At 41.4% G+C, this 144,179-nt stretch overlaps 7 protein-coding genes and 1 long non-coding RNA gene across 19 annotated transcripts in view; 3 read left to right on the top strand and 5 right to left on the bottom strand.

The window, feature by feature from the left end:
• The window catches only part of LOC124260930 (F-actin-monooxygenase MICAL3-like), a 73,860-nt gene extending 53,909 nt beyond the window's left edge, over nucleotides 1-19,951 (bottom strand). For all 4 annotated transcript variants that reach the window (XM_046695251.1, XM_046695253.1, XM_046695254.1 and 1 more), the window contains exons 1-2: nucleotides 19,806-19,951; nucleotides 13,003-13,248 (exon numbers count right to left, since the gene is read on the bottom strand). The gene's annotated coding sequence lies outside the window, so the exon portion shown is untranslated. The remainder of the gene's footprint in view (nucleotides 1-13,002; nucleotides 13,249-19,805) is intronic.
• Nucleotides 19,952-31,591: 11,640 nt separating this feature from the next.
• On the bottom strand, nucleotides 31,592-37,995 carry LOC124260931 (E3 ubiquitin-protein ligase XIAP-like). 2 transcript variants are annotated; one of them, XM_046695257.1, is made up of 7 exons: nucleotides 37,819-37,995; nucleotides 36,518-37,389; nucleotides 35,801-35,949; nucleotides 34,370-34,394; nucleotides 33,379-33,477; nucleotides 32,537-32,641; nucleotides 31,592-32,295 (listed from the first exon to the last, which is right to left on the bottom strand). In XM_046695257.1, the coding sequence occupies exons 2-7, from the start codon at nucleotides 37,203-37,205 to the stop codon at nucleotides 32,093-32,095; spliced, it is 1,269 nt and encodes a 422-aa protein (XP_046551213.1). In that variant the 5' UTR covers nucleotides 37,206-37,389; nucleotides 37,819-37,995; the 3' UTR covers nucleotides 31,592-32,092. The 2 variants fall into 2 exon arrangements, with proteins under 2 accessions (XP_046551213.1, XP_046551212.1); XM_046695256.1 differs by having other exon boundaries at nucleotides 37,847-37,995.
• A 9,439-nt stretch (nucleotides 37,996-47,434) lies between these two features.
• Nucleotides 47,435-63,433, bottom strand: LOC124260938 (rab-like protein 3). Of its 6 annotated transcripts, none has more exons than XM_046695266.1 (9): nucleotides 63,212-63,433; nucleotides 62,838-62,929; nucleotides 61,820-61,937; nucleotides 61,078-61,180; nucleotides 54,511-54,667; nucleotides 54,287-54,358; nucleotides 53,846-53,937; nucleotides 50,243-50,285; nucleotides 47,435-47,919 (listed from the first exon to the last, which is right to left on the bottom strand). In XM_046695266.1, the coding sequence occupies exons 1-7, from the start codon at nucleotides 63,255-63,257 to the stop codon at nucleotides 53,848-53,850; spliced, it is 678 nt and encodes a 225-aa protein (XP_046551222.1). In that variant the 5' UTR covers nucleotides 63,258-63,433; the 3' UTR covers nucleotides 47,435-47,919; nucleotides 50,243-50,285; nucleotides 53,846-53,847. The 6 variants fall into 6 exon arrangements, with proteins under 6 accessions (XP_046551222.1, XP_046551221.1, XP_046551225.1 ...); XM_046695265.1 differs by having other exon boundaries at nucleotides 50,262-50,285; XM_046695269.1 differs by having other exon boundaries at nucleotides 53,912-53,937; nucleotides 63,212-63,431.
• A 585-nt stretch (nucleotides 63,434-64,018) lies between these two features.
• LOC124260936 (general transcription factor IIE subunit 1-like) lies at nucleotides 64,019-74,156 on the top strand. The gene is given in 6 exon segments (XM_046695263.1): nucleotides 64,019-64,065; nucleotides 67,894-68,526; nucleotides 68,528-68,559; nucleotides 69,111-69,321; nucleotides 70,790-70,985; nucleotides 73,958-74,156. Coding segments are annotated over 5 exon segments (1,230 nt in total). The 5' UTR covers nucleotides 64,019-64,065; nucleotides 67,894-67,911; the 3' UTR covers nucleotides 74,134-74,156.
• LOC124260939 lies at nucleotides 72,159-73,345 on the top strand. Its single transcript, XR_006894222.1, has 3 exons — nucleotides 72,159-72,226; nucleotides 72,270-72,383; nucleotides 73,265-73,345. It is a non-coding gene; the product is annotated as an uncharacterized LOC124260939 (long non-coding RNA).
• Nucleotides 74,157-80,300: 6,144 nt separating the features above from the next.
• On the bottom strand, nucleotides 80,301-89,010 carry LOC124260926 (hybrid PKS-NRPS synthetase pytA-like). Its single transcript, XM_046695249.1, has 8 exons — nucleotides 88,984-89,010; nucleotides 85,654-85,838; nucleotides 85,275-85,435; nucleotides 84,422-84,625; nucleotides 84,019-84,200; nucleotides 83,481-83,655; nucleotides 80,897-83,274; nucleotides 80,301-80,378 (listed from the first exon to the last, which is right to left on the bottom strand). The coding sequence occupies exons 1-8, from the start codon at nucleotides 89,008-89,010 to the stop codon at nucleotides 80,301-80,303; spliced, it is 3,390 nt and encodes a 1,129-aa protein (XP_046551205.1).
• A 3,249-nt stretch (nucleotides 89,011-92,259) lies between these two features.
• On the bottom strand, nucleotides 92,260-99,179 carry LOC124260918. Of its 3 annotated transcripts, XM_046695241.1 has the most exons (5): nucleotides 99,041-99,179; nucleotides 96,515-96,725; nucleotides 94,620-94,703; nucleotides 93,952-94,530; nucleotides 92,260-93,131 (listed from the first exon to the last, which is right to left on the bottom strand). In XM_046695241.1, the coding sequence occupies exons 1-5, from the start codon at nucleotides 99,170-99,172 to the stop codon at nucleotides 93,040-93,042; spliced, it is 1,098 nt and encodes a 365-aa protein (XP_046551197.1). In that variant the 5' UTR covers nucleotides 99,173-99,179; the 3' UTR covers nucleotides 92,260-93,039. The 3 variants fall into 3 exon arrangements, with proteins under 3 accessions (XP_046551197.1, XP_046551198.1, XP_046551196.1); XM_046695242.1 differs by lacking the exon at nucleotides 99,041-99,179 and having other exon boundaries at nucleotides 95,066-96,655; XM_046695240.1 differs by lacking the exons at nucleotides 92,260-93,131; nucleotides 93,952-94,530; nucleotides 94,620-94,703 and having other exon boundaries at nucleotides 95,195-96,725.
• A 6,005-nt stretch (nucleotides 99,180-105,184) lies between these two features.
• Nucleotides 105,185-123,780, top strand: LOC124260920. The gene is made up of 6 exons (XM_046695243.1): nucleotides 105,185-105,566; nucleotides 114,069-114,353; nucleotides 115,863-116,252; nucleotides 116,542-116,634; nucleotides 121,828-121,911; nucleotides 122,270-123,780. The coding sequence occupies exons 1-5, from the start codon at nucleotides 105,506-105,508 to the stop codon at nucleotides 121,896-121,898; spliced, it is 900 nt and encodes a 299-aa protein (XP_046551199.1). The 5' UTR covers nucleotides 105,185-105,505; the 3' UTR covers nucleotides 121,899-121,911; nucleotides 122,270-123,780.
• Nucleotides 123,781-144,179: the final 20,399 nt, after the last annotated feature.

Below are 144,179 nucleotides of genomic sequence, written 5' to 3'. Positions count from 1 at the left end.
CCTACCCATACTCAGCTGGTGCCTACCCATAATCAACTGGTGCCTACCCATACTCAGCTGGTGCCTACACTGGCCCCTCTGGTGCTTACACAGGCCCTCCTGGTGCCTACCCATACTCAGCTGGTGCCTACACAGGCCCCTCTGGTGCCTACCCATACTCAGCTGGTGCCTACCCATAATCAACTGGTGCCTACCCATACTCAGCTGGTGCCTACACAGGCCCCTCTGGTGCCTACCCATACTCAGCTGGTACCTACCCATACTCACTGGTGCTACCCATAATCAACTGGTGCCTACCCATACTCAGCTGGTGATTCCACTTGCCACCACTGATGCCTACACATGCTCAACTATAGCCTACACATGTCAACTATAGCCTACACATGTCAACTATAGCCTACACATGTCAACTATAGCCTACACTTGCTCCACTGGCATATAAGATTTCTTTAAAACTTGTAATTGTCTTCATGTGCTTGCATCACTTTATCATATAAGCTGAACCAATAAATATGGAAGCAATAATCAATGGGTATTGTGGTAATGGAGTGGCGTGAGCAGCTCGGTGACTCACTCCATCAATCCCCTTTCATCTACGGTTACTGAATTAAGCCGATATGTCGGTCAAGACCAGCAGTTCCCATGCCTGACCAGCAGTGATGGAGGAGGATCCCGTGTCCGGTCTGGCGGTGTCCGGCTGGAGGAATTCCCATGTTAACACTGCCCCACAGCAAAGTCAAGCTTGGCCCAACCTTCATGCTGACACTAAGTATAATCCTTTAGGCTATTTGTCATGTTCAGCAAACAGTGCCCATGATCTCGGCTTGACAAGAACATTCCCTTTTTTCATACCATGATGAATTGAAGCTATTATTGACATGAAATATATTTTTGTTCTCATTCACATATATATTTTCCCCAGTTCAGCTTAAGTATTTACTTTTTCTATTTTTATTCCCATGAATGACATAAATGAGTTTTCAAAACAATTCAAATATTCAAGCATAATAAAACTGACACTACAAAATTTATACTTTCTTTTAAAACTTCCAGAAATCTATCAGGACTAGACTTCTCTCAACATGATCATGATAATTACTGTGTTGTAATTACAACATGACCTTGTGTCGCCTTGTGATAATAGTAGGAAAGCAGGTTTGTTTCCTTGTTGACAGAGTTCCACAACCTGCCCCGCTACAACATGGTGTCAGTGTTCACTCAGGAGAGGTGGGCTAACTTCACAAACTGTGGGAATTTACTGAAACATACTTTGGAGGTGTGGATTTGATTACCAGTACTGAAATTATACCATTGATCAAAAAGACAACCTTATCATAGATAAAATGACATTGTTGGCATAAAAAATTTAATAACACAAATCAGAGATAAAACCAGCATGTCCTTTTTGACTACATGAATTTCTTACATTGTAATACTGATTATGATCATCAAATGATAATGACAGTCAGCAAAGTATGTCAATTTAGCAAGACATTCAAGGGTGATAACTCTGTTATGAAAAGCTTCAGACGTAGGTGATCAATTCCTGTGGAGGACCCCTAAGGACACTCTGAAATTTGAACAGCCACATAAAATAATAGCAGTGACAGAATTACAACAGTGAGAAAAAGATGTGTGATTGAATAGTATGATCGATCGGTTGATACCAACAATGAATAAATAAGGAAGGCTTAATTCCTGCAAGCTTCTGTTCTGTCTGTGGCTGCAACCAGTGCCTTGCATGGCTGACACAGCATATGTGACACCACAGCAGAGATTCAGTCTGGACATTTTCAGGTGAGCTTCTGGGAATTTGGCCAGAAATTTTTAAAAAACATCCTAGCGATGACCTTGGTCGCCGGGAGGCTGACCATACATCACACCTGACATTGAGTGACAAGGCAGAAAATACCTGGTAACCATCCAATAAAATCAACTTGACAAAGTAAGGAATATATCCATATCAGTTATCAGCACAATACCTCAACTGCTGGACATGATATCATCGAGTTCTTTATACACTTGTTTACCAGACACTAGCAGTTTTTACTACATTTCTTAACAGTCTGTGGATAAAAACTTTTGAGTCTGCCAAACAAACTTGCAACATCATATTTATTTTCAGAAGAACTATTATGAGCTGGGGGTTCTAGACAGAAATTTACACAGCTTCAGGCCTGTGGCTAAGATCACATTTTGTATCAATAATATTTGGATCAATTTACATCTGCTTTATATGTAAGCACTGCAGACGACAAGTAAAGGATGATCTCTGCCCACAGGATTAGTACTACTTTGTGTTAGAAAACATTGTCACCTCCAAGACTACATTAAATGTCATTTATGTCTAAAATACTGAACTGCATCACCAGTGCATGTTAAAAAACATGCAGAGGGAACCACACTGAGCTTTACAACAGTTCCAAGTTTTGTACACAAAACTGTCAGTAACACAACGGTCCTGTCATACTCACCAATATTTCCCATCCTGTCATACTCTCCTGAACAGTAACACAACGGTCCTGTCATACTAACCAATATTTCCCATCCTGTGATACTCACCAATATTTCCTGTCATGTCATACTCTCCTGAACAGTAACATAACGGTCATGTCATACTCACCAATATTTCCTGTCATGTCATACTCTCCCGAACAGTAACACAACGGTCCTGTCATACTCCCCAATATTTCCCGTCCTGTCATACTCCCCAATATTTCCCGTCCTGTCATACTCCCCAATATTTCCCATCCTGTCATACTCCCCAATATTTCCACACTGTCATGTCGTACTCACCCGCACAGTATCGTGTCTGTATGTAAGATAACCAGCAGTTTACTCTGTGTTCTACAACAGCAGCCTCCAATTCTCCCACTACCATGTGTCTACACATCATATATATACCCCCATGAGTAATACCTGGCTACAATATGCCATATAAGGTACACTGATTGAGACTTCATTGATCAGACTGATACAGCAGATAATCTACCCCTGTTCACCTTAGTACACCCAACACCCTATCTGGAGACTGATCAGTAGCACTTGGCCTACTCTGGCTGCCTTTTATAGACATATGTCTCCTACCGATGTTTACATGTGTACAATAAGTAGGTCAGGTGAACAATAATATACTGACAGGTACTTGTGATGACATATATATATATATAGAGAGAGAGAGAGAGAGAGAGAGAGAGAGTGAGTGAGTGAGAGAAGTGTGCGTGTCTTGCGCGTGCGCGTGCATGCATGCGTGTTGGAGGATGGGGGTTTTCGTGGACAACACAGATATGTAACAAGGATATTTCAGGAAACATTTAATACAAATGAAATGAAATATATTAAACATGTTCATTCCAAATATTTTGAAATTCCATTGATACGCTAGAGTAAACATACTACCAGTACTACAGCCCACACTAATCCACTCAACTATTGGGTCACACGATAATGTACAGTAACACCCTGTAACCCCTGGTAACAGCTGCCAACTCTATGGACATGGAAAGGTCTGGGTGACTCAGTGAAAGGCAGCCATGTCATGGCAACTGGAAATAACCAGACAAGCATGACAGCAATGTCCAATGTCATTATGCTACACTGAGACTTACATAAGTTGACCAGTGTTGGTCTCTCTATCATGACAAGGGTGGGATAATGACTGCCATATCAGTACCCATAATAAATACTTGTTCAAATACATTTAAATCTGGCCTTAAGACCCATCTGCTTAATAATCACTAACAATTGTCTGTCCATTTTTTGTATGCGCTTAGAGCATGCCCTGTGTGATGTGGAGTTCAGCAGCATATAAGTGTCCTTATTGTTATATAAATTATAGATAACCCAGACATTCACACGGACAACCCAGACATTCATGGCATGAAGAATTTCCCACTATCCAAAAAATGAGGCAGTCTCATATTCCACGATAATTTTGGTTGGCTGTTACAACAAGGATCCAGGATGGGGATTAATCTGTCATTGAGACCCTCACACAGTGACATCCAATGAAGGTTTTCCCTGCTAAATATTTGCATGAGCTACACAGTCTGGTGAACTCAGGACCAATGAGGTGGAATCAGATTGGGTATGGATACCTGAACCACTTCCAGTTTGGATCACATCGCAGGCTCGTCTCTGACACTAACATTATACTCAGATACGTTCCAGTAATATGACCATGCTGACCTGTAATAATGGAGGACCACACTAACCTGTGATTTATTTTAACAAGGCCTGATCTACAAAGCATTCTTAATGTTACCACCTGTCGTAACTCTATACTATATCATTGGCTGTCGTAGTGCTATGAACACTATGCGGATAGGGCCACCAAGGAACCAAGATCTATCAATCCCAGAATGTTCATAACAGTCAACTGCCTACTCATGGAATAATGTGACATGTGATCAGTTCCTACAGGAGATGCCATCACTGTAGCCAACAGTCACATACTACAGTCAGTGGCCAAAAGTCTGTTCGCACCGGTGACGTCACGGCTATTTCTAGCGGAGTCGGTTCCCCTTTTAAAATTCGCGTATCTATGTAAATAATAAAGGTACTCACCTCAAATTTTCAGAATTTAGAGATATGACCCTGTGCTCTTAGGACATCTCGGAGTCGTCTTGGTAAACTGTCATATAGACGACGAATGTAAACAGGACTAAGCCCAGTCCAAATGTCATTCACCACACGGATGAGATCTTGTCTGGAGTTAATGTCACCTAATCTGGCTTTGAGTTGATATTTAACAGTTTTCCATACATTTTCAATGATATTGAGATCTGACTTTGTGGGGCCACGGCAAAGTCGGAATATGATTTTCCTGTTTCCAACGGTTAGCCCGAATGGACACATGACAAGGGGCATTGTCTTCTTGGAAAATCCAATTGCGGTTGACAAAATGCCTGGCAACTACAGGCCACGAAAGTGGTTATCAAGAATGGCAATGTACTTATCAGTGTTCATGTTGCCATCAACGACAGTTAAAGTTCCCACTCCATACGCAGACACACACCCCCCAAAACATCACTGAAAACTTCAATTTCGCTCATGATCGGTGTGAACCCCCAAACAATCGGTCGTAATCAGCCATGCGACTTTCTCCACACATAAAATTTTCTGTCTATCCCGATCTGGACTTGTGTCTCATCACTGAAAATGACATTATCCCACTCATTTCTTCCCCAATGCAATTTTGTCCGACAAAATCGGAGTCTCTTCTCTCTGTTAACACGAGAAATGGTGATTTTCTTGCTTACCACATGTCTACGGTACCCCTCAATGAACAATCTTCTTCTGACAGTGCTAGAAGACAGAGTAGTCAGTCCCTGATTGTTATATTTTGCAGTCAAATGCCCAAGTGTTTGCCGGCGCATTTTTTTCACAAGACGAAAAGCCGTCGCTCGCTTCTTGGTGACGATTTTCGGGCCGCACACTTCTCGGCAACGATTTAACTGAACCTCACTCCCGAAAACGTTTTAAAATTTTCTGAATTGTTCTTGGGTTTATACCTGTCAAATCAGCAATTTTGTAGCTTGATTGGCCTTGCTGTTTCAAGTCAACAATTAAATTTCTTTGGTCAGGTGTCAATTCTCGGTTGACAGGCGGCATGATAGCAGACGACAAAAATATAAACAAAGCAAGGGAGATAATCGCATATTATCGGTGCTAAACATATTTTGTGACCTGTGAAATTTGTACCCCAAATCACATTACGATTGGTGGCTTATCAGCACGGCGAAACGCTCTCAAAGTCAACCTACCCCTCAAAACATGGGCAACGTAACATGTTTTGCGAACAGACTTTTGGCCACTGACAGTACATGTGTCACACTATACACAGATGCTGGGACATGTGATCAGTTCCTACAGGAGATGCCATCACTGTAGCCAGCAGTCACATACTACATGTGTCACACTATACACAGATGCTGGGACATGTGATCAGTTCCTACAGGAGATGCCTTCACTGTAGCCAGCAGTCACATGCTACATGTGTCACACTATACACAGGTGCTGGGACATGTGATCAGTTCCTACAGGAGATGCCATCACTGTAGCCAGCAGTCACATGCTACATGTGTCACACTATACACAGATGCTGGGACATGTGATCAGTTCCTACAGGAGATGCCATCACTGTAGCCAGCAGTCACATGCTACAATGTGTCACACTATACACAGATGCTGGGACATGTGATCAGTTCCTACAGGAGATGCCATCACTGTAGCCAGCAGTCACATACTACATGTGTCACACTATACACAGATGCTGGGACATGTGATCAGTTCCTACAGGAGATGCCATCACTGTAGCCAGCAGTCACATACTACATGTGTCACACTATACACAGATGCTGGGACATGTGATCAGTTCCTACAGGAGATGCCATCACTGTAGCCAGCAGTCACATACTACATGTGTCACACTATACACAGATGCTGGGACATGTGATCAGTTCCTACAGGAGATGCCATCACTGTAGCCAGCAGTCACATACTACATGTGTCACACTATACACAGATGCTGGGACATGTGATCAGTTCCTACAGGAGATGCCATCACTGTAGCCAACAGTCACATACTACATGTGTCACACTATACACAGATGCTGGGACATGTGATCAGTTCCTACAGGAGATGCCATCACTGTAGCCAGCAGTCACATACTACATGTGTCACACTATACACAGATGCTGGGACATGTGATCAGTTCCTACAGGAGATGCCATCACTGTAGCCAACAGTCACACACTACATGTGTCACACTATACACAGATGCTGGGACACCTGGCTTGTTGAATAAATCAGTAATGAACTGTCCTAAATGAAGAACAGATTACATCTTAAACTAATGAGAAGACCGTGTCTCCACACAATCAGAATGTGGACATATACTCATCTACTCATCATCTACTCATCCACTCATCTACTTATCATTGCTCATCACCTCAGTACTGCTCACCTAATCATCATTGCTTGCACAATCTTTATTCATCCTCCAAAAATCATTGACAAAAAGTCAAATGAAGGAGGTTTGATTTGTTACCCTTTCGCTGACACTAAAAGCCTCTGTCCAAGATCCCACAGGTAGCTGGTCATGTGACCTGCTGGCAGGCTATAAATAGCTCCTGTCGTAATCAGGTAAACATTGCCGGGCATCCAGCTGTGAGCTGGGCGAGTGTGTCCATACATGGAATTATAGGACAGCTGGAGTGTGGACCACTATAAAAGATGGTGTTGCCCCAGTACGGCAGTACCTCATGTCGTAAGATTGATTGAAAGCTTACACTCGGTGTTGTGCTACACTCACACTACATCATCCCTGAGATCAATAGCTCAACCATATCTTTCACTTCACTTCTAACCACAGCCCCGGTGCCAGTTGTCTATACAAAAGTTCTATTAGTAGAAAACCTTCGACCAGTGTGTGAAGCCAGGACACTATAGTGACAGTTGGCTCTGTTTTACACAGGTTGATGTCGTCATGGACAACAGTCTGGTACCTTGAGATTATCTGCAATAAGTTCTACTTGAGCAGTCTGAAAGTTTCACCACTACCTGGTATTGTAAAGTTCTGAACGGTCTAGTAAGCTCTGTACTATAAATAATAGTAACACAAAAATCGACTGAAAAGGGCTGCATTAAAAGGTTTTGACACAGACTGCTTGAGGGACGTCCTAGATGGCTTAACACAGGAATGGGTCACTGCAACCCTTCACAATACGTCGCAGAAGTAAAAACATTTATACTGTTCACAGAGCATGGGCTGTTGAGTCATCTTATGTAGCACAGGTTGTGAAAGAGATACAACGAACTTCAGTACTGTTCAAACACTGACTATGGTCGGCAGAATGTGACCATCAGCAGTTTCATTCCTGGTATCGCCAGGTCGAATGTGGCTTGGAGTTGTCAGTAGTCTGTCTCACAGTCCCTCAACCACATTTCCCATCTCACTTGGGCTCCTTTACAGTTTAAATGGGTTTATTTGTTACTATCACAATTATATATATTCAGAGACTAAGTGTTATTCTAAGCGTCCAGTCACACCTTTAATATATATTCTGTCACTTTGCTGCATTGTCGTCAAGGATACAAAAAAAATTAACAATGAAAGAGTAATGAAAATACCAGGCAGGACTTGTGTTCTAAAAATAACACGAGACAGATATGCACACCATGTACAATGGCGGTATTTTCGTCACTGGCGAGGTTGATATTTGCTAGTTATCAGTATTTCTTTTCAAGTGTTACTGGAGATGATCAAGTCGCCATCACCTGACAGGGTCATGCTTCCGAAGAATGTGCTCTTTGATGAGGACATGAAACATTGATGAATCTCTGAGCGATGGTGTCACAATAACTGGTATAATGAACATTTTCAACATTTTCTTCTGATGTCATTATCCTTTCTCTTAAAATAAATATCTTCCATTAAGATCCTGTGAATCATGTAACACCATTATAATTCCAAAACAATACACACCAAGTGCTGTATCTCCCTTCACTGACTTAACTAACTGCAACCTTCACTATGATTGGTTCGCTTCACATGAGTAATCAATCAGATGCACATTAACAAGTTTATACATCTGGCAGCTAACGACATGCACTGCTAATACAACTACAAGAAATTCCCAGATATAATGTGCAGCATGTCCAATATAATTATGAACAGTAAATCTACAAAATTATGAAAAAATATACGAAAATAACTGCTGAAGCTTTCTACTAACTAGTCAGGCATCACTAAATACAATTCAACCTTTCAGCAGTGACATGTTGCCAGTCAACTGACAGCACACTGTATATAAGCATGTATTGCTACCCCCTTGTGGTCCAAACTCCATCCTCTTCACGAACACACACCTGGGTTGTTATACATCATGTACAAATCACGTCTACCTGGCATTGAGCCAGAAGTGTGAGATACATGTGTGTGACACAGGACTCAGTTTCTGTCATACAAGTGATCAATAAGAATACTAATTGATGTGTCAATATCAATACTTCAGGTGTCAGCAACTCTATAGATTATTTGTGGCTTGGCCTGATTCCTTTTCTATATTGAGTAATGTATTATAACTGCCTCATTAATCTTCACCATGTTAATTTTTTGCCCAAATGTGGAACACTGCTGAACAGATGTGCAAGGCATTACCGGTGTAATGGTATACAACAAATCGATATGCTAATACATTGAATATAGGTTTTCTCAATATCCTGCATATTTGTATCTTGTTAGAAAAGTTTAATAAGATTTTTATAGTCAAAATGAAATTATGAAATTAGCAATTTAGACCTCTGATCGAAAACCTCAAACTATTCACCACAAGCTTCCTGTATCAAAGCGAGTGAGTGAATAAGTATGGTTTTACGCCGCTTTTAGCAATATTCCTGCAATATCAAGGCGGGGGGACACCAGACATCGGCTTCACACATTGTGACCAAAGCAACAACAAACAATAACACAAAGTAATCAAAGGTATGATTATGATTATGATTATGTATGGGTCCATTTACATCCAGACTTATAACAAACTAAACACCCTAAATAACAATTTCACCACATTTCTTTACTTCATTCCTTTTTGTAAGTTGACATAAATTTTTCAAAATACTGTTGGGGTTAAGATACATTGTCATGTACATGACTGATCTTGGGGAGGAAAGCCTTTGATGTATATACTACTCCAAACAAGCTTACTACATCCAATTTTTAGATATTAACACATTATCAACAGATTCACCACAGTTTTCTTTGACTTGGATTGAGCAGTATACATTTCCCGATTCACATTCATGATGACTATCATAAGTCCTTAAACCGATGATGTCTGTGAATATTGAGACAACACTAGTTCCACGTGGGGTCACTGAGTGGTGCTCCCCGTCATTACACCTCCACAACAAACAGTTGTGTATGACCACGTCTACGTGTGTACTGACTGAAGCCTGCCTGTGTGCCCATCTGTTTCCTCCGACAGGACATCACCCATCACTGGGTACCCCCACACTCACGATTCCTGGGGTCAGTGGACTTACAAATTTGTTTCTCTCAGAAAAGTCCCGAGGACTTGTGAAAACCTTATTAGTCCTGGGAGTTGCAAGCTCATCCTGGTCTCAACAAATGTTTTAAATGTTTACAATTTGTCAGTTTATTTAGTTCTAACTGAAGCAACATTTAAGCTTTCAGACCAGGTTCAGAATTATTGTCCATGAAGACTACTAGCTATGGATTTCCCCTTGTCTTCAGCACAATTTAGTAGTCTCAGGCTAGCAGTCTAGCTCACATTTTAAAGACATGTGTCCATTTTCATAAGACAATGAAAATAATGACAAACCTATGTCAGTGGAAAACACAAGTTGCACTTGCTCTTTAAGCCATATAGACTGTCATCAAGTTTACATAAATACTGGTTATGTTCACCATGGTAATGTCATACGTAGTTTCAGACTGAGGCACACCACTGAAGTGCTCTCACTTGCCCCAAGGCCATTTGTCTGCCATGATGTGTGCATGATACAGTCTATCCACACACTAACGTCTGAACCTGACAGGTGGTAATCCCCCCATTAATTATCCAGATTTCTGATATTGATTTGTTAAATATTTGAATTATAAGTTCCTGCTGCGACTCCGTTGAAAATATGCATTTCATTTTCTTTGAGCGATCTTCAATATGCATAACATTCACATTCAAGGCAGTAACATCAGTTGGGAATTGGCGTGAGCTAACAACATCAATAACTGCTGTCAACATCAGCTTCTTTCATAACCAAATTATCATTTAAGATGAACTGAGGAGATTGTGACTGAGTCTGTGTCACTGAATGTTAGCTGACTGGGAGAAATATGCAGTGTTGGCACGTTCACATCAGTATTCAGCTACACCTACACTCTTGGTGCTCTCAAACATGGAAGCAAGAATGTCTAGAGAAAGTTATCTTTGCTGGAAAGATTCTCAGATTATTCTCCAGTGAATGTGACAAAAATTGTACTAAACTGCTACCCAGTGAGGTGAGATGGTAACATTCTCGAACTTCACAGGTTTGGGTTGTATACTCCACATGAAGTTCATAAAGAAACTAAGTGCACGCTGATTCATTGATCACAAATAACAATGGTCACTTAGGCATGATACCTAGCAAGGTAAACCCAAGACAAATGGAAGATTGTTACTAGTTTCGTTAATTTCGTCGAGAGGATCCCTTTTTCAAATATCATGCAACACAATCAATCCCATGCAAGTTTATGCACAACTCACAAACTAACATAAATCTACTGTAGAGGTATACAGACTAGCACATGGCTACATGACCAACACACAGTGAGTGATGTAGGTGCTGACCAAATACCATATATATACTCATGCCAATAATGGTTGTCAATCCCTCTGATTTAAGGAATAGGCTGGTGGATGACAACCATTATTGGCATGAGTATATATCAAACAGCCTCGGGGGATTATTTTGCTTTTCAACTGGTTTACAGAATTTGCTTTTGTTCTTACAACATGTTGGTGGTCCAAAAATGTCTTTGAATGAACCTGTCTGGTCAAAATATTTTTGACAAAAATCCCAGTAGAATTTCCAAATTTCTGGAAATAATGCTGTTCAGAAAAGATACTTTATTTCCAGTTTCCATTATGTGAATCAATAAACCAGGCCCAAAAACTTAATTGCCTTTTGACCAAAAATATTATGTCATGGGTGTGAAAGGTAACTTTTCACTACACACTACTTAAGGCATTAACTATTTAATTAACACAAATGGTTTATGACCAGAGTTGACTTGATGATAAACAACTTCCTAGTCATGTTCCATTCAGTGAAGGGGTTCCTAGGACCTCTGATGTGTCCCAACATCATGGCCATCAGTCATGTCCCATTCAGTGAAGGGGTTCCTAGGACCTCTGATGTATCCCAACATCATGGCCATCAGTCATGTCCCATTCAGTGAAGGGGTTCCTAGGACCTCTGATGTGTCCCAACATCATGGCCATCAGTCATGTCCCATTCAGTGAAGGGGTTCCTAGGACCTCTGATGTATCCCAACATCATGGCCATCAGTCATGTCCCATTCAGTGAAGGGGTTCCTAGGACCTCTGATGTCCCCCAACATCATGGTCATCAGTCATGTCCCATTCAGTGAAGGGGTTCCTAGGACCTCTGATGTGTCCCAACATCATGGCCATCAGTCATTCAGTGAAGGGGTTCCCATCTGATGTGTCAGTGAAGGGGGGGTTCCTAGGACCTCTGATGTGTCCCAACATCATGGCCATCAGTCATGTCCCATTCAGTGAAGGGGTTCCTAGGACCTCTGATGTGTCCCAACATCATGGCCATCAGTCATGTCCCATTCAGTGAAGGGGTTCCTAGGACCTCTGATGTGTCCCAACATCATGGCCATCAGTCATGTCCCATTCAGTGAAGGGGTTCCTAGGACCTCTGATGTATCCGAACATCATGGTCATCAGTCATGGAGCTAGGAATTGGATGACAGGGGCAAATGGGCCCTTGTGTTGGAAACTCAGGGGACATTCATCAAAAACAGGGTACATAAACCTGAAGCAAGTTTTAATTTTTAAAATGGATCTTTCTTGAGAATAATAAAGAACAAACAAATACTGGTTGGTTTTTAGCAACACTGAAATTTCCCATGATTCATCAGTTAAAAGTACTGAAATTGTGAATAATCTGCACTGTGAGGCTTACATGTCAATGAGATCACAAAAACACTTCAACACTCAAAATGTCTCAGCAATTATTTATATATATGGGGATTTACGGAAGAGAACATGGTCCCATGGGGGTGGAATTTGGGGACATTTGAGATTTCTGTGTGCCAAGCAACGGCATGCTCCAGATCCATCACTGATCTAGAACAAAGACCGAGTACTTGCATCGTTAGATTCAGCCACTGTCATCTCATCAGACACCCCCTAATCTGAACCTCCTTCAGTACAACAATATAATTAGTCTAATTAGTGTTTTACCTTGTTGCTGGAAGCCTTGAGCCAGCTGGTATGTGGGTAAAGCCGAAGACAGTATCCATGGTAATCAGAAGGTATCCCACACACATGGCAACAGGCTTGTTCAGCCCATTCTTGCACAGCCACAAATATCCAAATACTGAAGATTAGGAGCACTGTTTGTCAGAGTAATCCACTTGTTTGTCTGTTCTAGGGAGGTGAGCGGGTAGCCATAACTGTGTGGTGCAGGTTAACGAGGGTTCACAATCACTGAAACAAGGAATGGTGGAATGTTAGACTTGTCTAACTCATGTCAACCGTGAGACCAAGTTCTCTTACTACAGATCATGGGGAGAACAACCTCTGCACAGTGACTGTGAGTTTAATACTGGGTAATACAGGTATCCATCAGTCATACAAAGAAAAATAATTCCTTCTTACCACATGTTTGCCTTAACATCACCAAACAAACACTAATAAGAAGGATAAGAAGTAAAACAAAAATATCTTATCCATTGTTTGATATTAACACTGGTACATTGTCAGTTGACTTAACAAACCTTATCAATGCAGTTCATATAGAGTTACGTCCTTCTGGTGATTCAGCAGAGCCAAATAGTTTGATTGGCTAAGTGGGTAATCATGTCCAATCATCAGACATTTCAGATTGTCAGTTTGGAGTAAAGAGGCAAGATGATCAAGCATGAAAGTCCTACAAACTGTAAAATTGTCAGTGTGGCAACAATTTTGCCATCCTGTCTTTGAAAAATACGGTGTACACACCCCAGATAAAAGCATCAACAAGCATCAAGACGCAAATACGTTTGTTAGCAAGGTGTCATGATACGTATCTGATGCACAGTGGGACTGTATTGTCCCAACCTTACTGCTTACTGTAACTTGACACAAGTTGTCCAAGGGTCTGCAGTCTATTGAACATGACTAGACAGAGGGCCTACAATCTACTGATGGTCTTCATTCTGGTGAAGATGACTAGTCAGAGAGTCTTCAGTCTACTGGACATGACTAGTCACATACGGTGTCCAGTGTACTGAACAAGACTAGTCACAGTGGGTGTCCAGTCTACTAGACATGGCTATTCACATAGGGCCTACAGTCTACTATACATGACTAGTCACAGAGGGCCTACAGTCGAAATGCTAGACATGACTTATATTTAAAATTCGAGGTATTACAGTTACTTAAACAAAAATGCTTTTCACATCTATATTTAGGGAATAAATTTTGAGACATGCTCTACAAATGTGTTTTACTGATGAAAATACAAAAACTTAAAAAATAAAGGGGTAGTTGGACGTTATTTGAAACAAACATTAACTGCCTGTGTTCGTCATCAGCACTATCGACAGGGAATACAATTTTGAGACATGCATCTCAATAGAATGTTTTCTGCAAAATGTTGAATATGTAATGGGAGTATCATTTATCAGTTATGTAAGGGATCATTTGTGTATGTGTTTTGTTTTGAAATAAACATACAAATTACTGTACATTGGAAAGAATCCTATCACTTGTGTTATCTGATCGACTGCTTGTAGAAATGTGCAACGTTTTAATAAATGTTTTGCATGTCAACAGTATATTTCATTGGAAAAATATGGATGTAATTAGGTCAGTTTAATCTAGTTGTGAACATTGGCCAAAGATTTAATGAAGTCACTGGTGTAGCTTCTTTAGAATATATATATTTTTCTTCTTCTCACAAAGTTTGTAGACCTCCCGTCTAAGCACTCCTTGTCAAAGTTGTCAAGGATGGTTTTACGTCCCGGTTTTGCATTTGAGACGGTCCCTGTCTTGTCTGATTTGTTTACAATATTGTAAACTTGTTGGTAAGACATGCCAACAGCTCTACAAGTTCTGTAATAAACCCTTTCTAAACTAATGAAAGGTTTACCTCTGTCTTTTAAGCAGAAAAACCTATAAATCTTTGCAACAATGGAATTGCAAATCGTTGGCCATAGTGGGCGCTGTGATAAAGATGTGCATGCATGACGGGAAACTTATTTATCAAGACTTAACATTTATATTAATATTTCTTCAATAAAGAAAACGATACTTTAGTAAAGTAACACAAACATTCAACATTTATCTTTTTAGGATAAACGTTAATTCATATTTTACACCACCTGTATTATTAGCATAAATGTAAAGACTATTTCAGATTTCTGTTGTTGAACTCTGAAAAAATCTTAAGTTTCTGTTTTGGTACCAAATTCTCTCCTGTAAACTGCTCTATAAATGCATGGGAATGTTAAATCGATTGAAATAAAAATTAGGGTAGACAATAGGCGAGTTGATATATTGACAACATAGTACATTTATCACCTTTATAAAGATATTAAGGCTAAAAAGCATTTTTCTAACATTTCCGACAGTACTTTAGTCACAGAGGGCCCTTCAGTCTACTATACATGACTAGTCACAGAGGGCCTATAGTCGACTGAACAAGACTAGTCACAGTGGGTGTCCAGTCTACTAGACATGGCTATTCACATAGGGCCTACAGTCTACTATACATGACTAGTCACAGAGGGCCTACAGTCGACTAGACATGACTAGTCACAGAGGGCCTACAGTCGACTAGACATGACTAGTCACAGAGGGCCTACAGTCGACTAGACATGACTAGTCACAGAGGGCCTTCAGTCTACTCAGGGTCTTCAGTCTATTGGACATGACTCATTACAGATTGCCTGCAGTCTATAGACAGGTTATCTGTATAAGGTGAGGGGTACTTCAACAATGTGTTTTGAATGCATTTATTGAAACAAAAAATTATAACCAGGCAATTACAACATTTCAGGGGAGAGCAATAAAATCAGAAAAATTCCATTAATAACTCATGTCCTCATTACAGATAACATTGTCGATTATTATTATATCTTAACACTAATGCAGAGTTGATACAACTGTATGAATATCAACAATAGGTTCACACATTTCCTGCCACACAAATGTAGACATTTATTCATATTACCATGGGTGGTGTGAACAAGAAGAAAGCAGAAAATGTCATTTCAAATACATAATGGACAAGGTCAGTTTATATTTAGCATTAAATTGATGAATTTTGTGTCTTCTGTACACCGACAGAACAATAAATATGATTATTAATCAATATGTCAACATATATTGACACTTTTGGATCACTTATCAATACTTGAATCACTATAATCCATGACACCCTAAGTCCTGACTGATTCCAGTTACCATGGTTACCACATAGTAATAAACACAACTAACAGATACTAAATCAAGAAATTTCATTTACAGAGGAAAACTGTGTCATAAATCTAATAGCCTGACTATTTATAGCCTTCATAAGGCAAGTTTAGAAATTAATAATCATTTTCACAGCAAACAATATCTTCTACAGAGTTGCCCTTCGTTATTGCTAAACAGGCAGTCCTGCCTAAACTAGCAAACTTATGTAAATTTAATTATTTGTAAATTTTACCACTGTGTGATGCGGTACGAAAAGAGGCCGAGTGCTTGATGTCAACCGAGGCTTCACAGACCAAGGGCTCAGTTCATGGACTGCATGGCCGTGACTTGAAGAAATTGTTCCACCAACTGCTAGCCTCTCAAGGTCTTAACAACCTAATATGGTGATTTATTACCGAGTTATTAGCACAGCCAGACTGAACAAGATTATTATCTGAATGACAATGAAAGTGTTGCAAGGATATCGGGTGTCAATCAGGCAACTTAACCTGGATCTAATTAGTTCACCTACAAAGCTGCAATCAATGGACAAAGGTCCATAGCAAGACAAACAAACCTGAGGTACTTCAGGCATTCGGAAACCAACAACATGCTAGAATGTGACCAATTTTGTTCATTACTTTAAGTTCCTTAATAGCATATACAGCGTTAGAAATTAAAGCAGGTTCTTTGGTGTTTGATGAGGTCTTCTTTTGTGTCCTAATGTGGGACATACTCTGCTGTGACAATGTGCTTCACGTTCATTTTAATTTAATTTGTAAACATCAAAGGGACATGAAAGTTCACTCTCAGTATTTCAGTAGTCAGACTACTGAGCAAGTTGGTCGTCTACTTGAATAGAGTTCCAGTCACATGAAGGCATGTCACATGGGAGGAGAGCCCCGAGCCCCGAGGTTGGTGATCACAAAGCTGGAAACATGATCATGGCGAATCAGATTACTGAATACCTCTCAGGTCTGTAACAAGAGACCTGTATTGACTGAATACCTCTCAGGTCTGTAACAAGAGACCTGTATTGAAGTTGAAGGAGACACGAAACCAACAACCCTGTGCTGCTGACACACTGACCACTGTCCCCAGGATCAAGGAAAGCAGAATGATTATTATGTTAGCCTTTATCTACAAGATCAACACATCTAATATGCTTGTACATGTCTCCAGGTCTAAACGTAAGCAGTGGTTTAGTTTAGCTACTTTAACCATGTGCGTCATGAATAGGCTTATGTTGGGTGACTCACCCGATAGACAATTGTTACAGTTACATGCTCTGTTCTCAGCATTTATATTTTCAAAGCATTGTGATGCTTGAACATCTTGACGTTGTAAAAAAGCACTGTAAATATTACCTTACCTACACAATAGGAACCTGGTCTAAAATACTGCAAGTTTTGACATGACAAAGCCATACATTGGGCTACTTAATATTGGCTACATACATCTGAAGATCCTAGATATTCTGCTGAATATGAATTTAAGTTGTGTGAGGATGGTAGTGTCCTTCTGTTGTTAGATCTTCACTCCAAGATTATCAAGACTGGTATTATGTCGGAGGCTGCAGGCTTATTAAATATAACAGACAATAATAATTCCATATCCACACTTCTCTTTAGGACACTAAAAAGCCTATCCTTTAACAAAAACAAAGATCAAAACCTGGCTAGCTATTCTCGAAAAGTTCGTAGCCCTACAAACTTCTTAAGCCCATTCTTAACAAATTGGCTACGATCAAAGTTAAGAATTCTTAGGGCTACAAACTTTTTAAGAATAAGGGCCCAGTACATGTCACAACTTCACCTTTTCCTAAGCACAAAAAATAAAAACAAATTAAACATCAAGTTCATATTCACCATGGCAAGTATTTTTCCATTTCTTGAATTATTGTGTGTGCTGAACTAAATTGCCTCTGATGTCATAAGCAATACTGAACTTTTACAAACATTTAGAATATTATCACTAAAAAGGCTGCATAAACCACCTGAAACATCCACACACACAACACACTCACATATATATATATATATATAAAACACAAATCAATTGCCATAACCACTGTCAATGTGGGATGTCTCCCAACATGTCCCCATGCTGTAGTCTATTTGTTTGAAACATCCACACACACAACACACTCACACATATATATAAAACACAAATCAATTGCCATAACCACTGTCAATGTGCGATGTCTCCCAACATGTCCCCATGCTGTAGTCTATTTGTTTGAAACATCGCACACTCACATCAAAGTTTGGGCTGATTGATTGACACAGATCATAATAAACAAAGACCTGACAATTAGCTCAAGATTCTCTCCTAACACAAACACTCTTCTTGTTGGTTATCTTGTCCTGCAGCCATAAGTTTGACTGTGCCTTTACCTAGCAGATTACTGTTTTACTAGTAAAAATGCAGCAGAGAAAAATGAAAAACATTCATTAAAAGACTTCCTGTATCCAAAGCTTGGATAATATTTAACTATAAGTGATAGTGTCAACAGGTTTAATGAAGTTAGAAAATATACTACTTAAATATATATAACCCAACAGCATACTTTCATTTAAAATAAATTCCTGATGATAGAGGAACACAAAATTTTATCCATGAACATTAAAATATTTCTGAGTTAACATAGCAACTGACAAAACTCACAACTTTTGCTTATACCCTCTTATAATAATGGCATGTTAGGTTTTTTGTAATTAATTATGTCAGTTATTAAATATGCAAGCAGGGCAGGTTTCCTTTATCATGTTTATGGCTACCTGAAACACAACTTGTTTGGAAAGAAAGCTGAATACAGTCTCTGGATAAAGTACTTTGTATGGCAGTATCTGCACTCTGAAATAAGGATTCAGAATATTCAAAAATGAAACTTCCAACCATCTGAATCGAACATTCCTTACCATCTGAACATTAAATTAGAACACCAGAATAACCAAAACCACCAATTGATACATTCCTATACAGTTTCTTAAATTGTTTGATGCCAGGTGTTAAGAAAAATTACTGACTGATCAATTGCAAATGATATAGATATAGAAATCAAATATCACAAGGCGACCTTGTTGGGAGTATAAGTATCATGAGATATATTGAATTCCCTAAACATGGCATGTCATATGTCGATTATGACAGACTTGTTGAATACAAACATTTGTCAAATCTATTGAAAATATACGCCACGGGCTGATACTATCATCAGTAAGGAATGACATATTTTTCATAAAAATTCAATGAAAATTCACTGAAACTCAGACGTCTTGGCCCAGCTCAAAAAGACTTTTAAAAATGCAAAATCAACACAGTTATGTATTTGAAGACGACAATTTACAGTGAAAAAGATGATATTTTTTCTACTCTCAGGTCATTTTGGTCCATTTTGGTATGTTTGTATCAGAAAGATAGAAGGCTCAACACGTGTCCGCACCGGCCACAATGCCGTCCAGACACAAGGGCCCAACCCATACCATTACTAAGTTACACTGATGACGAACATTAGCAACATGTAGGCTACCGGTCAGTTTTCGTAAGAGCGATTGTCAAACGCTTTGTTCAGTGTGATCTGCCTTCATGTCTATACTTACACTTGGCGCACTCTTATGACGTATTTCCATTCAAGATCTCACGCGATCCACACATTATCACATTTTCCTTTCACTAATCGCCAGTGGAGACAGTGTCAGTTATTCATGCATTTCAATATTTGATTCATCTTACCGACCTTCACCTCTCCGCCATCATTAACTAATTCCGGTTTAGCGCCACCTGGCAGGTGCGCATTCAGAGTTACCTCCCTTATAACGGTTACCATGATGTATGTAGTTCTCTGTTGTGTATAATGTTTGGCTGACCTTACAACTGTCTGGTATAGGACAGGTACTCCAAGGTACAAACACGACTGTATAGAAAATTCAAATGTGAAAACATCGTGCACCCTTTTTAACGATTCGTCATTTATTGTGGGTGACGGTTGTCAGACAGGTTTTAATATCATATTGTGCTGTTCCCTACCCACAATTCTGGTGCCACTTCCATCTCATGAAACCTTTGTCCTCCAAATACATGCATAATTGCATAATGTTTTTATGCATCCTCTGTCTTATAAAAAACTATTATTTCCTAAGTATACTTCATAAGGAAAAACAATGTGTCAATCTTCCATGCCCGACCTCTAGATAGGATTGGAGAAAAAACACCACTAAAGTTTTGCCAATGTGATGACTTTGCGAATATCAAAGCTTTTAATCTAATCTGCAGCTGCCATTGAGCTAACCAGTTACAAAGCGTCAAATTAGTTATGTACAATGTATCACATTCAGTTAAGAACAAACACAGTGGTTGGATGAATAAGATTCTTAAACGATTTTGGAACGAGCGATTTCTGCATCTGCCCGTTGCTCTATAAACTGATTAATTGCCCGGGTGTTGGCAGATAGGTCAATAACCAACTTGCAAATTGCAATCACAGACAGGTGTTATGTGATCGTAGTGAGATTAGTTGTCACAGCAAGTGATTGAAGCGATGGTAAAATGTCGGTTATCGTCGTTTAGTCTTTGAGCGGCATTTTGAAGCGATTCACATAAAAAGGGAACATGTATGGATGTAATAGTAATAGTAATAGTCCGCTTATATGGCGCTCATATCCAGGCACATTGCCTGCTCACGGCGCTACGTACATTACATGACTATCCCCGGTTATAGGACACTATATATCGTACTCTCCCATACTTTTGCAACTCCCTGGCGATCATACAGACATGCTGCCTGTTAGGCGCAATGAACTAAACACTCACATTGCCAGCAGATCCTCACGGGTACCCATTTTACAGCTGGGTGAACTGAAACAAAGTGGATTGTCCAAGGATACTTCGCAAATTTGCCCACCTTGGGACCCGAACCTAGGTGCTTCCACCGGGATCGAACCCGGGCCGTCAGCGTGATAGGCAGATGCCTTACCACTGCACTATTGCGCTGCACAATGCCAGCTTCTTTCTTACGGGGAACACGACGTTTCGGAGTATATCATTCCTCTTTCATCATCAAGTGATCAAGAAGATACCTACATGTGAACAACGCCAGTAATAAGATAACAATGGTGGGCACTACACAATGGAAGCCAGTAGTTAGTTGGCGCTGATTAGCAATCAGCAGGCTTAAATCCGCTGGCTGCTGTACGAGTATTTCGACGCGTAATATTACCCTCTGCACTATATGGTTGTAATGCCTGGGGTCAATTATCACCAAAAGAATATGAAATGCTGGAAATACCCCAAAGATATTTCAGCAAAAAAGTTCAAGGTCTACCCAAGCAAACCCCAAATGAAGTTGTACTGGACAGCTTAAAGCTTATCAGTATACAATCCCATATTGACTCTCAATCCCTGCTTTTTATGGGTAAACTTTGTAGAGTAAGTTGCTGCTACTATTTTAAACATGTGTTTATTGGCAGACTCGCGCAATTCAAATGTGAGTCTATGAGCGCAAAAAGATGTTTTTATTCACCATGCTTTAATATGTTCAGACTGGTTGAAAAGTACAATCTTTTCAATGACTTTGCTGAATATGTTGTTAATGGCAATGTACTCAATAAATCCAAGTGGACTGGTACTGTGTTGGAGCAAGTGCACTGCATGGATATGTCCCTCCTTACCAGCCGTATGATGAGACGAATCGACCTATCAAGATATGTCTCTATCAGATCTGTTGAACATAATAAACTGTGGCTGTTATGTCAACTTTATCCATGTAAATTTAAACAGCTGTCGCGTATTGTCTCACTTGCATCAAGAAGACTTCAATCAAAAGAATGCTGTTGAGGTACAGTTGCTCATGATATCATTAAGCATGTGTTCATATCTTGCCGTATGAATATGAAAGAAAGAAATGAACTGTTTGAAAGTGTCATTGACATACTCGATGTAGATTGCTTTGTCAACTTGTGGGCAAACGATGATGACGTTATGATTACATTTCTACTTGGTGGTCTTCCAGAATGTGCTGCTGACATTGATTTTGATATCTGGTGCAACATAATGTTCCTGGCTGCTGATATTATTTATAAATGCAAACATCTATTTGTGTAATCTCTTGTCTATCACCTGTACATTAAACCTGTCATAACCATTTAAACTGTACCCTTGTAATCTCCAATTGTGGAGGAAATAAAGACTATCTATCCAGGAGTAAATAGTCTAATCAATCACTGATAGTTAAATTACATTTGTGACGTCATTCCATTGTCTGTTCGCTCCATTACTTTTCAGGAATGGAGCGATGTGTACCAGTTTCAAAATAAAACCTTCATTTTGTCATTTTGACATTTAATTTTGATAACAGAAATATTCCCAATACTTCGAATGTAATTTAAGTAGGGTAATATCCTCGTAACTCTCCATTCCTTAAAAATAATGTGCCTCGGCTCCATTATTTTTAAGGAATGGAGAGTTACTCGGACATTACCCTCTACGTAATGTGGGGGTGGGGTGGTGGATAATAGCACTGATTGGTGATAATGAGGTGAGGTGACGTGAAATTGGGTTTAACGTCGTGCTTGAGAATATTTCGCTCATATGACGACGTGCATGCGTGTGTATGTGTATGTGCGGCTGCTTGTACTAGCCCAGACTTCAGCTGTTTTATATAGTGCTAGCCCACTGAGATACCATGCCGCTGTGAAGCATGAATACCCCACTCAGACACATTATACTGACTCCGAGCCCACCAGTCCTTCTTGTACCCATTAATGCCATATTTTAACGTCTTTTGGTATGACGCGGTCGGGGATCGAACCCGCGACCTTCCGGGCGAAGGCTCTAACCACTACACCACGGAGGCGGTCGATTGGTGATAATGAAGACATGGAAGCCAGCATAGATTATTATTATTACATTTAGTCCCAAGTGCTGGACAGGTATGTTCCCTGGTCATGGTTGGTTGCTGGCCGGGATCTCCTCACGGTTACTGTGGTTGTTCGAAGGTATGACAGGTCTGATCGTTCGAGGATTTCTCCCAGTGACACACTAAACACGGTTTAGAGAAATGCGAAATCGGACTATCACGTTATCACTGGATTCCAAGATGCAAGTTACATACCAGCATCGGTAATATGTTTTAGATGTTTGTCGGATTCGAATGGAAGCATTAACATGAAATAACATAAATTCAATGCAAATTTAATACCTGTATATCACATTTATTTTATGAGAAAGCTCGGGGGAGTGGTAGGGTGGAAGGTCGTGCTGACTTAACCCCTAATGTGATGTCCTCAGATTTTATTTAGTGGTAGGAGATGCAAGATCTGTTTTTGAAGAGATTGTTCATGTTATGTTCATAGATATGTATCATCTGTGTTGATCGAGGGTGTCATGGTTGTCGATGACGCAGAGCAAATGAAATAGTGTCAGTCTATCTCTCCAGCTGGATCAATTAAGGGCCGGAAATCCTTCCAAGTATCTAATCCAATCTGGACACTGACGCACTGCATCCAGATTGTTTGTTGTTTAGGGACCGTTCATAATTTATGGCTGGGGTGATGATGATTTATTTAAAGGGGGGTCACCTATGTTGTTCTGGGAAGGTAGTGGGGTCATCAATTTTGTACAGATGTTCTAGGGGGTCATCAACTTTGTACATAAAAATATTTAAAAATTAGGCGTACAAAATATGGGAAGGGGAGGGGTCATTGATTTTGTACATGACATGCAGGGGTCACTTACTTTGTACATAAAATTTACGGGGAGGAGAGTCACATTGTACATGCTTCTCCATAGAAAAATGTGGCAGTCATCCTCAATTCTCGGGGAATATTATAATATCTACCCTTCTCGACGATCATGCGATGATGTGAAGAGCATTTGAAAATATTTTGAATATATTTTCAGTTTTCACTATGCCATAAGTGGTACCTTTAGAATTAGAAATCTCTGCATGGCATGTTTTGGGTTGCTATATCATGTAATCTTAAGGAAGCAATAGATTTAGTTCATTTATATATATATGGCGATTTTGTACATGACATGCAGGGGGGTCACTTACTTTGTACATAAATTTTAGGGGGGGGTCACATTGTACATGCTTCTCCATAAAAATCATCATCACACCCAACCCCCACCCCCCCAAAGTCATAAATTATTAACGGTCCCTTAACACCGCATTTAGCAATATTCCAGCTATATATGGCGACGGTCTGAAAGTAATCGAGTCTGGACCAGACAATCGTACGATCAACAACATGAACATCGATTGGGGGATACGATGACGCGTTAACCAAGTCATCGTACTGTAACATTGTCTCTTTGCAGCTGATTATTAAATGTTAAACTGGTTAAATTCAAGTTTAAGGTCAAATAAAGTTATATTTATATGACTTTGATCAAATATGCTGGGATTGCAACTTGGCCCTCGACACTTTGTGCCACTTTTAGCGTTCGTTTCCGATGCATGGGTTTTCTATATTGTGTTCATATATTGATGCTATGAAGGCTTTTGATAAGGTAAACAGACACTGTCTTTGGTATAAACTACTGCAGCTTGGCATTAACGGGAAATTCTTACACGCAGTTCAGTCGATGTATGACAGTACCTCGGCCCGGGTCCGTATTAACGATGAATACACAGACATTTTCTCTGTAACCTCCGGCGTTCGTCAGGGGTGTGGGTTGTCGCCGACGTTGTTTTCAATATATGTGAACGACCTTGCTCACGAGATAAACAGTTTAGGATGTGGCATTGAAATTGATGATGTTAGGCTCAGTTTGTTATTATATGCAGACGACATAGCACTTATCGCTCCTGACGAGGTGTCATTGCAGAGAATGTTGGATGTTGTAGCTGGCGGGTTCTGGTTAATATTCAGAAAACCAAAGTTATTCATTATCGTCCTAAACGGTTTATGAGATCTAAATTTGTTTTTATGATTGGCGATGATTATGTTGATTATACTAACGCCTATAAATACTTGGGACTTTGGCTTGAGGAAAATCTTGATTTAAATTACACTGCTAAAGAAATAGCGAAGTCTGCTAGCCGCGCGCTGGGATTGGTGATGTGTAAGTTTAAGTCCGTGGGAGGCATGGCTTATAACGTCTTTAATACGCTGTACAACAACTTAGTGCAACCTATTCTGTCTTACGGTGCAGCACTCTGGGGAACTAAGGATTTTAATTGTATAAGTGCAGTACAGAACCGTGCTTGTAGATTTTTCATTGGCGTAAATAGCAAAACCCCTAATTTGGCAGTAAGGGGTGATATGGGATGGACTAGTACTTTGTCAAAACAAAGAACAGAAGTATTACGTTTTTGGGTTAAGTTGCACCGTATGGGACCTGATAGATTGCCTTCTGTTATTAGCAGCTGGTCACGGCGTTTAGCCAAATCATGGGATAACACAGTGTCATCTTTATTACAATCGCTGCAACTCCCAGTGCATGACATGCTACACATGTCTAGTAGTGAATTGACTTTGTCATTTCAACATATACAGTTGTTAGATCATCAGGAGTGGCTACGGGAATTGTGGAATGACCAGGGTAATCCCAACGGTAATAAGCTACGCACATATACAAATGTAGACAGTTTAAGTACACTGTTACTCCAGAACCATATATAACTGCTACACTGCCTAGATGGCACCGTAGCGTTCTAGGTAAACTTCGCTGTGGTACACTTCCATTAGAAATAGAACGTGGTAGATTTTCTCGTCCTGCGACGCCACTTGCAGACAGGCTTTGTCGTCACTGTAGTAGTCAGGCTGTCGAAGACGAAGTCCATTTCTTAGTTAGCTGTCCTTATTATTCTGATCTTCGGTATGATCTGTTTAGAAAAACTAGTATCTTGTACCCAAATTTTGCTCAGTTATCAAACACTGAACAAGCTACATTCCTCTTACAAACAGAAATTATTGTTAATCCACTGGCCGCTTTAGTTAGCCGTATGTATCTGCGTAAGTTATCATCCCTATACATTTCTTTCTTTTTCCTTAGGTCTTTCATATGAGTGATACTCCTTAATGTTTTAATCTTATATTTTATACATTTTATGCACATATTGTCTAGTGTGTCTCATTGGCCATCTGGCCTGGTGTCTGTATTTTACTATGTCTTTTTACCGTTGCCATTTTTTGACATGTACATTCACGTGACACAAAAATAAACTATTTTGTCTGTCATATGACGACTGTTGTGTACAGCGCCGGCTGTCTTGGCCATGGAAGCAGTCTAATTAGATGGAGGCGCTATGTCTGTAACGTCTGCGGGCTGGAAATCCTACAGCCCGAAAAAGAAATAGTTATGAAACCAACAAACAACAAATAAAGGTGCTGTAATTAACAATTGTAATTCAAAATAAACCTAGTTCACATGGCAATACAAATTCAGTACAAATATTTCACTACGACAGAGGTTAAACCCGTAAAGGGTTTTGTTTCAAGGGTCGCAGCTCTCAACATACTATAATTACTTTCAGGTGATTAGTGCAATTCTGTCCTTAGCATTTTGCGTTTACCTCAAACAGTTAAAGTGCATTACTATCGGGGCAGGTGAAACTAATTCACATCACATTTGTCACTGACATAGACGAGGTCTCATCAGAGGAGTGATCTTAAGGGACTAAAAAGTACATTGAAATCCATGGAGGGACTGTTTCGACATTGATCATATATTTCAAATATTGAGATTCCTTTTCACATTGCTACAGAAGCATGGAGGATATACAAACGAAGTTAAAGAATATGACTTGTATAAGAAGTATTCATAAACAAACTAACTTTACAGCGTTAAGATATGAATGGTTATATTGAAGCAGATGTATAGACCTCAAGTCTGCGTAGCAAGGGAAAAATGTGGCAGTCATCCTCAATTCTCGGGGAATATTATAATATCTACCCTTCTCGACGATCATGCGATGATGTGAAGAGCATTTGAAAATATTTTGAATATATTTTCAGTTTTAACTATGCCATAAGTGTTACCTTTAGAATTAGAAATATCTGCATGGCATGTTTTGGGTTGCTATATCATGTAATCTTAAAGGTCACATGCAACCAAAAAATCAAACATTATTAAAACACAATTATCACTTATTCATGACATATAATATACATTGCTGGTTATGGTTATGTCGTTTAAATGAAATTGAAGATGAATATCACTTTCTCCTCATCTGTCCATCATATAATTCAATACGATGTAAATACATTAAAAGAAATTACTATATCCACCCAAGCATCATAAAATTCTCTACCCTTATAAGCAGTAAAAATCAAAATATATTACAAAATCTTGCCATGTTCATCCACATTGCAATGTTGTATAGAACAAAAGTTTTATCACTGTAATGTAAATATATTTATTTATGTAATTCCCCATTATATATGTATATGTACTAAAGGCCTGTGGCCTCTTCAGTACGAAATAAAGATTGAATCATCCTAAAAAAACACCAAAAAAACCCATATAAACAAAATTATAAGCGTACAATCGCAAATCAAAAGTGCAATATTGTGTACTTGGGTTTACTTCCCAAGAAACGAAGCAGCCGGGATACCGAACCCAGTTAGAGCGGGTGGGTGTGCACTCAAGTGTAACGGCTGGTTCATTTGCAGATGCCCTCACGGCTCATTGTGTGTGTATATATAGAGATGTTGGGTTTTGTAAATACATGCTGATTTTTTTGTGTATAACATTTTGCAATCAACAGACATCATAACATGTCATGTGTTCAAGTATCACACCTGCCTGTCTGTGTAGTTGCATAATGTGACAGAGACCGAACTCGGGCCATAAATCAATGCATTTTGTTTATGGTGTATAGCCTGATTGGTGTTAAGTTCAAATTGCATGTGGTCAGTGATCGCAGTTGTGTATTGGATATTGTCATTAGCAGACAGGCAGGCAGACACACAGGTGTCAATAAAACAAGACATTGAGTTTTGTATGTGACAACGACATATCTATATAACAGTTAGAAATTCTGTCAACGCTAAATAATGACATTGCTTTAAGTATCGAACTGAGAAAGTGACTCGGTAAGAAGAACGTGTGGTGAAACAGACAAATGAAATTATATAAACAGTTAAATCGGTAATCTACTGTCATAACATATAAAAAGCTCGCGCCTGTGAAATATCAACAAAACATTAGAAAAATAGCTCACACCAAAGCCTTCACAGCGTATTCACCGGACAACCCACTTCCAAGTTGCGCGAACCTATTTCACTGCGCACGTGCTATGAGCGCAGCCCAGCTGTTGGAACCACTTGAATTCCCCCCGAACGCTGGGGGAAAATTAGTGAATCGTTTGAACTACGATTTCGCGCGTTTTTTGTCATCGCGTTATTTTTCAACTTTATAAGTTGAATTTGCATTTTTGATGATTTGTTTCGGTAAGTCCATACCGAAAGGTATCAGAATCTGCAAAGTTGTGTTTTACGTTGCATGTGACCTTTAAGGAAACAATAGATTTAGATCATTTATATATATATGGCGACCCCAGCATTTATGACTGTGCATCCTTATGAACTGGAAGATATAAAGGCAGACATAAGAACTACTTGTCAGAAATATCTGACTATATCCATGTTTCATAATACAACATTTCGTTAAGTTCTGCATAAACAAAAATCAATTTTCTCTATATCTGCAAACATTTGTGGATGATACTAAGATACTCTGAGAGTGTGGGTTTGAATCCCAGATGGGAACAGAAACTGTATTCTACTGAGAAAGTGTAATCCCAAATATAACATGTTACCTTACTGATACCACCAGCATAGGGATGTATATCACCAAAACAAAGCAAGTATAATGATGCCTTCTGAATACCTCTGACTCCAAACATTTGGAACAATATTGATAGAGAGTACACTGGAATCAGTTTTACCCCTTCCAGCACTACATAATATGGAATCAAATAAGACTATTATTCCCTCACGAAATTGTACAATATCTACTCCCATCCACCATACAGTGTGTTTAAGAAGGTTATTTGTTACAATATGTTTGTTTTGGTTCATACCACAGTGTGGTGAAATGCAATATACTGAACAAGCGGGGTATGACTGGGACAATGGAAGACAATGTGAAAGAAACCAGAGAAAGAAAACTAGGATAATGGGTAATATGATCAAAGGTATATGTCATGTGTATAAGCAATATAATCATGTACCGAAATATCTGTTCTAGACAAAATGAACAAAACAAAAACAAACAACATTTGAAATAAACATACATGAAACAAATATATGACATGAAACAAATATATAATGTGTGTGATATGTGATAAGTAGTCTCTCTCTCTCTCTCTCTCTCTCTCTCTCTCTCTCTCTCTCTCACTCACTCACTCACATGTCACTAAGTAATTAAAGACACTAGCCATCTTCTGAGCATTTCACAATATCAGTGTAAGGCAACTGGCTATAGCGAGAGGTAAGCAAAAATCCAAACACAAGTCATGTCCGAAACATATAATCCGTCCATATATATTTATACATGTATATGAACATATAGATCTTGGTAAAGTTGTATCCTGTGTGTGTTGTATCAGGCCATGGAAGACAGCCTGTGTTTGGTCCACCTGGTCACAGGTATATGCGGTCACTTCTTCTACATCAGACACTCAGGGTATGCTTCAGAGTCAGCAAGGATCATAACTTGTTTTCATCTGTTTGTTGTTATAGGGCAGCACCATGTAAATATTGCAAATAATGATTTACCGTCACTGGTAACCAAGTTACCAAGGTTACCATTAAATCACTGTTGGTGGTCAGGCAGAATATAAACATTATAGCTTTCTTGCCTTGAGTCATCATCATTGTGTCCAATACCTGGCCAGACGATGCTCTAGGGCTGTTGTATGTTGCAGATACACAGCCCAGACATTCTCTACTGAATGTTGTGCAATGCTGCAGCTTCATACGCGATGTTAGATTGATTTGAATCTAACCAGCAAAACTCCAGCCCTGTCAGCAACCTCTGGTGTAGGTAACAGTTCGCAGACAAACTGTCAGAAACAATTCATCCAGCAAGAAGACGAACCAGGAGTTTAACATGACTGGTTTGTAATGGCTTGTCATTGATACAGGGATGGCAACAGGAAAATCTATTTTCAGCTGAAAATGTAATATTGTGTCATCGAGTTGAGGGTTTCTCAATGGATTTAGACGATTCACAATTGAACAATTTGAAATAAGATCAGCGGAAATCCGCGGATCAGCGGAAAATTGCCATCCCTGTTGATAACATTGACTGGTTTGTAATGGCTTGTTATTTATAACATTATTATATCCTCATAATTAGAGCTCTCTCAGTGTTCTAACTAAAACTGTCACACAAACTCACCTCTACAAAGACATTTAACAATTACATATAACTGTATATAAAATCACAAGTTTAGATAACTGAACTTAAAAGGCATACATATACATATTCATATAAAGTTAACAGGCTAACAAGTTAAGACACAAAATCACAGCCATTTTCACAGAGTTTGTAATGAAACACTACAGTATATGGGTCTATAAACAACACCGACCATTCTAGAGCACAGTTTGCAAACAATCACTGACCGACAGCCTAGCTGTAAGCCTATCAGTGCACTCATTGTTTTGTATAACTGTATACACGAGGGTACTACAACCACAACAGGGAGGTGCATGCCATACAGCACTACAGGCTTAAGAGGGGTATTACTAGCTCTCTTATCTTGATGAAAATTAAGTTACAGTAGAACATGGATATAGCGAACACGGATATAGCGTACAAACGGATATAGCGAACAAATTTAAAAGTCCCGTCAATAGTCCTTTATGATATCATTAAAATTATACGCGAATAACGAACTCGTGAGTAGCGAATTAACGGCTATAGTGAACTGATTTACTACCCCCAAGACCCAATTAACGACGTGATTAGCGAACTCACTCAGTGTCAGCTCAGCCACTTAACGGTATACATCAACCTTGTTGGCGGCGGCGAATCAACAATGTTTGATGGTCATTAATTAATTAACAAAACAAACATGTCGTGTTTAAAAGCTTGACTGGTATACAGGTCTTCGTTCACTCTCGTCACTATGGCAGGCAAATGTAAAGCTATCACTTCTGACACCAAGCTTCAGATAATTCAGGCTGTAGATTCAGGTGTAAAATCTAAGACAAACTTGTGTTGACAAAATGAAGTCTGCAAGACGTGGTGTGCAGAGCAAAATTGTGGACTTTGTTAAATGTAATTAAGTTATATACATGTATTGTTGAATTGTTGTGATTGTTAAACATGTTCTAGCTAATGTCTGTGAATGATAAATTCAGAATTTTAATGTTATGCCAATGTACATGTACAAGAATAAAGATTTGTAGCCTCAGCATATACATGTCTCTACATCTCTACAATCCAAGATGGCCGTCAAATGTGAATAACGAACAACGGATATAGCGAACTAAATTTCTTGGTCCCTTGGAGTTCGTTATATCCGTGTTCTACTGTATAATCAAAAAGAAGACAGGAGTTTTCTCTTCAGTTTGCCTCTAGAAAGAGTTACAGTGCAGAGCTTGGGTTGTCCACTGTGTGGAGCACCAGTGTTGAGGTGTGAGACGTTAATCATGCATGAACTAAAGTGTAATGACATACATAGAGCAAACTTAGACACACTCAGAATGGTCAGATGTACAGATCCTCTACTTAACAGTTGAACATGCAGGTCCCAGGATTCAAATATTGTAGTGCAGCAGCACACCTGGCGGTCCCCCGACACCTCTGACAATCTGACAGACGTGTTGCTGGCTGCACACATCATATACTATGTTAATAGTGTAATAATGATCACCCACATACAGGACCTCCTGGGCTGGTGGTCATCACTGGTTGGAGGACCATGCTATCATGGCCAATAAGCTTTGGCAGACCCATTGATCTTGACGCGACAGATGGGGCAGTTAGACAGCGACGTAGCACAATGGCTGCAGCAGACGAGGTGGCCACAGGGCAGGAAGATGACGCTGATCTCATTTTCCAGACATACCTTGCACAGACGTTGTTCCTTCAGCTCCCGATTCTCATTCAGCAATGATTGCACTTGCACATCTGAAGACAAAACCAATGACATCATCTTCACTACCTTAAGCCAGTGAAAGATTAGCATATGTGCCAATAAGTTATGAACCAATAAGTACATGCATTACTCTGGCTAACACCCCTCCAGGCTACCCCCATCAAGGCTACTCACCCCAGAAATTCTTTTTTTTTAAAAACTAAATAAATTTGACCGAAATGAGCATGTAATAACCTATTGTTTCAGCTTGCCCACATCTACAGAAAGCCTTACCATCATTACTTTGTGAGTGTCCATTTTGAATCCTCATCCCGTTCTGTGCCTGGGACCTCTCCTCTATCTTTTCCAATATGGCTACAGCTGATGGTATTGAATCATCTGTGGAGTTAAATGAATTCAGTATAAACGTACAGACTGCTCAGTTTTTCTGAGTTAGGACATTCATTGTATGCAGAGATGAGGTAACCAGTCACCCAACTTGTCTTCCTTGACAAACCACAAGTTTGTTTGGAATGTCCTTATACAGAGCAGTAATGGCAGGCTTTGACAATCCATGTTGTCTGGGTTGCAGCCCAAAACAGTCTACTACAGAACGGTCAAGAGACTGTGATCATAGATTAATTCCAAAACAGTGCTGCGTGTCAACCAGGTAAGCAGTATGTCCACCCGATCCACTTCATCTCCTGCATCCTCAGCGGTAACAGAACATGTCTGAATGGTAGTCTCCACATTCTCAGGTAGAGTACATCTCAGCCGACAGTTCTGGTCGGCATCAGCCACTACATAGAGACTGGGTGGTCAGACTTGCTAGGTCTCCCGAAATGCCAATGGCAAAGGCGACCTTCATAAACACCTAACATCAAGTCAAGGTTTGTTAGATGTGGGACATTGCTCTTACTGCCAATCACTTGTTTGTTTGGTCACAGGTAGCCATCATCTGTATTGACTACTGCTGATTACACTGGAACACGACAATTCACCGCAGCGCTTTGCTGGGCCCACTTGCACAAAGCGATCTTAGCGCTACAACTATCTTAAGCCTATGTTGGGGAATGGGAGTTACAATCATTGTAGCCCTAAGATCGCTTTGTGCAAGTGGGCCCAGGACAATCTACCTCCATCCATATGCAGATCCTCAATGGCTTTACTGATGTCCTCCAGCTTGCAGCCATTGTCGATCAAGGCCTGGACTGAGGCATTCTTTGCAAGTTGATCTGAAGCATGATAAAGTAGGGAATGAGTTCTAGTTCCATCTGAGCACTAGTGGTGGTCAGATTATTTTAAATAATCGAAGATTGGTCTCAATGACTAAACGACCAAGCATTCGATCATGTTTTCTCATACTCGAACACAAACAATTTTGGAACACTTATTTGCATTAACAATATTTTTCACAAGGTTTGTTTAGTCTGTTACATTTCATAAGCACTACCAGCTCGTTCCAAGTCATGATTGAACGTTTCTTAAAGACTCCAGTATATTTATGTTCCTAACATACTAGTCAACCTTTAAAGATGTGAAATTTGCAAATGCATTTTGTGCAATTTGCAAAAACAACCATAACTACATGCTTTTTCTAGATATTTTGTGCATTAACAAACACAGCCAGGGAGATTTGATAAATGGCGCTAACCAATTATTTTCAATAATAGATCGGTTGTAATGAACCAATCATCAATTATGAGATTTAAACCAATTCCCAACACTACTGAGCACTGATCGAACAGGCAATGGAAAAGATCCTCCTCTCTTACACAATGACAACATCTTCAGTTCACAGGATTTCAGGCAAACAAGCGGCACATCTAGACCTGCCCTTATCATGTTCAAATATGCAGCTAATCTTTAATATTCCAAGATAGGAATTACAAGTTAATACAAAATTGTATGTCACGGACAAAATAATTTGAACAATCTCATGACATGTTTTCTAAATTGCTTGCCAAAGGCATTTAGCTTGGACACCTATATAAATCCCTACAAGTTAATAAATGCACAACAATCATAATTCACTTGTAAATGTTTGTCCACTATCACCACTGATTTGTGACTTGAGAAAGGAAACATAAACGTTTCAATGCTTAAATAACAAAGAAAACTAATTACCTGTATCAGCTACAGTTGTGCCATTCTGAAGACATAAACAAACAACCTAGGATTTCTAACTCACTATGGAACATGGTAGCTCTACTTACATCAACAAACTGAAACAAGGTCTGATATTTCATGCCTTTGCCTAACCAAACAGAATTGCGCATTTCCTAAATTCATCGTAGAATGTTTATTTGATATGTTGATCAACTACCTGTGGTTGAGATTATTTACACACAGACACGCACGCACGCACACACACACAAACACACACACTCTCTAACATTTGTATAGCGCCGATATCCAGCTCAGCTCAGCTGCTCAAAGGCGCTTTGTTTTTCCTGCGTTCACTGGATGTCAATCTGAACGGCACATCGTATTGTCAATCTCAACTCCCTGGGGAGCATACAACTCTTGCAGGCACTAGGCGTACCGAGTTATTGTGGCATTCCCATCCTTACGACGTACCCATTCACAGCTGGGTGGACTGGGACACATTGCCACAGCACTTTGTCTAAGTTTTACTGCACACGTTGCTGTACCCGCAACTAGGTGTTTGCACATATTCAGGTGGCCACCATCTGGTCATATACCAACGGATTCGTGGGTTCTTTTAAGTGCACAGGGTTGTGTACTGTACACTAGGGATTGTGACAACACTGAAAGAGTCTGCACACAAAGCTGACTCCAAGGTTTTTTTTACACCCGGTCACAGGTGGGCTCGATCCCGTCACCTCAAGCTCGCTGGATCACTAGCCTGGCACTTTAGCCAGTTCGCCCACCATGCCCCCAAACAGACACAGACACAGACCCACCTCTTTGCTAAATATTACTCTGAGTGATCTCTTCCAGTTCTGTTACTGTTTGTACAGTATATCAGCACAGGAGTGTGACACTTCTACAAGCGCTTTGAGCATGCATGCTGGATGGACTATAGCGCTATACAAATACCCATATATATATATTTACAGACAACAACCACATAGGTGGAATATTGATGAGTGGGGTGGTAAACAACAAACCAACCAACCAATCTGTGGTTGAGATGCTCTGAACCAGAAGTATAATGGTTTGGTTTGGTTGTTGTCTAACACAGCACTCAGCAATATTCCAGCTGTATGGCGGCGGTCTGTAAATAATCAAGTCTGGACCAGACAATCTGGTGTTCAACAGCATAAACATTGAGCTACGCAATTGGGATACGATGACGTGTGTCAACCAAGTCAGCGAGAGTGACCACCCATTAGTCGCCTCTTACTACAAAGCATGGGTTACTGAAGACCAATTCTAACCTGGATGGTGTCTTGCAAGTTTACCACAGAAACCAGCAAGTTTTTCAACAAAGGGATGAATCAGTCATGGAATACAACAGGAAGTTAACAATAGTATTCTTCAGATACCTGTGGAAGTGTTTAATGAAATATATGATAATGGTACAGTTCTTACCTGTGTCTCTGATGAATTGTCTCCCTTGACAAGTCTGACGAAGGGACACGTGGGAAACCACCTTTCATGTTCTGCCATAGGGTTATCAGTTGGTTCCCAGGAGCTCAGGACATGGCCGCAGGTGAAACACTTCACTCGGTCCCCCTTCCCTGTAATAGTGGAGGAGGATCACCAACAGCAGGAACAACCAGGAATAAACATCACCGTGTTACTATTCAACTCAGTCCACCAGTGAAGCAATGAATTTATACACATAGCAAAAACAGACATCAGTTTCTGTGTTTTTTGATGATTTAGGTTGTGTTCCAACCCAATTATAATGACAAAAACTAGAGTAAACGGAACCTAGGGTTTTAGAAATTGATTTATATTTACACTTGTCAGCAAGAAATACACACAAGAGAGTAAAGTGTCTTTACTTCACACTTCAATGTCACTAGTCCTTCCTGAATGTAAAACGTCTCAGACTAGCAGAATTATGTTCATTTTGAGTCCAGAGCATAGCTTATTATCATGCTTTTATGATCATATGATAAAAAGTAGAAATCTCACTAACACATGCTATTTTTGGGATTATACTTTGTCAGTAAATCACAGGCAGAAAAACATATTTGGACAAGCAGTCAGAAAAGATTTATGTGAAAAGCATCACCATGTACTGATGTACAGTCAAATATAGCAAAGTCACTGAAGTTGAAGAAAGTATTTCCAGCTTACCCAAATAAAACAGTCCAGCCTTTGCCAAGTCTGCGGGCTTCTGTTTCATTTGACTGGGCCAGACATTAAATGATCTCAGGCGTGTGGACTCAAGTGCATATTGAGGATATTTGGGTTGATTTATCACAATGCCCAGGCTGTCTGCCTTTGCTATCTGGGAGCTGTCGGGTGCTACCTGGGCACCAGCTGCTCGGACCCTGTGTACCACACAATGGGGGAAGTGTTTCTTGTGCTCTTCCGAAACAACGTCTCCCTTGTCCCATAACTTCAGCACTCCCGTACAGAAGGCGCACCTCACTCTGTCCCCAGGCCCTATATAGTAAAACCCATCCCGGGCCAAAGCCTTGGGGGTGACAGGAGTCTGTGCTGGCCATTTACCTTCAAATGTCTTTAACCGATTACTTTCCATGTGCAAGGGATTGTTTACAATGTCTACAGGTTGTGGACAAGCATCAGCTCTGTTGAGGGGGTTCTGCTCCGGGGGTGTCATGTCAATGGGCTCCTCAAACATCCTACGCCACACCACATGGTTGGTTCCGTACACCTGGTGCCGGGTGTACTCGGGGGGCATCGAGGAAATGTTGTTCTCGTGACTGAAACCTATATCAGGAGGATTATCTGTTGTCAAGTCCATTCCATGTTGATATTCCTCGTCCTGTGGTCCGATGTCATACCCAGTGTCATCCATTGTGATGATTTCTCAACTTGGATTCAGTTTTCAAAATTTCTCAATTACTTATAACCAGATCCCTACAGGCAGACGTATGTTGATGAAAATGATACGTCGAGTAATATGATGATTATTTACGGCTTATTGACCGTAGTTGAGTAGATGTTTTAGAAGTTGCTTGTAGGTGTTCCAACATAAATACCTGAAACAGGAAATTGAAATGAAAGCAGGAAATAAATGTTTTCAATTTTCTATGGGTGGTGGTTGGGGTAGGGGTTGGGTTGGGGGCAGTGAAACTCACGGTGGAGTAATGGACCAAGTGAAAGTGGGTGTCAAGAACATAATATACAGGTATTCAGAAGTGGAGAGGGAGGGAACTGCAAATTCTTCTGCAAGTTCTGGTCCGAAGTCTGTAAGACTTAGAGTCGAAAACAGATGGTAGCTGACAATCACTCCGTACATTACGTAAAACAACATACCGTTTTCTCTGTTTTAGTTAAAACACTGGCGGCCTTCTTATCTCAAAAAACATTCGTATCAAGTATAGTTAATTTATACAGACATCTGTCCTTATGTCGATCACAGACGATCCAGTGGGCATGAATCAGTGACAAGTAGTAACATGACATACCAACAGTAATAAACCACTCCTCACTTACTGAGTGGAATTTACCAAGCGGCGAAACAAACAAGAAGAAGAATACGCCCTTTCCAATCTGTGACCCTCAGACAAGCCCACCGGGATTCCCCTTCTCGTTATTACGTTCCTTTCGCAACCACAGTCGGCACTCTTCGTCGCCACTCGCTTCTTTCCGTAAACTTCGACACGCATATTCACCACCACGAAAACATTCGTCATCACTCGCCCCTTTTCGTAACCTCCATACTCGGCTTGTCCCGGAATAATACGAGTTGGTCACGAATGGACGGTGAAGGGAATTCCCCTTTCCTTCGTCACCGCTCGCTCCTTTCGGCTTGTCCCGTTAACCTTTTTGAGAAACGCGGGGACAGCAGGATTTGTTTTTGTTTCATATTGTCGTAACTCAAAATACCAAACACTGGTCGACTGATTATTTCATTAGATCTGGGTATTCACGACTTTTTTATTTACGAGATTTTAGCTTCATAACGACGATTGTTGGTGAGTAGATAACCAGTAGGTACCCAGCCCCAGCAAATTTGGTCAAAAATGCCCCGGATTTTTTTGTCAAATTGCCCACGGTTTGGTCAAATTGCCCCAGAGGTGTAGTCAAAATGCCCAAATTTGTTTAAGATGGTCAAATATATGCAATAAAAGCATAGTTTTTGTAGCTTTCCATATTATATTCTTACAAGTCATTAGGAAGTAATATTTCTGAGCAAAAGGAGCACCCCTGTTTAGACAACACTGTAATACCAGTTATTGTGCATGTTATTAATGTTTTGTAAAGAAGTACAAGAATTAAATTACATATTTGTATAATATGTCTACTGCCCATAAATACATAGTATTTGTCAACTGGGATCTTACAACCCTCACTATAGAAATAAGTAGGAAGTCACATAAGTCTTTCAGTTTTACAGTGTTGTCTATACAGAGATATTCGTTTTTCTCTTATGAGTTTACTAATGGAACACTTATCAGAAATATTATTTCCTAATAGTTTTTATGAGCAGATTATAATATCGAAGCTGACAAAAAACTATGCATTTGTGGCACACATTTCATCATTTTAAATAAATTGGGGCATTTTGACTACCCTCACCCTGGGGCAATTTGACCAAATATCCAGGGCATTTTGTAGCTGGAGCAATTTGACTGGTACCCAAACGAAGCATACAATTTTATGGAAAACAACTTCATTGTTTACTACATACAGGGGTGTTTCGATGTAAATTCTTACACCGTTATCAAGCTAAATGTGACTACAACCAAGTGATGAGACGAATACACGCATAGTATATGTTCCGACCAGAGGCAGGCTCCATTTGATTGATAACATGTAGAAAATACTGTAATTGGATGAGGCCGGATAGAGAGTTAGAGCAAGACAGATCAATTACGATAAAGAGTATATTGAATACACAATGCCATTTAGAAAGTGTTCAAATGTAACATATGTTCATGGGATTACATTTTCTTAGTAAAGTACAGATTCTAGTACTTTTGTTGGGTTTAGTCCCATCCGGAATTCAAACCCACACCCTCAGAGTCAGGCACCTAATCGCCAGCACACAAAGTCGGCGATGAGCGGATTAGGCGGTTGACTTTGTGTGCCTGACTCTTGTACCTCTTGTTTTGACCTATTTACCCAGGTACATTTCTAGATTTGATGTGTACTAGTCGAAACTGGCAAAGTGGGTCTAGCAATGGCAAAGTGGGGTTGATTTAGTTTACGGATTCAAATAAATAAAATGTGTGGGGTATCGTCTGAGGTGACGGGATGTTGTTTGTTGTTTAACGCCGCACTCACTAATATCCCAGCTATATGGCGGCGGTTTGTAAATAATCGAGTCTGGACCAGACAATCCAGTGATCAACATTATTTGTAAGCATCTATCTACGCAATTGGGATGCGATGATATGTGTCAACCAGGTAAGCGAGCCTGGCTACGTTGCCGAAGGCCAATTGTAACCAACCTGGATCTTCACTGGTGTGTGTGTGTGTGCGTGCGTGTGTGCGTGCGTGCGCACACAACAATCCCACCTATAATTCTGATCAGCAGCAGTAACAGAAGCAATTCCGACGACGGTGGTTGTGACATGTACAAGTCAGATTGCGACTTATTGTGACACGACCGCTCCTTTTCTGCCATTCCCTGTACCAGGGATACTCTACAACAGGGATAGGTCACTCGCTTGCTTTCTTTACCATTTGTACTAATTAACGTGTGCCTCGTCATGCTCCAACGCACACAGTGACTTGGTTCGGTCCCAGCGCAACTTCGGCTGCGTTTAACAGTACTTCAGCCAGTGTATTGTATCAGTCGGAATTTTACAATGAATGAATTAAGAGCAAGAATTTTATGTGAATGAATGAAAGAAATTAAGAAAAAGAACAAAAGAAAAAGAACATATGTGAATGAATGAAAGAATAAATGATACACCACGGCCATCCCTCCCCAAACATGTTAAAGAACGCAAAACTATCGGTAGAACACATATGTTAACATCAGCTGTCCTTTTTAAAAAAAAAATTTACTTTGAGACATTTTTTTACATTAGTAACTAATTCAGATATCTTATTGCATGTGTGGAATGACATGGGCATTGACAGAATGTTAACTGACACTGTCACAGACCCCTCAAGAACAGAAAGTTTAGAACTATCACAAAGCGTTGTAAACACCTTTCCAGTTTTGTCAAATACTAAGATCAACAAGAAAGAAAGAAGTTTTAGAACTATAACACTCAAGCATCACAAGCACCAATGGCGATATGTCATATTTTTCACACACCTCAAATACACACTAACAATTTTTTTTAAATTATAAAACTATCACTATTACTTGCAAACACCTTTCACCTGATGGTATATTCCCCTCATAAAAATTGAAGGTGTATGTGAAAGATGTTTTAGAACAATAACTAGAAACACTCAAACAACGCCCTGTAGTATTTCAATGGCAGATCGGCCATATGTCATATTTTTCACACACCTCAAATACACACTAACAATTTTTTTAAATTATAAAACTATCACTATTACTTGCAAACACCTTTCACCTGATGGTATATTCCCCTCATAAAAATTGAAGGTGTATGTGAAAGATGTTTTTGAACACTAACTAGAAACACTCAAACAACGCCCTGTAGTATTTCAATGGCAGATCGGCGATATGTCATATTTTTCACACACCTCAAATACACCTAACAATTTTTTTTAGTTTTAAAACTATCACTATTACTTGCAAACACCTTTCAGCTAAAGGTATAGTTCCTTCTAAAAACTAAACGAATATGTGAAAGAAGTTTTTAGCGATATAATTTAGTCTTTCGCTGTGTACTGAGAATTGAAGCCAGTGAGCTACAACATGCCCACTTGAAACTTTACTACAAAGCTACTGTACTTATACTGACACTAATAACAATTATTTGACTTGAAATGAAGTGACAGAATAGGTAACTTATCTTCTACATGTAGGTTTTCAGTTGTCACAACACTCAGCGTATGTAATCAGCTGTTGAAAATAAACCGGGCTCAACCTTAAAAACTACGCTGACGCCATATTGGCTACACTGGTCACGTGACGAGCCGAGGCATAGCTTAGGAGCTTTCCGAGGTGACCGCTCCCCTTCTGCCATTCCCTGTACTGATGTGTAGCAAGGCATACAAGGCACAATCTCCATGCCTTGCGACAGTGGGAGGAGGTACTCAGCCATCCATTGAGTGTCATCACAGGATATTTTGTCCTCACCATCCATGACGAGTGTGTGGGGTTTTACGCCGCTTTTAGCAATATTCCAGCAATATCACGGCGGGGGACACCAGAAATGGGCTTCACACATTGTACCCATGAGGGAATTGAAACCCGGGTCTTCGGCGTGACGAGCCAACGCTTTAACCATTAGGCTACCCCACTGTACCCCATCCATGACGAGTCATCACGGGATATTTTGTCTACACCCTCACATGCTTATTCAATATGAAGAATGAAGTAGACTAATATACTTTAACAGTACATCGTCCATCTTTAAGATTGGGGACTGGTTAAAACTTTGAGTCTTTTAAATTGTTGAAAAAGGCCGGTAAATGTTCAGCAGATAAACCTGGCACAGGGTTTATTGGCATGTTGAAGGTTGAGAAGTGGCTGGCAAGGCCTGACAGGGTTTGTTGGCATGTTGAGGGTTGAGAAGTGGCTGGCAAGGCCTGACAGGGTTAGATTGGCATGTTGAAGGTTGAGAAGTGGCTGGCAAGGCCTGACAGGGTTAGATTGGCATGTTGAAGGTTGAGAAGTGGCTGGCAAGGCCTGACAGGGTTAGATTGGCATGTTGAAGGTTGAGAAGTGGCTGGCAAGGCCTGACAGGGTTAGATTGGCATGTTGAAGGTTGAGAAGTAGCTGGCAAGGCCTGACAGGGTTAGATTGGCATGTTGAAGGTTGAGAAGTGGCTGGCAAGGCCTGACAAAGGTATTTGGATCTATCACAAGACTTCATAATAGAGCAAAGAAGCTGTACTCCATTAAAGTATCTTGTCTTGTAACTTTAACAGTCATCTTACCACTTTCAGTGATGCAGTTACCGCTTTGTTTAGATGTTTAGAGCATTATTAGAAAATACAGCTGTATGTTTGAGGAAATCAGTGAAAGAGCTGGCAGAATTGTTTCAAAATCTAGACTCCCACAATTTGAGTTTATTGTCTATGGACACTGACAGGCACCTGCCATCTAATGGAAAACAACAGGCACCTACCATCTAATGGATAACAACAGGCACCTGCTGTCTAATGGACAACAGGCAACCGCTCTCTAATGGACAACAGGCAACCGCTCCCTAATGGACAACAACAGGCAACCGCTCTCTCTAATGGACAACAACAGGCAACGCGCTCTAATGGACAACAGACACCTGCTGTCTAATGGAAAACAACAGACACTTGCTCTCTAATGGACAACAACAGGCACCTGCCATCTAATGGGCAACAACAGGCACCTGCCATCTAATGGACAACAACAGGCACCTGTCATCTAATGGACAACAACAGGCATCCGCTGTCTTATGGACAACAACAGACACCCACTCTCTAATAGATAACAACAGGCACCTGCTCTCTAACCGACAACAGACACCCGCTCTCTAATGGACAACAACAGGCACCCGCTCTCTAATGGACAACAACAGGCACCTGCTCTCTAATGGACAACATACACCTGCTGTCTAATGGACAACAACAGGCACCCGCTCTCTAATGGATAACAACAGGCACCTGCCATCTAATGGACAACAGACACCCGCTCTCTAATGGACAACAACAGGCACCCGCTCTCTAATGGACAACAGACACCCGCTCTCTAATGGACAACAACAGACACCTGCTGTCTAATGGGCAACAACAGGCACCTGCCATCTAATGGACAACAACAGACACCTGCTGTCTAATGGACAACAGGCACCTGCTGTCTAATGGACAACAGACACCTGCTCTCTAATGGACAACAGGCACCTGCTGTCTAATGGACAACATACACCTGCTGTCTAATGGACAACAACAGGCACCCGCTCTCTAATGGATAACAACAGGCACCTGCAATCTAATGGACAACAGACACCCGCTCTCTAATGGGCAACAACAGGCATCCGGCTCTCTAATGGACAACAGACACCTGCTGTCTAATGGAAAATAACAGACACCTACTGTCTAATGGACAACAACAGGCATCCGGCTCTCTAATGGACAACAACAGGCACCTGCTGTCTAATGGACAACAGACACCCGCTCTCTAATGGACAACAGGCACCTGCTGTCTAATGGACAACAGACACCCGCTCTCTAATGGACAACAGGCACCCGCTGTCTAATGGACAACAGACACCCGCTCTCTAATGGACAACAGACACCCGCTCTCTAATGGACAACAGGCACCCGCTCTCTAATGGACAACAACAGACACCTGCTCTCTAATGGACAACATACACCTGCTGTCTAATGGACAACAACAGACACCAGCTCCCTAATGGACAACAGGCACCTGCTGTCTAATGGACAACATACACCTGCTGTCTAATGGACAACAACAGGCACCCGCTCACCCTTATGGATAACAACAGGCACCTGCAATCTAATGGACAACAGACACCCGCTTCTAATGGGCAACAACAGGCATCCGGCTTCTCTAATGGACAACCGACACCTGCTGTCTAATGGAAAATAACAGACACCTACTGTCTAATGGACAACAACAGGCATCCGGCTCTCTAATGGACAACAACAGGCACCTGCTGTCTAATGGACAACAGACACCCGCTCTCTAATGGACAACAGGCACCTGCTGTCTAATGGACAACAGACACCCGCTCTCTAATGGACAACAGGCACCAGCTGTCTAATGGACAACAGACATCCGGCTCTCTAATGGACAACAGGCACCCAGCTCTCTAATGGACAACAGACACCTGCTCTCTAATGGACAACAGGCACCCGCTCTCTAATGGACAACAGACACCTGCTCTCTAATGGACAACAGACACCTGCTCTCTAATGGACAACAGACACCTGCTCTCCAATGGACAACAACAGACACCTGCTCTCTAATGGACAACAGACACCTGCTCTCTAATGGACAACAGACACCTGCTCTCTAATGGACAACAACAGACACCTGCTCTCTAATGGACAACAGGCACCCGCTGTCTAATGGACAACAGACACCCGCTCTCTAATGGACAACAGACACCCGCTCTCTAATGGACAACAACAGACACCTGCTGTCTAATGGACAACAGGCACCCGCTCTCTAATGGACAACAGACACCCGGCTCTCTAATGGACAAATAGACACCTGCTCTCTAATGGACAACAGGCACCCGCTCTCTAATGGACAACAACAGGCACCTGCTCTCTAATGGACAACAGACACCTGCTCTCTAATGGACAACAGACACCCGCTCTCTAATGGACAACAACAGGCACCCGCTCTCTAATGGACAACAGACACCTGCTCTCTAATGGACAACAGACACCTGCTCTCTAATGGACAACAGGCAACTGCTTCTAATGGACAAGAGACACCTGCTCTCTAATGGACAACAGACACCTGCTCTCTAATGGACAACAGACACCTGCTCTCTAATGGACAACAACAGACACCTGCTCTCTAATGGACAACAGGCACCCGCTCTCTAATGGACAACAGACACCTGCTCTCTAATGGACAACAACAGACACTTGCTCTCTAATGGACAACAGACACCTGCTCTCTAATGGACAACAGGCACCTGCTCTCTAATGGACAACAGACACCTGCTCTCTAATGGACAACAACAGACACCTGCTCTCTAATGGACAACAGGCACCCGCTCTCTAATGGACAACAGACACCCGGCTCTCTAATGGACAACAGACACCCGCTCTCTAATGGACAACAACAGACACCTGCTCTCTAATGGACAACAGGCACCAAGCTCTCTAATGGACAACAGACACCTGCTCTCTAATGGACAACAGACACCCGCTCTCTAATGGACAACAGACACCTGCTCTCTAATGGACAACAGACACCCGGCTCTCTAATGGACAACAACAGGCACCTGCTCTCTAATGGACAACAGACACCTGCTCTTCTAATGGACAACAGACACCCGCTCTCTAATGGACAACAACAGGCACCCCGCTCTCTAATGGACAACAGACACCTGCTCTCTAATGGACAACAGACACCTGCTCTCTAATGGACAACAACAGGCAACCGCTCTCTAATGGACAACAGACACCTGCTCTCTAATGGACAACAGACACCTGCTGTCTAATGGACAACAACAGACACCTGCTCTCTAATGGACAACAACAGACACCTACTCTCTAATGGACAACAGGCACCCGGCTCTCTAATGGACAACAGACACCTGCTCTCTAATGGACAACAAAAGACACTTGCTCTCTAATGGACAACAGACACCTGCTCTCTAATGGACAACAGACACCCGCTCTCTAATGGACAACAGACACCCGCTCTCTAATGGACAACAACAGGCACCTGCTCTCTAATGGACAACAGACACCCGCTCTCTAATGGACAACAGACACCTGCTCTCTAATGGACAACAGACACCTGCTCTCTAATGGACAACAACAGACACCTGCTCTCTAATGGACAACAGGCACCCGCTCTCTAATGGACAACAGACACCTGCTCTCTAATGGACAACAGACACCCGCTCTCTAATGGACAACAGACACCTGCTCTCTAATGGACAACAACAGACACCTGCTCTCTAATGGACAACAGGCACCCGCTGTCTAATGGACAACAGACACCTGCTCTAATGGACAACAGACACCTGCTCTCTAATGGACAACAACAGACACCTGCTCTCTAATGGACAACAGGCACCCGCTCTCTAATGGACAACAGACACCTGCTCTCTAATGGACAACAGACACCCGCTTCTCTAATGGACAACAACAGGCACCCGTTCTCTAATGGACAACAGGCACCCAGCTCTCTAATGGACAACAGACACCTGCTGTCTAATGGACAACAACAGGCACCTGCTCTCTAATGGACAACAACAGACACCCACTCTCTAATGGACAAAAGACACCTTCTGTCTAATGGACAACAACAGACACCAGCTCTCTAATGGATAACAACAGGCACCTGCTCTCCTAACGGACAACAGACACCCGCTCTCTAATGGACAACAGACACCCGGCTCTCTAATGGACAACAACAGACACCTGCTCTCTAATGGACAACAGGCACCCGGCTCTCTAATGGACAACAGACACCTGCTCTCTAATGGACAACAGACACCAGCTCTCTAATGGACAACAGACACCTGCTCTCTAATGGACAACAGACACCTGCTCTCTAATGGACAACAACAGACACCTGCCATCTAATGGACAACAGACACCCGCTCTCTAATGGACAACAACAGACACCTGCTCTCTAATGGACAACAGACACCTGCTGTCTAATGGACAACAGACACCTGCTGTCTAATGGACAACAGACACCTGCTCTCTAATGGACAACAACAGACACCTGCTCTCTAATGGACAACAGGCACCCGCTCTCTAATGGACAACAGACACCTGCTCTCTAATGGACAACAGACACCCGGCTCTCTAATGGACAACAACAGGCACCAAAAGCTCTCTAATGGACAACAGGCACCCGCTCTCTAATGGACAACAGACACCTGCTGTCTAATGGACAACAACAGACACCTACTGTCTAATGGACAACAACAGGCACCCACTCTCTAATGGACAAAAGACACTTTCTGTCTAATGGACAACAACAGACACCCGCTCTCTAATGGATAACAACAGGCACCTGCTCTCTAACGGACAACAGACACCCGCTCTCTAATGGATAACAACAGGCACCTGCTGTCTAATGGACAACAGGTACCTGCTGGAATAAGAACTGAGCTGTGTGGTGAGAATAGGTGTACTTGTTTTAAGAAATGATACTGCCATTGTTATCTGACCAGTGTTCAGGCAGGCCAGTATGCCTTCAGCATCCTCCACAACAAATCACCTGATCTGACTAATGTCAGTCATTTGACAATGCCAGACACTGAAAACTGAACACATTTGGTTTCCTGTACAATATAATATTTATAGTTCAAATATATACATCATGATGACTTTGACTAAAGCATAACAATCTTCAATCAAATGTTAGAGTTTGAAATAACTGTGCAATGCTGCTGTTCCACCAACAGATTAAGATTGTAAATGGTTGTTCCCAGACCGATGGAGAATATCAGAGGATAACTCTGTCTTGAGCAGGATCCCAAATCTCAGCTGATGGGGCTGGTTCACACAGTATCCTGGGTGACATAGGCTCTGACTGCTGTATCACATATTCTATTCAGTGTCACACAGGGTATGAGGAATGTTGTCACTGTGGCAGAATTGTCAGCAGCGTTTGCTGGTCAATGGTGACTTCACCACCCCTGCATGCACAGACTGTCTGCAGGTCCAAACACTGATCAAGTTTTAACACTTCCATCATAGCTCTCAGTCCACATGGGAATTTTTCCAAAACCGTCTCCTATCCTGATTTGGACTTATATGGCCCTGAAAAAAAGAAATATCAAGACATATCAATTAATGTTTGAAATATACACACACTTGACTGAATAAATAAAAATGACAACAGTCAACATAGCTTGAAATGTCCATCACATGTTTAGCATGGAACACATGTCCTGACAATATATCCTGATCTAGCTATATGAAGTAGTGCTGAATGAGGGTTGAGGTGTTTATACTCATTAGGCCAGGCCAGTTAAATGTTTGTTTTATGGATGGGCCTGCACTAAAGTTAAAGGAAGACAACAACTGAGACACTGGGTAGAGCATTTGTCAACTTGAAACATGTATATTAGTTTCAACATATATTTAAAGATTTTGTTTTAAAGATTTGAAACTCAGAGGAAGCCTGAAAACAATTCTTTTTAAATTTTTTAATGACTTTAGGATAAATTTTTAATCTAACAGTTACTGTATTATCAAATTAAATCCTCAGTCTTCCACAATATTAAGGATGAAAAAGATAGAAATAGGCCCTAACACACACTCGTTATACAGCATTACAAGAACCAGAGTATGAGAAGCCTCCCACCGTCATCCCTGTCAAGGGAGATTACTGCCACCAAGGAAAAGACAATACACAAGAGAGAGGTGGAATATCGGAGAACAAACTTGAATAAAATAATAATAAATTGCACTGGAATAAATGTGATGAGTACAAACTAAGACGAGAATACTTCAAGCGGTATCTACAGATGGAAATGAGTGAAACTAAATTCACATCTTAGTCAGATTATTGCAAACAATAAAATAGCAAAATATATCTCACTAGCTTGGGAAGAAAAACATTCTGAAGAGATGCTCAATTTAGTAATGCAGGCACCACTCAAAAACTTGTTATAAAAGTGAAATGTGAGGAGGGAAACAAACCCATGATCTCAATTACATACACACCCACATTCTCACATATTGACATACACTGGCATATGACACAGACATACACTGACAGATAACATACACTGACATACGACACACTGACATACAACACACTGACGTAAAAAACTCACTGACATACAACACACTGACGTAAAACACTGACATGACACACTGACGAAAACACTGACGTAAACACTGACATAAAACACTGACATACGACACACTGACATAAAACACTGACACTCACTGACACTGACACTGAAACACTGACATACGACACACTGACGTAAAACACTCACTGACATACAACACACTGACGTAAAACACACACTGACATACAACACACTGACGTAAAACACTCACTGACATACAACACACTGACGTAAAACACCCACTGACATACAACACACTGACGTTAAACACCCACTGCATACAACACACTGACGTAAAACACCCACTGACATACAACACACTGACATAAAACACCCACTGACATACAACACACTGACGTAAAACACCCACTGACATACGACACACTGACGTTAAACACCCACTGACATACAACACACTGACGTTAAACACCCACTGACATACGACACACTGACGTAAAACACACTGACGTACAACACACTGACGTTAAACACCCACTGACATACAACACACTGACGTAAAACACCCACTCACATACGACACACTGATACAAAATATCACATGACACACGCTGACACATACTAACATATGACAATGACACATACTAACATGACACACACTGACATATGACACACTGACACATACTAACATGACACACTGACACATACTAACATGACACACTGACACATACTGAACATACGACACAATGACACATACCAACATATGACACACTGACACATACTAACATGACTTACACTGACACACACTTGACACATGAACATACAACACACTGACACATGACACATACTAAAATGACACAGACACATACTAAAATGACACACACTGACACATGACACAGCATCAGTGATTACACCTGACTCAAACATATAAACATCTTATCACTGTGAGCTGTCCCTGTCTTCGGCATGAACATATAGAAAGTACAATCCAAGTATATTCCAAACACACCTCAGTGAAACATCAACATTTGAAACTTGTCTATGCTCAAATATCTAAAAAAAATATTACTGCTGCATTTTATTTATTTGTTTAAAGGGACACATGAAACATTTTTTACATTATTTTAATAAATTGCAAACTGTTCCAGTCTATGATAATATTGTCCTACAACTAGTTGCATACACTGTTTCTGTAGCACCACTGTCATGGCTGCTCATTGTGACGGTGAACCCTTCCCCAGATATGTAACACACGGATATAAGGATGCAAGACCAATGACAACATGCCAGAACCCAGGGTGAGAAAATGTCAAGGTGCTCACACAACGCTCAGGTAATTACCTCGAGGTCCTCCTCGCCCACCTCCTGCACAGACACAGTTACTCATCTCAGTGCCCTCTTGCACTTTACATCATTGATTATATACTTTACATCATTAATAAAACACTTTACACCATCTGTTACCGTTCACAATCAGTTCATTGTTCTCAGTTTGGACATTTACACATATACAATGTATATCTTTATTCAGAGTCATGACATGCATCACAATACTTGATTCGTGTTACGATCCTAATCACGATAGCAGACTTTTGCTGCATTGCACAAACATAACCTGTTCCATCTTGCCATGGAAACCAACCAGTCTTAGTTGTACTAAAATTAGTCGTGTCCTCATATCATGCTGTCAGAATAAGAATATTTGGAGGTCAAGTAATACTAGCCCCGTCTAGCCATCAGTGAGTGACATCACAAAACCTAAATATCACTTACTAAAAACAAATACAGTGAAACCTGCCAACACCAGCACCTGTCTAATCCGGCACACTGTCAAAACTAGCATAAAATTTTGGTCCTGCCATTTTACAAAGATATTATGATTATTAAAACATTGTCTAATCGGGCACCTGTGTATTCCGTATTCCGGCACGACTTTCCGGTCCCAACAAGCAATTTTAACTGTAATTAACATTTGTCTAAACCGGCATGATTATGATCAGTCCAATCAAGGGCCCATAATCCAATACACTAATTAATCCTCTTGTCACGCATGTGATTGCGCATTGAATAAAACGCTCTTAGCAAGCACGGGTATGAGCAGTCCAATCAAGGTCCCTTAATCCAATACACTCCTCTCGGCACGCTAGATAATCAGGAATAAAGTGATTAGTGAGGGTAAATGGCAGCCATGTTCGAAAATGATCGTCACTGTCTAATCCGGCACCCTGTCTAAACCGGCATTTTATTTGGGTCCCTTGGGGTGCCGGTTTACACAGGTTTCACTGTACAGCTTCAAAACAGATCAGTAAACATAAATTGGTATATTGGTGTGTGTGTCGCGCATCACTTGGCAGGACTAAATGTGTTAATGCCTCAATGAGTTGCAACATCCTTAATCCATATGCAATTACATGTCTCCAATATATATGTACAGATTCAAACATTAATGACAATGTACATTTCAATGGGATTTCTACGTTCAGTTCCTACTGTGTCCATTGTTATTTGAAACTTTAGCAACAACACAGCAAATCGTTTTTCAGTATTTTCAGCCGGTCTCAAATACCAGTGCGTGGTTTCAAACACCAGGCTGTGGTTTCAACACCAGGCTGTGGTTTCAAATACCAAGCTGTGGTTTCAAATATCAGGCTGTGGTTTCAAATATCAGGCTGTGGTTTCAAATATCAGGCTGTGGTTTCAAATATCAGGGCTGTGGTTTCAAATATCAGGCTGTGGTTTCAAATATCAGACTGATTTCAAGTACCAGGCTGTGGTTTCAAACACCAGGCTGTGGATTCAAATATCAGGCTGTGGTTTCCAATACCAGATTATCTACCATTACCAAAGTGGGGACAACTGTACATCTACCAATACCACTACAGATACAACTGTACATCTACCACAAAGAGATACCTGTACCTCTATCACAGTAGAGACACCTGTACATCTACCACAGTAGAGACACCTGTACATCTACCACAGTAGAGACACCTGTACATCTACCACAGTAGAGACACCTGTACATCTATCACAGTAGAGACACCTGTACATCTACCACAGTAGAGACACCTGTACATCTACCACAGTAGAGACACCTGTACATCTACCACATCTATCACAGTAGAGACACCTGTACATCTACCACAGTAGAGACACCTGTACATCTACCACAGTAGAGACACCTGTACATCTACCACAGTAGAGACACCTGTACATCTACCACAGTAGAGACACCTGTACATCTACCACAGTAGAGACACCTGTACATCTACCACAGTAGAGACACCTGTACATCTACCACAGTAGAGACACCTGTACCTCTACCACAGTAGAGACACCTGTACATCTACCACAGTAGAGACACCTGTACATCTACCACAGTAGAGACACCTGTACATCTACCACAGTAGAGACACCTGTACATCTACCACAGTAGAGACACCTGTACATCTACCACAGTAGAGACACCTGTACATCTACCACAGTAGAGACACCTGTACATCTACCACAGTAGAGACACCTGTGCACCACAGTAGAGACACCTGTACATCTACCACAGTAGAGACACCTGTACATCTACCACAGTAGAGACACCTGTACATCTACCACAGTAGAGACACCTGTACATCTACCACAGTAGAGACACCTGTACATCTACCACAGTAGAGACACCTGTACATCTATCACAGTAGAGACACCTGTACATCTACCACAGTAGAGACACCTGTACATCTACCACAGTAGAGACACCTGTACATCTACCACAGTAGAGACACCTGTACATCTACCACAGTAGAGAGACACCTGTACATCTACCACAGTAGAGACACCTGTACATCTACCACAGTAGAGACACCTGTACATCTACCACAGTACATCTACCACAGTAGAGACACCTGTACATCTATCTACAGTGAGAGACACCTGTACATCTACCACAGTAGAGACACCTGTACATCTACCACAGTAGAGACACCTGTACATCTACCACAGTAGAGACACCTGTACATCTACCACAGTAGAGACACCTGTACATCTACCACAGTAGAGACACCTGTACATCTACCACAGTAGAGACACCTGTACATCTACCACAGTAGAGACACCTGTACATCTACCAGTACACCTGTGTACATCTACCACAGAGACACCTGTACATCTACCACAGTAGAGACACCTGTACATCTACCACAGTAGAGACACCTGTACATCTACCACAGTAGAGACACCTGTACATCTACCACAGTAGAGACACCTGTACATCTACCACAGTAGAGACACCTGTACATCTACCACAGTAGAGACACCTGTACATCTACCACAGTAGAGACACCTGTACATCTACCACAGTAGAGACACCTGTACATCTACCACAGTAGAGAGACACCTGTACATCTACCACAGTAGAGACACCTGTACATCTACCACAGTAGAGACACCTGTACATCTACCACAGTAGAGAGACACCTGTACATCTACCACAGTAGAGACACCTGTACATCTACCACAGTAGAGACACCTGTACATCTACCACAGTAGAGACACCTGTACATCTACCACAGTAGAGACACCTGTACATCTACCACAGTAGAGAGACACCTGTACATCTACCACAGTAGAGACACCTGTACATCTACCACAGTAGAGACACCTGTACATCTACCACAGTAGAGACACCTGTACATCTACCACAGTAGAGACACCTGTACATCTATCACAGTAGAGACACCTGTACATCTACCACAGTAGAGACACCTGTACATCTACCACAGTAGAGACACCTGTACATCTACCACAGTAGAGACACCTGTACATCTACCACTACAACAATAGAGAGCTGTCAATCATTTCTCCAGGGAGGGGGACAGGTGAGAAAGGTTCTAGGGGCCCAGCACCGGGAGCCAATATTCCAATAGCTGTCTTACTGTTACTGGTTAATGAGACAGAATCTATCACTCAGCAAAGTCATAGGCTGCTCGGTTACCACTGACCTGATTGCCGCACGCCGCTCGATCGTCTGGAAACACAAATCATAACAAACTACATGGATAGCGGCAATTATACCAAAAAACGTAAAAGTATAAACAATGATTTTAGACTGATAATTAATGACAAAAGGTCAACGGATGAATTATCAATTATTTGCAGCCTCCCTCTGCAACTTTCCACTTCATATTTCCTGGGGGTAAACTGACCAAGTTCATCTCTGTACACCAAACCCTGAACGTGGAATTAGTACTGGCACATGGATCCATCCAAACTTATAAAAGATAACACTACTACTAATCTTTTATACAATGCACTTTAACGTTTCGTGAGAAATACACATATATAGTGTATATCATAATTTTTTAATTTCAACTTACCCTATCAAAAAATTTGGTCAGCTTCACTGCATTTGTTGTGCCTGGGGCTAAATACTTTACTTGCATACAATCCTGAAACCCACAAATATTCTTGATCACATAATAATCTGGTTGTGCCATAAGTTTATGATAATGATTCTTCTGTCAATTACACCTGGTACAACTGTCACGTCCTATAGAAATAAGACATGTATCTTTTGCCTCAAGCATGCAGCGCCACCTACCAGGTTCAGCTCATCGGCTCCACATTCCTCGGCTATAGACGAGTATTTATCATAGGTGCGTGTGTCCTCGCGGAGACTCTGGGCGAGGTCGGCCTTGCTGCCTACCACCAGTATTGGGATCTGGTTCCCAGCAAACTGCTCAGGGTCAAACTCATACCTGAAATGTGATGTTCAGCTGATGTAAGTACCATAGTCACTGTAACAAGAGTCCTGGGCCCTAAGAAGATTGACAAAGACTGTATGGCAGGTGCTTATCAAAACCATACAAATCAAGTTCAAATATTTTAGAAATTAAGCAATAGTGAACAAAAATAGTTCTATCATCAGTTACTTAACATCCCAACTGTCAACTAAACTTTTGGTTATAGTAGGAGCCATCTACAAAGATTCCCTACAGATTGATCTAAAAGTTGATCAAGGTGCTACACTTTGAACATCCTGTGATCCTGTGACCACTCCTGTGTTGTTGGGAGTTCAAACACCCGGCCATCCATGCTATGAGACCACACCAGGCAGGCTCCAGTTACAAATATCTGCAGACATCCATGCTATGAGACCACACCAGGCAGGCTCCAATTACAAATATCTGCAGACATCCATGCTATGAGACCACACCAGGTATGCTCCAGTTACAGATATCTGCAGACATCCATGCTATGAGACCACACCAGGTATCCATGTTAAGAGACCACACCAGGTATGCTCCAGTTACAGATATCTGCAGACATCCATGCTATGAGACCACACCAGGCAGGCTCCAATTACAGATATCTGCAGACATCCATGCTATGAGACCACACCAGGTATGCTCCAATTACAGATATCTGCAGACATCCATGCTATGAGACCACACCAGGCAGGCTCCAATTACAGATATCTGCAGACATCCATGCTATGAGACCACACCAGGCAGGCTCCAATTACAGATATCTGCAGACATCCATGCTATGAGACCACACCAGGTATGCTCCAATTACAGATATCTGCAGACATCCATGCTATGAGACCACACCAGGCAGGCTCCAATTACAGATATCTGCAGACATCCATGCTATGAGACCACACCAGGTATGCTCCAGTTACAGATATCTGCAGACATCCATGCTATGAGACCACACCAGGCAGGCTCCAATTATATCTGCAGACATCCATGCTATGAGACCACACCAGGCATGGCTCCAGGCAGGCTCAATTACAGATATCTGCAGACATCCATGCTATGAGACCACACCAGGTATGCTCCAGTTACAGATATCTGCAGACATCCATGCTATGAGACCACACCAGGTATGCTCCAATTACAGATATCTGCAGACATCCATGCTATGAGACCACACCAGGTAGGCTCCACAGATATCTGCAGACATCCATGCTGAGACCACACCAGGTAGCTCCACATCTGCATGCATCCATGCTATGAGACCACACCAGGCAGGCTCCATTACAGATATCTGCAGACATCCATGCTATGAGACCACACCAGGCATGCTCCAATTACAGATATCTGCAGACATCCATGCTATGAGACCACACCAGGTATGCTCCAGTTACAGATATCTGCAGACATCCATGCTATGAGACCACACCAGGCATGCTCCAATTACAGATATCTGCAGACATCCATGCTATGAGACCACACCAGGTATGCTCCAGTTACAGATATCTGCAGACATCCATGCTATGAGACCACACCAGGCATGCTCCAATTACAGATATCTGCAGACATCCATGCTATGAGACCACACCAGGTATGCTCCAATTACAGATATCTGCAGACATCCATGCTATGAGACCACATCCATGCTGGGTATGCTCTAATTACAGATATCTGCAGACATCCATGCTATGAGACCACACCAGGCAGGCTCCAATTACAGATATCTCCAATTACAGATATCTGCAGACATCCATGCTATGAGACCACACCAGGCAGGCTCCAGTTACAGATATCTGCAGACATCCATGCTATGAGACCACACCAGGTATGCTCCAATTACAGATATCTGCAGACATCCATGCTATGAGACCACACCAGGTATGCTCCAGTTACAGATATCTGCAGACATCCATGCTATGAGACCACACCAGGTATGCTCCAGTTACAGATATCTGCAGACATCCATGCTATGAGACCACACCAGGCAGGCTCCAGTTACAGATATCTGCACCAGGCAGGCATCCATGCTATGAGACCACACCAGGTATGCTCCAATTACAGATATCTGCAGACATCCATGCTATGAGACCACACCAGGCAGGCTCCAATTACAGATATCTGCAGACATCCATGCTATGAGACCACACCAGGTATGCTCCAATTACAGATATCTGCAGACATCCATGCTATGAGACCACACCAGGTATGCTCCAGTTACAGATATCTGCAGACATCCATGCTATGAGACCACACCAGGTATGCTCCAATTACAGATATCTGCAGACATCCATGCTATGAGACCACACCAGGTATGCTCCAATTACAGATATCTGCAGACATCCATGCTATGAGACCACACCAGGCATGCTCCAGTTACAGATATCTGCAGACATCCATGCTATGAGACCACACCAGGTATGCTCCAATTACAGATATCTGCAGACATCCATGCTATGAGACCACACTCCAGGCAGATATCTGCAGACATCCATGCTATGAGACCACACCAGGTATGCTCTAATTACAGATATCTGCAGACATCCATGCTATGAGACCACACCAGGTATGCTCCAGTTACAGATATCTGCAGACATCCATGCTATGCTCCAAGCAGACATCCATGCTATGAGACCACACAGGTATGCTCCAGTTACAGATATCTGCAGACATCCATGCTATGAGACCACACCAGGCAGGCTCCAGTACAGATATCTGCAGACATCCATGCTATGAGACCACACCAGGTAGGCTCAAATTACAGATATCTGCAGACATCCATGCTATGAGACCACACCAGGCAGGCTCCAATTACAGATATCTGCTCCAGACATCTGCATCCATGAGACCACACCAGGTGCTCCAGTTACAGATATCTGCAGACATCCATGCTATGAGACCACACCAGGTATGCTCCAATTACAGATATCTGCAGACATCCATGCTATGAGACCACACCAGGCAGGCTCCAATTACAGATATCTGCAGACATCCATGCTATGAGACCACACCAGGCAGGCTCCAATTACAGATATCTGCAGACATCCATGCTATGAGACCACACCAGGTATGCTCCAATTACAGATATCTGCAGACATCCATGCTATGAGACCACACCAGGAGACCACACCAGGTATGCTCCAGTTACAGATATCTGCAGACATCCATGCTATGAGACCACACCAGGTATGTGCTCCAATTACAGATATCTGCGAACATCCATGCTATGAGACCACACCAGGCAGGCTCTGCAGACAATTACAGATATCTGCAGACATCCATGCTATGAGACCACACCAGGTATGCTCCAGTTACAGATTCTGCAGATATCTGCTATGAGACATCCATGCTATGAGACCACATCCATGGTGAGACCACACCAGGCAGGCTCCAGACAAATATCTGCAGACATCCATGCTATGAGACCACACCAGGTATGCTCCAGTTACAGATATCTGCAGACATCCATGCTATGAGACCACACACCAGGATATCTGCAGACATCAGAGACCACACCAGGTACAATTACAGATATCTGCAGACATCCATGCTATGAGACCACACCAGGTATGCTCCAGTTACAAATATCTGCAGACATCCATGCTATGAGACCACACCAGGTATGCTCCAATTACAGATATCTGCAGACATCCATGAGACCACACCAGGTATGCTCCACTACAGATATCTGCAGACATCCATGAGACCACACCAGGTATGCTCCACAGATATCAGATATCTGCAGACATCCATGCTATGAGACCACACCAGGTATGCTCCAATTACAGATATCTGCAGACATCCATGCTATGAGACCACACCAGGCAGGCTGCAGACATCCATGCTATGAGACCACACCAGGTATGCTCCAATTACAGATATCTGCAGACATCCATGCTATGAGACCACACCAGGTATGCTCCAGTTACAGATATCTGCAGACATCCATGCTATGAGACCACACCAGGTATGCTCCAATTACAGATATCTGCAGACATCCATGCTATGAGACATCCAGGTATGCTCCAATTACAGATATCTGCAGACATCCATGCCCACACCAGGTATGCTCCAATTACAGATATCTGCAGACATCCATGCTATGAGACCACACCAGGCAGGCTCCAATTACAGATATCTGCAGACATCCATGCTATGAGACCACACCAGGTATGCTCCAATTACAGATATCTGCAGACATCCATGCTATGAGACCACACCAGGTATGCTATCTGCAGACATCCATGCTATGAGACCACACCAGGTATCTGCAGATATCATCCATGCTATGAGACCACACCAGGCAGGCTCCAGTCTAAATATCTGCAGACATCCATGCTATGATAGGTATGCTCCAGAGACATCCATGCTATGAGACCACACCAGGCATGCTCCAATTACAGATATCTGCAGACATCCATGCTATGAGACCACACCAGGTATGCTCCAATTACATTACAGATATCTGCAGACATCCATGCTATGAGACCACACACCAGGCAGGCTCCATGCTATGAGACAGATATCTGCAGACATCCATGCTATCTAGAGACCACACATCCAGGTGTGCTCCAGTTACAGATATCTGCAGACATCCATGCTATGAGACCACACCAGGTATGCTCCAGTTACAGATATCTGCAGACATCCATGCTATGAGACCACACCAGGCAGGCTCCAATTACAGATATCTGCAGACATCCATGCTATGAGACCACACCAGGTATGCTCCAGTTACAGATATCTGCAGACATCCATGCTATGAGACCACACCAGGTATGCTCCAGTTACAGATATCTGCAGACATCCATGCTATGAGACCACACCAGGCAGGCTCCAGTTACAGATATCTGCAGACATCCATGCTATGAGACCACACCAGGTATGCAGACATCCATGCTTCCACAGATATCTGCAGACATCCATGCTATGAGACCACACCAGGCAGGCTCCAGTTACAAATATCTGCAGACATCCATGCTATGAGACCACACCAGGTATGCTCCAGTTACAGATATCTGCAGACATCCATGCTATGAGACCACACCAGGTATGCTCCAGTTACAGATATCTGCAGACATCCATGCTATGAGACCACACCAGGCAGACATCCATGCTCCACACCAGGTTACAGATATCTGCAGACATCCATGCTATGAGACCACACCAGGTATGCTCCAGTTACAGATATCTGCAGACATCCATGCTATGAGACCACACCAGGTATGCTCACAGTTGCAGATATCTGCAGACATCCATGCTATGAGACCACAGGCATATCTGCAGACATCCATGCTATGAGACCACACCAGGCAGGCTCCAGTTACAGATATCTGCAGACATACAGATATCTGCAGACATCCATGCTATGAGACCACACCAGGTATGCTCCAATTACAGATATCTGCAGACATCCATGCTATGAGACCACACCAGGTATGCTCCAGTTACAGATATCTGCAGACATCCATGCTATGAGACCACACCAGGTAGTGCTCCAGTTACAGATATCTGCAGACATCCATGCTATGAGACCACACCAGGCAGGCTCCAATTACAGATATCTGGACATATGCTCCAATTACCAGGCATCCATTACAGATATCTGCAGACATCCATGCTATGAGACCACACCAGGTATGCTATTACAGATTCTGCAGACATCCATGATATCTGCAGACATCCATCCAGTTACAGATATCTGCAGACATCCATGAGACCACACCAGGTATGCTCCAGTTACAGATATCTGCAGACATCCATGCTATGAGACCACACCCATGCTAGGTACCAGGCTCCAATTACAGATATCTGCAGACATCCATGCTATGAGACCACACCAGGCTCCAGTTACAGATATCTGCTCCAATTACAGATATCTGCAGACATCCATGCTATGAGACCACACCAGGTATGCTCCAATTACAGATATCTGCAGACATCCATGCTATGAGACCACACCAGGCAGGCTCCAGTTACAGATATCTGCAGACATCCATGCTATGAGACCACACCAGGCAGGCTCCAATTACAGATATCTGCAGACATCCATGCTATGAGACCACACCAGGCAGGCTCCAATTACAGATATCTGCAGACATCCATGCTATGAGACCACACCAGGTATGCTCCAATTACAGATATCTGCAGACATCCATGCTATGAGACCACACCAGGTATGCTCCAATTACAGATATCTGCAGACATCCATGCTATGAGACCACACCAGGCAGGCTCCAGTTACAGATATCTGCAGACATCCATGCTATGAGACCACACCAGGTATGCTCCAGTTACAGATATCTGCAGACATCCATGCTATGAGACCACACCAGGTATGTTCCAGTTACAGATATCTGCAGACATCCATGCTATGAGACCACACCAGGCAGGCAGGGATTCAAATGTCTCACCCGTTGCCTTTCTGTGTGGAGTCTCGGTTGAGGACCTCGGACAGCCACTTCCTGATATTCTGATGGGACTTCCTGTTTGTCAAGTCATGGACTAGAATAATACCTGTGCCAACATCGAGATAGTGTCATGTTACTGCATGCTGTGAACATTATTTCATTTACTTCATGATGTGTCATGTGTGAGGTGCTCTGTTTTCCAAGTTTATTCATGGTATACATGTACATTCATACCCCATGTTAAACACAGTTGACTATCACATATCCTTATTCATCTTACCTGTAAATATACACATTCATTAAGAGCACCCCTAAGTTGCAGCATACTTTCCTTAACAAGGACGATGATCAGGGACCATTCCTTGTATTTCCAATACCATTATCTGAGTTACTTCTGTTCATGCTAGGGGCGGTGGGGTAGCCTAGTGGTTAACCGTTCGCTCGTCATGCAGAGAACCCGGGTTTGATTCCCCACATGGGTACAATGTGTGAAACCCATTTCTGGTGTCCCCCACTGTGATATTGCTGCAATATTGCTAAAAGCAGCGCAAAACTAAACTCACTCACTCACTCTCTTCATACTATAGACCCTGATCAATGCAAGAATTACTGAACAATTGTCTCCATATGATACAACATTAAACCAGTTAGCCTTGGTTCAAGGAAGGCCACTGAAACTGTAACAGGATTAGTTTGGGAATAACAACTTTGTACTCTGTACAAAGTCATCACCTAGGTAACCTACCGTTTACTGAGTTATAGAAGATGGAGCGGCTGTTCTGATGACTAGCTGACCCCCCGATGTCCCACAGTTCAACAAAGTATGTTTTCTCATTGGGTAGTCCTGCTCTGTATTCATGAAGCTGAAGATTAAACAACATAAGTCTGTACATGTAATGGCGTTTTCTCCCATCATATTACTCTGCATTGAAAGAATGATTTAAACGAATATAACTATGCAAACAAACACTTGCTTCTTTTCATTCATGGTGATATGTCAATACCTTTCAGAAGTTATGGGCAACTACAGATCAAAGTAATTATGGTAGTCTTCTTGATACACTTAAGGTATAAAAGACACACCTAACCAACTCTATGAGTAGATATGGCACACTTCCCACTGTGTATGCAAATGAATCAGTGCAGTATCCATACAAAAAACACATGTTCCAGATCTTTGCTTTCTCTTTTCCTGCAGACTGATCACTGCATGTTAGTCTGATCACAACAAGTGTTATCAATCATCAAGAGTAATATTTGTCATGCAACTCATTTCAATGTGAGACCGCCTCCGTGGTGTAGTGGTTAGAGCGTCCGCCCCGGAGAGCGGAAGGCCGCGGGTTCGATCCCCGACCGCGTCATACCAAAAGACGTTAAAATATGGTACTTGTTGGTCCCTGCCTGGCGCTTGGCATTAATGGGTACATCAAGGACTGGTCGGCTCGGAGTCAGTATAATGTGTCTGAGTGGGGTATTCATGCTTCACTGCGGCATGGTATCTCATTGGGCTAGCACTATAAAACCAGCTTAAGTCTGGGCTAGTACAAGCAGCCGCACATACACATACACACGCATGCACGTCGTCATATGAGCGAAATATTCTCAAGCATGACGTTAAACCCAATTTCACCTCACCTCACCTCATTTCAATGTGTAGTAGGAATATTGAGAAGGGAACATATTTCCATAGAGTGTTCAATCCTCAACTCACTACCTTTGGTACAGGATCAACTAATCACTTTCTTAACAAAAATCAGAGTTACCTTCACTTCCACTGAGCAGCCAATTGTTGCAGCAGGATTTGATTGTGGTTCATTGTGACAGATCAAATGGACAAGTGATGTTTTACCCACACCTGCAATAAAGAACAGCTATGATCGATGTCAGCTGTGTGGGAACATTGTACAATACTGTTCAAACATAAAGGACTACATTAACTCACTTGATCGGCCACTTGATCAAATAGCAGACAGCCCAAGGGAAATAACCCTCAACATTATAACAATTCGTAATTCTTGATGACGTGGCAGTAATATTCTGCTCACCTGCAACCTTTAAGGTTTTTGATATTGCCTGGTTAATACATTGAGTAGAATATCGGGAGTATCTACCATCATGTTCGTCATTGTGGACTTACCGGAATCGCCGACTACCACAACTTTAACTTTGTCTATCGCTGCCATCTTGCTTACTTCCCGTTTCCTGGCTTCGGTTGGTACCCGCGGTGCGAGGAGCTATTGCTGTACCATTCGGAAAGTCTCGTAAAATAGTTTGTGCTATAGCCTAAATCGGCACCGTATCAAACTGACATCACTTTGGTTGATTAAAACGGCACAATTTCGATATGTTATAGCATGAATCTGTTACTTGAGAAAGTGAATGGTATATAGGCATCTAAAAATAGATCATATCATTGGCATAGATTTGTAGAACAAAAATAGGTACGCATGTTTAAAAATTTGATCAGCTGAAATGTAGCACACATTTAAAAGTATATTGGATTTTTCTTCCCAAAATCTGTCTGTTGGAAGTTTAAAAAAATATGACATAGCATATTTAACCAAACGCATGGTGTAGAAAAAGGATGCCACGATATTTATTTGTCAAATGTCCCATTTTTCGCCAAAGATGTCGTGAAAAGGTATTATTCTATTTATCATTTTGGTCATAGTGCTGACTCAAGATACATATTCAAAGGTTCGTGGGGAAATCCGACTGATGGTGAATCTAAAAACCCAAATGCCGGTAAAATTATTATTTCATTTTGTCTTGAAAAGAACAACTCAGCCATACTTTTAAATGATCTTTGTAAGGCTTGTGTAATGTGGATACAGTGTCATCACTAGGCTGAGGCAGCAAAGGCTCAAATACATGTTATCAACCCAAAGCAAAACTGGGTGATGGGTTTTTGGTAACCCGGAAAGGGAGGTAACACTTATTTCAAAATGGCGTCGAAAATAATTTTGCGGGAACGTCTTTTGAAAAGTTAAGGTTTGTTCTTGTGATCCTTCTCACTAAACATCCAGTATAACTGTTTTGAACTAAGGTGTTACGAATTGCCAGTTCAAAGGCCTTGAAAGTAGAAAACGTTTTCATCAAGACCCGGAGTTTCGACAACAAATAAAGTAAGTCTGCATGATACAAATAAAGTCTTTCAAGAACATTTAGAAGTTGTAAGAACATCGAAAACATGGCACTTTTTATGGATAGCGTCTTCTTGTATTCTTTGTATCAGAGTATCAGAGCTACTGATTGCCAAAGTAACTTTTAACATGTTTAAGGTCTGTCATATTCTCACTTAAATCTCTCCAAGCAAAGCTGGAACCATCCTCGATAATCTCCAGGGTATACGTTACGATCACTCTCCACTATACCCATTGGTGACCAACTCGTGTTATTCCGGGACAAGCCGAATAGCGACTCGTGCCCCTCTGGGAGGATTTCATATTGGCGCATGAACATCAGAACTACTTTAAACAGGAACGATAACTCAATTATTGTTTGATTCCAATGGTACTTAATATCACCGAAGTAATCATACATTGTATTGCTGTTTGTGTTTTTTTAAGAATTAAACCTTTTTGATACAACTAAAAGAAGGGGAAACTTATTTGTTACAGACTTATTCTCACGTAATTATTATCAGATGTTCACCTAATATTTCCAAATATATTTCTAAATAGGATTTGATAATCACCATAGGGATTTGTTTTATTAATTATGTAAATAAAATTTATAAAGGTACATTAAATCCTAAAGCAAAAACTCAAAAATGACTTTAAAATATTTCTCAAACTGAATATTCGTGTAACCTTGCTGTCATACCCCAAGTGGAATTTTAAATGAATTCGCTGAAAATATATGAATGACCAAAAAAAATGTCAGACTAAAATATTCCCAGAGATGTGAAATATAGAATCTATGCCCAATGTTAAAGATTAAAGTTGATCAGTTACATGCAGATATATGTTTAATATTATTGTTTTGAAACTCGAAGCGATTTATAATTACATTTCCCAAAATGTTGGAAGCGCACGTACAATCTCCATAGCAAGCCCGCAAGATCGTCAGAAATACCCTCAGTTGGACCCATGAGACCCGTTTTGTCAACACACACACGTGCGTGTATTTGAATCTGTCACCGTCAATGGCATGATTCTTATCAAAAACTTCATTATAGGCAGCAAAATCCTGTTAGCTCAGTTCTTTGTACTTTCAATATGACGATATATATTTTTCCTGATTATTTAAACAATGACATAATGCCATAAACGATGTAAGTACTCAGGATTATTTTTACCAAAGCACCGCAGTCATTTACACGCGTTCTGTTTGGTTTGTCGTATTTTCGCACATAACAAGCATCGAGAGGGGGACGAGTCTTCTTGGAGGTTATGGAAAGAGGCGAGTGGTGACGAATGCACTATACCCTGGATGCATGATTTTATTACCTCCCTTGGCTGGCTCCGCATTTTCACAGTAACCAATCAGCTAAGCCGCCGTTACAACCAAGCTTGCCAGTGTCAACAAAGATTGCGGTCGCAGTTGCAAAGGTTTGTTCGCAGTGCCACTCAGATTTTTGGGGAAATAATAAAGACAAAATCACAGATCTGAAACTTTAAAAAGAATATATGAAAGAACTCCTTCTACTTCTTTCAGAGTACCTCTGCATCAATTGTGTTGCCAAGTCTAAACGGTTAGATAATTTAAGACATGAAAGTGAGTAGTGATTGGTATGCTCAACTTCCCAGCGTAGGCACCTGACTGGATAAAACGCCAGCAAAGGGAGGTAATAAAATCATCGCCCCAAGCCATAGATGCATCCAGGGTATAGTGGAGAGTGATCGTAACTTATAACTTGGAGATTATCGAGGATGAGCTGGAACTGATACTGATAGAAATTTGACAATGTTTGGTACCATCAACTCGTGTCGGGTCACCATAACATCTATGTTAGGGAAAAAAACCTCTTGTCACTGAACACTTATGTTGGCTGTTCCCAACGAACGTTGTAGAACTATTTGTGTAAGATTTTGTGGCCGATTTATTATTTTCCCCAGGATTGCCATTTGAGCACTATTTATGAGTTCAGGAAGCTTATATAATCTTTCCTAGTTCCTGTTTCTCAAATTGTATAGGAAAGTCCATATGTTTACGGAAGTGACCTCACAAACTACGCTCACTCGTGTTCCGGTAGGCAGAAAGCAACAATGGCTGACGATAACAATGAGAACCGGTGTAGCGTAAAAAGCAAACAATGATCGGATTATGTACTTAATCCTCTCAATGCTACTGTCGAACCCATTCGACAGGAGAGCAGCATAATGACATCCCCAAATAAAACTTGCAATAATTATTCAACAAGTCGGATTTACATGTCATTTGAATCATGTATGGAATGAATTAATTCTCAGGTTTCTAAATATATAATCTTCAATTAGTTTATGTACCTTAAAACGAAAGGTCGGCACATCACGTCGAGTGGTACCCTGTCTAATATTTTCGTCATAATGAAATATTTTTTTTAATAATTTGATCAGTATTTTTGTTCTTTGGTCAAGAGAAAACACTGAAGTTTCCCATTTCCTAAAACTTAGTAACTTTCGGTTTAATTATTTATAAACAAAAACAATCTCAATGTTACGAACGATCATGGCAACGGTGGTAAGCAAACAACTCCACATGCATCGTGATACCGGAAAAAATGTGCCATCCTTTTGATAGATCCAACTGTTTTCGTTGGTCTGATCAGGTAAATGTTATTGTCTTTGTAACAAAATTATCATATTTATCGAGTTTATAATGATTTTGTTGGATAAACCTTCCCACACTGACATTGTTGACAGCCGTGGGTGACGCGTAAGGGTGTGCCCAAACTTGCAGGAAAGCACGTAGGGCATGGCACTCATGGAGGTAAAATAGGCACGAGTTGGAAAACGACCATTGATACATTTTCTAAGTTGATTCAAAATCCCGTAAAATCCCGTCACAAGGACAATTCTGGTGATTGAAGATGCACTGAGTGTCAAGCCAAAAAAACAGACCGGGAAGAGTTGTTACGTATGTAAAGTCGACAATCAAATGAGTGCAGCTTGTGTGGTTCTCTCCTGTTTATGTTTACCTTCTGCCTACCGGAAGTACTCGGACGCATCACGTGATCAAAACACTGATGTCACTGTGGTCTTCCCTATAATAAGGCCTCTTCCGTGATTTGCAACTTGGGGCAGTGAGGTAGCTCAGTGGTTAAAGTGTTTACTCATCATACGGCAGATTCGATTCCACACACAGGTACAATGTATTAAATTACTATTTGCAACTTCCTCAGTGTATTTCTGATGAAGGGGTAAGAGGTATCTCTAAACATATTTTCAAAGAAGAAAATGAAGTTGTTATCCAATAAAATGTGTTATAATATTCTTGATACAAATAATAAAGCATTGCATCCAATCTCAGCAACTAACTCTAATCTGTCGACACAAGCTGTGGTGGAAACGCAGGCACTGCCCAGTCAAACAAAACCACCTGAAACAAAATGGAATATATATATGACAAATATGTTAGATTATCATGTTTGTGAATATATACAATGCAAATTAATCTTCAATGGAAACACTTGTAAGCTATTAAATTCCAACATAATAACACAATAAAATTCCCCAAATTGACATAGATCACCCAACTTTCAGCAAAGAAAATGTTAAATGTGAAACAAAACGGTAAACATCAAGTGTTATGTCTGAAACACTTGTCTGTCTAACCAATAATTTGTTTGTCAGTTGTTCATAGTCATTGAATGAGTAATTTTAATGTCTTTTATAGAGTACAAAGCGCTCCACAATGGAAACTGACGTAGCAACTGAAGTTCCTGACTCCCTCAAGCGACTGATCCGGCTGATTGTGCGAGGGTTCTACACTGTTGAAACAGCCATAGTTATTGACATGCTCGTCCGGAATCCCTGTATCAAGGAGGATGATATGTTAGAGTTGCTCAAATTTGAGAGGAAACAACTTCGAGCAATCATCAACTCCTTGAAAGTAGACAAGATACTGAAAGTGAGAATGAGGGTAGAGACTGATACAGAAGGAAAGACAACAAGACACAATTATTATTTCATCAACTATAATGTTTTTGTGAATGTGGTGAAATATAAGCTTGATCACATGAGGAGAAAGATTGAGCTTGAGGAACGGGATAACACAAGTCGTGCCTCATTTAAATGTCCAAACTGTTTGAAGTCATACACGGATCTGGAGGTTGGGCAGCTTGTAGACCCAATGACAGGCTCCTTACAGTGCACCTACTGCCACACTGAAGTGGAGGAGGATGAGAGCTCCATGCCAAAGAAGGATGCTCGCACAACCATGGCCAAATTTAATGAACAGATTCAGGTTATTTATGACTTATTACGGGATTGTGAGGATATCAAACTTGCTCCTGAAATCTTAGAACCGGGAACCTATTGACATCAAGAAATTATTACCAAGGTATGTTGTGTGTCAATCATTCCTTGTTGATGTTTGGTCATACTGTTGATAATGATTAAAGACTGAAGTCAATATATCATCACTTTGTTTGCAGCAATGGTTTTGTGTGTGAACATGATAAACTATGACTCCTGCTGCTGAAGGATAACAATGAGTGTGGAATACAGTGTAAATCAGATGTCTTCACATGCCACGGATACACAATATTCCTTCCTTTATGTTAATATTAATGAATTGAGCATGTTGAGAAAAAAACAACAAGTATTTGTTATGTAACAATCTTTTTCATGTATCTAAAGATTAACCAAATGTTTGAAGCCAATACGAATCGTGCTCTGCATTAGCAACCTGGAAGATCAGTAGCAGTAGTGGTAAACAGTGAGCATGGTGTGGGACATGGAGACTATTAGTGAGTAGTTTGGGAGTGTTATTATTGGTCATCATGTTGTATTGAGCTTAGTTTAGAACGATTTCAAGTTGTTGAGGAAAGTGTCTAACATAGTTCTGTGAGGTACTGTAAGGCTCATGTTATTTCTGTGCATGATCCGCAGGGCACCAAGTGACAAGAACAGGACCAACGTAGATGCGGAAAAAATGGTCTGGAGTGGGGAACTGTCTCGGAACAACCGCTTTGGCTACACAGACAACAGCATCACCATCAGCATGGACGAGGATGAAAAGAATGCGACAGTACAGAAGAAAGAGGTGCCTGAATGGATGTCCAAGAGCACTGTAGAGGGCGCCACAGTCATCGACTCACAGGTAACATCATCACTAGATATTTATCACTGAACCCTTGATGTAGTCGTTCAACATGTTGAATTTGCATTCCTTACCTTTTCTCATGAAATGAATTACTGGTTCTGGGAAGTTTGTATTGCTGTGAAGGGTAATAAACAAGTAATGAATTACTGGTTCTGGGAAGCTTGTGCTGTGAAGGGTAATAAACAAGCAATTGTTATTTATTCACCAAACATTTTGCAGTCAATTGTTTAGAGTCCCTTTCCTGAAATGTACCCGTAAAGGTCCGGGTTAGAATGTGCCTTCAGTAACCAATGCTTGTCGTCAGAGGCAACTGTCGGGATCGGGTGGTCAGGCTCGCTGACTTGGTTGACATATTTCATCGGTTCCCAATTGCGCAGACCAATGCTCATGCTGTTGATCACTGAATTGTCTGGTCCAGACTCGATTCTTTACTGATCCCCGCCTTATAGCTGAACTATTGCTGAGTGCGGCATAAAACTCAACTCACTCACTTTCCTGAAATGTAAACATTTTGCTTGTTTGATTGTTTTCCTGCCATTTAGTACCTTAGCAGTGTGCACCCAAAACCTCTGTGTCTCCCTGCATATATCCTTTTTATGATTTAGTGGTAATATATGGTCTTGTATTGATGAGCTTGCCAGACTGATCTGTATTTTGCTGGACACAGGCTTCATTCCAGTGGCTAGAGTGTGAGACTGCCTCAGTGTGACTCAACCTGGTTTCATCAGGTGTGCCTATCGGCAGTACTGAACGTTGCCTTGATATTGTTCCTTCATATTGCATCCATGGTAGTGGTTTCACTGTACCTGTGGTTGTGGTTTCACTGTACCTGTGGTTGTGGTTTCACTGTACCTATAGTAGTGGTTTCACTGTACCTGTGGTTGTGGTTTCACTGTACCTGTGGTTGTGGTTTCACTGTACCCATGGTTGTGGTTTCACTGTACCTGTGGTTGTGGTTTCACTGTACCTATAGTAGTGGTTTCACTGTACCCGTGGTTGTGCTTATACCATTCCCATGGTTGTGGTTTCACTGTACCCGTGGTTGTGCTTATACCATTCCCATGGTTGTGGTTTCACTGTACCTATAGTAGTGGTTTCACTGTACCTGTGGTTGTGGTTATACCATTCCCATGGTTGTGGTTTCACTGTACCTATAGTAGTGGTTTCACTGTACCCATGGTTGTGGTTTCACTGTACCTGTAGTAGTGGTTTCACTGTACCCATGGCTGTGGTTTCACTGTACCTGTGGTTGTGGTTTCACCATACAGTGCAGTAAGTAATGAAAGGTCCCTAGTAACTAATGTTGATCATAAGATGTGACTAAATGTCAGAATACCCAGATCACATGGACTAACATCAATGGCTGCCCTGACCAGATTACTGACAGGCTGTCATCTTTTTCCTGCAATATTACTGAAAGCAGTACAATCTCAACATGGTAATGTCAACTTTTTCCATTCTTTAGATGGAGAGTGCTTACGAGGCTGGACCATCTCAGGACTTGTCTCAGGTGAACGCCAATGACGAGGTGATGAACGCCCTGCTGGTTCACGAGCAATCCAAGCCTGGTGCCAGACTTCGGATCCCCACAGACAGAGCGGAAGAAAACTCCAGCAGTTCATCAGAAGATGAAGCCCCCAAACCTGGTCCATCACATGGAGGTTTGTTGCTGTGTTTCTGTTATCTGCCACTGCATCAAGAAAGCTTTCCAGCATTTACCTCATGCTGGAGTAATGTTGTAATGTCTCTGGTGCAGGAAAGATATTCTTTTCTCATATATCTAAGTCTTACAGCTGTTAATAAACTGGTAACTCCTGTTTCTGTTTAAAGGATAGCTCCTTACAAACAAAGCTTGTTTGTGGAGCGTCTTTCAAGTAGGATGTCTTGTGCAGTATGTTAAAGAAACATTTTTGGAAAAGTAATGATAATCATAATTGTGAAATAATTTTCAACATATTCATCAAGGAGGAATAAAGTAATGTCAAACATGTGATGCATTGAGAAAGTACAAGATCCCAAACTAGTAGGGTTGCAATGATTCACCCAGACCTCGATTCGATTTTTGATATTGGACCATCGATTCGATCATTTTCGATTCGATTCTTCATACAAGTAAAATCATCAGATTTCATTTAACTCTCAGAGTTTATTAAACAAATCATCACACTGAAAACTTTTTCCAAGATTTGACTAGGAAATCAGGAATGTAAATGACGTAACCTTTTTCAAACATGATGTTTAAACACAGAACAGCACTCAAATATCGAACACAGAACAGCACTCAAATATCGAACACAGAACAGCACTCAAATATCGAATCGAAATAGTGATAATGGTTAGCAAAAATCGAAACTAAGGTGTCAGATTCGATTTTCGATTGAACTGAATTGTTTCAGGCCTAAAAACTAGAGGAGCTGATTATTTCCTATTCCAAATCACAATGTTATGTCTTTATAGGGTAAACAATCTAGCTGTGCCCTGTTAATTGTTTCGTCTTAGCATCCCCATAATTATCTCAGTTGAATTCTTAGTTCTACTTGAACTGAAAATTTGATGACTTCTTTAATTGCCATTTAGAAGTTGGTGTGATACCTTATATGGTGTGATACCTTATATGGTGTGATACCTTATATGGTGTGATAACAGGGGAGATATACAACTCCTTCATTACGATAGGTGCACCTTATATGGTGTGATAAACAGGGGAGATATACAACTCCTTCATTACGATAGGTGCACCTTATATGGTGTGATAAACAGGGGAGATATACAACTCCTTCATTACGATAGGTGCACCTTATATGGTGTGATAAACGGGAGATATACAACTCCTTCATTACGATAGGTGCACCTTATATGGTGTGATAAACAGGGGAGATATACAACTCCTTCATTACGATAGGTGCACCTTATATGGTGTGATAAACAGGTGTTCATTACGATAGGTGCACCTTATATGGTGTGATAAACAGGGGAGATATACAACTCCTTCATTACGATAGGTGCACCTTATATGGTGTGATAAACAGGGGAGATATACAACTCCTTCATTACGATAGGTGCACCTTATATGGTGTGATAAACAGGGGAGATATACAACTCCTTCATTACGATAGGTGCACCTTATATGGTGTGATAAACGGGAGATATACAACTCCTTCATTACGATAGGTGCACCTTATATGGTGTGATAAACAGATAAACAGGGGAGATATACAACTCCTTCATTACGATAGGTGCACCTTATATGGTGTGATAAACAGGGAGATATACAACTCCTTCATTACGATAGGTGCACCTTATATGGTGTGATAAACAGGGGAGATATACAACTCCTTCATTACGATAGGTGCACCTTATATGGTGTGATAAACAGGGAGATATACAACTCCTTCATTACGATAGGGTGCACCTTATATGGTGTGGGTGTGATAAACAGGGGAGATATACAACTCCTTCATTACGATAGGTGCACCTTATATGGTGTGATAAACAGGGGAGATATACAACTCCTTCATTATGATAGGTGCACCTTATATGGTGTGATAAACAGGGGATATATACAACTCCCTCATTACGATAGGTGCACCTTATATGGTGTGATAAACAGGGAGATATACAACTCCTTCATTATGATAGGTGCACCTTATATGGTGTGATAAACAGGGAGATATACAACTCCTTCATTACGATTACGATAGGTGCACCTTATATGGTGTGATAAACAGGGGAGATATACAACTCCTTCTCATTACGATAGGTGCACCTTATATGGTAGGTGATAAACAGGGGGGAGATATACAACTCCTTCATTACGATAGGTGCACCTTATATGGTGGGAGATATACAACTCCTTCATTACGATAAAGGGTGTGATAAACAGGGGAGATATACAACTCCTTCATTTAGGTGCACCTTATATGGTGTGATAAACAGATAGGTGCACCTTATATGGTGTGATAAACAGGGGAGATATACAACTCCTTCATTACGATAGGTGCACCTTATATGGTGTGATAAACAGGGGAGATATACATCTCCTTCATTACGATAGGTGCACCTTATATGGTGTGATAAACAGGGAGATATACAACTCCTTCATTACGATAGGTGCACCTTATATGGTGTGATAAACAGGGGAGATATACATACACCTCCTTCATTACGATAGGTGCACCTTATATGGTGTGATAAACAGGGGAGATATACATCTCCTTCATTACGATAGGTGCACCTTATATGGTGTGATAAACAGGGGAGATATACATCTCCTTCATTACGGGATAGGTGCACCTTATATGGTGATAAACAGGGGAGATATAACTCAGGGCACTCCTTCATTACGATAGGTGTGCACCTTATATGGTGTGAAAAACAGGACAACCCTTCATCGATCACCTTGGTGTGGTAACTTGTTTCCTTGCTTGGTAACATTGTTTCTCCACTTGTCACACTCCCTTATTTAACCTTGACTCTACAAACTGTGATACCACACTGAAATCAATGCCAACTTACGGTAATTACTTGAGAAGTAAATGTTCTTTTATTTTTACCTACATTAGATATGTACATAAGATACCTAAGTATACATTATAACTCTGATTATTTTCTGAAGATGTTTTGTGTTACACAGTTGTTGAAGAAATGGAGAGTGATGATGAAGAAGAGAGTGTTCCCATGGTAACAGTTGGTATCCGCAAGGTGCCATACCAGGAAGTGACACCCGACATGGTGGAACAGATGACCCCAGCGGAGAAGGACGAGTATATACGTATTGGGCAGGAGTTGTATTCAGACATGTATGAATGAGAAATAAAGTGAATGTTTTTGTAAATAAATGTTGTGTTGATGTTCTGTGAGAGGCTGGGAGGTAGGCCAGAGGATAGTGTGTCCACTCATAACACAAGCAAAGCAGGGTGGATTTCATGTGTAGTAACATACCTTGGTGTCCTGTTATTTTATAAAGCTGTGTTGATCAGTTACAAACAAGTGCATCAAATTGTGCTAAAAGACTTAGCAGAGACTGCAGAGATGTGTGTGTGTAAATATTGCTGACTGCAGCAGTAATACATTACTTGTTACTCGTCCTTGTGTGGATTGGTAGTCTAATGTTTGAAATATTGTAAATCCATCTCAAGCCCCTACTTAGATTTTAGAATAACTCTGGTTATAAGAGGGTTGATTGGCTGGACTAGTGCTGCAGTGCTAAAGCCCTAAATGAAGCAAATCTAGATTTCCTCAGGTTCTGAATCTCTGATCTCCCTGGGGCTCCTTTTCAATTAAATGGGTTTATTTGTTACTATCAAAATTATATATTCAGAGCATAAGCATTAGTCTATGGCGGGACATGAGGGATTGCTGGTTATCACATGATCTCCCAGGCTAGTTGAAGTAGAATATGGGCTAAACAAGACAAAACAACTACTCACAGAATGACTGATTTATTGAGGCATAGATTGTTGACCATCATGGTCAAGTGTGTGTTAGATTGCTGTTACACACAACAAAACACAGTGCTGTGGATATTTTCACCCAGCCACTGATTACAGGTAAACATCTATTGCAGGTGTAACGGACGTAAGTTTAGCCGGTAAATACAAGGTAATACCAACTACGAGTTATTGTTTAATTCAGGCTGTTACTTCTCAGAGAATGTCCAAATTAATGAATACCTGGATTCACAAATCAATGGTACATTGGCCATATTACACGAAGACGGTCCCAACAGTACAGGTGTTGACAACAGGTTTCCGGTTTACCAGAGTTTGAAATGGTGTATATTGGATGTTCAATAGGTAGTGGCAAGTCATGTACATCATCAATATATATCCACATTGGCATAATACTAAACCCACATTTCCACATTCACAACCAATTGTATTGTGCTGTCATCTCTGCACCTTCTATTCAGTTCTCTTCTCTACACAATTACTGTCTGCGCATACAGACCTGTTCCAGGTTGTCTCACATGTCCCGGTATGTTGTCAGAAGACAGTACTTTTCATCATCTACCACAATGAATCTTTTCATGTCAAATATATTCACCCATGCCATAGTAAATGATGTCTAACTCTAGACACTGTGTTGATGCTTTAAGACTGCATTTCCTGTACACAAGGATTGGGATATCAACAGAAACAAGCAGCTTGAACTGTTTCAAGATAACTATTGTAGAGCCATAACGAAATATAAAAAGGTATAGTTTGTTTTGTGGTTCCATTGTGATTTGTTTTGATGTGATCCACGGATTGAGTAGTTCCTTAAATTGAGTAAGATATAGACAGTATCAAAATGTTGCTGTAATATATTCATCCCCATATTGTTTCTAGATATATATAAAAAAGTACTCTGAAAAAACTATTTTCGTGGACAGACATAGATGTTACAGAGCTACATCAGAGAGCACACTGATGGAAGACCAAATTAATCGTGCACCACCAGAGGTGGATGTTACAGAGCTACATGAGAGAGCACACTGATGGAAGACCATGTTAATCGTGCACCACCAGAGGTGGATGTTATAGTGCTACATCAGAGAGCACACTGATGGAAGACCATGTTAAAGACCATCGTGCACCACCAGAGGTGGATGTTACAGAGCTACATCAGAGAGCACACTGATGGAAGACCATGTTAATCGTGCACCACCAGAGGTGGATGTTACAGTGCTACATCAGAGAGCACACTGATGGAAGACCATGTTAATCGTGCACCACCAGAGGTGGATGTTACAGAGCTACATCAGAGAGCACACTGATGGAAGACCATGTTAATCGTGCACCACCAGAGGTGGATGTTATAGTGCTACATCAGAGAGCACACTGATGGAAGACCATGTTAATCGTGCACCACCAGAGGTGGATGTTACAGTGCTACATCAGAGAGCACACTGATGGAAGACCATGTTAATCGTGCACCACCAGAGGTGGATGTTACAGCACCACAGCAGAGAGCACACTGATGGAAAACCATGTTAATCTCGCACCACCAGAGGTGGATGTTTTAGGGCTACATCAGAGAGCACACTGATGGAAGACCATGTTAATCGTGCACCACCAGAGGTGGATGTTATAGAGCTACATCAGAGAGCACACTGATGGAAAACCATGTTACGGTAATTGTGCACCACCAGAGCTGGATGTTACAGTGCTACATCAGAGAGCACAATGCTGATAGGACATGTTAATCGTGCACCACCAGAGGTGGATGTTACAGCACTACATCAGAGAGCACACTGATGGAAGACCATGTTAATCGTGCACCACCAGAGGTGGATGTTATAGGGCTACATCAGAGAGCACAATGATGGAAGACCAAGTTAATCGTGCACCACCAGAGGTGGATGTTACAGCGCTACATCAGAGAGCACAATGCTGATAGGACATGTTTCTTGGAACTCCTTTCGTCCAAGGTCATGTACTTTTGTTGTCTTAGATGCCCTACAGTTGATCCAGGGAAGTTCAAAGAATCTTCCACTAGACCTAGGAATGCCTTGACAAGGACCTCTGCCCTGGAGACAGTGAACAGATCCTTCCTGAGATGAAATCTCATCTCCATGAGCCTCGTCTCCTTCCTCTGCCAAATGTACATGAATGTTTCAGTGGAGGAATCAAAGATGACTGGCATGTCTATTGTCAACTGGTTAGATGTATTGGTGATGATATCAGTTTCATATATGAAGTAGTTTGTACCAAGGTTTTGGTCCTCGGGAACCAGCTTTTTGATTTCTTCTGACGGATATATTGCATACTGGGTGAAGTGTTGTATAGTCTTCTTGTTAAGCTTCAGGAACTCTTCCACTGTAGTGGTGTCCTCTGGTATTTGGCAGATCAGGGGAATGAAGTTCGTGCATCTCCCCAGCGTTCTAGTCAGAGCAGGAACCAGGCCACGAAGGTCAACAGAGGTCGTGATGGTTGATGTTGTTTTGCTGCTGACAAAGGCAAGAAACAGCTGGTAGATACTAGCAAGATAATCAAAAGGAGTGAGGCCTCTGTCCTTTACGTATTTCATGATTTTTGTGTACAGGTGATTGTTTACTGGTCTTGTGAGGAAGATGTGACCAGTTTGTACGTTGTGTATAACTGACCCTTTCGATAGACTGTTGTAAGGTATGTACTTTGTCTTTGTCTTCCAAAACTGGTTTACTCTCTTGAAGTCCGGAGCAAGAACTTTCTGGATTTCCTTCGCAATATCCTCATCTAGATCAGTTACAACATCTTCCAGGGGTTTACCCAGCTGTGCTGCATTGGCCATGCTTTCAAGTTCCTTCACAAAGATTGTGATGGCTTTCAAATCAAATGCAAGTCTGTGGAAAATCATTCTGAGCTGTAGGGACCTTGTAAGAAATATGAATCGTAAAGGGCTCTTGTGCTGAAGATGCATTGGCTCCTCTGTGTGTTTCCTGACCTCGGACAGGTCTTCTCCGGACAGTACACGGAAGTCCAAGGCATCCTCCAGAGGCAACATGTTTGTGGAGACTTTGTCATGGCTAAGAATGTAAGAGGTTCTTGTGACCTGATGGCGCGACACACACTCTTTTGCCACAGCTATCAATGTTGATATATTTACCACATCTGGTACAGAAATGGTACTGACGATTACAAAACCCATGTTGTGATCACAGTTTGTCTTCAGTCCACAAACTGACCTTGCAATTGACATGCTTATTGCTTGTTTAGTTATGACGGACTCCATGTCATAGGCTTGCGTCTGTTCCTCCCCTTTACCTGACAGTAAGTCCAGTATTCTTCTGGCAATGCTGCATGTTGATTGTAGCTGGATTTCGTGAGTGGACAGCTTTACTCCAATGTCTGACAAGATTCCGCCTGTAATTTCCATGGCATACATTGAGTCCACCCCTTGATCCTTCATGTTGGCGTCCAGCTGAAAACTCTTTATATCCAACAAAGCCTTATCACACACAAGCTGTTTTACATATTCCCGCAACATCTGCAGCCCCTCCTCCTCTGTGCAAGTCTGTAGTCTGTCAACACTGAAAGAACATTTGCCCCCTTCCGATGTTGCCTTTTGATTTATGATCTTCATGGCAGGTTCCAAATATGTCTTAAGTCGTACCATTAGGGTTGTTTCCTTATCCCTCTGTAATTGTTCTGCCATTTTCTGTCTGTCTATTCTACACATCAAGGCTTGGGGCTCGTTCAGCATTAGCATGTGTGACAGGCACTGACTTATGTCCTTCCTACCAATGACCATGTATCCTTGACTCTCCAACTTCCTCAGAACAGATCCCTTGTTCTCTAGCATCCCAAGGTCGAGAGGTCCCCAATTGATGCTCTGGCCACTCTTTCCACGCTGCCTCCTGTACACTGCCAATCCGTCCAAGAATCCATTACCAGCTCCATAGTTTGACTGACCAGCATTCCCCAGAACAGCTGCACCAGAAGAATGCAGGACAAAGAAATCAAGAGGAAGATCTGCAGTCAGGATATGAAGATTCCAAGCACCTGTTACCTTTGGAGACATAGCTGTGACGAGTTTTTCCTTTGTCATCTCAGAGAGGGAAGCATCCTGTAAAACAGCTGCACCGTAGAATACACCCTTGAGAGGTTTCAAATGTGTCTTTACCTTTGATATAGCTGATTCCAGATCCTTGTAGACTGTGACGTCAGCTTGAATGGATGTTACGTAGCAGTTATGTTGCTGAGATAGATGGTCCATATCTGCTTGTCGTTCAGGATTAGGCTTACGTCTACTCAGAATGACCACACATCCAGCTCCTCTTGCTGCAAGGAATGTCACACATTCCCATCCCAGTCCTGTGAGACCTCCCACAACCAGATAGGAACCTGTCTGCTGGAACAGGTGGGAACTTGGTGTCATCATAGAATTCATGTCCAAGTTGCTATCTGAAGACAAGGACAACACGGTGCTATTAAGAACTTCTGAAATGTTAAGTGGGGTGGTTGTTTCTTGTTGCTTTGATACCACGATGTCACTGAAGCTGTGACATATTTTGAGCACCGTCTTACTGTGGGATTTTATCCATTTAATCATTTTGGGTACTGTTGCAGTCATTACCCTTGGAGAAAATATTTCAAATGATCGTATGACATGAAGTTGCAGGTTTTGCAAAGCTCCAAGTAGGTACTCCAGGACAGATCGTCTAGTGATAGGTTCAAAGCAAATTATTTTCTGTACATTTGTGAACGATGTCAAGAGTCTTTTGGCTTCCACTTCTGTCAATAAAACTGTCGAAATCAAAGTTACAGAGTCACTTCTTTGCTGTACAGTATCGTTTGGCTTGACTAATGACACATTCTTTGTCCCTTGTGAAAGAAACAAATGTGACATTGCATTTGCAAATGGCTTAGTGCTGTTTGTGTACAAAATGACTACATTGTTCCTTGCTGTATTAATGGACAAACTCCACATCAGATACAGTATAGTAAGATGACCCGGAACATAACCAGGCACCTGTTCTACGTCTATGGTGCAGCACTTTGGAACCTGGATAGTCTTGCAAACATTTGAAGGAAAGAGGGTTATTACATCAGGATGGCTACGTCTGGATCCGACTGACAATTTACCATTTGTTTCAAGACACAGAATTGGGTGTATATTGGCCGTGGATCCTGCAGGGCACCCACTGCGAAGTCCATGCAGCATGGGGCTATGCACAACCACAGAAGTCACCACTATATCACTCATATCTTTCATGGATGTAGCTGTCTTTTGTTTGGGGTAGAAAAACGGACTGACTATTGATGTCTTTGATCTTGTGCAGAGCATACCCTCAGAGCGTTCATCCATTGTAACTGATCGAAACAGTGGTTGCAGGCTTGGGTGTGACAGAATTGTGTGCATGTAGACTTTATCATTGTGGAGACCTATCTCAGGGTACCTTTTGAAATCTTCAGATCTGCATTGTGATAATATCCCTGGAAGCCTTTCTAAGAAGTTCCTGTCATTGTCAACTAGAACATCCACAAGCTGAATGTGAAGAGATCTGTACTCCCTTAAGACACACCTGATGAAACCTTTGACAGCTTCACTGAGACAGCCACTTGCAACATTTTCTCCACTGTTTTGTATTTCTGAAATTATCACCAGAGGAATAGACACTCCTCTACTGGCTAGGTAAAGGGCAATGAGTCTCAAGGACATAATCCTACTTGTGAGTTCTTTTGCAGGGTTTTCCTCTGTCAGTTTGGAGGTCAGTTACCGCAAAGACGAAACAGATTTGCTTGATGTTGTGTATGACAGAGTCAAGAGCGTGTCTTGTGCCTTCAACACCCATGTGATCCAATTCATGTATGACACAAGCTAGTTCTAAACTGGTTAGATCTACGTTGGTGAAGATGACAGTTCCAGTATCAACACTGTTCTGTGAGACGTCAAAAGAATCCAACAAAACCAAGCTTGTTTTGAATGTCGCTTTGTGAATATCAAAAGTATCTGACCCTATAAATTTTGTTGTGAATCTTTCAACATTTGCTATGATTGTTCCATTGGGTGAAAGAAGTGTTAAGGTAAAGGATGTGTGGGAACCGTTGCTGTCTGTCATTCTTGTATAAACAAACATTTCTGTTTCCATTGAATGTCTGACGATTACATTCTTGAGCTCGACTGGGAGAAATTCCCTTTCTTGCATGTCGAATGCAGCTGCCGACTGCAGCATTCCATCGAGTATTGCAGGATGAATAACAGTGTTGGTCATCTCCTCTCTCAGCTTTTGTCCGACTGCTAAGCTTGTGAGACTCTCAGATTTCCCCCTTGATGCATATTGTATGGTTGCAAAGTTAGTTCCATATGTAAATCCAGAATATTGCAGAATTTGATACACTTCTTCGCCGGTGATTGTTTGGGTACATCTCTCCTCTATGGCCTCTATGTCCATCCGTTCCTCTTGAAGTTCACCGTGACACGCCCATATTCTCCCCTTTGCAATGACATCACCTGTACTTTGGATGGTGAATTCTTTGGTGCAGTCATTTGTAGTTTGGCTTTGATCCTCAATATCAGCATCCAATTGAACAGACATGTCTTTTTTCAGAGTTACTGGATTCAGAAAGCTGACAGATACCACTAGATGTCTAACATCAGCAATATTCATTGATCTTGCGATTCCAAACCCCGCTTCCACATAGGTTGCTCCTGGGACGACAATAATGTCCTTGACCTTGTGTTCATAGACAGTTCCAAAGGTAGATGGTCTGATGTTCAGTATGCACTTGGCTGTGGAAGGTGACAGTTTTACAAAGAGATGACTTCCAGAGTTTCCATTAGATCCAAACACTTCTTCCTCTGTAATAGGAGGCAAGATCATTAGGTGCTTGTGAAAGAAGGCATAACTCGGGACTGGTGTTGGGGGTTCTGTGTGGTTAAACAGCTCCTGCCAGTTTATGTTCATGGCCATCTGGTACAGCTCGGAGAGGGTCCCCAGGATCGTCTTTTCTCTAAACTTGACTGTCAAGGAAGGAAGGCATATGCACGATGATGTACTTTCCTGAAAAATGTCACCCATGTGAGCTTTCAATACTGGCTTTGGACCAATTTCTATAAATGCATTGAGATGATTGTCAGAGGTAGAATTTTGTATTCCTGAAGCAAACTGAACAGGATTTCGAACATTCGTACCCCAGTATTCAGATGATGTGACATCTTCCTCTGTGGAGTGAGAAGCAGCTGTTGACATCATAGGTATTCTCGCTGGTAAGGGTTTCAGGTCTGCAAGTATGTTGTCTAACTGCAGCTTGCATCGGTCCATGTGGTGGCTGTGGTATGCGGCACTGACAGGGAGATCAGTCATCATAAGATCACTGTGAGACAACTGAAGACGTGACTTCACCTCATCCACGGCAGCAGAGTCACCACTAACTGTACACGACACAGGGCTGTAACGAATTGCAATATTCACGCTTGCAACTTCTTCACAAATGTCTTGTACCTTCTCTGTCTTAAGGTTTCTGACAAGAACCATCTTACCTCCTGTGGCTTCAGCCAGGATTCGTGTCCTGTGAAAGATGACCCTCACAGCTTCATCCAGTGACAGGATACCAGCAACGTGTGCTGCAGCCACCTCCCCTACTGACTGACCGACAACAGCGGCTGGGCTTACTCCCCAGGACTCCCACTGTTTGGCAAGAGCGACCTGACAAGCAAATATGGCGATTGGGCCGAAATGAGGTTCTTGTACGTCATAACCGTTTCTGAGCCTCTCTGTCAATGACCAGGAGACGAATCTTTGCAAAGACGCATTAATCATGTTGATTGTTTTGCTGAAAGTTTTGTTGTTTTTCATGAAGCCATCACACATACCTGGCCAAGCAGTGCCCATCCCACAAAAGACGAAGATGATCTTCAACTTGCTTGCGTTAATGTCAAGGACGTCTCTGCTCTTCAGTATTATTTGTGCTTGCTGTTTCAAGTCACTAATAGTCTTCACAACAAATGCCTTTCTATGCGGGAAATGTTCCCTTCTGACTGTCGATGTGTAGGACAATGCTGGCAGGTCATCGTCTGTGAGATCATCACAAGAAAGAAAGTTCTCAAGACTTTTCTTCAGTGACTCTGAGGTGCTGCCTGAAAAACATACAATATGTGAAGCCCCCAAGATGGGCCTGCTGGCACGTGGTGGTTTATTGTAACTATGTAAAACTGCATGACTATTAGTTCCGCCAAAACCAAATGAATTGAGGCAAGCTACTTTCGCAACTGATGTCCATTGTGAAGGTTCTTGTGGAATGATAAACCGAAACTTTTCAAAGTCTATATGTTCGTTTGGCTTGTCGAAGTGAAGAGATGGTACGACTGTGTTGTGTTTCATCATTAGCAGGACCTTGATAAGACCAGCCACCCCTGCTGCTGGTTCCAGGTGGCCGATGTTGGTCTTTACAGAACCCAGGTAACGTGTTCTTGGATTCCCATCAGAGGTAAAGAATTCTCCAAACGCGTTGACCTCGATAGGGTCGCCTAGTTTGGTGCCAGTACCTGTGAAACATAATCAGATCAGATTGATTCGGAGCTGACTATTTGAACCTCCGAAATTATTGCAATTTAGTGGCCTTAAACATTAAATCAACTGTTATATTTTCAGGAATACATACTATGTATCTAATCTGTATCTGTACACTGATCATTGACAGATAAACGAACGCCATGAGAATATAGTGTAACACAAACACACAAAGACTTACCGTGGGCCTCAATGTATTCGACGGCGTAAGGGTCAACATCATGCGCCCTGTAGAGGTCTTGGAGCAGCTGAAGCTGCTGGCTACCAGATGGCGCTGTGATGGGCTGGGCCGCTCGACCATCTTGGTTTACACCAGTAGATATCGTCGCCCAAATGTTGTCACCATCATGAAGTGCCTTCAACATGGACACACACTACTCACTTAATCTGATTCCAAATAACACATACATAATATGAAACAGTGTTTGATCTCACTATGTGACTCGGTTTCACAATATAGACTCTGGTTCTTACTGTTGATAATACCCAGACAAACTGGAGTAGGGTACCTCAGCTTGGAGGCATGAATACTCAAGTCTTCAAACACGCCGCAATTCGCCATACAGAGTTGCGTCCCTTAGGCGTGGCAGAAACGTATGATTTCATTTGCAAATTATGTTCCTGTGTTAGTGCTCGTGTCTCATCCCGGTAGAAATGATCCAACATCAGGCAGACACGCCCTGATAAACTGAAAGCAGCGCGATACCAAACTTGCTCACCTGTGCTAGTGGTTTGAGGAGGACGATCCCACACCCCTCTCCCCTCGTGTACCCGTCTGCGTTAGAGGAGAAGGCGTGGCACTGGCCACTGGGGGACAGCATCCGGGCCTTGCTGAGGGGGACAAACACTGTGGGGTGCAGCAGCAGGTTCACGCCCCCACAGAGCGCCATCTCACAGTCCCCTGGACAACACATGAGGATTGTGATGCGTGAGACACAAATGAAATGTCTAGATATTGTTTAGCTACCTTTTACATGGCAGAGAAAAGGTAGACATCTAGATGTACTGATACGTTGCATTTGCATTCCAACATATGGGTATATTTAAAAGAGAATGTAAGATATATGGGGTAGCCAGTTGTAAATATAACAGAAGTATTACTGAGACGGGATGTACACGCACCTGCTCGGAGGGCCAGGCTTGCCTGGTGTATGGCCACCAGAGACGAGGAACAGGCTGTGTCCACTACCATGGAGGGTCCGGACAGGTTGTACACGTAGGACACACGATTGGCTAACACACTTCCTGCGAGACCAGCAACAGAGTAGTGGTCGATCTCGTGAGAGTTGGCAGTCATCCTCACGGTGAAGTCGCTGTTCATGGCACCTGGTGGTAGGTAAATGAGTATCTTATAGACAGACACCAGTCATCACTCGTGTCCTCTCAGAGTGAGCGAGATTAGATTTACTCCACATTTTAGACTGACTGACTGAGTTTGGTTTTAAGCCGCTTTTAGTAATATTCCAGCAACATCACGGCGGGGGACACCAGAAATGGGCTTCAAACATTTCCACATTTTAGAAAAAGACCGCACCTCACAACAACTGGGAATAGAACGGGCTTCACACATTTTACCCCTATGGATATTAAACTGTGTGTTGTGAGTCAGTGAGCCTGACAACCCGATCCCGTTAGTCGCCTTTTACGACAAGCATCAAGCATGTGTTACTGAAGATCAGTTGTAACCCGGATCTGCACGGGTCTTTACCCCTATATATATCGAACTGTTTGTTATGGTGTCTTCAAGACTACCCCACTGCCCATTAAAACATGTGTGGATTTCCCTCCAATTCCTCATGATCTCGTCTAACTAAACAACAAATATTGGGAGTATGTTTTACCAGAACAGAATGTAACCTGAAAGTGTGGCGCTCCTTATCTTTTAAAGTATAAATACCCGTCTGGTGTTTTGTTAGCTGGGTTGCAATATGCGATGTTAGTAATCTACCTGCAGAGTGATGGCTACATGACTTACCTATGTAGACTCCGACGTTCTGTCCTGCTATATGTTGTCTGGTGACGCCGGCGTCCTCCAGCGCCATGTACGTGCACTCCAACACCTGGCGCTGCTGGGGGTCAATCTGGGCAGCCTCGCTCTCGCTGATACCGAACAGTTTGTTGTCAAAGTCTGCATAACTGGAATAACAAAATTTAAACACTCAATGCTAATCAAAGAAGCTAACAAATTTGGATTCTGTATTTGTATTTTGATTACGAATAAAACAAGGAGAATATCTCAACAACCACGAACTCGCTCCGCGTTTAAAGTTACTATCATCTTGGTTCGTAGAAGGATCATACAGACAAGCTATAGACTTACTTCTTTATGAATCCCGCTTTTTTTAGAGTAGAACTTGCCCATGGCTGTTACATCCGGGTCATAGAAACTGTCCTTGTTCCATCTGTCTGGCGGAATGTCTGTTACGTGGTTTTCTCCCTTCACCAAGACTTTCCAGAATTCCCTGAGACAGGAAGCCCCGGGAAATCGACATCCCACGCCAATGATGGCAATGTCCATCTTCTTTGCCGTCTGTTGTTTCTTAAAAAGAAAGAAAATCTGAACTGGACATAAACACAAACAAAAACAAACAAACGAAAGAACAAAAACAAAACACAATTCACACACACACACGCACGCACGCACACTGAAAACCTCCACATTGAACACAACACCTAAGTTGCATTAAAATTGACATACTATGTGAATTTTGAGTTCAGTATAAGCGAGTGGGGGCCGCTCTACAACCCCGTGTCAGTTATGTACGTTTGTGTGCGAGTGCATGCATATGTGTGTGCGTGTGTGTATGTGGGTGCGTGTGAGAGTGCGTGTGTGCATGTATATATGCGTGTGTGGGTGAATGCATATGTGCGTGTTTGTGAGTGCGTGTATATATGCGTGTGTGCATGTATATGTGCGTGCGTGTGTGTGAGTGCATGCATATGTGCGTGTGTGTGTGCGTGTTTGTGAGTGCGTGTATATGTGAGTGTGTGTGAGTGTGTGTGAGAGTGCATGTATATGTGCGTGTGTGAGAGCGTGTATGCATGTATATGTACGTGCGTGTGTGTGTGAATGCGTGTATATGTACGCGCGTATATTATAGGATTATAGGATATTTATATAGCGCACATATCCAGGCAACTATAGTGCATGCTCAAGGCGCTGATATTTTTTCCCTCGATCATTGGATGTCAATCTCAATGGCACATCGTATTATGAATCTCAACTCCATGGGGAATATACAACTCTTGCATCCACTAGGCGCAACGAGTTATTATGGCTTGCTCATTCTAACGAGGTACCAATTCACAGCTGGGTGGACTGGGACACATAGTCATAGTAGTTTGCACAACACTGAAAGAATCTGCACACAAAGTTGACTCCAAGGTTTTTACACGCAGTCACATGTGGGCTCGATCCCGACACTTCAACCTCGCTGGATCACTATCCTGGCGCCTTAGCCAGCTCGCCCACCGTTCCCCATGTGCGTGTGTGCACGTATGTGCGTGCATGTGTGTGAGTATATATGTGCGCGTGAGTGTGTATGTATGTGAGTCTGTGTGTGTGCGTGTGTGCGCGCGTGCGTGCGTGTGTGTGTGCGTGCATGTATGTGCGTGCGTGTGTGCGTCTATATGTGCGCTAGGTGGTGGCTATATTACTCTGTGGTATATTTACTGTAAGATGTATGGCAAGAAGGTTGTGTTTGATTCATGAATCAGGAGGTAGGTCAGTATTAGTTTTGAGACAGAGAGTCACTAACAGTGAAGTAGAACTACAGACATTTCCCTGGAAACACTGGTCGGCTTAGTGTGGTAAGGTGTAGTCACTAAATGGACAACATACAATGAACATTCCATGGTGCACGCTCCTTTCATGTTAGTGTTCATGGCTGCGTCGCGTTTCTACCGGCACAAATCATTCCTGACACATTCAGTCATGAGAAATTCATATTTGGTATTCATTCTGTATGAATATCAGTAAAATTCCGTCATATATATCCAACCTTTCAACTCTTGTATTCCTTTCTTGCATAGTATATGATACTGTCATATGTAATGATTGTGGGCCCTTAATATTCTGGGAAAATAAATTTCAGTCATGTTACGGTAAATCGGTAACATGTCGATGTATATATATAGGTTTATACATAAAAAAAAACCAATTGTACAAATAACACTTGATCGTTTCACCTGAGTAGTTTCCTATGTATTGTTTTATAGTAGTTTTTATGGACTTTTGTGATATTTTTTCTGTTTTAGTATTGTTACCCGGAATGTTCACACCTCCATTGTGGAATAGTCACATATGGTAGTCGAAGCTTTCTCACAGGCCCGATGAGGACATAATACAACCAGTTACACTGTGACTGATAAATGTGAACTCACCTACTCCCGGCATCAGTACAACAGCGTCCATTAAATGTCACAAAAGTTTGCTGAGATTCAAGTTTTGATGACACCATATATTTGGATCAACTACACTGCGACATTTCCACGCAGGATAAGCACCGGCTTCTTTCACTTCGTGACTGCCATCTCACTTAGACATTAAGGCAGATTTAGTTTGGCTTAAACTATTTTGCACAAATTTCGGATATGAATTTTCTTTAGAGAGAATGCATTTCATTGCATATCGTGAACATCTCATATTGTATTATCTAGTCAGATGTCAGGTTTAGTATTTGGAGTCCTCTCATTACATGGAAATAGCGGGAGGATACACTTACAGCCTTTAAATATAGAATGTACTGAAATATGTAAGTTATTTAGTTCTTGCCGTCAAGCGATTCTCTCTCGTCTCCATATTTTTGCTCAATGATCCCGTGGAAGGATTTTGATACGATGGAATAAGAAACTCGATCTCTAATCTCCGTCACAACACCAGTCTCCCCACTCCTTGGCTCAGAAAACGAAGCTTTAATAATAGCTGTGTTAATGGCGTGTGTGCATTGAGGTGCTTAGTGGAGCGTTCAATATGTGGTCTTATTTCATTCAGAATGTCAAAAACAGCTGTCCTTGGCATTCTATACCTAGAGATGACATCGTCATCAAAGAGCTTGTCCATCGTCCGATCCAAAAATATTCTTTCTCATATGTCCGGATTCATTGTCCTCACATTATTCAATATGATTAATGTAGCCATTTAAAAAATAATTGCAAAAGTCTAAATGGGACGGGGTGCTTTGTTAAAAAAAGACACTGACCTTTGTGTAGTGCAAGCGGGGACATGCACCAGTGGAATACCTAGTGCCCGTCCGCTCCACGACTGACTACCCTTGTTCATGTTAAGTTGTGCGGCGTGGAACAAGGCGGTTAGAACAAAGGAGGTAAAATATCACTAGATATGATACATCTGGCCCCGAGTTCTCGAAACAAACTTAAGTCTGAGTTTTGACTTAAGTCTGAGTTTTTACTCAAATTTGAGAAAACGCAGGAAAATGCATTTCCCAGAATAAACTGAAATCAATATTGAACTCAAACTTAGCAGACAATTTGAGTTTGGTGGATAGATTACTTAAGTTGTTTGGGCTTTTTTTAGTTAAAAAATGCAGTTGAGTTAAAAATTCAGCTGTTTCAAATTGTCAAACTCAGTTTGAAATTTGAGTAAAAACTTAAGTTTGTTTCGAGAAATCGGGGCCTGGTACCTTATTCTGCCTAATGACAAGGAACGAACGAATGCTACTTACATGGTGGGGGATCCTTGTGGACGCCATCGAGGAGACAACAGTAACACAGGGTGTCGGCTTTGGGACACCGAGGTTCCCCCTGTAGTCTTATACCCAACATGGGGACATGTCTGTACGTCTGTTGCACACTTGAAACATCGAGTCGAGCTCTCAGACCGAGATATCAGAGCATTAAGTTGTCTGTGAGCATAGATGGCACTAACGATGTTTGAATGCTTGCTGTGGAGAGCCCCCTTGACCATTGCCCCTCTCAACTGTGGTGGTGGTCAAACAAACTGACGCAACTGGCGGAGTCCTAGAGATACTCAAGGCATCATTCCAAGCATATCAGCGATAACACTACACGCCACATTTAGGGACCAAACGCTGGTCGCATAGTGCATCTTCTAACTACTTTACGGTGTTGAATTTAATTGTTATATAATGTAACTGGATCTTACCAAAACATGTTATACGTGATGATAATGATGATCATCTTACACACTCGTCTAAGACACTCTTGTAGTTTCCTGAATACAGATATTTTCAAAGTAAACTCATCTGATTCTGTGTTCTGCTCTTGAAATCCATGTAGAAACAGTATACACTTCTTAAATTCCCAAATATATAATCTGAAGAAATATTTTCTCTAATATTATACTAGCTGGAAGTGCATGTACAATACTGTTGTGAACTGTCTCTCGCTGACAATATTCTCATTGTCGATAGCTTCCAAATATATAATATATACCCTCCAAAAAAAGAAAAGCATCATGAAAATAGCAATTTAATGTAGCAATGAATTAAAACGTGATTCATTTTACAAAAGGTTTGCTCTGTTTATGAGTCCTATGGTGTTTATGTTTTGAAACATCACAACAAAACGCACCATCCGTAAAATACCCGTATTTTACAGCATGATTTTCAATTTCGGCGTGTAGTGTCACAGAATACACAATTCACATGCAATACACGTGAAAGTTGGGGATCAGATAGTCTCAATGATAGGTATAAAAGGTTGATCGCTGTCTGTCGATTATTCACTGTATTTGGAATATTGTTGACGAACGCAAAATGCCACGTCTAAGTGAAGCCAACCGTCATATCGCCATTCATCATCATCATATCATCATATATACATTTGTATAGCGCCGATATCCAGCTCCGCTCAGCTGCTCAAAGGCGCTTTGTTTTTTCCCTCGTTCACTGGATGTCAATCTCAACGGCACATCGTATTGTCAATCTCAACTCCCTGGGGAGCATACAAACTCTTGCAGCCACTAGGCGCACCGAGTTATTGTGGCATTCCCATCCTTACGAGGTACCCATTCACAGCTGGGTGCACTGGGACACATAGTCACAGTACTTTGTCCAAGTTCACTGCACGTTGCTGTACCCGCAACTGGGTGTTTGCACGTATTCATGTGGCCACCATCTGGTCATATACCTACGGATTCGTGGGTTCTTTTAAGTGCACAGGGTTGTGTACTGTACACTAGGGGTTGTGACAACACTGAAAGAGTCTGCACACAAAGTTGACTCCCAAGGTTTTTACACCCGGTCACAGGTGGGCTCGATCCCGTCACCTCAAGCTCGCTGGATCACTAGCCTGGCGCTTTAGCCAGTTCGCCCACCGCGCCCCCGCGCCATTGGTTTGCTTGAAGCTGGCCAGTCTCAACGTGCAGTTGCCCGACGCATGAATGTTCACCAAAGCACCATTTCACGGCTCTGGGAGAGATATCTCCGGCAGAATGCGGTAGCAGATGCCCCTCGTAGTGGGCGACATCGAGCGACCACTGCGGCGCAGGATCGCTTCATCCGGGTACATCACCTGCGTCATCGAACAGCTACGGCGACCAGTCCGCTCGATAAATACCCGGATTGAGGAGGATTTCTGCACAGACCGTCAGGAACAGGTTGAGAGAGGCTGGTTTACGTGCCAGAAGACCTTATTTTGGCCCTATGCTTCGACAACAACATCGTCGACATCGAGTTCAATGGTGCACCAACGTTCAGGCCTGGAACCTACCGAATTGGCGTAGAATCTGGTTCAGTGATGAATGACGATTTCTATTGGAACGACGCGATGGAAGAATGTGGGTGTACAGACGTCGACGTGAACGTTTCGCCGACGCTTGCGTTCCCCAGGTGGACAGATTCGGCCGGGGAAGTGTTATGATGTGGGGAGAGATCACCTGCCGTAGGAGAAGTGATTTGGTGATGATCCAGGGCAACCTGACAGCTCAACGGTACTGTGACGAAATCCTACGCCCACACCTCCTTCCAATCATTGATCGCCAGAGGGAGTTGTTTCAACAAGACAATGCCAGGCCCCACACAGCACGTCACACTAGAGACTTCCTCCAGAACCACAACATCAATGTGCTCCCCTGGCCCTCAAGATCACCGGACTTAGACCCGATCGAACATCGGTGGGATGCCCTGGAGAGACGGGTGCGACGCCGTAACCCTCAGCCCCAGACACTTCAGCAACTCGCACAGGCACTACAGGCAGAGTGGGCAGCGATTGGGCAACACGAGATGCCGTGCAGTTCTGGATGCCCACGGTGGTCACACGAGGTATTGACTTCAGTGCCACCACACGTCTCCATGTGACACTCAAACTGACTTTCCTCGAGTTGGTGCCAAAGACGGATAAGTCTGCATTCCCAGTGTGCAATTTCGCTATATTTCATTGACTAATAAAGCCTACAAGATGTTTCAAAATAAACATAGAAATACAGTTGAAATTCATATATGCGTTTCTTTCCTGGGAGAGTATATATTGTCCAGCAATAGATATGAATATCATACCATGAAATATTGCTCTGTGACCACTGACCCTTAATTGCGACATAAGTGCTTACATCGCAGACATACATATGTACATAGGTGCATGACTGCCCCCCCCCCCCCCCTCTCTCTCTCTCTCTGTGCATATTGGTATATAGATTTATGTGTAAGTACAAGAATTTGTTCTTAAAGCATATGCATTATATGATTTTTTCACACATATTCTACGCAAAAGGTGTGTCTGCTTTTTCATATAACTATTTATCGGTGTCTTATTTTGAAACCTAATACAATGTATGAATTATAAGCTGTGCACCTTACAATCCCAATGAACATTTATGTCAATAAACTTTGTTTAAAAACAAAGCCTGGAACACCAGGTGATATGCCAGATTTTGAATGACCCATTCGGTCATATTAACCGCTTCTGTGCCTTTATAAAGATATCAGTTTCGGCCATTGTAGTCGTTGACGTTCAGTTGTATAAATTCAATAGTAACACACTGAAGTGATATAACTTTATTTAGCATAATATTCTGGGTATGTGCTATGGCGAGATATCATTGAAAACAGAAACCTCGATTTTGCGATCAGTCAGTTGCCAACTCCTCTGGTCTTGTAGTGTTGTTCAGTTTATCAAATATATACTTGAACATGAACTTTCACTTTTTCTGTGGAATATGTTTGAAGAGAACAGAACCGTAACTTATTGTATTGAATGTGTCACACGGACATGACTCAATATATAGCTGCAGCCATCTCGAGTATCTGTTTATTGGTTTATAGGCGAGCGGAGAAGTAGCTACATCGGAGACACAGACGGAACACGCACCAAGTCATAGCGTAAACCTGCCTTCACAAATATCATGTCGCTTTGATAACTTATAATCCTGAAATTTAATCTTTTTATGATAGCAGGCAATTATCAAGCAAGTCACTGTGTATATTTGTTCCATTTGTATAACATAGCAAGCACCAGTCTTTGACTGTAACATATTTCAGGGATTGGTGATCTGACATTTGTGTTTGTGTCACGCTGGGTTTACGACACTTCTGTGGTGTTGGGAGCTGGATCCGTCAAGACAAGACACAAGGCGAAGGAAGCAGGTAGCGTGGGATATAACTAACATCATGTCAACAAGGCATTACATTAATCATTAGCACTTATACATATCATAACAATAAATCTAATAAACATAACTTCCATTTAAAGAACAGAGGGGAAGTTGTAGATGAATCTCTCCCTGGAAATGTGGTAGCAGGATACTGTTCCAAGAAGAACTATCACAATTCTTCCGGGTATGGAAATAGTTCTTCAAATATGTATCGTTTGACAGCCTTTCCGAAAAATACTAAGTATCCAAGTCCTAGTACATCTGAAAAATGAAAGCATGAAAGTTATTTTACATTCCATACAATTCTGTATGCTGAAACCAGTGTATATTAAACCTCAAAAGAAAAGGAAATATTACATATGTCAAAGGTAATGTAGTTGCGTAATGTTGTGTTTGGGTGACATGTTTCTGTGTTTCCGGATGATCAGCTGCTTATGTTTCCAACTCCCCTGTTAGTCACGTGGTGGATAGAAATATGTGTCACACACACAGATAGTGATTCAACACATGCTCATGATGTGTCACACACACAGATAGTGATTCAACACATGCCCATGATGTGTCAGACACACACACAGATAGTGATTCAACACATGCTCATGATGTGTCAGAATCGTACAATCGCAGAGATTGGCCAAGGTCACCAGTTCATATGACTATCAATAACGAACTCATTGACACGAATATGAAACAAAAAGGCAGGGATCATGACTGTTTGGGAAGGGTTTTGTTTCTTTGTAGGGAAGACTCCCACAAAAATGTTCATAAACCGTACTTTAGTATGATATACCTGTAGTTTTTCATAATTTCCTGATTAGTTAGCTGCAGGTATGTAACTGGCTGTTTTGGGGCTGTACTATTAATGTATACCCCGGTGAAAAAAATTCATTTAACCCGAAAAACGTTCTAATTTGCATTAGACTCTATCTACACATTGTAAAACTCCTCTGAACGCACTGTATTAGACATTGCACCAAACGCAAACATAATGACGATCATGACATACGTATGATGCCTTCGACACATTGTTAGATATTGGAATTAAAAACTATTAGAGTTGTAACATTGAGTAAAGTATTACCATTGTGTTTGTCGCAGTTCTCGTCCGGACTCATTGGACGCCAGACTGATGAGAGATTTTCTTCTGCTCCTCTTGTCCTGTTCACTTGGCCTGAGTCTGTTCTAAGCAAAACCTTGATTGCACTTCTGCATTTGACTTCAGTCATTTGTAGGGAAATAGGAACAGAAAAGTTCTCTGCAGAGGTTTCGAATTCCCTAATCTTTTCAGCAAACAGAGTATCAGATTGCCATGTAGCGGTGTCAATCACTCCATGGACAAAAGTGAAGGTGTCTTGAAGGTGTGAGCTCAGCAGCAGAATGCCAGCTCTGGCCACACTAGCGTTGTATCGGGACACTCGGGACTTGGTTTGTGTTGAGAAGGTGAGCAGCATGATTGGCCAGGAAGGATGAAACACAAACGCATCACACAAGACACTGTTAGGCCTGGGGTGAGAAATCTGGAACTGATGGCGGTTAATGATGGCGGCAGGGATGTACACTATGGATCCTTGACCTCCATGTACCTGTATTGCCTTGCTGTATATGGCCGGCTGGTGGTGCTGTAAATACTGGGACATGGCTCCTGGGACTATGAAGGATTCTAAACATAAACACAAATAGTTTACAACTCATATAATATCGAGTTTCTTATTACACGTATACTTTCCATTTTCCAGTTCAAACACTTACCGGCTGATGGAATCATACCGGCAGAAAGGATATTGTGATATTCGTCATCTTGAAGATCGAACGATGGAAGCAGCATGTCCATTTCTGAAAGCATCACAATGAGGCATACTTAGAAAACATATACCAGTCTCCTCTCCCCAATACACAACCTATTCCGTTGCAACATGGCAGGTATCACCTGGAATAACAGTATCCATACCTGTATGTACACACAGAGTCTCTCTCTCTCTCTCTCTCTCTCTCTCTCTCTCTCTCTCTCTCTCTCTCTCTCTCTCTCTCTCTCTCTCTCTCTCTCTCTCTCTCTCTCTCTCTCTCTCTCTCTCTCTCTCTCTCTCTCTCTCTCTCTCTCTCCAACCCCGGTGTTTATGTCACAGTCTACAGCCTAACTCACAATATGTCCTGTAAATAACAACGCCTTATGCATGTTGGCACTCATGTGTATGTACCTGCAAGGTGGTCCATCGTTTCAGATTCCGTATCTGTATCCGAGTCATCGCTCCTTGTCAGTGAGCAGACGATATCCTCCTCTGGGATGCAAGCACTCGACTCCTCATCTTCAGACGACGACATGGCCGACAGTACACGTACCTGGCTTCACTATGATGGACTCTTTTGTGGGATCTCAGAAATAAAGCCACAGTCACTGGATCCTCGTGAAGTTTAAGAAAGTGTACACATGAAACACACTGTTGAAAAATATTGTGATTGTGGCAGCCTTGTCACTGGACCCTCGTGATATTTAAAAATTGAGATGCGTATCGATAAATACTGTTTCATTTCCACTGTACAACGTTCCACTACAGGCCGTTACGTGTGAACAGCAACTACCACAACACTATAGTAGTCTTTCCTTAATGAAGACCAACTTTTGAATCTTAATGTCTTTAAATGTAGCTGATGTACAGATACTGTTTGTGTCGTCTGCTACTTGTTGAAATAACCCCACTGTTGTCCACAACCTACACAGCGCCGAAACAATCTGTCCAACCATTCGTCATTGGTCATCCGCTTGCATTTGTTGGGTCTCTGTCTGGTGTCCACAACATGGGACCTTGGACCATTATCGAAAAACAGTACCCCATCTAAGTAGCAGACAGATACTTCAAGAACATGCAGGTCTGCTGAACGTCCTTCAACCTTGTGAAAGGTGACTTTTATCATATCATTTGGAGGATTTATGAATTCACCATTTAGGTTCAGGAGAGTTAACTCACTTAATTTGTCAAATATTTTCCTTTCAAGCTGACTTCTGTTTATCCTCAGTTTGAACTGATGGTCACTAACACTGATCACCCCCCAAGCCTCAGGTTCATAAGTGTTTTCAAGCTGAAATCCGGTAATAACAGGATACTTTGACTTTGTGGTTGTGTCCAGTTTTTCAGAAATCCCTACATACAAGGATCCTCCATCAGGTACCTTGGTAAAGGAAGTTATGTTGTCCCTCAGCTTTAGATCTGACCACAGATACTCCACAATGTCAAGCTTGCCTTCGTTAATTTCATTCACCTTCTCTGGCATTGGCTGAAAGGCTTTGAACTCACAATTTCGACATTCAAATTGTTTGGAAGTGTGTACTGGTAATCCTCTAATCTGTGGTACACTCTGCGAATTTCTTGGCTTATTAGTTAAAAGGGAAACAAGATTCAAGATCGAAGGGTCCCTCGTTTCAAAGTCAGATCGTATTTTGGTATTAAAGGTAACTGTGGCTACGTTTGAATTGTCCTGCTCAATTCTTATTGCTACAAAATCTGAAAATTCTTGAAATCCAGTCTTCAGATTTAGCCAAGCACGTTTATACACATGCACATAGAGGGTTCCGTTGGAAATAAGATTATTCAAAGAACCGCTGATGAACTCATCAAAATATTCCAAGCTTCTGTCTTCGGGAAACTGACCTTTTAAATGTACTACCAGCAATCCACCACTTGTGTTTCTGAGAGCTGAGGCTGGGGTTGTAATCTCATCCAGGAGTGTCTTCTTATCCTGGTGCTTCCCCTTCTTAATTACATCTCTATTGGCGTGAACAACGAACACATTCGCATCAACACTTCCAAGTCTTCCGAATGTCCGTTTCACCTTGTTGCATTGATTACACATCAGATGGCTCTGAAACAGAACCACATCATTCCCACATCATGTAAAGGTACATGTATATCTTGTATGGAACTGTAGAAAGTATCATAGGGGTGAGTCATGACAAGGCAAAATGGACGAGGTTGAACCCTAATGTGGATTAGCTATATTTCTCGTAAATAAATCTCTGACGAATGTGGAAGGGAGCTTTAGGATCAGAACAAAACTATCTGCAAGAATTATATTCTTAAAAAAAAGAAACGCACAAGCCCATTTTATTGCCTTAGTTTAAGAGCAGTTATTTCATGTAATTTCAAAGGTGAAAATTCACACGTCTATAGACAAAGAGTTCGCCAACACAACAGCCTTTATTGTTGTGTTTCTGTTCACTTGAGTCCATAAGATGGCGTCAAAGTCAGGCCACCACTGGCAGCAATTACTGCTCGGCACCGTCTCGGCACAGACTGGATACGTCGGAGAAGTCGCTCTTGCGGAATTCTTCGCCACTATTCCTGCAATGCGATGGCCAGTTGTGGAAGTGTCTGCGGCGTGTTTTGACGTTGGTGTTCTATCGGGTTTACATCTGGTGATCGGGAAGATATGATGGCAAGACATTGACGCGTTCTGTATGTGAAGTTGCGTTGTCATGCTGGAACAACTCCCTCTGTCGGTCCATAATCGGAAGCATGTGACGTGCAGGGACTTCGTTGATGTACCGATTTGGTGTCAAATTCCCCTGAACCACCACTAAATCAGATCTCTGTGTGCTGGATATCTCACCCTACACCATAACACCGCCTCCACCGAATCTGTAGAATGAACTTATGGGCAAAACTTTCATTTCTCGGAAAAACATGCTGGCTTCCATCTCGCCGGTGAAGAAGAAATCGTGATTCATCACTGAACCAGATTCGCCTCTAGTTTCTAAAGTTCCAGTTCCGGACTCAACGACACCACCGCAAACGACTGCACCGATGGAATTCTCTCAAAACATGGGCGACAACTGGTCTTCTTGGTCGAATCCCCACTTCACGCAATTGATTCCTGACAGTTTTGTCGGAAATATTTCTCAAACCAGGCATGCGTTGTGCGCTGTGGCAAGACGATGACTCAAGTGAGCAACCCGGATGTAGCGGTCCTTGACTTGTGTGGTAACACTTGGACTGCCGCTTCTCTGGCGATCTTGGGCGGAATTAGTCTGCAGGAAACCATCCCAAAGGCGAGATATGGTGCTCTGATGAACGTTGAAATGTCAGGCAACTGCAGACTGCGACTCCCCAGCTTCAGTGCTGCCTGTGGCGGTGTTCCGATTGGCGGCACAATGATGATTTCCTCATTTCCAGGCAAAAAAACGAATGACAAAATCAAACCCAACCTTTGCCTTTTTATAGGAACGTGCATTTTGCTTTGCATGTTTTCTTGGTGACGTTTTGGCGAATATTTCTTCAAATACTGTCAATCAAGGGAAAAAGTTAAAGTTGCCGCGTTTTGGCGCTGAAGCTCTTTACAATCACACAAAGATGATGTTTTGGAAAGAAATATTATATTTGTATTGTTTTGGCGCAGCTACACGAGTTCACTGTTCTCAAAAACACCTATGCGTTTCATTTTTATTTTTGAAGAGTGTAGGTAACATTGCTACATAAGACTTGCGTCCCACTTGTGCTATGACATGGGAGATTATTGGACAGAAACAGATTTTTCAAAATGGCGGCCATATTGAAACCTCGGTTCAAACCTCGTGAACAAATTCAGGTGTCATTCATTGAGAGGAATATGTTTTGTTAAATGGCTTTTACATAGCCTGAAACAATTTTGAGTGAAGTGCATAGGTTAAATCAAGGTCAAAATATCGCTACAAGGCAGAACGAACCCAACTATTGTCTACGTACACACCAAATGACATTACATTTTGAGCGCACTGGTTGATCATTTGTGGCGACCATATTGAAAATCGAAATCGGATCTCGTACACATATTGAGTTGTCAACAGTGGTGTAAACAAGCATGTGAAAGTTCAGCTTTTTCGGTTAAGTTGTAGAAAATGCTGTCAAACTCCGATACTGCCCTGTGTAGGAGGATCATGTCAACGTGACTCCAGAGTGACTTTATCCCAGAATCACAAAGCCATTATCTATAACTTAACAAGGCTATGTCTATGTAAATAGCCAGCTTGGAAGGCAAACATCGATTTTTCATGAAAGCCTGTTTGGTTACAGAATAAATCAATTGTCGACAAGCTACGAGTAATTAGAACAGCTCCAAGGAAAATTTCACCAACTAAAATAATGTAAGGTAGGATTAAATTTTATAAAGTCCATCATGATGTACCGGGACGTTATACTCACACGGTATAGAAGCAGTACAGCCAACAGCGGAAACACTGGGGGGCATGACAGCCCCGTTGTCCTACTCAACTGAGACGTGGTAACTTCAACAGGAAATCTTAGAACATCAGGTTGCAAACAAAAACAAACCATTGGCTGATTTATTAGATATACATAAAGCCATGTAATGAAATCGATGTTTATTGATAACCCCTGCTTTGTGTTAGAGACGTCACAGTGACAACACGTTGTTCCCCGACAACCACACCTGCCTTCTTATACTGCCATGTGTTATCCACCTGGGCAACGTAAGGGTAGTTGCATAGTAACCTCGCACGTCACACGAGTGTCGCGTCGCGTTGACCTGTGTGGTAACGACTTGATCTGAGATTCGAACGAGTTGATTTGATAACCCATGACCTCTCTATCGATTTGATTGGATGACTTTATGTTTCAGCTTACAAGTCACTAAAACCATTAAGCGATTATCGTATGAACTCTGGTATGTATGTTTGTTTAACTCCGAGGGTGGACAGGTGCATACCTGTTGTGATAATATGTCAGAACAGGTTCAAGCTGACAGATACTTCAGTTATGCAATGTGTATCATTAATGATAATCACGTGATAGACCACTGGTTGAAATTGCTGAATGATGGCTCAACTCACCTGCTGAAGTCCACAAAAACAGTGAACACAAAGTGTGGGAGCATTTGTGTGCAAAGCCATTGAGAAATCCCAAAAAGCCAAGCACCTTATCATAAAGAAATATCTATATACAGTAGACGATATTGTACGCATCCCATATCTCAGAAGACCCTTCAGCAAAGAACTAGATATACGTTGGACCCAAAAACTGTTCAAAATAGCCAAGCGTTTCAAGAGACAAGAAACACCACTGTACAGAATCAAAGATTTCCACGATGAAGGCAGCTTTTACACCAATGAACTACAGAGAGTTAACAAAGAGGAGGATGTTGAGTGGCAAGTGGAAAAGATTCATAAGAAGAAACGTGTGAAAGGAAACCCTTATGCATTAGTGCGATGGTTAGAGTGGCCCAGTTTCTTTGACGCATAACCCTCAACCCTCGTTTGTCCACAAGCCTGCATAATACACGCATAACCCTCAACCCTCGTTTGTCCACAAGCCTGCATTATACACGCATAACCCTCAACCCGCGTTTGTCCACAAGCCTGCATTCTATACACATATCACTCAATACTCAACCCTCGTTTGTCCACAAGCCTGCATTATACACGCATAACCCTCAACCCTCAGTTGTCCACAAGCCCGCATTATACACGCATATCACTTAATACTCAACCCTCGTTTGTCCACAAGCCTGCATTATATACACATATCACTTCATACTCAACCCCTCGTTTGTCCACAAGCCTGCATTATATACACATATTACTCAATACTCAACCCTCGTTTTATAATAGAGTTGGTGGACCGGAAGCTGGAGTTGGAAAGGTATATTGAGGCATATTGCTGCATTTGTACAAAACCCTTTGTATAAAACCCTTAATTTATACCTACTACCGTGATTAGCATAACATTGCAGAAATAAAAGTTATAACTCTAAATAAACATGTAGCAAAGCACTTGGCATAAAATTTGATGTCAGACTCGCGCGTGTCACTGCACTTTGTGCACAATGGACTTACTCACTTTTTGCATGCTTTTTGACACCTGAACTTCACAATCAGCGTCCAGCATAGCCGCGTCGTTGGTATGCTGGACACTGGAATGGTCGGTGGGGAGGCCCAGTGATTAAAGCGTTCGCTCGACACGCCGAAGACCCGAGTTCGACCCCCCACATGGGTACATTGTGTCAAGCTCATTTCTAGTGTCCCCCGCCGTGATATTGCTGGAATATTGCTCAAAGCGGCGTAAATCCAAACTCACTCACTCACTCAGAAAGGGAACAAACAAGCTCAGGTTACCACGCATACAACACGGTGCAACAGACGCACCTAAACACAAACATACCCTCAAGTGACGAGATAAACTACACACAAACAACATGTCAGCTCAACTAACTCCAACCTACACTGAACAAATACAGATCACATGTGTGAGCCGAGGTGGTCTGAAGGGGACTTACCACAATGAAACAAAAGATTTAATTAACTATGAGTGCCTTTCATCATAAAATTACATAACTGTTTTCTTCAAATGACTTAAGTTATCAACAGATATTCAAGTATTGAGTCCATTCCTACAGTTGCAAATGGAGAAAGGGTTTTCTTTAGAACTTGACCATGCATGCGCTCCTAATTCGTTCGTCTTCTGACATACTTTTCCCGTCTCGTGTTATCGCTTTCTCTTCTGGTGATATCGCTTTCTCTTCTGGTGTTATCGCTTTCTCTTCTGGTGTTATCGCTTTCTCTTCTGGTGTTATTGCTGCTCAGATTGAAGTCAATAATGTCCCCACTCGAACACTATAGTCTCCGGGCGGTGGGGTAGCCTAATGGTTAACTAAGCGTTGGCTCGTCTCGCCGAATCACTAGCCTTCTCGTCCCTGCATCACAATGTGCCTGAAGCCCATTTCTGGTGTCCCCGTCGTGATGTTCACTGGAATATTGCTAAAAGCGGCGTAAAACCAAACTCAGTCAGTCAGTCAGACTAGTCTCCGGTTTTCAATTTCTCGTCTCACTGCATCACTAGCCTTCTCGTCTCACTGCATCACTAGCCTTCTCGTCTCACTGCATCACTAGCCTTCTCGTCTCACTGCATCACTAGCCTTCTCGTCTCACTGCATCACTAGCCTTCTCGTCTCACTGCATCACTAGCCTTCTCGTCTCACTGCATCACTAGCCTTCTCGTCTCATCATCACTTCTCGTCTCCTGCATCACTGGCCTTCTCGTCTCACTGCATCACCTTCTCGCCTTCTCGTCTCACTGCATCACCTTCTTGTCTCACTGCATCACTAGCCTTCTCGTCTCACTGCATCACTAGCCTTCTCGTCTCACTGCATCACTAGCCTTCTTGTCTCACTGCATCACTAGCCTTCTCGTCTCACTGCATCACTAGCCTTTTCGTCTCACTGTATCGCTAGCCTTCTTGTCTCACTGCATCACTAGCCTTCTCGTCTCACTGCATCGGGGCGGTGGGGTAGCCTAGTGGTTAAAGCGTTGGTTCGTCACGCCGAAGACCCGGGTTCGATTCCCCACATGGGCACAATGTGTGAAGCCCATTTCTGGTGTCCCCCGCCGTGATATTGCTGGAATATTGCTGAAAGCGGCGTAAAACTAAACTCAGTCAGTCAGTCAGTCACTGCATCACTGGGCTTCTCATATCGTAGCATTAGTTCCTTGTATTATCAGTTCCTCTTCTTGTACCTGAAGTCGATAGAGCGGTCCACTCACAGCCGCTGCAGTTGTCTTAAATACTACCGCTTTCTCGTTACAGACTAGCACCAGGGAACTATTCTTCGCGGAACCTGCCATCTTCGGAGTGCAAGCAATTGTTTACCACCGTTACCCAGCTGCGTATATCTATGCTCGTGCTGTTGATCACTGGATTTCATGGACTCGATTATTCACAGGCCGCCGCCATATAGCTGGAATAACGCTCAGTCCGGCGTTAAACAAACAAAATAAAAACAAAGGCTTGACGGAAAATGGTTTAAAAGCGATGTTTTATTGACTAACAGAAGTAAATCTTCCCTCTGACTGCTGGTTTGCAAGCAGTCTTCGGTGTACTGCTTACATATTTTCATTGTGTCACGAAATATGGAAATGAAAATTACAACTAAGGCCTAACTTTGTTTTGAAGTGCAACAGGGTTTAGAAACTGCATTATTCACTGAAGAGCTACAATTGGTTGATTGGTTTGTTGTTTAACGCCTCGCTCAGCAATGTTCCAGCTATGTGGCGGCGGTCTGTAACTGGTCGTGTCTGGACCAGACAATCCAGTGATCAACAACATGAGCATCGATTTATGAAATTGATATACGATGACAAGAGTCAATCAAGTCCGCGAGCCTGACCACCCGATCCCGCTAGTCGCCTCTTACAGCATGGGTTACTGAAGACCAATTCTAACCCGGATCTTCACTGGCTGAAGAGCTTCAAATGGTTCACCTGCTTTGTTGATCGTTTCAGATCACTGCTATATATTCAGTTTATAATGCCACAATATATCACAGTGAAACGTCACGGATCATTAAACTGAAGTCTTTTAATACAGTTCCTGCAAAGAGACGTGACGTTTGTTCAGGATTGGCCCGGGCGAGTTAAACACGCTCAGTGAGTGATAGGTATAGACATGCAGGTGTTATATTTACCTACCTATCACTTTATAGCATTACTTCCTCGTCGTACACTAGGATTACAAGTGCGTTAGAGTAGAGCCATTTTACTCGCTATCAGTGTGTGTACACAATCGATATGTAATACGTGTCAAATCCTATTATATTGCTCAGAGTGTACTTGACTTTCTGGTCAGCTGGCGACTGTCTCGCAATAACTTATTCTTGTGCATACTTGTGGTATGTGTTTTCCTACTAATGCCAATGTACACTTGAAGTGGTGGCTAATTTTATTAATACATCAGACAAGCATAGCTTCGAGCAGATAGCTAGATAGCGTCCCTTACCTCCTTAGACGTTATGACTAAGACCCGGCCGGCGGGTAATACTAAAAATGGATTGGAGAATATTTAGCGAAACGTGCGATGTCACGATGTATAGTTTTGCGTAAGTTATTGATTTTGAATAAAAATGCATTTAAATATTAATAAAATGATAACTATGACTACATAGCGAGTGTTTCCGTAGGTCTTGATGTGAAAAGGATTTTAACTGCCCCTTGCTTATGATTGATGATGGATGATGGATAGATGGATGATGATGATAATGATGATGATGATGATGAGAGTTGTTTCGTAGTGGTGCTGGTATCCAGGCAGTTTTGGAGCACCATTCTGTGACGGATGGGGTGCTGCAGTGAAGTTGGATGTGTTGGGTTGGGTTTTTTTGCTCGTTTGGTTGAATTTAAGAATATATTTTGTCAACGTACAAAACGTTTAGTGTGTTCTTTTTGTAAATAGGTTATTGTTCTGTTTGTGTTTGTTTGTTTGGGTTTTTTGTAGGTTAGTAGAGTAATTTTGACTTTTGATGATTAATTTACTACTGTATGAGACTTTTTTGTTTTGACAGACATCTGATTTCGTTCTTACTTTGAGGTAGGGTTTGACTATTCCCTGGTCAGTTTGGGTCTTTTTCGACCGCTTCGTTTCTTGAAAGATAAGTGATGTTGAAGTTGTTTTTGATAGCCCGGGCCCAGTCGGACCAAACACATGTGGTATAGAGACGATGTTGAGAATATAGGGCAGAGGGCTTCACTTTAAGCAGGGATACTCTACAACACCCCCTTATAGAGTCTCCCTGCTTTAAGGAACGTGATTGCTTTCACTATTGCAATTTGAAACTATGGATTGGTGTTTAAACACATTTTAATTGTCCGCGCCAAGATGGACCGAACATAGACCAAACACTTAGATAAAGATTTTGAGAATGTAGAGGGAAAGGGCTTCACTTTGACTAACGTGTTTTCTTGAAGTGCTACGATTTGAGACACTATGAATGTATTTGGGTAGATATCAAACTATTCTATAGATGAAAACATATGTCATGATACATAAGTGACGAAACATCTATGACGTTTTATTTGGTTTTAACAACTCAGGCCAAGTCTGTTGTAAACAATTGTGACGGTGGGAGCGTAGGGTACAACCCTGCACTTTTACAAGTTTATATGCTTTAAATACGATTACCAGTGATCTTATTATTTGATTGCATATAGATGTAAAAGGGTTTTCCAGATGTGCATCAGGCTAGAATGAAGTATTTATACATTTCAAATCCTGTTTCGTTTCCCGGTTCCACTTTTACACGTAACCTAGCTCAGCTACATTCGAGTTTAAAGCAATATACTCGCAACAACGTCATTTATGCAGCATGTTTGTGTTTTATGATTTTTCATGATTGTCACGTGTGTATTTTTCATAATTAATATGTGGATATGGTTGTCAACGATGGAGCAATGGACCAATAACATAGTTGGTCCGGACCGGGTATTTGACAATCCTGAAGCCGATTTCTGGTGTCCCCCGCCGTGATATTGCTGGAATATTGCTAAAAGCGGCGTAAAACCAAACTCAGTCAGTCAATGAACCGGTTTGCGCACCCTATCCAGATAATAAGAGATCCGATCAATGATGCTTTATGTGACCACGCCTCTTTAGTATTTGCCTCATTGGGTATTTTGGTGCTGTTCACCTGACTGCTTGCGAAATTTACCTGGGGATGACAGCTGTCGCTGTAATGACTAACGATCACATGCTGTAGACTCAAGGGGTTTGAAAAGCTGCGAGTGATATTACACAATACTGCAAGCATTGCTCAATATTGATGCTTCTTTAGAACCGCGATAGGCTAGGACAGAATCCACTTGCGGCTTTGTCCACATCTCAACATGGCTCCAACATGGCTGGCTGTTCTGAGCGTCGTGTGCTGTCAACAACTTATGGTGCAAGGTGAGTTGAACTTTCTACAGATATCACGGTGCCACTTAGTCTCGGATGTGTAGAATCATTTGTGTGTGGCATCAGTCATTGTACAAGCTGATTACATGAAGCAGTTTATCACCAGGTCGACACGTTTACTGTGGCCAGAGTGGGACGACAGTTTGGTCCTCAGGCCGAGGGCATAATCAACGTTAATAATAAGTAAATCGATTTATGGCATTATTCTTTGATTTGGAAAACACACACGCACACCAAATCAACAACAGGAAAAACAATTAAAACGACATAAAAAAACACTAGATACGATCACATTAGATACAAAATGTATATTAATGATACTCAGATTAAAAGTCACAACCAGGGATACTCTACAACAGGGATAGGTCACTCGCTTGCTTTCTTTACCATTTGTACTAATTAACGTGTGCCTCGTCATGCTCCAACGCACACAGTGACTTGGTTCGGTCCCAGCGCGACTTCGGCTGCGTTTAACAGTACTTCAGCCAGTGTATTGTATAGGTCGGAATTTTACAATGAATGAATGAATGAATGAATGAATGAATGAATGAATGAATGAATGAATTAAGAGCAAGAATTTTATGTGAATGAATGAAAGAAATTAAGAAAAAGAACAAAAGAAAAAGAACATATGTGAATGAATGAAAGAATAAATGATACACCACGGCCATCCCTCCCCAAACATGTTAAAGAACGGAAAACTATCGGTAGAACACATGTTAACATCAGCTGTCCTTTTTCCAAAAAAATTACTTTGAGACATTTTTTTACATTAGTAACTAATTCAGATATCTTATTGCATGTGTGATATGGGCATTGACAGAATGTTAACTGACACTGTCACAGACCCCTCAAGAACAGAAAGTTTAGAACTATCACAAAGCCTTGCAAACACCAGTTTTGTCAAATACTAAGATCAACAAGAAAGAAAGAAGTTTTAGAACTATAACACTCAAGCATCACAAGCACCAATGGCGTATCAGAACAGATTGGCGATATGTAATATTTTTCACACACCTCAAATACACACTAACAAAAAAAAAGAATTAAAACTATCACTATTACTTGCAAAAAACGTTCACCTGATGGTATATTCCCCTCATAAAAATTAAAGGTGTATGTGAAGATGTTTTAGAACAATAACTAGAAACACTGGAAACAACGCCTGTAGTATTTCAATGGCAGATCGTGATATGTTATATTTTTCACACACCTCAAATACAAAGGTGTATGTGAAAGATGTTTTAGAACAATAACTAGAAACACTGAAACAACCCTGTAGTATTTCAATGGCAGATCGGCGATATGTTATATTTTCACACACCTCAAATACACACTAACAATTTTTTTAAATTATAAAACTATTACTATTACTTGCAAACACCTTTCACCTGATGGTACATTCCCTCATAAAAATTGAAGGTGTATGTGAAAGATGTTTTGAACACTAACTAGAAACACTCAAACAACCCTGTAGTATTTCAATGGCAGATCGTGATATGTCATATTTTTTACACACCTCAAATACACACTAACAATTTTTTAAATTATAAAACTATCACTATTACTTGCAAACACCTTTCACCTGATGGTACATTCCCCTCATAAAAATTGAAGGTGTATGTGAAGGATGTTTTTTTGAACACTAACTAGAAACACTCAAACAACCCTGTGGTATTTCAATGGCAGATCGCGATATGTCATATTTTCACACACCTCAAATACACCCTAACAAATTTTTTAGTTATAAAAATATCACTATTACTTGCAAACACCTTTTAACTAAAGGTATATTTCCCTTCTAAAAATTAAAACGAATATGTGAAAGAAGTTTTTAGCGATATAATTTAGTCTTTCTTCGCTGTGTACTGAGAATTGAAGCCAGTGAGCTACAACATGCCCACTTGAAACTTTACTACAAAGCTACTGTACTTATACTGACACTAATAACAAGTATTTGACTTAAAATGAAGTGACAGAATAGGTAACTTATCTTCTACATGTAGGTTTTCAGTTGTCACAACACTCAGCGTATGTAATCAGCTGTTGAAAATAAACCGGGCTCAATCTTAAAAACTATGCTTCCGCCATATTGGCTGCACTGGTCACGTGACGAGCCGAGGCATAGCTTAGGAGCTTTCCGAGGAGTGACCACTCCCCCTTATAGAGTCTCCCTGTCACAACACACCAATTTTGAAACAGAGAGCATATATATCGGTATTTTTTACACGTGTTCTGAAAATCTTTATGGGATATTGTTGGTAGTTTGAAACAAACGTTGTGTAACCAGTTGAAAGTTATCCAACAAACGTTGTGTAACCAGTTGAAAGTTATCCAACAACTGTTGTGTAACCAGTTGAAAGTTATCCAACAACTGTTGTGTAACCAGTTGAAAGTTATCAAACAAACGTTGTGTAACCAGTTGAAAGTTATCCAACAAACGTTGTGTAACCAAACTAAGTTATTCAACGATAGTGATGTCATAATGCCAAACTACTCGAGTGCAAGTGACCTTTCTGTTGCCACCTCGAAATTTTGAATCAATAATTATACTCCATTGAAGAAGTTTTTGACCATAAATGTCAACCAGAAACATTGTGTTTCTGGATGATTAAAATTCAATTTGGTGTCCTGGGATTAGAATTATTTTTCATTTGAATATTTGTAAATGTTTATTTTCATCTATAAAGTAGTCATAACAGTTATCTCCATTTCGTTTTGTTTACATCTAGCATTGCCTGCTTGATTTGTCATCATGGATCAAACTGCTTTCCCGTCCTGTGTGTAATAAATAGATCACAAAACTCTTGGATGTTGAATATGGAAAATATTTCAACTCAGTATTTCTAAACATTTTGATTTATTCACTTGCTTTCGCTCGTGAATAAATCAAAATGTTTGCAAATATTGAGTTGGAATATTTTCCATGTTCAACACCCACTTCTTTGTAATCTCTGTGTGGTCACTATGTGAAAGTATTGAATAACTGGAAAACTTCTTTCCTTCTTTGGCTCGTCAACTGATTCCCCACATGGGCAAATGTGTTAAGCCCATTCTTGTCCTTGATATTGCTGGAATATTGCCAAAAGCGGCGTAAAACTAAACTCAGTCAGTCAGTCTTTCCTTCTTTGTCCTTGTTAGGGACAATAGCCTCAACTAGTGTGCCATGTTCAGCACTAAATGGCATCTGATGCTTATGTAGGATAATTTAAGCATGTTGAGTGGAGTAAGTCAGATGACTTAAAGTAGTAATGTTCTTGCCCTAAACATGCTAAAGCTAGTAATGTTCTTGCCCAAAAGATAGTAATGTTCTTGCCCTAAAGATAGTAAGGTTCTGGCCCTAGAGGTCATACTGTTCTTGCCCTAAATATAGTAATGTTCTTGCCCTAAAGTTAGTAATGTTTTTGCCCTAAAGTTAGTAATGTTCTTGCCCTAAAGTTAGTAATGTTTTTGCCCTAGAGATAGTAGTGTTCTTGCCCTAAAGGAAGTATTGTTCTTGCCCTAAAGTTAGTAATGTTCTTGCCCTAGAGGTAGTAATGTCCTTGCCATAAAGGTAGTAATGTTCTTACCCTAAAGATCATACTGTCCTTGCCCTAAAGATAGTAATGTTCTTGCCCTAGAGGTAGTAATGTTCTTGCCCTAAAGGTAGTCATGTTCTTGTCCTAAAGGTCATAATGTTTTGTCCTAAAGATAGTAATGTTCTTGTCCTAAAGGTTAGTAATGTTTTGTCCTAAAGATAGTAATGTTCTTGTCCTAAAGTTAGTAATGTTCTTGCCCTAAAGGTCATAATGTTTTGTCCTAAAGTTAGTAATGTTCTTGGACATAATTTTCATGATCTGGACAGTTTTAAACTTCTAGAGAATATCTTGCACAGAACCTTCTTCAGTAGCTTTAAGATGGACATATGAAGAGTGCTTGACAATGGTATAAAAATCTTTACCGAAATGTTACATCATACTACACAAAAAGTTGTTATCCATAAAGTATCATACCTTTCTTGTAATTCATCAACTTCTAAAATTCCAATCAAATAAACAGCTTCAGGTGTTAATGCTGTGTGGACATAGCTTCGTTGCCACAATTCACAAGGCAGACCTGCACCCCAACACACCTGTGATCATTGGTATGACTCTTGTTTTGACCCAGTTATGTTTTGAGGTCTGTCAGCACACTATCCATGCCCCTGTGTTTGACTGAAGTGTTAAATGTGTACAACCTGTATCAGCTGGGGCTTTCTTGCCACAGTTACCTGTGTTTGACTGAAGTGTTAAATGTGTACAACCTGTATCAGCTGGGGCTTTCTTGCCACAGTTACCTGTGTTTGACTGAAGTGTTACCTGTGTTGTGACTGGGGCTGTTAAACAGTGTACAACCTGCATCAGCTGGGGCTTTCTTTCTTGCCACAGTTACCTGAGTTTGACTGAAGTGTTAAACGTACAATCCTTGGGCTTTCTTGAGCTGGGGCTTTTAAATGTGCCACAGCTGAGGCTTTCTTGCCACAGTTACCTGAGTTTGACTGAAGTGTTAAATGTGTACAACCTGCATCAGCTGGGGCTTTCTTGCCACAGTTACCTGAGTTTGACTGAAGTGTTAAATGTGTACAACCTGCATCAGCTGGGGCTTTCTTGCCACAGTTACCTGAGTGAGTGTTGACTGAAGTGTTAAATGTGTACAACCTGCATCAGCTGGGGCTTTCTTGCCACAGTTACCTGAGTTTGACTGAAGTGTTAAATGTGTACAACCTGCATCAGCTGGGGCTTTCTTGCCACAGTTACCTGAGTTTGACTGAAGTGTTAAATGTGTACAACCTGTATCAGCTGGGGCTTTCTTGCCACAGTTACCTGAGTTTGCTGACTGGAGTAGTGTTAAAGTGTCCTCAAACCCAGCTCACTCACTACTTCACTACCAATCATTTGCCTGCTTGGCATAAACTGTTGTCTTACCGTAGACTTGGCAAAAAACTAGTTAGATACACATATATTATACCAATCTGATCATGCATAGACTTATGTTGACTGAAGCTTTATTCTTTCTCCAACATCTTTACTCAAGTTAGAAGGAATGTATGTAGATTGGTACTTCAATATCTACAAAATCTCTCTCTATATATATAAGGTTTTGTTACATTGTCTACGATTGGGGCATTTAGGTAAGGGTGTGTCTCTTATCCAATGAAAGCCTATCATTAGTTTCATTGACCATGCTGCCAATGACGTCAAAACATTGTTCTGTTGAATATCAAATGTTTAGAAGCCAGGTGTTTCCATGTGTGGGAAGTTCCTTTAAATGCTCACTTCCACACTGAACAGCTTGCATTTGGTTTTTGTGTAGTTAATATTTGGGATGTCTTTATAGAAATGAGTTAATCTGTTATTTAGTCAGGGCTCGATTTAGTGCTTTGTTAGTAATGTTACTTCCATGGGTGCAACCCAAAATTACAAAGTGCAACCTAGTTATTAGCCTAGCTTGCACCAGGTGCAAGTAAATTTTAGAGAAATAAATCAACAATAAATCTAACATTATAAGCATAAGTATGTCAGCTCATTTTTCTTCTCAACTTTGAATACTTCAATAGCACATTTCTTTCATTACATATTGCAATAAAGCAGTGCAACTGAAATTTGGCTGGAGAAACTAGGGTTTTATCTTAGGTTGCACCTGGTGCATCTTGGTTGCCATCTCTTAAATCGAACCCTGTTTAGTGAATCTGTAAAATGACTGCAATATCTAGACATTGCCCAAGTGAAACATTTTACACATTGACGCCTAAGACGCTGTGAAAATAATGACTAAGTGTTGTCTGTCTCGAATAGATGAAATTCTCAGTGATAAGTAGTTGAATGAATCGGTTCTGTACTAAAAAAATAGATGAAACCGAAAAACATATATTATATTATAAATTAAAACCGACAAAAGTTCTATGAATAATGAGGCAGTACCTTGTATTTGAATATATCCATCAGTGATGGCTAGCTGGAGAAGGTAGTGTTCCGTGTCATGTGTCTTCTAACAATCTAATATTGTAAAATATATAGAGTGCTTCTGGACATTGTAAATCATCATAGGTTTTCAACTGGTCTTGTGACTTTGTTTCAGATTTTTAAGGTTGGATCAGCTGAGATAGACTGTCTAGTGAAACCTACATACATAAACAGTAATTTGACAAGTCATCTGTGCAAGACAACAGAGATTAATCAATAAACATGATCCATTGATCAATGTTTTTGCTTTACTCATTTGACATTTCCTCTGTTACCATGGTTACTGCGCTTCCACATGGATTATCACATGACTTGTGATATATTAACTGTGCACAGGCAAATATAAATTTATCTGTATTGTATTGGTCTTTGACCTAATAAAAGTCTTGTCTTGTCTTGTAATATATTAACATCAGACCTGAATTCAGAAGGTTGAGAAATTAACCAGGCACAAGGTAGTTTGTCAGGTAGTCAGACTGGTGTTACCTCTAATTGCGCATGTTACATATTCTTTAGCTGAGCATCCAGTGATATGCAGCAGAACCAACAGCAAATGTCAGTAAATGGAAGTGAACAGGTCCTAGTTACTGTTGGTTTGATCTTTGTCAGTGATCTTTGTCAGGTAATCAGACTGGTGTTACCTCTAATTGCGCATGTTACATATTCTTTAGCTGAGTATCCAGTGAATGGTGGTGTGACAATACAGGTGGAGGTATATACAGGTCTCAGGGGTGGAAATAACCCATTGCCCGACGCCCAGTTCAGTGTTTTTCTGTCGGGCAAGCAAATTTGTATATCATGCTGTAGCGATGTCCAGTTGACTTTCCAGTGTTAATTATGTTGTTTATTTAAAAAATCAACAAGAAAATCGGCCGGTATAGTGGAAAACTTATCAGGGCAAGTGATTTTACACATGCCACTGTACCGGAGTACACTAGCAATTCAGGGGCGGTGGGGTAGTCTATTGATTCAAGCGTTGGCTCATCACACCGAAGACCCGGGTTTGAATCCCCACATGGGTACAATGAGTGAAGCTCATTTCTGGTGTCCTCCGCCGTGATATTGCTGGAATATTGCTAAAAGCGGCGTAAAACCAAACTCAGTCAGTCAGTCACTAGCAATTCTAAAGTTATTTCCACCCCTGGGACTCCAAACATTGAATGCGGGTTTAATTCCTCGCATGGGTGATTCATTTGATTTCTTAAATTTGTGGTGTTCCCCGCTGTGATATTGCAGGAATACTGCTAAAAGCAATGTAAAACTAATCTCGCTTATCATGGGTGACAACAACACCCTTTGTATTGTATGAAATTTAGTTGCCTAAGAAACTGAAGGGCCATTGCCACTTTGAGGATACCAACTGATTAACACTGTTGCTTAAATCATAAATATACACATTTACTGTGAACTAAAGTAACTAATTGTAAATAGATGTTTACCAAAGTGGATTTTTGAGTTATAGAAGATGCAAAATGGGGTTGATTTCGTTTAAAATAAATCAAATCTGTGGTTTTGATATGATAGGTCAGCTGGCCTGAAATTGGCCATCAAGGTACACTAAACTGTTTGAGTCATATGAACATCCACAAAATGTTCATTTTGTCTGGGTGTTCAGGTTGAAGAAATTAATTAACACATCCCATTTGGTATGCATACCTGTGTATATACACAGTCTCACAGCAGCTGAACCCGTGTAGATCCGGGTTAGAATTGGTCTTCAGCAACCCATGCTTGTTGTAAGAGGCGACTAACAGGATCGGGTGGTCAGGCTCGCTGACTTGGTTGACACATGTCATCGTATCTCAATTACGTAGATCGATGATCATGCTGTTGATCACTGGATTGTCTGTCCAGACTTGATTATTAACAGACCGCCGCCATATAGCTGGAGTATTGCTAAGTGCCGCATAAAACAACCAACCAACAGCAGCGGCAGTGTTAGTGTGCAGGATGGAGGGCTCATGGATCAGGGAACCAGAGTCAGATATGCAGCAGAACCAACAGCAAATGTCAGTAAATGGAACTGTACTGATCCTATTTAATGTTGGCTTCATCTTTGTCAGTGATCTGTGTCAGTGATCTTTGTCAGTGATCTGTGTCAGTGATCTTTGTCAGTGATCTGTGTCAGTGATCTGTGTCAGTGATCTTTGTCAGTGATCTGTGTCAGTGATCTTTGTCAGTGATCTGTGGACCAGTACTGAGAAAGGAGTTAGTAACATGTTAAATGCCTTGTTTTACAGTCAACGAAAATAACAATTCCTTTCACCCATTAGCATGTCAAAGGCTGTTCATTTGGAATCTATGTCACTGATATCTGATACAGAAGGTGATTGCCCTTCAATGTCTCGTCACTGATACTTGAGGATATCTGAATGTGAAGTGCTATTTCTCCTCTCTCTATACTTATCTTGAGGATATCTGAATGTGAGGTGCTATTTCTCCTCTCTCTATACTTGTCTTGAGGATATCTGAATGTGAGGTGCTATTTCTCTATACTTGTCCTTCGTTCCAGGTGAAGACGTGAAGGAGATGAAGAAGTGTACGTCCGACGCCAATGTGACTTTCAACCTGGCATGCAAGAATAACGAGATGATGTATTACATGCATTCCAAACTGCAAGATATGACCGATGATTGTAAGCCTGGTGGTGACTGTAACTTCCAACACTCCGTCAGCACGGACACGGACTGCGTGGGGGTTTCGGCTTGTAACAAGACAGTGCGGAAAAGCTGGTATGAAGATGGTTGTAACAAGACCGGCTTCTTTCAACCTACTTTATTATATGAGTGTATTCCTGGTATGTATAATATTTTCTTTGTGCCATGATGTATGAGAGAGTGAATATTTGCTTGTTTGTTCAGTGATATGGTGGCAGTCTGTAAATGATAAAGTCAGGACCAGACAATCCAGTGATCAACATCCTTAGCATTGATCAACGCCATTGGGATACAATGACATGTGTCAACCAAGTCAGTGATCCTGACTACATGATCCCATAAGTTGCCTTTAAAACAGGCATAGGCTGCTGAAGACCAGTTCTAACCCGGATCTTCACGTGTGGTTGTGCCACAATATCACAATAATATGAAAACAGCCTGTGTTACCATGCCGACTGAGTGTTCCCCGTGTAGACAGCAGGAGTTGATATTGACAACCAATCAATGACTTCCTACACTGTCCTGGAAGTACACCATACAAACATCGGCAAGTACCTCTTCCTGGAAATCACAATTGTGATGTGTTCAGTACACAATGGCAACATGTGTGTTTTGCATGTGATGTAGAATGAAATGTTTCTCCATCATTGTGAGTGCTGTATTGCCTTTACACTTGGGGCAGGGCAGGCTGAAGGTGTGTAGGTTTTTAGGTTATGCAGACTCTCAAGTACTGAATTTGACATAGTGAGTGAGTTGGGTTTTACATCGCTTTCAGCAATATGCCAGCAATATCATGGCGGGGACACCAGAAATGGGCTCAACACATTGTACACATGTGGGAAATCGAACCAGTGTCTTTGGCGTGACAAGCGAAAGCTTTAACCACTAGGCTACCTCCACCGCTGTGAATCTGACATAGAAAACTGCATGTAGGTCAATTATTTGGACCCAAGAAATGTAGTAAGTCAAAAAGTCAAAAAATGAAATGCAATGTTCTCTTTCGATTGGCTTTCATCAGCCGACATTAGCCAGTATTGCTTCATTTCCCAGTGAATCTTTTTTCCAGCAGTCTTGTGGCCCAGAAAAAAAATACTTCCTTTTTTGTTGTCAACATCGGCCTTAACAATTGAGGCAGGCAGCAGTCTGTGTCTCAGTTCAAGATTTGATACCCTTTACTTTTAGTATATCATGACACATCTGATTCCATGCTTAGTATCTGTCAAAACCATCTGTCAGTTTGAGATGTCATTGGTGTGTAACTGGTGACCCTCGACTGTCTGAAACATTTCTACAGTCTTGTTTGAAGCTTGACACTTTCTCCAGGGCTGATAGTTAGAAGGAAAGCAGTAATCAATGACTCATGTACCCAAGGAGTTTCAGAGCCAGGAAACAATACATAACATGGCTAACATGGCTGAGTCTTGGTCTCCATAGCCCTGACTGTGTTGCAGTGCTGCCTGAGTCACTCACTCCCTCCCTCCCTCACTCCCTCACTCCTTACTCACTCACTCACTCACTCACTCACTCACTCACTCACTCACTCACTCACTCACTCACTCACTCACTCACTCACTCACTCATCACTCACTCACTCACTCACTCACTCACTCACTCACTCACTCACTCACTCACTCACTGTTGTATTCCAGAGACACCTGTTGACATCTGTGGTGAGGCTGGTCTTGCAGCTGGTGCTGACAAGTATGTGTATCTGAAGTCTCCATACTACCCCGAGAAGGTCAGCTCTCCGTACCCGAATCGGACCTGCACCTGTGACATCCGGGGTTCTGAAATGAGATTACAGATCCTGGAAGCCAAGATCCTGGCCCGCTCAAATGACACCAAGAAGTATACCATGACTGCAGGCTTCACCGTATATCCCAATGATAGAGAGGTTAACACTGTCACAGGACATATCTTCTCCGGTGTGCTGCCATTTACAGCTAGAGAGTTGAAGGACGTCAAGCATGTCAGGCTGGTGTATAATGCTGGAGGGAAGGAGGGCAAAGATGACAACTATTTGTGGATGAGAGTTAAAGGTAAGAGACTTGTTTCACAGGATTTCAGAGTAGCCCATGTCTCGGAGAGTAGCACATGTCATTGAGTATATTTAAGTCTGTCCCATTGGTTTCTTGAAAAGTAGGGACTGTGTATTGCAATTTGCAGCTAAAATATGACATTGTAAACAAATAGTGCAGTATATGAAGGGAAGCAGCTGTTATTATGAAGGCTGATGTGCAGGTGATTTCATAGCGTCAGTGATATCAATTTATAACGAGCAAAATACAGCATATTGAGTGTCAAAACAATTGTTTGTTTATGTTGTAGGTAAATCAGCCGTGACCGTGGCATGCAATGGAGCACCAGAGCCAAGTACACCTGCCCCCGACCCCACCAACAAGGTCGCTCCGACCTACTCAGGTATGTCCAACATGTATGCTTGGTCAGTCTCACAACCCATGTGTGTAGCGATCCACGTGTACCGCTGTGTATAGCAACCCACCTGTGCCGCTGTGTGCAGACACCCATGTGTGCCACAGTGTGTAGACACCCATGTGTGCCGCTGTGTATAGACACCCATGTGTGCCACAGTGTGTAGACACCCATGTGTGCCGTTGTGTATAGACACCCATGTGTGCCGCTGTGTATAGACACCCATGTGTGCCGCTGTGTGCAGACACCCATGTGTGCTGCAGTGTGTAGACACCCATGTGTGCCGCTGTGTGTAGCGATCCACGTGTGCCGCTGTGTATAGCAACACACCTGTGCCACTGTGTGTAGACACCCATGTGTGCCGCAGTGTGTAGACACCCATGTGTGCCGCTGTGTGTAGACACCCTTGTGTGCCGCTGTGTGCAGACACCCATGTGTGCCGCAGTGTGTAGACACCCATGTGTGCCGCAGTGTGTAGACACCCATGTGTGCCGCTGTGTGTAGACACCATGTGTGCCGCTGTGTGTAGACACCCATGTGTGCCGCTGTGTATAGACACCCATGTGTGCCACAGTGTGTAGACACCCATGTGTGCCACTGTGTATAGACACCCATGTGTGCCGCTGTGTATAGACACCCATGTGTGCCGCTGTGTATAGACACCCATGTGTGCCGCTGTGAGTAGACACCCAAGTGTGCCGCTGTGTGTAGTGATCCACGTGTACCGCTGTGTATAGCAACACACCTGTGCCACTGTGTGTAGACACCCATGTGTGCCGCTGTGTGTAGACACCCTTGTGTGCCGCTGTGTGCAGACACCCATGTGTGCCGCTGTGTGTAGCCACCCATGTGTGCCGCTGTGTGTAGCGATCCACGTGTACCGCTGTGTGTAGACACCCACATGTACCGCTGTGTGTAGACACCCATGTGTGCCGCTGTGTAGACACCCACATGTGCCACTGTGTGTAGACACCGACATGTACCGCTGTGTGTAGACACCCATGTGTGCCGCTGTGTAGACACCCACCTCTGCCGCTGTGTGTAGACACCCACCTCTGCCGCTGTGTGTAGACACCCATGTGTGCCGCAGTGTGTAGACACCCATGTGGTGAAACTGGGGCTTTGGTGTTTGCTTTACCCATTACGCTATGGCTACTCCCCTACCACCCTGATGGGGATATGGGATCGGGGGCATGGGTGCCACTGTTCATTATGTGCGACCTGTTTTGTACTGTGTTGTTATTCCCTGGTCAGGTTGTATGTGACGTCAACCACTGATGTGTAGTGTGTTGTTATTCCCTGATGAGGTTGTATGTGACGTCAACCACTGATGTGTAGTGTGTTGTATGTGACGTCAACCACTGATGTATAGTGTGTTGTTATTCCCTGATCAGGTTGTATGTGACGTCAACCACTGACGTGTAGTGTTGTGTTATTCCCTGATGAGGTTGTATGTGACGTCAACCACTGACGTGTAGTGTTGTGTTATTCCCTGATGAGGTTGTATGTGACGTCAACCACTGATGTGTAGTGTTGTGTTATTCCCTGATGAGGTTGTATATGACGTCAACCACTGACGTGTAGTGTGTTGTTATTCCCTGATGAGGTTGTATGTGACGTCAACCACTGATGTGTAGTGTTGTGTTATTCCCTGATCAGGTCGTATGTGACGTAAACCACTGACATGTAGTGTGTTGTTATTCCCTGATGAGGTTGTATGTGATGTCAACCACTGATGTGTAGTGTGTTATTCCCTGATGAGGTTGTATGTGACGTCAACCACTGACGTGTAGTGTTGTGTTATTCCCTGATGAGGTTGTATGTGACGTCAACCACTGATGTGTAGTGTTGTGTTATTCCCTGATGAGGTTGTATATGACGTCAACCACTGACGTGTAGTGTGTTGTTATTCCCTGATGAGGTTGTATGTGACGTCAACCACTGACGTGTAGTGTTGTGTTATTCCCTGATCAGGTCGTATGTGACGTCAACCACTGACATGTAGTGTGTTGTTATTCCCTGATCAGGTTGTATGTGACGTCAACCACTGGAGTGTAGTGTTGTGTTATTCCCTGATCAGGTCGTATGTGACGTCATCCACTGATGTGTAGTGTGTTGTTATTCCCTGATCAGGTTGTATGTGACGTCAACCACTGACGTGTGGTGTTGTGTTATTCCCTGATCAGGTAGGTATGTGGCGTCAACCACTGGCGTGTAGTGTTGTGTTATTCCTGATCAGGTTGGTATGTGGCGTCATCCACTGATGTGTAGTGTGTTGTTATTCCTGATCAGGTTGTATGTGGCGTCAACCACTGGCGTGTAGTGTGTTGTTATTCCCTGATCAGGTTGTATGTGGCGTCAACCACTGGCGTGTAGTGTTGTGTTATTCCTGATCGGAATTAGGTATGTGGCGTCAACCACTGGCGTGTAGTGTTGTGTTATTCCTGATCAGGTTGTATGTGGCGTCATCCACTGATGTGTAGTGTGTTGTTATTCCTGATCAGGTTAGGTATGTGACGTCAACCACTGACGTGTAGTGTGTTGTTATTCCCTGATCTGGTTGTATGTGACGTCAACCACTGACGTGTAGTGTGTTGTTATTCCCTGATCAGGTTGTATGTGACGTCAACCACTGATGTGTAGTGTGTTGTTATTCCCTGATCAGGTTGTATGTGACGTCAACCACTGACGTGTAGTGTGTTGTTATTCCCTGATCAGGTTGTATGTGACGTCAACCACTGACGTGTAGTGTGTTGTTTTTCCCTGATCAGGTTGTATGTGACGTCATCCACTGATGTGTAGTGTGTTGTTATTCCCTGATCAGGTTGTATGTGACGTCAACCACTGACGTGTAGTGTTGTGTTATTCCCTGATCAGGTTAGGTATGTGGCGTCAACCACTGACGTGTAGTGTTGTGCTATTCCCTGATCAGGTCGTATGTGACGTCATCCACTGATGTGTAGTGTGTTGTTATTCCCTGATGAGGTTGTATGTGACGTCAACCACTGATGTGTAGTGTGTTGTATGTGACGTCAACCACTGATGTATAGTGTGTTGTTATTCCCTGATCAGGTTGTATGTGACGTCAACCACTGACGTGTAGTGTTGTGTTATTCCCTGATGAGGTTGTATGTGACGTCAACCACTGATGTGTAGTGTTGTGTTATTCCCTGATGAGGTTGTATATGACGTCAACCACTGACGTGTAGTGTGTTGTTATTCCCTGATGAGGTTGTATGTGACGTCAACCACTGATGTGTAGTGTTGTGTTATTCCCTGATCAGGTCGTATGTGACGTAAACCACTGACATGTAGTTATTCCCTGATCAGGTTGTATGTGACGTCAACCACTGACGTGTAGTGTTGTGTTATTCCCTGATGAGGTTGTATGTGACGTCAACCACTGATGTGTAGTGTTGTGTTATTCCCTGATGAGGTTGTATGTGACGTCAACCACTGATGTGTAGTGTTGTGTTATTCCCTGATGAGGTTGTATATGACGTCAACCACTGACGTGTAGTTATTCCCTGATCAGGTTGTATGTGACGTCAACCACTGATGTGTAGTGTTGTGTTATTCCCTGATCAGGTCGTTTGTGACGTTAACCACTGACATGTAGTGTGTTGTTATTCCCTGACGAGGTTGTATGTGACGTCAACCACTGATGTGTAGTGTGTTATTCCCTGATGAGGTTGTATGTGACGTCAACCACTGACGTGTAGTGTTGTGTTATTCCCTTATCAGGTCGTATGTGACGTCAACCACTGACATGTAGTGTGTTGTTATTCCCTGATCAGGTTGTATGTGACGTCAACCACTGGAGTGTAGTGTTGTGTTATTCCCTGATCAGGTCGTATGTGACGTCATCCACTGATGTGTAGTGTGTTGTTATTCCCTGATCAGGTTGTATGTGACGTCAACCACTGACGTGTAGTGTTGTGTTATTCCCTGATCAGGTTAGGTATGTGGCGTCAACCACTGGTAACCACTGTGTAGTGTTGTGTTATTCCCTGATCAGGTCGTATGTGACGTCATCCACTGATGTGTAGTGTGTTGTTATTCCCTGATCAGGTTGTATGTGACGTCAACCACTGACGTGTAGTGTGTTGTTATTCCCTGATCAGGTTGTATGTGACGTCAACCACTGACGTGTAGTGTTGTGTTATTCCCTGATCAGGTCGTATGTGACGTCAACCACTGACGTGTAGTGTTGTGTTATTCCCTGATCAGGTCGTATGTGACGTCATCCACTGATGTGTAGTGTGTTGTTATTCCCTGATCAGGTCGTATGTGACGTCAACCACTGACGTGTAGTGTGTTGTTATTCCCTGATCTGGTTGTATGTGACGTCAACCACTGACGTGTAGTGTTGTGTTATTCCCTGATGAGGTTGTATGTGACGTCAACCACTGATGTGTAGTGTGTTGTTATTCCCTGATCAGGTTGTATGTGACGTCAACCACTGACGTGTAGTGTGTTGTTATTCCTGATCAGGTTGATCAGGTTGTATGTGATCAGCGTCAACCACTGGCGTGTAGTGTGTTGTTATTCCCTGATCAGGTTGTATGTGACGCGTCAACCACTGATGTGTAGTGTGTTGTTATTCCCTGGTCAGGTTGTATGTGGCGTCAACCACTGGAGTGTAGTGTGTTGTTATTCCCTGATGGTTGTATGTGTTGTATGTTGTGCCCTGTCAATGTGACGTCAACCACTGGCGTGTAGTGTGTTGTTATTCCCTGATCAGGTTGTATGTGACGTCAACCACTGACGTGTAGTGTTGTGTTATTCCCTGATCAGGTTGTATGTGACGTCAACCACTGATTTGTAGTGTGTTGTTATTCCCTGATCAGGTTGTATGTGACGTCAACCACTGATGTGTAGTGTGTTGTTATTCCCTGATGAGGTTGTATGTGACGTCATCCACTGATGTGTAGTGTGTTGTTATTCCCTGATCAGGTTGTATGTGACGTCAACCACTGGAGTGTAGTGTGTTGTTATTCCCTGATCAGGTTGTATATGACGTCAACCACTGATGTGTAGTGTGTTGTTATTCCCTGATCAGGTTGTATGTGACGTCAACCACTGACGTGTAGTGTGTTGTTATTCCCTGATCAGGTTGTATGTGACGTCAACCACTGACATGTAGCCATTGTAAATTACATCATGATTCCTTCTCTTCAGGGTATCATCAGCTGACAGTGGCCAGTCTAGTTGCCGTGGTTACAGCCATTGTGTTGTTTGGTGCCGCCTAACTCAAGAACTCATGTAAGTACATATTAATAGCATCAATACAGGAAGTAGAACTAGTTTATTGTTATGTAAATACCTACTGTAGTGAGGGTGATTAAATGCCTTAAAGCACATGGGCATACTTATTTAATATGCGTGTAATGTATTAGACATGATGAAGATTATCAAAATAAGTGCGATATTATGTTTTTTAATAAAAATAATTGCCCTAGGGCAGTTAATCAATTATGCAAATAAAACACCTCCAAGAACAATGGACATAACTTTCCAGAGTGTTTTTGGATATTAAACTGGTGCTGACAGGAAACATAGTGATATGAAACCTTTATCTGTTTATATGTTCTGTTATGGTAATATGCATCATGTGTTTTAGGGCCGCCGACAACAGAAGGGAACCGCTGAGATGGCCGAAGAAGATTAGTCAGAATTTCCTCCACATCAAATATTAAATTCAAATAGCAATAGGAGCTTTAACTGAAATGTTCCACTCTTCCATTTACCATCTGAGATGTACAAACGGAAAGAAATATTTGAGGTTTAATATTTTGAAGCAGGGTAATGCCAGTTGCCCCCCTCACTAAGGTCTGTTCTACAATCGGGACCTCATTTCTTCATACATAAGGCTAGAGTCCTGTATCCTAAACTTATCCTATAGATTTTTTGATGTACGACTACATGGAGACATGGCCTTTGAATCTCACAAGAAATGTAAGAGCAAGTGTTTTATATTTAACTAAACCAAAAACAATCTTGAACAACATTTATCAACAATCTTTGTAAAACTGTTTAAAACATGCTTTTCACAAAATGGGAAAGGATGTAAAATAATGATTACTGGCATTCATTTTGGTGGCAGTATTGTTTGCCTGCACCTCTGTAATCTAGTGTTCTCCTCCCTGTGCTACAGATACGATGCATAAGACTTTTGTTAGATGGTACATCATTCCTCACATTTCCTTGTCTACATTTGGTTCAGATACAAAATACATCTCTTTTAAGGGCCAGTATCATGTTAATATCAACAGAATTCGTATATAATCCCAGTATATGATATTTAACCAGGATTATCAACCAATAGTGCTCATCAGTGGAGGATTATGAGAATATATGGCATTTCTCAACAGCTGGGGCAGTGTGTATCTACTGTACTGACCAGGTTGTTGGGATCATTTCTTCTGTAGTTCCAAACATTTTTATGTTTTTAATGTAGACTTTTTATTGACGACCTTGTATTCATATATTTAATTAATATGCAGCAGGTGCTTGGCCAGTAAAACGACTCTTCACTCTTGTGTTGGTTGAGTGTATGGACATATATCATTTATTGCTTACACTACCCCCTCCCCAACATTATCAGAGTTACTTTGTCATTTCTGTGCCCCGCCCCGAGATATATGTGACAGTTTTCAGAGACGATGAAATCCATGTACCTTTCAGATGTCACACATACATAATCTACCAGGCCCACCATGTTACATGTCGTACAATATTTCAGTGCAATAATTTATAACTAAGATGGAGATATTTTTTAATGAAAAAAGGTTATGACAATCGATATCTTTTGTTTTTCTCCAACCAAAACACCTCCAAATGTATTTTTCTCAAGAGATCAGGTAATTTTTATGTGTATATGTGTTGAGTATCAGGGTATAATCTCAATCACCTGTGTTCTTGGTTTGTCCATCTCTTTACACCTATACGAGTGCCTTTAGTATGTTGTATCTTTGTTTTACATGTTATATATGTCCAACGTGCTACATAAGTAAGCTAACATTTAATCTTGCTTGGCTATATGTTTTAGACAAAAAGTTTTGGGTTTGTTTTTTTGAGAACAAGTTTTTGTGTTTGAAAACACTGAGCATAATAAATTTTGTTGAATTTACAGAGTCTCAGTCTCATTATTTTGTCCATTAGCTTGAAAATGGAACAGTTTTTAGTTCATTTTCTGTGATCCAGTATTGTCTCATTTCTGTGACAGGATCACTTGCTTGATAACAGTGTTTGTAGCTACACTGACACGTCGCTCATATTATATAAAGAAGTTGTATATCCATAGAACTCCTCTCGTTCATTACACCAACTTCTAAATGCCACTCAAAGAAGTAAGAATTACTGGACAGAAACTTCCACGACTCGTCATCCAGGCTCGTGGCTGACGTCACAGACTGTTGAACACAAGCTATTGATTTAAGGGAGATTTTCTGCATGTTCTAAACAGACATTTTCATGTTTATTTGAACGGAAGCAGTTTTCTAGTAATGTACACACTATAGTCTTCCTCTGTGTGTGTGTGTGTGTGTGTGTGTGTGTGTGTGTGTAGCCTAGTGGTTAAAGCGTTCGCCTCTCGTAATGCTGAAGACCCATGTTCGATTCCCCAGATCGGTTCAATATGTTAAGCTAATTTCTGGTGTTCTCTGCCATGACACCGCTGGAATATTGCTAAAAGTGGTGTAAAACCGCACTCACTCATCATGAGTGGGAAAACAAGTGTGTGACTAATGACAAGGGATTTTAGTTCGTGATGAGTGTGGTTTAAAATTGCATGGAATCCAAACATGGTATCATCCAAAGGCATTTAATATAAGAAACTATTTCCTTTCTGCATTTGGTTCCTCACTGATGTCCGTTTTGCCAAGATTACCTTAATTCCATCAAATTGGTTCCAGATGAATGGGGCAGTGGGGTAGTCTAGTGGTTAAAGCGTTGGCTCGTCACGAAGACCTGGGTTCGAATCCCCACATGGGTACAATGAGTGAAGCCCATTTCTGGTGCCCCCCGCCGTGATATTGCTGCAATATTGCTAAAAGCGTCGTAAAACCAAACTCAGTCAGTCAGTCCAGGTGAATGCGAGTGTCAGTACCTGCGAACCTTTATACATTGTACATCTTTGCTGCCAAGAAAAACACAAGATGAATTATCTGAATATTTTATTAACATGGTAAAAGTTTCCCAAACCAATGTTATATCACAGAATACTTGTGCAATTTAGTTTTACACCGCATCATTGCAGTGGGATGTGACACAAACATGGCTATATGAGCATACATGTACATCTTACACTTACAGAATGTAGCATTGAAAGGTAATTCCAGTAGACAGTTCAATAGTTATGTAACAATCAAACATGACTACAAACAGTTTAAGAAACAATAAGCAGCTGGTGAAACAATCAGCCCTGGTAACATTAAGCAGCTGGTGAAACAATCAGTCTTGGTAACATTAAGCAGCTGGTGAAACAATCAGTCTGGTGAAACAATCAGTCCTTGGTAACATTAAGCAGCTGGTGGTAACATTAAGCAGCTGGTGAAACAATCAGCCCTGGTTACATTAAGCAGCTGGTGAAACAATCAGCCCTAGTAACATTAAACAGGTGGTGAAACAATCAGCCCTGGTAACATTAAGCAGCTGGTGAAACAATCAGCCCTGGTAACAGTCCCTTTGGCTCAAAAGGGGACCGATGAATTGCAATCTAACTCGAAATCTAATAAACATATAATACTCAATGAAACGCTGATCATAATCAAAACATCAGACCAACTCTATGAGTTTGCAGAAATTTTGTCCTAACAATACAAAAACGTTGCTTAACTACTATCATTTAAGTTTTGACACAGTTCACTATTTGTTACGAGCAAGGAGTGCAAAGAGAAGAATAGCCATGTATTCATCAGTCTGCTTTTGAGTCAGACGGACTATGGATAACTGGTAAAACAATGGGTCTAAGTAACATTAAGCAGCTGGTAAAACAACCAGTCTCGGTAACATTAAGTAGCCGGTAAAACAGTGGGTCTAAGTAACATTTAGCAGCTGCTAAAACCAGTCACAGTAACATTAAGCAGCTGGTAAAACAAGCAGGTACATGGTAGGTTCAATGGATGCACGTAATACTGGTAATTATCAACCAATCAATGTTGTGACACCTGAAAGGGAGATCTATACTAACACATTATGTCGCCAAGTTACACAACTACTGCTGATAATGAACTTCTACTGCATGAAATTGACCTCAAGAAGTCTTATAACCTGGAGCCCTGCCGGTGGGATGAGGACGGTACATGTTTGACCTGGCAACTTGTGTAAACAACAGGTATTCTAGCTAGTAGAATAATGAAATGTTTTGGTGCACCATTAAAACAATACAGTAATTGGTGTGTCGAAACCCTGCATCAAGTTGACTTCAATACAATTTATGTAGTCCATGTGTGCTTGTCACGGACTTATCATGTCAAGTATTAAAGTCAACTTTTGAATGTAACCTAAATCTTGTATCATGCAACTAGGCCCATAATACTCAGTTTTCGGTCTATATGGTCTAATTTATATAAACTTGTTTATTTTGGGAGAAATGCAGTATTTTCCTCTATTAATCCCAGTGGAAGACTATTTTCAAGTCTTTATTGGGACTATATCTTCATTATTAGTCAATGTAGAACAATTAAAATCATATGTGATGGTAGCCACTAACGTCTGCTATCACATGTCCAGATTTGACTCATAAGATTAATGAATATTTTTTGGCTATATCATAAAACTTGATGCTTGATGCTTCAATCTGTCTTGGTCAAGTCAGAGGTTGTCCCCTCTGACGTCCGCCAACTCCCTATAAATTCCAAACCATTCTAGTTGGGGCAGTTCCAACGGTGGACTCACACCTACTAGGACCTCTTGGAACGCTGGACACAGGAATATGTTGGTAAGTTCCTTGTAATCTTACCTTCAGTCTGGCGTTCCACTTATTACTTCATGTAATAGACTATTCCTGTCAGGGGTATTTTTATTATTACTGGTTCTTCATGTCCATATAGGCTTAATAGGAGTTCAGCTCATTGATACATATTGCAACTTTAATTTTGGTTATTCAGGTCTATATGTATAGTCCTAATAAATGTATTAACATTACAGTTGGGTTGTGCTCTTTTTCATATATATTATTTTATCTTAGTTCACTGGTGCGGTCATTATGGTGTCTCTAGACGACCACACATGGTTGAGCCAATGACCCTTAACGCAGGGGTCATTACCGCTGCCAGCACCGTGACAATTGGCATCTAATCAACGTCTTTCATATGTTTTTTTCAATGTTTAGATGATGTCTATCTTTAGACGTCTAAATGACGTTAAAGTTTCAACGGCTTCTAGACTTCCATTTTAAACCATATTTAGATGTCTTTTCAACGTATTGTGTAGACATCATTTAGAGGTCTATTAGACGTTGATGTGCCTGCTGGGTAGTAGTAGACAGCTGGACACTTCTACGGCAGAGACAAGAAACAAGACCATGTAAAGAAATCAGTATATGTGAGGACAGTCATTCAAGATAATGCGGACAGCTGGAGCTCAGACATGAGCATTTGTTTATCTAGTCTATTTTCATTAAAGAGTGTTGGGGGCATTTTCTTATGAATGCTTTTGGTGTAATTACTTAACACAAACATGGTATGTTGATTATGTCTTTCTGTTTTTTACATTGCAACAACACACACATTTTGACAAGCTGTGCAAGAGGCATGCCATTTTCTGCAAATTTGCAAAGAAAGCCATGAAGTCTTCCAATGTAGAGGGTAAATGAGTAACAGGAATTAGATCTATATATGTTCATTATTGTTACAGGTAAAACTGAAAGAAAAAGTTTAAAAAAACCTTTAAGTCTTAATAACTGTTTACTCTGCCATTTATGAGTTGTGTGTGTTGATGGATCCTTTATCTTTGAACGTACCATTACACTTGAGATATTGGATGTTGACCATCGATTCCTTATATTTTTGCTGTAAACAGTCATGCCACATGAACTTCTTGTCTTCCATGTTCATGGGTCATTAATTGTGGTAAACTTGTTTGCTTAAAGATGTTACCAGAACCGGCAAGGGACATTCCACAATGGCTGTTAAACTGCCGTGAAAGAGAACAGATGAGCAGAACGACTATCCATGTACCAAGTGTTGTCTCCTCCAAGAAGAACTGGCCCAAAAGAGCAGGCACATAAAGAAACTGGAGGAACCATTCGGTTGGTAGAAAATTGAGGTTTTGATTGATATATATAATGAATAAATCGTGAATTCAAAGGAAGTATTTTTATGTGAAATGTTTCATAAAGGTTATTTCATTTCAAAAGTATTGATGTATTGATGGAAGCACTGCTACCCCACTCTCATGTATACTTGTATGAGGACCAGTTGAGGAGGGCCAGATCTTGCAAGATCTTGCTGGGTCCAGAAGGGAGGAGGGCCACCAAGAATGTGTGAATTAGGCACACTTGCCCATCCTGCTATTATGAGATATAACTGCTACATAACCGTAGGAAATCACCAGGTCTTACACTGGCGCCCAACATGGATCATAGTGTCGTAGCCCTCGTGGAACTCCTCTATAGACATAATTTTATAGATATAATATTACCCTTAGTTGCCTCAAGTGACTAAGAATCTCAAATCTTGCCTACATGTCCTTGCTCACAAACTGAGCTCTTGGAAGCTATGTTGTCCATGCAAGCTGACCAAGTGGTTATTGGAATAATTGGGCCTCCCGAGGTAACTAAAGTGATCATACTTGCTAACCTTTTGAAAATCCAGTTGTTACATATTTGAAAACTAATTATGATAATGCACAAGAACTGGCTGGTCATTGTACTACGAAAACATTTGTTCATAAATGTACTGGGCCTTGTATGTAGCCGTGTGTTTGTGACAGAACCAAGTGGGAAGTTATGGATATGCCATACCTGTCACAGAAAGTTAAAGTCTGGCAAGGAACCAGCTGAACCTGTTGTGAACAATCTTTAGTTACCCGATATCCCAAAACAGCTGAGTTGTTTGAATAGTTTGAACAGCACCTTGTTGCTGTCAACATTCCATTTATGAAACTTATGTCTTTGCCCAAAGGCCAGCAGAACGCTGTGCATGGACCAACTGTGGCCGTTCCAGCAAACAACTGTTCTGCCTCAAGTTGAAACATCTGATCAGATCATCCGAGTAAAGTTGAAGCGGAAATTGGCTTACAAGGGTCATTACCAATAAAAGTATGTTAACAAAGAAAGCATTTGAGCAGCTTTGTCGTATTTGAAAGAAAATAACATTTATTACAGGGACATAGATTTCAACAATGACTGGATCAACCCTCATATTAATATAGAGGTTTACGATGCTTACAAATACCACTGAGTCCATTCGCCCCGTCATTTCCAGTAATCAGCTAGCTTGAGTGCGCGTGGCCTGCTCAGATAGAACTTGTTGGAACTGCGGTGTGCAGCTGTCATTGCGTAAGTGTACTGGCTAGTGTTTTATTACGTTTCTAGCTTGTTAGCTGGGAGTATTTAGTTACGTTCGCTTTGTAGTTGCTTTTCTGCGGTGTAGTTGTAACTGGGTGTGTACCAGTTATCATCGCCACAGTACTTATCTGTATTAGCTAGTGTTTTATTACGTTTCTAGCTTGTTAGCTGGGAGTATTTAGTTACGTTCGCTTTGTAGTTGCTTTTCTGCGTATCTGTATTATGCGGTGTAGTTGTAACTGGGTGTGTACCAGTTATCATCGCCACAGTACTTATCTGTATTAGCTAGTGTTTTATTACTTTCACAGCTTGTTAGCCGGGAGTATTTAGTTACATTCTCTCTCTTTAGTGTTTCTCTCGCTTAGTATCATTTTTAATTTTGATTAATTAGCCATAGAAAGTACTTTTTTGTTTTAATTGTCTTCGTGTTTATTTAAACGCATTGGTCGGTTAGATACAGATAGACTAACAGGTCGGTGTAGCTATTGAATTACAATTTAATGGCTACTTGTTGTCAGTGTTGGGTTGACATTTGATTTTTGATCCAAATCAGGAAGCATGTAATTAGGTTAGTTCATTCTCGCGGTGTTGCACTCATCGGCTATTGTTTACTGTTCAACTGTACTTAGTTATATTGGCTAGTGCTTTATTACGTTTCTAGCTTGTTAACTTGGAGTGTGTAGTTAATTGAATCACAACTTATTTAATTGTCGTGAGTGTTGGATTGAGTTGAATTTTCTACAGTACTCACTAGTATAGTTTTTATCTACCTCCCGAGGCTGAGGAACGGGTAAAATTATTTAGGTTCAGCTTGTTGGTACCTTGCTTGTTTCACATAGTATAAGTCTAAAGTGTGATTATTTACCCACTGCAGTTACATTGTATTGCTTTGACAGAACTCGTTCAAACTGCGGTATGTAGCAGTTATCATTGTCCTTAGTAGTTAATTGTATTGGCTAGTCTTTTATTAATTTTCCAGGTGGTTAGCTGGGAGTATTTTTTTTTATTAATTAGCAATAGAAAGTATGTTGTTTTAATTACTTTTTTCTGGCCATCATACTAACAAGCATCGAAATGGAAACTTCTCGCTTTGACCTCATCACTCGTCTTTACGAAACTGAAGTTCAAAAGGGCTTGCGAACAAGTGGTCCTTCTTAATGACAAGCTGGAGGGATAGGAGACTCGCTATGAGAAGGCACGTCAAGCAAACCATCACTCCTTTCGGTATAACTTCAGGCTCCGAATGGCAACAGTGGAAGGCATTGCAATGCATTCACCGACTATGCCTTTGAAAAGGCTGAGAAAATTATAGAGCTGAGATACAACATCGCTCAATTGGACACAGACACCAGCTCAGAGCAGAGTGATTCTGACTTACTGGAAGATTGACAACACAGCGCATTGAATCAGCGACCAAATTAGGGCGTCAACATTTTACATTTAACTAACATTTACTTTCTTGGTCATTCTATCTCAGAAACACTGTAATGGGCGATCCAGCTGGCGTCCAAAGAAACAGGATAAGTAAAGGTAGCCACGGGGTGTATGTGGGGAAGTCTGAAGACTGCCAGTATTGCCCAGAAGGCAATCCTAGTTATTATTATGTTTTTCGGATAAAAGATAATATGCAGCAGAGAGGGTTCGGGTGATCCTGGCACAGTCAGGCTGGTACGGCTCATCATCAGCTCAGGGCCCTTGCCCCCTCTACACGCAGCCCAGACAGCGAATGGGACTTCTCCCAGGAAACGCTGCCTAGTCGAACCCACCAAGAACTTTCCGGAGAATATGAAGGCTCCCCAACACTGCAGCCTTCTGCATTACCCAGAGTGTCAGAAGGGCTGTACTCCCTGTGGAGAACCCGGGCACTCTCCTGATCTGCGCCAAGAGATCAGGAGGTACCAAACCAAGGGCACCAAGAACAATGGGGAGCCTGGCGACAGTGTACTTGGGATGCAAGCTTGGTCCACATATTTATCATGCTTTTCCTGAATCTTGCCAATCACATTGGTGTCAAAAGGGACAGAAAATTCAATGATATAAATAAATTCATTGGCTTTATCAAAATGGACAAGATCAGGTTTGTTGGCTGGAATTCTCCTCAGGCTGTATATGGGCCTATTCCAGAGAAGTTTGAAAGCATCATTTTCCATGACGCACTGGACATGTTCAGGGTCGTACCATGGATGGACCTCGGAGTCAAAGCCACAGGCATGTCGGAGACGGTAGTAAAAGCAACGAGCCATGCCATCATGTCGTTTAAGATATGCTGTTTGTGCATCCTGTCGCTCTCGCACACTCAAGTAGTGTGTTTTTAAGGTGGTTTGACCAAGATATTCTTGGTCGGGTTCTGTGCCTTCCCCTGGGGCAAGTCCCATCTCTAGTATGGTTGGTGTCACTACCGGAGGAAGGCTGACTGGGCTGCGGAAGTGAATTTAAACTTTCCTGTTGGCTGTCTGTAACCCAGTGAAAAACCAGCTTCGAGGGGTCAGCCCTAACTGGGTGATGCACGTTTGGTTCAAATTATTATTATTATTATTATCATTATCATTAAGAAGATGTAGAGAGTGCATGTGCTGCACTGGGTAAAAGAACTAGTATATCACTGCAGAGGCAACCCAGTCATGTATGGATCCACCAGTATAATCCTGCTCTGTTGAAATGCAGGAATGCCAACATGGACATTCAATATGTCATTGATGCCTATTCATGTGTGATGTATATCACATCCAACATCAGAAAAGCTGAACGCGAAATAGGTTTTCTTCTTGTAGGGACAGAAAAAGAAGCTCGCAGAGAAGACAATGCAAAAGTACCAGTAAGAAGGATGAGACACACTTATCTCAAGGAAGTAAGTGCATAAGAAGCCGAGTACAGAGTACGCAATATGCATTTGAAAGAGAGCTATTGTTCGGTGCAGTTCATTACTGTTGGCGTGAACACAACTTGGAGAAGTTTGCCTCTTGAGACGATCAAGCAAAAATGTTCTTCTGGAGATTTCGAAGAAGACGACATGTGGGCTACAAGTATAATTGATCGCTACACCCACAGACCAGCTGGCGAAGATATGGATAAGCTGTGTTTAGCTCAATTTTGCTCCGAGTACAGAATAGTAACACAATCAGAAATGTGTCGTGTCAGCAATGACAAACGCAGAACTCCTGTACTCGCGCTTCAAAAAGGCCGGCTTGGGTTTATGCACAGAAGAAGTAACAGCAAACCAGCAGTTATCCGTTATCCTAGATTCTCCCAAATAAAGGATTCAGAGAATTATTATCACAGCGTGTTACAACTGTTTCTAACATACAGAGTGAATGTACAGCTGAAACCACCTGCTTTTGAATCTCATCAACATTTCTATAAGAGATGTGTAAAAATTGGCACAACCGTACAGTTGGTGAAGACTATTGTTGATGAAAACAAGAAGCTGTTTGAAAAAGACGCGGATGAAATAGACAAGAGCTGAAAAAAGTCAAGGGAGTGCTGGTTCTTCAGAAGAAGCATGGTCCCAAATTTGTCCTGAAAATGAGATGGAATGACAAGAATGTGAAGGCCTAAGAGAAAGGATTGATGACCAAGAAGATGATGCCCGCACAATCCCAGACTTACTGGGCCATGACCATAGATCCCATTCAAGTATTTAGATGGTTTCTTCTTTATTGTCTCCTGGTTCTTCTTGTCACGAAAGTGGGTTTTTTTTGTAATTTTTATTATCATTGATTAAGTGATAGTTATTATGGGTCACAATGTTTAAAGTTTTGATAATGGGTTGTGGGTCACATTTTACATCATATATGTTCAATGGCAATGCTAATTTTAGCGGTACGCCTTTTTGATAGTGCTCCAGAGTTACCTGCCCTTGACAATTTTATGTTTATCTTGTTGACTGTCGATCGAGAAAGTACTGAGTGAATAATAATACAGCCACGCTTTGCTCCATTGTTCTAGACACTGTGTCAGTATATATAAAGGCTGGTTGTTGTGTTGACAACACTCACGGCATTACAGACTTTTCATATCACTGGAGTTGTGTACATCTGTCTGTCATCACCAGCCATTGTCTGACCTACCTTCAAGACTGACACTGTGTGCCTGACTGTTCTCATTGTAAACTACCTTCCATATAGAATATCTGTTCTCATTGTAAACTACCTTCCATATAGAATATCTGTTCTCATTGTAAACTACCTTCCATATAGAATATCTGCTCTCATTGTAAACTACCTTCCATATAGAATATCTGCTCTCATTGTAAACTACCTTCCATATAGAATATCTGCTCTCATTGTAAACTACCTTCCATATAGAATATCTGCTCTCATTGTAAACTACCTTCCATATAGAATATCTGTTCTCATTGTAAACTACCTTCCATATAGAATATCTGCTCTCATTGTAAACTACCTTCCATATAGAATATCTATTCTCATTGTAAACTACCTTCCATATAGAATATCTGCTCTCATTGTAAACTACCTTCCATATAGAATATCTGCTCTCATTGTAAACTACCTTCCATATAGAATATCTGCTCTCATTGTAAATACCAAGACCCTGGTGAGTTAATATTTCATATTTATGACCCATTACTTTAGATTTGTGACTCAATTGCATTGTACTAAATATCTGTATTGTCATTCATTGTAGCTTGCTCATTGTTTGCTCAATATATTATTGAATATTTTAGACTTGTCTGTGTTATATTTTGCTGGTTCAAAGGGGACTCTTAAACCTTTTGTCATATTTATTTAACCGCAACATTCTTCATTGTCCAGACCCGATGCACAAAAGATTCTTAAGTTGCTCAATTCAGAGATAAGTGTCATTTTCTATATGGTACGACAATGGGCTCTTGAAAAAAAGAAAACCTTTCTATCTGCATGTTCATGGCCTTGGTGGTATAGGCAAGTCTCTGCTCATCAAAGCCATAAACTATGAATGTAACAAACTAAAATGCACCACATAGATACGATAGATATGAAAGCATAAATCTGAAGCCAAGACAGGCACATTGCTTGTTCATCATGATAGCAGGAGTCCAGCACACAAAATCTCAATATCTCATACATGATCAACAAAAAATCCACACAAAATGCGACCATCCAAATTATCCCTGCTCAGTTCATATGACCTTGTGCTATTGACTACTCTTTTATTTACCGCCTCAATCTGGTGTCTTGTTATTGCTAGGTTGGAATTAGATTTCATTTAATTATATTGCTACTTCACTTTATTAATGTTTTTCTGTGCTGCAAGAATTTTGAGACCATGGCCTCTTGCAATACACCGACCAAAATATCTTCACGAAATCCTTCTCTTACTGCTGCTAAACTCCCAAAACATCTCTCCCTACACATACGCTCCGTAATCTCAACTCGAAAATGTCAGCTTTTTGGACAATATGGATATGTCCATGAGAGCTTTTCTCAAGATAATTATGAAGGAGCACACCATCTGCTGAGCTGCTCTGATGAAATTATGAAGCTTAAACAACAGTTTGACAATGAAGTGGCTACTGTCTAAGATCACGTTGAACACATGCAGAGCAGAAATGACATCCTATCTCAGAGAATTATTAATCTGGAGAGGACACAGTCCTATCTCAGGGAACAGCTTGAGAAAAAGAGATGACGAGGCTGATGACATGGCACTTCTCGTCATGTCCATGGAGGACATCTTCCAGGTACAAGCTACTTCTGTTTTACTAACTCAAACCTCCACCTCCACCACTACAACAGATTAAGGACCCCAAAACAAGGTGCATCCCCTTAAACGCTCACATCGACAAATGCACAGCGGGAAAGGAAATAAAATTTAAAATATTCCCTTTCTATAAAATGAATACTGCTGACGCCATGCAGCGTAAAGCTAAAGAAAACTTTTTCATTAAAGAATTGTGTCCATCGTTAAATAGGTAACGCAATGTGTCTGAATTATACATGTTTGTTTGCATTGTGCTAATAGTACTATAAATTTTAAAGCCGCCAATGTGACGTCATGGCAACACCGCGTCACAACATTTGTATCCAGTTGCATTGAGACGTCATAACATAATCTGTTTAACTGTAATCACTTCTCCCTGAAGATAAAAGTGAAACATGTTGGAGAAGATCTGTGTCGTGTGATTATTTCAGAAACTTCTTCTTACAGTCAGTGGTCAAAAGTGAGTTTGCAAACTGTCCGTACTGAAAAGTGTGCAGGCAAATTACATTAGAAGTTTTTTGACTGAACTACTAATTCTGATAGTATCTCAATAAAGACACATCAAAGTTAAAACTTATGACAAAATTAGGTCAATACTAAAGAAACCAGTGGTTATTTAAATCAATTTCGGAACTATTGTCAATTTAGGTTAACATGGTTACGTTTGGTTGTTTGTTACGTGGATAAGTGTCATAAATCCTGGGATAATATTTTGTGTCTCTACATTATTTCTTATTTCATACCCAGGTTTGGCTACCACTACTGCCAACACTTTCAGCAAACTAGAATAAGATAGATTTCATGAAGCATATTTGTCGGTAGTGGTTGATCTGAAATGATAAATACTGATATTACAGATTCTTTGTCCCTCACAAAAAACATAAATCGTAGCAGGCACAAAATGGTAACCATCCGCAGTTGTATTATATAATATCATGGGTTCCTTTCATAAACGCAACCGCAGGCGAATCGCCCTTGTTTTCATGTTTTATTTGCAAGTTTTGTAGAGTTGGAAATTGATAAATGACATCACTATTTTGTATGTGTTTTTACCTGCAGACACACAGTTGGCAAGGAAAATGTTCGTAAGAATGGAGAAGAAATACTACGTGGACTTTTCAGGCCACAGAAATCTTAACAAGTGAGAGAGTACACCATAGTACATAACATCTTAATGTATCAGTTGCATGGAATACCGATACTTAAAATTAATATGGGAAGTCTTTTCAATTAAAATATTTAAGAAATGACTATGTCCGGCTCGAATATACGGAGAGAGTGACAAGCATGGCTGATCATGTGACCAACTTCGGTGCCAAAAGACGAGGTAAAGGGAGACAACTGGGGTGAGTGATTTTACGTCCGCTTTTTTGAAGGGAGCTTCTAAAGGGGGATTCAAGTGTTCCACTATAGTTCGCCAGAAGGAGACAAGCAATTAAGCATGAGTCAGGATAAGGAAAAATAATTATACATATCTATATCTATCTTCCACAGGAAGGATCTTAAGTTTTTTCACTGTTGAATATAATTCTTTACTAATAACATGTTGCTTTTTTCATCTAGGAGCCACTGGTAATATCTGTTCTGTTTCCAACATGTTCACACTAGCTATCATGTCTGTATTACATGTGGTGTGTGGTAGTAGTGTTAGTGTCTTTATTATCCCCTTGGGGGATACAGTCAACGCCTCGTCTGTCTGTCCGAAATTATTTTCTGATGACTCCTGTTGCTTTTCACTATCCTATGTTTCCTATAATTAGTCTTATGTGATCCTCTTAGCACATCTAGAGCATGTATGTTTTGCTCAATTAGACTCTAACTCTTATCAAGGTACATGAAGTGTACAGGCTTATGGCTATTTACTGGTACAAAAATTTGCGGTGCACATTATTGAAGTCTTTATACTGGTTGGTTTTTCTTTGCCTCTTTAATAGTTACTATCTTGACTACTCACCTTCTATAAGGTGTACCCACGCATATATAAACCTATGTATATATAGTGTTTGCATACAGCTAATTTCAAGATATTACAAATAATGTAATTTTCTGAATAAAATTGATATTTTATACTTATCCTGACTCATGCTTATTTGCTTGTCTTCTTCCACTTGCAAACTTCGTGGAACACATTATCTCCTATTGAAGCTCCCTTCAATAAAACACACGTAAAATCACTACTCACCAAGAGTTGTATCTGTTTCCGTTTTGGCGGAAAAAGTGGCGCCACTGATCTCCCACGCTTCACTCTCTCCTTCGCCCTGTGAGCAGGATGTGAGAGCGTCTGTGTCTCCTATAATAAGCAAATAAGCATGAGTCAGGATAAGGAAAAATTATGTAAATAAAATAAGTAGAGACTTGGATTTGAATGTAATGAATTAAGTAATACACCTTATAATAGTACTTGTCAAACTTGCTGCAATAGTTATACATTTGACTGTACATGCTGAATGACATATTAGATTTGTCTACTTAACATTTGTTCCATTTTGTTGGGTGCATGTTTAGGAGGAAAGTTATTAATCCTGAGTTCCTTTTATTTAAGTTTTAATAGTAAAGGTATTTTTGTTAGATAACACAGTTGAGATGATTTTAACTGAGTAACAATTGAGTAATTATTTTCATCGACTTACTGCTGGAAAAATTATTTTTATAGTAAATATTCTATATTTGCCTTATCATATTTCATTATCAAATCTTCAGATATAATAAAAAGGTATAGTTAAATCCTATGAACTGGTTTCTGAATGTGGATTGTTTGGTTTGGATTGGAGGATTGTTGAGTTTGATGGTGCCGCAGCATGCTGGCCACATGCCGTACGATATATCAACATTGTATAAACTCACTTATACTTTTGTGCTTCAGCTTAGGACCAAGCTTGCAAAAACTCTTCGATGCCTCCTTGAAGAAGGATTAGCCATCAACACCATAAACAAAAACAATCTATCCTCATTGAGATCAATGGATGTCCTTCCAGACGATCAAACAGTCATACTGAATGTTCTGCAAGACTCCAGCAATCAACTGCATACTCCCCGAGGTTTGAGGAAGATTGTGTTCAGCTTTCTTTTTGATGAAAAGAAATCAAGGAATAAACATTCCAACTTTGTCCAGCAGGGCTCTAGATGCAATCACTGATCATGTCAGGGTTAACATACATCCCTCCGGGTACAGATATCATGTGTTCTAGATCTGGCATTGCCAGCCTAGTTGAGAATTGGGGTCCTCTGACCAGCTGTATGCCATTCTAAGAAAGTGGAAACTTCCAATCCAACCTAGATGGTATGTCCATGGATGTCACTAGAGAATTGCTAAGTAAGCAAAACACCAAACGATATCCAGTTTCTTTAACTGTGTACAGACTCTCTACATCAACGACGCAAAACGAGATATCACCCGGTGTCTGGCTGCATGGCTGTCAACAAAGCAGTGAAACATGTTCTGAGAGCCTCCTTCCAAATGTATTCACTGGAATATTTGAGTTGTTGGAAATATGTCCATAAAGAGAAGGTTCCAGCGCCGTCTAGAGCACTATCAGCCTCACTGTACTGAAGCCACTCCATGTCATGGATGTAGACCATCGGCAGTATTTGATCAGCAGCAAGCAGCAGTGTTTTAAATGAATTACCTTAATATATGTTAATCGTTTAATAATACTTTATCAATTGTTTCAAACTGTGATATTGATATGCTTTTAGTGCTAATGTTCCTACAGCTCTAAATCTTATATACATTATTATTTATTCCTCATTATCTTTACCTCATATTGGGCGTTGTTCCTAACTATTTTAGTAATATCTGACATAATGTATGGGTGTTTTGTGATCTTATGTATATGTATCTTTAGTTGTTTTTTTAATGTCAACCGTGTAAAGCAAATTTCCTTCAGGATAATAATTCGTACCTACCTATGCAATAATGACTCCATTTCACCGTGGCAGGGCCTTTTCTGACACCATAGCATCAGTTGTCGCGAACATTGGACTGCGTATCGTTCATAAGCTTCATGCCACTTTAGATGTTTACAAGGGTACAGGTGACTGTGCTGCTGTGTGGACCGCATACCAACTGGAACTGGCCCTAGAGAAGTTGTGGGCAACCCAATTTCTACCCAATCTCAACCATGTGCGGAAAACCTCGGAGTTGGCCTTGGGAATCCTTCACAGTGTAAAACAGATTCTCTTGATTTCCTAGTTCTTGAATATTGGGAAAAATCAACAGTCTTCAAGTGAAGGTACAGAGAGTGTTTGGTTTCCATGACCTGGTGGGTCAGCCTTCTGACTTCTATGACATGGATGTGAAGTTTGGTATGTTACAAAGCGGTTTCCAAATTTGTCAAGGGAAAGGAGCGGACGTCACCTACAGCAGGAATCATTACAATCAATCAGTTGAGTCACCAGCTGTCACAAGCTCAGGGCATGAAATTACCGACGGTTTGGGAGCCATCACTGACATGTTGAGGAGTCATGATATAGGTGAGATCATACAAGTTGGGATTAAGGAACTGAACCTACTGTACTTTCCAGCTATTCGTCTATATGACAGCCAGAGAAATCCACGCTTGATGTGGCAAACCAGTTTTCAGTACTTAGCCATTTCTGAAAGCTGCACTGAAGGACCTCATTGGGCAAGCGTTCTCAGTGAGATGGAAGCTTGGAAAGTGACACATGCTAGTCATCTCCGCAAAGAATTCACCCGTTCATTTCCCTGGATCCTACCATCTGCAACCAAACTGAAAGACAAGTACTTGAGTGAAAGGAGACTCGTGACAGTGTTGACATTTGTCAGCTGCATAGCTCTGTTCAAGGATGATTGTTTCGTCTCTTACTAAGTACTGAGAAAACTTCATGATGAACTGCCGGTCCGTCAGCATGAAAAGACTGGAAATCCTGGGCAAACTTCCCCTTTCCAATTTCAGCTTGTTTCCACTGCATCGGGTACACCCGAGCATCCCTATGCAACTCCCCCAACCACCTGCAGAGAAGCAAGATCAACCGCCCACCCCAGTGGTTCACACTGACGAATTACCCGAGGAAGGTCAGTGAAACGGTGAACCCACTCTGTTCCCGGTATCTTCCATCGGACTCGAAATTGGAATGGTCTGCTCAGGAAATGAAACTTGGAGGTGGACATGAAGGCAGACAAGTATCTTGCTGTACACAAGCAGTCATACCTTGAGTATCAACAAAGGTGTAGGCTGCAACATCTACCAGACGACAGTTTTCATGCGTTTCGAGCAAAAGTGAATCTACTGATGGTTGCGTTTCATCGTTGATAGGTTCTAAACCGTACTTGATAACAAGTATTATCTGGGATCATCCAAGACTGATTGGCTCAAATGCACTTATTCTTACCATCTGTCCCCGTTACACTTAAAAATGTCTATGGCTAAAAACAAAGAAATTATCAACATAATGGCTACGGCTTAAATACAAGTAATTATCAACATAATGGTTACGGCTTAAATACAAGGAATTATCAACATAATGGTTACGGCTTAAAATACAAGGAAATGCAGTTATTCTTTAAAGGTGACAAAGAGTGAACCCCTGAATGCCTAAACAAGACAGGGATCATGGCACTTCCCAGACAGACCGCACCGGTGCAACTTCTTCTGACATCATTTAGGTGTTGGACGCGCAACAAACCAGAGAAACAGGTTCCCACTTGTATGCCGAGTCTAGGCACCTGCCCTTCAGACCTCCCCCAGAGCATCAACTTACCAAGGCAGATACTGGGATAAAACTGTAATGTGACATTTCTGAATATTAAGAGTCCATAATGGCTATTACAGTTTCATTCAGCTTCACAGTGTTGCTAGGAACTTGGACTTGGATGCTCTTGAGGCAGAAATGAGTGGAGCATTCTCAGTGTTCATGACTCTTGGCAGCAAAATGACAGATTTGACCTCAAACTCGGCTTTGTTGAACAACAGTACTCCCGGGTATATGTCTTGTAGTCAATATTTAGATGTAACACACTCCTTATTCAATTCCCTTTCCTCTCAAATTAATTACTTTCAAAGTCTTACTGCTATAGAAAAATTTAGCCTCTTGTTTACAAATAATAAACCAGATAAATATTCTGCTACCACATATACAACTGCAAATAAATCTAGATCTCTAAGTTGTCCTTGGTCATTATACACATTTGTACTAGTACTTGTACTGTACTCACTTATATATCTTAAGAACATGTAATTTTTAGAGTAAAATTGATATTTTATACTTATCCTGACTCACTGGGCGAAGAAGGAGAGAGTGAAGCACGAGGTGTGAGGTGGCGACACCTTTCCCGCCAAAAAGGGATCAAAGGGGAGCAACTCGTGGTGAGTACTGATTAGTGATTTTACATTGAAGGGAGCTTCAATTAAGGAGATACAAGTGTTTCCACTATGTTCGCAAGAAGAAGAAGACAAGCAAAAGAGCATGAGTCAGGATAAGGAAAAATATACAGATTAGCTACAGGACAGGTGCATGTATCGTGTTGCAGTATGAAGAAGCCCATCTGACACCCTCACTGCTGATGCACCAGGCATATCTCCACCTGCCATTACCTCCTCCATGGTGCTGCAAGTCACAACAATACCCTCTGGCATCACCTTCCACACAACAATACCCTCTGGCATCACCTTCCACACAACAATACCCTCTGGCATCACCTTCCACGCAACAATACCCTCTGGCATCACCTTCCACACAACAATACCCTCTGGCATCACCTTCCATGCAACAATACCCTCTGGCATCACCTTCCACACAACAATACCCTCTGGCATCACCTTCCACACAACAATACCCTCTGGCATCACCTTCCACACAACAATACCCTCTGGCATCACCTTCCACACAACAATACCCTCTGGCATCACCTTCCACACAACAATACCCTCTGGCATCACCTTCCACACAACAATACCCTCTGGCATCACCTTCCACACAACAATACCCTCTGGCATCAATACCCTCTGGCATCACCTTCCACACAACAATACCCTCTGGCATCACCTTCCACACAACAATACCCTCTGGCATCACCTTCCACACAACAATACCCTCTGGCATCACCTTCCACACAACAATACCCTCTGGCATCACCTTCCACGCAACAATACCCTCTGGCATCACCTTCCACGCAACAATACCCTCTGGCATCACCTTCCACGCCAAACAATACCCTCTGGCATCACCTTCCACACAACAATACCCTCTGGCATCACCTTCCACACAACAATACCCTCTGGCATCACCTTCCACACAACAATACCCTCTGGCATCACCTTCCACGCAACAATACCCTCTGGCATCACCTTCCACACAACAATACCCTCTGTCATCACCTTCCACACAAGAATACCCTCTGGCATCACCTTCCACACAACAATACCCTCTGGCTTCAATACCCTCTGTCATCACCTTCCACACAAGAATACCCTCTGGCATCACCTTCCACACAAGAATACCCTCTGGCATCACCTTCCACACAACAATACCCTCTGGCATCACCTTCCACACAACAATACCCTTAGGCATCGCCTTCCACACAACAATACCCTTAGGCATCACCTTCCACACAACAAATGGTGAATGAGAAGAATGCTGCTTTCAAGGGCCAGGGCTATAGTCAGCCCAGAAGCAAAGGCTCTGTTGTACAACAGTAATCTCTCACAGAAATATAGAGGACAGCCTTCCACCTATAAGGATTGCATTCAGGCAGAGTATACAGAAACTGCATTGTTGGAAGAAGTAGCTGAATATGAAGATTCAGATTGGATTCAAACCAGACAGATTTAACACTAAGGAGAAGTGCCAAGGAAATTGAGAAGGACAGCAGTGCTTTGGCCATCAGTGACAAGACACATAATACTGATGTGTTTTTCATCTCTTCCGGGTGTAAACGGGTTACTGTGTACTAGTATATCGCACAGATAGGGATTTCCTGTGAGTAAGCAATAAACGCCGCCTGACAGGTTAAGCCACTCTGTTTGTTTTCACTGCTATTAGTGGCGGCCAAAGAGACAGCTGGCAGTTCCGGCAATTACTGATTGCGCGAATAATTGACCGCTCGATGTAGTCTAAACTGTCAATTCCGCGAAAATTGCACCACGCGAAAATAAGTACGTTTACAGTATGTTGTTTCCATGGCAACATATCACAAGACAGAACAATTCTGTTTCTAAGAGACACAAAAAAATTGGAACTGCACAGATATGTACAATAACCTTAAAGAGAAGTATGTTAATGTACACCCAAAACAGAAACTTATCTGCTGATAAACTCATTCAGGACTGTGGAACAATTAACCAAAATGACTCCTGGAATGGAATAAAACCTGCTGCCTGTTTCTGCTGTAACCAGTGAGTCTGGGCTAACATATAACACGACACTACCTGACAGTGACAGGAACCGTTGTCAGGGCAACCTGTTGCTACACACTTTCATCACGCCATTCGGAATTTTAACCATGACAGTTACTAATACCTTGACCAGAAACAATTACTTCCTGCCCTCAGCAAACGTAGATGTCGAAGAAAAAAAAGACTCCTTTGCCAGCAGAAACTATATATGTATCATTATATAAGTCTTGGCATTAGTCTAATACAACCGTTATCTTATACCATAATCACACAAGGGGACATTCTAACTAAATATCGCGGTTTTGCTTTACTGCAGGTATCTTCGTCTGTAACGCTAACATCTATCATTATAGTTCTTCAAGTGCCTCCTTCAGAACTTGAGGAACTCGACTCCGATTTGCATAGTATGAATAAAACGCCTTGAATTCATATTCACAAGATACTTGTATTAAATTGCTTTGTAAGTCATCTCATCCCATATTTATATTTTACTGTACCACGTCTGCTTCCAACATTTCAGCTATTCATAAGACACGGGAAACTCAGGACTCCAGGAACATCATATGGAAGGACTCGGGTAAATACTTCAGTTTGTTCTCTCCGCTCTGGGATCCTATAATTGTGACAATGTGTATCTTCTTCTATAACCCTAATTTCTATCATTACAGTTCTTCAAGTGTCTCCTTCAGACCTTGAGCAACTCGACTCCCATTTGTATAGTAAGTATGAATAAAACGTCTTTTGTTTTGTTTTGTTTAATACTAATAACCTGTTTAATACCACATCTGTCAAGATTGAATCGCTATTGAGATTGATATAGATTTAACACTGAAAATACTTGTTGCTTAATTTTTTTTGTGAGTAGTATATATTTCAGAGAATGCATTTTCATGTATAATATATGAACGCCATGGATGGTACCTACAATGTAATACAGGCAGGTGACCTTCGCAGTCAAAGAATGA

The sequence above is a fragment of the Haliotis rubra genome, unplaced genomic scaffold (assembly GCF_003918875.1).
Source record: "Haliotis rubra isolate DU_JTF1 unplaced genomic scaffold, ASM391887v1 Scf781, whole genome shotgun sequence".
In the NCBI taxonomy this organism is placed as follows: domain Eukaryota; kingdom Metazoa; phylum Mollusca; class Gastropoda; order Lepetellida; family Haliotidae; genus Haliotis; species Haliotis rubra.
Note: the sequence above shows the minus strand (reverse complement) of the source record. Positions and strands in the feature narration are given on the sequence as shown.

Coding starts and splice junctions, on each gene's coding strand:
- LOC124260931 (XM_046695257.1), bottom strand. CDS start 37,205: ATGGATGACACTGGGTATGACATCGGACCACAGGACGAGGAATATCAA. Junction 34,395..35,800: donor ACAATTCATCAGAGACACAG/GTAAGAACTGTA, acceptor TTATGTCTTCAG/AATGGCACAACTGTAGCTGA. Junction 32,642..33,378: donor GGATCTGCATATGGATGGAG/GTAGATTGTCCT, acceptor TTAACTCCACAG/ATGATTCAATACCATCAGCT.
- LOC124260938 (XM_046695266.1), bottom strand. CDS start 63,257: ATGGCAGCGATAGACAAAGTTAAAGTTGTGGTAGTCGGCGATTCCG. Junction 61,938..62,837: donor GCTGCTCAGTGGAAGTGAAG/GTAACTCTGATT, acceptor TTTAATCTTCAG/CTTCATGAATACAGAGCAGG. Junction 54,668..61,077: donor TCCACACAGAAAGGCAACGG/GTGAGACATTTG, acceptor ATCACATTTCAG/GTATGAGTTTGACCCTGAGC.
- LOC124260926 (XM_046695249.1), bottom strand. CDS start 89,010: ATGGCGTCCACAAGGATCCCCCACCAT. Junction 84,201..84,421: donor AAGCCTGGCCCTCCGAGCAG/GTGCGTGTACAT, acceptor TGTGTTGTCCAG/GGGACTGTGAGATGGCGCTC. Junction 83,275..83,480: donor CGAATACATTGAGGCCCACG/GTAAGTCTTTGT, acceptor TATGTTTCACAG/GTACTGGCACCAAACTAGGC.
- LOC124260918 (XM_046695240.1), bottom strand. CDS start 99,172: ATGGTTTGTTTTTGTTTGCAACCTGATGTTCTAAGATTTCCTGTTGAA. Junction 96,726..99,040: donor CTGTACTGCTTCTATACCGT/GTGAGTATAACG, acceptor GTTCTGTTTCAG/AGCCATCTGATGTGTAATCA.
- LOC124260920 (XM_046695243.1), top strand. CDS start 105,506: ATGGCTCCAACATGGCTGGCTGTTCTGAGCGTCGTGTGCTGTCAACAA. Junction 116,253..116,541: donor TTTGTGGATGAGAGTTAAAG/GTAAGAGACTTG, acceptor TTTATGTTGTAG/GTAAATCAGCCGTGACCGTG. Junction 116,635..121,827: donor GGTCGCTCCGACCTACTCAG/GTATGTCCAACA, acceptor CCTTCTCTTCAG/GGTATCATCAGCTGACAGTG.